The sequence below is a fragment of the Typha angustifolia genome, chromosome 13 (genome assembly GCF_048772165.1).
Source record: "Typha angustifolia cultivar Huaian chromosome 13, ASM4877216v1, whole genome shotgun sequence".
NCBI lineage: Eukaryota > Viridiplantae > Streptophyta > Magnoliopsida > Poales > Typhaceae > Typha > Typha angustifolia.
Window position 1 is genome coordinate 12,661,452 of NC_133251.1, and position 120,009 is coordinate 12,781,460.

The following is a 120,009-nucleotide window of genomic DNA, read 5'->3' on the forward strand; positions in this document are numbered from 1 at the left end:
TTGAAGTCAAATCAAACTTAGGTCACATTTTCTTTTTTCAATTCAAAAGTATTTTATTTTTTATTTTTTATTTTTCTCTTTATCTTTTATGTCAATAATTATTTTGGTGTAATGATAGCTTTCACAAAAGTTAGGTAGTCATTTCCTTGTAATGTACTATATTGAAAAACATATGGCTCATGAATGATATACGGATGTGTGGTGTCAAACTAATGGTAATAAAAGCGAAATTAAGTCAAAATGTTAAATAGTGAAGATAAATCTAATAAGGAAGATATCCAGAGAATTATACAAATTAACACAACGATTAATCATAATAACTATAATGGATATGCATAGAATGTGATAAAAAAAAATTTAAGACTAATTAAAACACTTAAAAGATAATATATCATTTTTTTTAACAAACAGGCTACCGCCTCTGTTTTTGTTGAAACTTAATTAGTATTATAATCGTTCACTTAGTCCCAATAAAAAAAAAAGTGAATACAATCTAAAATAACAGTTGACCCTAAAGGCCTTACAAACATCAAAGCTATAATAATCCAAATAACCATTCTTCTACCGAAAACATCCATACTAACTTCAAACTAATAGTATATAGGTATCGACTTGCTACCCAATCAACACTAATATTAGTTACACAAGCAATAGCAGGCAATTTAACGTCAATTACATAGCATTTTTTTAAAATATTTGAAGAGAGCAGCAAAAATAAAACTCTATAGCATTATCTTCAATCTTCCTCCAACTCTACCACCTTGGTCAGTAAGTTAGCATTCGTCAATCAACGAGCTTGTTTCGCCGCCTTCTCTTCTTAAATCCCCTCCTACCCACAAAGCTCAAATCATTGCACTTAACTAGATATACCACAATTTTTTTTTCTCTCTCCACAGTAGAAAAACAAGAAGGTCACTTATGTTAGAAAGCTTCACATGATGTGATATAGTTATTAAAAATTCTATTATTTCTTTCTAACCACAGAGTCTAAATCATTGCACTCAACTAGATATACTACCGTTTTTTTTTTTCTCTCTCCTCAGTTTTAAATTGGTCATTTGGAACTAATCTTTCACATGTTTCACCTTACTTGGAATTCTCGGTACTTCATAATCTGTTGCAGCAATTTACCACCAAATTTACAACTCAAAAAGAGATGATCCATTGACTCATCTTCTTTATAAAAAAAAAACATAGGTAGAATTGTCGATCCAACCTTTCTTGAGCAAATTATCATTAGTCAATACTCTGTTATTGCATACTAATCACAAAAAGCTCTAACTTTTAAAGGTATCTTTAGCTTCCAGATTATTGGCAAGCTTTTAAAAATAGCACCTCCATTATTAAGGAATATAGAGGTTTAAAAGTGAAAATATCATTACTTTTCTATCTCTATCTGACTCGGTCATTACACATATCTCTCCATTCACCTCTTTTAGGCCAAACCTCAGACAGTTTCATCTTCATTCTAGATTATATTAAACAACTAAGGATATCTTACCGCAAGAGAATAATCTCCAATCCTTTCCAGAATTTCAACTTTTTTTTTTTTTTTTGCCATTGTGAATTTTTGGCACGCCAGATTATTGGCAAGCTTTTAAAAATAGCACCTCCATTATTAAGGAATATAGAGGTTTAAAAGTGAAAATATCATTACTTTTCTATCTCTATCTGACTCGGTCATTACACATATCTCTCCATTCACCTCTTTTAGGCCAAACCTCAGACAGTTTCATCTTCATTCTAGATTATATTAAACAACTAAGGATATCTTACCGCAAGAGAATAATCTCCAATCCTTTCCAGAATTTCAACTTTTTTTTTTTTTTTGCCATTGTGAATTTTTGGCACGCCAGTTTTAAACATAGCTCTTGAAATACTCCCCTCTAAAAAGTAGAGATCCTACTGGAATTAACTAGCTTGAATGAATTAATCTTGACTTTCTTATAATATCTCTGCATAATTATCAAGGCCCATAGCTGATGTTATGAATTTTAAAGCTTTCACCACCACTTAGCTAGTAGAGATTTATTTAAATCATGAAGATAAACAATCCCTATTCCTCCAAATTTCTTTTTCCTACACACTTTGTCCCAACTAACCAAAAGCATATCCTTTTTTATTATCCACTACCCGTCCTTCTTAACTTATCAATTCATTTTTACACTCATATCGGCATGTTAAAGAAAGAGAGAGTATAATGGAATAGCACTTAGAATAGAATTTATCGGCATGGTAATACGAACCCCCAAGGACAATAGTTTGTCTTTCCATCCGGCTAATCTTTTTTCCACCACCGACATCCACTCCGTCCTAAGCTTGCCATCATGTAAAGGGAGCCCTAGATATTTAATTTGCAAATCTTCCATCTGACAATTCATCGTAGTAGCAAACTTTCTTCCTTTCTTCTTATTATTCCCTAAATATATTAGAGAATTTTTTCCAAAGTTAATTTTTAAACCCAACATAGCCTCGAACTCATAAAGAAGGAACTTGAACATAATAATCACATCTATTTATTTGCTCGCGGGAACAACAGGGTATTATTAGCATATTGCAAGATAATATATCAAATGTTAATATAAGTTACTCCAAATAACGATAATTTTATGTCACAAGAGTTACTCTAATTCAATAAGTGCATCACATTTTAAATTTTTTCTGAAAAATGAAGCAAACTATGATTGAGAGTAAATGAAAATGAGAAAGGTGATGAGACCAAAACCAATTAAATCCTGAAAACAACAAGGATCAACACCAATCCTATAAAGAGATTTTAAATAAAAATCCAACTAACATATAGGTAGGGCATAATAAGCGGCCTCTAGTTGAAATATCTAATTAAGGGATCATTTGATTATATCACCCCGAATGGATGCTAAACTATTTTTTTTTTTAAATCCAAATTTGTCTAATTTTTACCTTACAAAGAAAAAGAATGATTAAATTTTTATAAAATTTATAATATCGTATGTCCAACTACGCCACAATGATGATAAACATGTATGTATTTAGATGACAATAGGAAGGTGCTTAGATGAGTGTATCCGGCCAGATTTAAATATCAACGACACCGATTTAATTGGGATGTTATTAAGTATCCATTGTTTCTCCCAAAAAAAGAAGAAGAAGAAGACATGTACATAAATAGATCTTTTTATTTCAGTATATTTTCTAAGACGAGAATATGCATATTCCTTATGAGCATGCTGTGTAGGAATGACATTCGGGCCGGGTTCGAGCCGGACTAGAATATTCTAATCCTTTACCGCCCACTAGCCTATTACATATTATACTTGTGTTGGGTATAATGGCTCTAACATAATGCATTAAATATAAAAATTATTTAATTTTATTGGGCCGAGTTTAATGGGCTTATATGAAGATCTCATGATGCAGCATTTTTGTGATTAGTTTTTTAATCTCAATGACCCTTAAGGTTAATCTTTCTGTCATAGTGAACAACCAAATATATGTGTGAACATCTACAGGATGTGTTCAAATAGCCAAAATAAGCTCTCTATATATGTGAACGTAGTGCGAATGGCTACAGGGTGCGTTTGAACGGGCCTAGAGTACTTTCAAACACTTTGTTCAAACGGCAGACTAAATAGTTAAATGCAAAGTGCTTGTTCCGGTGCCTTTAAGTAAAATTTCATACTTCTTCAACCATCATAACACCGTTTAGGCATTTCAATAATGACTCTAAAATTATTTTGAATACTTTAATTTTAAAATTAATCTTTTACTTTAATATTCTTCATCAAATATCACATTCCTTATACATATACTCATACATAAAATCTAGGCATATTACATGAATATAAATTATATTTTAAAATATAATTTGTTAATTACATAAGTAGAACTAAACCTAACAAAATCTAATATATTTTTACCAGCTTCTTTACAAACTTGAAGTTATCTACTATTTTAAAATATTCCACCAAAAAATATGGTGAATCTAATGACTAACAAATATACACATTTATAATCTAAAATAATATATAAAAAAGATAATATACATATATATATAATTTTTAAAATAATGTATTTATATAATATAAATATCATATTAATAATTATAGCTCATATGTAACAATAAGAGAAAACATATTAAGCATCATACCGCTTGCTCTCTAAATGTCTAAAAGTAATATATTATTGTAATTAATATGACTCACTCTCATGTAGCTACAGTGCCACACACCTTGATATATAATAAATTTCTTCAGTTGGAGTAGTAAATAGTAGTCGTGATGGACTCCATTAATTTAAGGAACTCAAGCAGGGATGCGTTGGAGGAACAACAAGGCAATGATGTCCTTGAGCTCAATAGAATTCGTGTATGAATCAACGTACTTGTACATGGCTTCTACCATCCGGCTATAATTGGCAGGTCGTTTAAGAATTGGCATAGGAACTGCTGTTGGCTTGAGGAATGCTTGATTTGTAGTCTTCCATGCGTCTTCCATCGAAGTTTGGAGCTTCTTCGTTGCTACCTCCATTGTTGAGTTGTATTCCTTCATATAGTTGTCCATTGAGGTCACAAAATGTCCTCTCTTACGTTCAAGCTGCAAAAATTTATAAATTTGTTCGTAGTAGTCTTTAGCAATTAATACTAAGAATCTAAGGATGATATGTATAGGTTATCTAAGAGCTAGTATGCATGATTAATTTTGTGTTTACTATCCTTATGATCTATATTCTCTATATATATCCGCGCTTTATTTTATTTTCCACTGTTGTTTGCAATATTTAAATTAAAGTATAATGATTGCATTCCTTATTCACATTCTTTTTTAAAATGTTATCGGAGGTCACGCGGATAAGAATTGAGAATTATAGAGCCAACTCAAAATGTAAAAGAGTAAATACCTCGGCTGAGACGACATCATCCAAGAATCGAGAAATCATACTTGAAGCTTTCACAATATCAGGAAATGTAGCAACCCACTCGAACGCCTCCTTTGTTGCTACATCGCCCATCCCGACAAAAGAAGCACAAGCCAGCATTCGATAGCATGTGGTAACCATGAAACGTTTAAATGCTCTTCAAAGGTTGGGACAAAGTCAATGGCATACCCTTCAACTTCTTGGAGATAACATTTTGCTAATTTCTTTAACTGCAACGAGCAAAATATATGTAATACTAATTCTTCAGGATGTACAAGGTAATTAAGAACCATAAGTGTACGTATTAAGATGATCTACGATCCCAAAATTTTAAGGTAAGGTAAGAAGGATAGCTATAGTATACTTCTTCTATCAGGTAAGAAACATGATATTTCTCCTCGGGTGCTAGTTCATCCTCAAATTCTTTGTTTGTGTTGACAAGTTTGAGAAAGTAATGCTTCAAATACTCAGGTAGCTGCTCAGCAGCCTCTGTATCCCACCTGTACACAGTTACCACTTTTTACGTGTTATAAAATGTGGAATCATGTACTATAAATCTATTCATTATTCATTTTAAGAATATGAGTAAAATAGATTTAATAAAAATTGATGAAAATAGAAAAAAAATTTAAAAAAATTATCTCTACACACATGACCGACATGAGGCCGTGCCAATCGGTACAACTCGACACGGGAGTGTGCCATTGGCACACCTCCCGTGCAAGTGTCATGTCTCTACCGGCATGGCAAGTGTCGATCGGCATGGGACGTGCTGACCGGCACGGTTATCCATGGCATACATGAAATATATCCAGTATAACAAGTTAGTTTTTTTTCTTTGTTTTTGTCCTAAAATTTCTTATACATCTACTGCTAATTAGATTTGTGTTGAATGTTCTTATTGGTTTGGTGAACTTGTTTTTTATTTTTGGGTATTTCTTTAGGAGCTTCTGTTGAAATCAAACGGACAACAGAGTTGGTGGATATAAGTTTTTAGGTATTTACATATAACAATCAGCATAGTAATAGAGTTGCTAGAATAAAAAATGGTCAAGTTTTTCTTATTGAAAATAGAAGAAAATCATGCAGCCTAATATAAATACTAGTTTATGATGCCATTTTTAAGTGCATGCTTTCAATTTTAGTATCCATAGATCTAGAAATAACCAGAGAGTCTTGTGTATAGTTGTTTTGCGGTGACAAAGTTTTGAAATGAGATATGTAAATAAATAGTGCATGAGCGTTGAGATTATATAAATGGTGTTTGCATGTAATTTGTTTGTTTATACTGACTAGTTAAATGCACATAAAAAGTATATTACATACTGTGTGTCGTTTAAACTGGACTTTCCCTATAGAGATATACATCCAAACCACCGTGCATCACATCTTACAATATGCCTCATTTTAGAGTGACAAAGAAATGAACTTAGAAGTTGGAACATGATCAGGTGTCTTAGAATCTTAATGAAAGATAATATATATATATATATATATATATATATATATATATATATAATATTCAAAATAATGTATTTGTACAGCATAAACGTCATATTAATAACTGTAGCTTATATGTATTAATGACATAAAACATATTAAACATCACATCAATTGCTCTCCTAAACACATTAAATCATTTGGCAACTCGGGCTCGCCGAGTCCGATCTACAAACTCTATCAAAAACAAACCAAAATCGATCAAAGCAAATGACACAATTGGAATAACTTCTATTCATAGGCTAGTTACATACTGATATCCATCAAATCATATGCCACGGTACACAGTACATAACTTTTGCAATTAATATGATTCACTCTCATGTAGCCACACACCTTGATATATAATAAATTTCTTCGGTTGGAGTAGTAAATAGTAGTCATAATGGACTCCATTAATTTAAAGAACTCAAGCAGGAATGCGTTGAAGGAACAACAAGGTAATGATGTCTTTGAGCTCAGTAGAATTCGTGTATGAATCAACATACTTGTATATGACTTCTATCTATCATCCGGCTGTAATTGGCAAGTCGTTCAAGAATTGGCATGGGAACTGCTGTTGGCTTGAGGAATGCTTGATTTGTAGTCTTCCATGAGTCTTCCACCAAAGTTTGAAGCTTCTTCGTTGCTACCTCCTCTGTTGTGTTGTATTCCTTCATGTAGCTATCCATCAAGGTCACAAAATGTCCTCTCTTACGTTCAAACTGTGAAAATTCACAAATTTATACGTTTATAATAAGAACTAAAGATGACATATATAGGTTATCTAAGAGTTAGTACGCATGATTAATTTTGTGTTTACTTAGCGTTACGATCCATATTCTCTCTCTCTCTCTCTCTCTCTCTCTCTCTATATATATATATATATATCCACGCTTTATTTTTATTTTTATTTTTATTTTTTGCAAAAATCATATTAAAGTATAATGATTGCATTCCTTAGTGACAATTTTTTTTTAAAAAAAATAATCAAAGGTCTCAGTTTTGATAAGATAATGCAGAGGGTCATGCGGATAAGAATTGAGAATTATTGAGCAAACTCAAAATGTGAAAGAGTAATTAATTACCTCGGCTGAGACGATATCATCCAAGAATCGACCGATCATACTCGAAGCTTTCACAATATCAGGAAATGTAGCAACCCACTCAAACACCTCCTTTGTTGCTACACCGTCCATCCGGACAAAAGAAGCACAAGCCAGAATTCGATGGCCTGAGGTAACCAGTGAAACGTTTAAATGCTCTTCAAAGGTTGGGACAAAGTCAATGGCATACCATTCAACTTCTTGGAGATAACATTTTGCTAACTTCTTTAACTGCAACAAGCAAAATATATGTAGTACTAGTGCATTAATTCTTCAGGATGTACAAGATAATTAAGAACCATAAGTGTACGTATTAAGATGATCTGCGATCCCAAAATTTTAAGGTAAGGTAAGAAGGATAGCTATAGTATATTTCTTCTATCAGGTAAGAAACACGATATTTCTCCTCGGGTGCTAGTTCATCCTCAAATTCTTTGTAGGTGTTGACAAGTTTGAGAAAGTAATGCTTCAAATACTCAGGTAGTTGCTCAGCAGCCTCTGTATCCCACCTATACACAGTTACCACTTTTTAGCAGAATCATGTACTATAAATATATTAATCATTCATTTTCAGATGAGGAAAAGAAAGAATATTTGTACGTAATTGTGAAGCATATATAGCTTAAGAAGTTCTTTCTCTTTACTTTGGGAGTCATTCACATAATTGATTTGGAAAATTATTTGACTTTAGCTTGCAAATAGAACATAATTTTTCTCCAGATAATAGCTCCTGAAGGTGGATTGATAAAGACGATCAGTACGTAGTTCTATATGATGACTGCATATTTATATCACTCATGTTCATATATTGTCTCAATTAACTAATTAGTAGTTAAATATAACAATAGCATCAATTGAATGATGAGGAGTCGTATGCAGTCAATTGAGATAATTAATATAGACCTCTGTATCGCATCAGTAAGCTGTCGACACTCCTCCAAAGTTGCATAGACGTCGTAAGTATCATCCAGGATAGATAGGAGGCCAATCACTTTCGTAGTCATCAAACGAGAGCGAGAATAGTGGGGCTCAAAAAGTACTCCTACGATCCAAAAATAACACTCCACTATGCGATCCCGAGCGTATCCTAACTTTAGAAGATCTGATTCCTTCCACCATCTGCAATTTGAATTACAATATTAGATGAAACTTATACCAATTTCATAGAGAGGAATAGGATGCAATATATAGCATTCAGATAGTATTCAAGTTGGCATTACGCAGTCCTACTGCGGCAAAATAGCAGGAACACAGCCGTACTGCTTTAGTGTAATTTATCGGTCATACTACTGAGAGAAGTTGAGCGAGCAACTTACAGAGTTATAATCTTCAACTCCTCACATTGAATAGACTGCACCAGATTGAAATCCAACTTTGCAAGCTCTAGGACCGAGTTGTTACATGCATCCTCCGCTTCGTATTCGGAAATGTAACGTCTTGCCTCTAGTCTCTTCATCCTCCTAAACAACGGCGTTTCAAGAAAGCGTGACACTTGCGGCGCTAGAGGATGCTCCAAACTTTTCTGCATAGATTTCAGATGGTTCTTAGTGAACAAAATGGCCTCCTCGAGTATGTCCTCTCCGTGAATGCCAAGGTAAGCTGCATTATATAGGCTCAATAAGCCCCTCGGATCATCAGCTAAGGTTGCTTTGAAACTGCTGTTGCCGTCTTTGAACTTGCTAAATTCATCTGCAAAATCACTTATGTTTCTCCATAACTTGCTTTATATTAACAAGAAGTCTGACTAATTAAACTAATTCAAAAGGAAATGCGAATTTGTTGCTGCTCGTCATAATTCAAGGCTAAAGTAAAATGTAAAGTTAATGTATATATATATAATAAAGTAAACTGTAAATTTAAGGTATATATATATATATATAGAGAGAGAGAGAGAGAGAGAGAGAGAGAGAGAGAGAGTTACCAGCAGGGACACGATAGCCTTGTTGTCTGAGCAACCTAAACCGGAGAGAAACAGCATCGAGCTCGGAGCTTTCGAATTTGGCATCATAGGCATGGCTTAATACCTCGTCAATCTCCTTTTCAAAGTGATAAGCTATGCCGAGATGTTGGATCGCATCAATCAAACGAAACTTTTCAACCAAATCAGTAGCAGATACTAGTTTTCCCCTTACTTCTTCCTTCAGTTCTTCAATCCTTTGCCTTATCCATGAATCCGACTTCTGTAACATGAAAGCAATTTATTTCAAATTAAGGCGATCAGGCAATCTTAGGCCTTTTAATTAGCAGTTGAGTTACAAAGAGATGTCAGAAAGGAAGTTTAATTTAATTTATGCATGCGTGCGTGCCTGTGGAGCAATCTCCTGCCTTTTGATTAGCAGTTGGTTTACAAAGAAATGCAGAAAGGAAGTTTAATTTAATTTATACATGCGTGCATGCCTGTTGAGAAAGAGAGGTTGGCTTGTAAGTTGCAAAAAAGTCACCCCAAAGCGTGGGATGATAGCCTGCAGACTTGCGACCAACTTTTGCAGGATAAATGGCCAGAGGAGTACTCTCCATCTTTCAAAATGATCTTCAGATGTTGCTCTCTATTAACAAATGAAACAACTTATTGAGAAATACTCTGGAAAGCCTTGTGCCCTCCTGCACATATTTATAATGTTGATAAATAATTAGTGATCAGATTTTCTCTGATGAGACTACAGTGAAATGGTTCAAAGTTTAAATTTTAGCGGCCCTGATCAAATTAGAACATTATTAAATTTTCATGATTAGATTTTTGCCGGTAAGATTATACTCAAATGATTAAAAGAGCTTATGTGTAAGTACTTTTGAGTTTGAATTTCAACAAATTTTAACTTCTGTAAATACTCCATTAATCAATTTTCAATTATTTCGGTCCCACGATATCGTAGTTTTGTTATAAAAAATAATGTCGGTTTGAAATATGGAAAACATGCACAAATGACCCAGATGATGTCGAATTGTCGATTCATTAGCTACTAGGGTGGCAGGATTATGAAAAATTAAGAAATGGTCTTGTCCATTTGTGGTATGTAGGTTGTTGTGTTTTTGCGCACAAGTAAAATGAACCTAATGAAGGCGTGAGCAACAAACTTACTTCGAAAAAGTTGTCCTCGCCCACTATCATAGAGATTAAAATGTATACGTGGAGATTGCATGCATAATTTTAATCTCAAATAATTATTGTAAAAACAAAATGCTATTTTGGTGGCTCGGCTCGGTTGATTAATGACTCGATCAAACAGTAACTTAAAAAATAACTCGACAGCGTGACAACTTGGAGCGATATCTCAGCAGTATTTAATTCGGAGTAATAATTCAGCAACATACACGATTTAAATTTTAGACCGTACAATTTAATAAATTGGCTAAAATTCGGTAAAATCTAAGATTGTGTTTACTTGTAAATTAAGAGTAGAGTAGGCATAATTATTTTAATTTTTAATATTAGAAGATGATAGCTAATACTAGTATAGGTTATTCTAATATTTAGTTCAATACTAGTATAATGAGTAATAATTATATTTAATGAGATATAAAGTTGATATTAAAGTGTTGAAGAATAATAAAATTGTATTGAGAATTGGTGATGTTTTGAACTAAATGATGAAAATATCTTGGAATGTATGTTAAATTAGTAAGTAAATAGAATTTTTATTCTATTGCGAACTTAATGAATTTCGTAAAATCGTATTATACTGTATTTAACGCATACTTCCCCGCATTTCTCTTTTTCCTTGCATTGTCCGTAGGAAACAATATTTCTAAATTTTCTCGCATTTATTGTGACAAACTTCCCCACACTAACACTAATTCTCTGCATGATATATGTTTTTGTACACATTATATTTTACCTCACCTTACTCAGTAGAAAAGAAATTACAACTACGCATTGAACAACCCTACTTCTCAGCACTCACAATTTTTCCGTATCGTCCCCAACCCCACATGGCAAGCTCTAGACATCAACTGCACCAACGATAGATATGACAATTACAGTCAAAAATCTCAAACATATGCAAATCATAAAGAAAAAAAATATTAGACGAGATTTATGTAGTTTGACGATGTGCCTATATCCACAGGTAATGTAAATTTTCAATCCCCTTAATATAATAAGTATTTTCTCTCTTAAAAGTCTCTTGCTTAGGTTACTCTAAATCTATTTTAATGATATCTATAAGACTGACATACGAAAGTAAAACTTCGTCCAATATTAGAAAGGCTATTAGAGTGCGTTGGAACGCCATCTTGTGAGTCAATGCTTCTGAGACACCATTGGAATGCACTTCAAACTGCCTGTAGAATTGGAAAACATGCACTTACTGAAATGCCGGGCGATGTCGACAGGAGTACAGTAATAAGTTACTTTGTATATTATTCTCCGTCACTCTTCACTGCTGCTCTAGTATTTTATCTGTTTAGAAGAGTCTAATCGATGTCAATTACACAGATGAAATTATGTCACCACCAACCACTTGGTCATAAGGGCTTCGTACGTAGAGCTTACTCAGCATGACATAACGCTCCTGTCCATTTTTGGGGCCGGAGTAAGCTTCAGTAGGGACGCTGTAGTCTGTTGGTAGGTGATAAGTGTTAATCAAAAATAGATAGGGTGCTGTGGTGCACAAGTAATAAAGTTGTCGGATATCTCTCCAATAATTAACGAGGACGCGGAATCAAATCTATACTCAAAACGTTATGATGAACAAAAATTGGGATGGGTGTTAATCAAAAATTGGTAAGATGTTGTGGTGCACGACTTAAATGAATGCTTGAGCAACTCTAATAATTAGGGAGGACGTAGAATTAACTCTTACCCCAAATGAATGTTAAGAATGAAAAATTATTCTATGGTTTAGTATTTAGCTTGAGAATTTGGTTTGACTCAACTTGGTTGATGTCATTACTCTCAGCAATGCTACATATATAGCTTAAATTTTAGACTATACGACTTATTACTATTGCTGCTAAAATTAGGTACAGCTTAAACTATTAGTGTAGCCCATATCTAATCTTGGGAATCTTAACGTCAAAACATAATGAGGTGAAGTTAAAAACATATTATCCTTGGGATCTGTGCAGGTTGGGATCTATGCAGGCTTGTGCACACTGTAGAGTGTAGATTAGAAGTTAAAAATTATGGATACATGGTTCAAAGTCTAGTGTATTTGTAAGGCGTGGACCGTAGAGTTTTTTCGTATGATATTTATATGAATTGTCTGAAAAAAAAAAGATGTCAAATAAAAAATAAAAGAGTTTCAGATTTAAAGTAGAAAATCCGATTAGAAGAGACGGCAATCTATCAAATACCTTGAAAGCGATTCAAGATTTTTCCACTTTAGTCCACTCAAGCCTTCGAACAGCTGATGAGCGGAACTTTTGAACAGTGTAGTAGAAAAAGAGAGTTGTGAATATAGTGAAATTTCGTCAAACATATGGTGGGTAGTTGCTCGCGGGCACAGTGCTGCTGCTGTCAGAATTGAAGAGATGAGACCATGGTGGCATGATCAAGAGCAACAACCTGCGAAGGACTGCTACACTGCTGCTGCTGAACAAAAAGAGGGTGGAGACCGGTGGCTGTGCTGTTGCTGTTGAAAATAGTGGCAGCTGCGGCTGCCATTGTTGCTGTTATTGCAGAAGCTGCGGCTTTGCTATGGCAGTTGCTACTGCACTTGTAGGGAACTAGCGCCGAGGAAGAGGAAGACGACGGGATAACCAAGCTCAAGGAGGCCGAAACGCACACAGTTGTTGCAACTACTGTGTTTGCAGCGGAGGTGGAGGTGGAGGCTGCGGCTGCTGCAGCAGTGGCTGCTGTAGTGGCAGCAAGCTCGAGGAGTGAGGGGGCAGCTCTCGAGCTTGACGATGGTGGAAAAAAAGATCAAAGAGGGAGATGGAGAGAGCAAAAGACTATTGAAGAATGAGAGATCCAACTTAAAATGCCCTTAGAGATCGGAAAACTCTTATACCATGAAATGATAATAGGTTTACTTTATACAAAGTCACCATGAAATAAGATAAATAAATAAAATATAAATCTAATAACTCTAATAAGTATTAGAGCAGAGAAAGATAAATTTCTGACAAGAAAGAAAAATCAGAGAAATATATCAAAGTTTGTGATGGAAAGAGAGATAGAAGAAGAGAAAGGAGAAAGATAAGGCAATCAAATCTGACTTTGAACCAACTCCTTAATTTTTCCATATCTAAGTTAAAGTCTTGTAAAATGTTGGCAACTACTAATAGATTGACTAATTAACTGACTTTGTTGTGAATCTAGTTACGACTGTTTGAATCAAAGATAAATAGATAATAGACTGAATAATGCCCAAAGTTATACCAAGTTACCAACTGAATTTAACTCTAGAAAAAGGAAAAGAACACCATGTAAAAGATTACTTTTGATGTTATAGGCTTATAGGTACAATTTTATGTAACATAGATTTCCTTCTTTTAGTTCAACTAATAATATCTAGTGTGTTCTCTTTCTAATCTGAGTATACCACAGGTAAGGGGTATGGACAAGGGGCTAGCCCTCTCCTTATTACTGGGGACATCTGGTCCATCCAACCACAAACTACTAGGGCACTTGTCTGTCTCATACATGGGCCACATGGTCTATTACTAAAAATATTGTTTCATGCACATAAGGGAAATTAAGACTGAGAATGTCTCATAACTCCATGAGATCCCTAACCAATTGTATTGTGTATGGACCGGTACTATTGGAAAACTAATAATAAGACTATAATATTAGCACTTGAGAAATGGTAATACCTAATTTGAGGCATCATTATATGCTTTTGTGCAATATCCCTGACATTAAACTCACTTTTTTAGACAACTAGCAGATCTTTGATATATTTGATTTACATGACTCTGTTTAAATACCTTAACATAGCTGATGATATGCAGGCTCATGGTTACAAGCATAAAAACAAGTCGTTGGAGGATATTGTGCATTCAACTAGGAAGAAGAATGCAGAGCTAATAGGCTTTGATGAAAATCCCATTGTAATACAGAATGATAACTCCATTCATATTGAGAAGCTACAGATCCAGGAAAAAGAAGAGAATAACTCCTCTCTCCAATGGACCAATGCAGCTTGTTTGTCTTCCAACTGTAAAGCCTCTGTTTCTTCAAGAATAGGTGGGGGTTGTAAGGTTGACAACAGCAAGATCAGCATCGGAAGCAACGACCAACATGAACTAGTCATACAGCAATATGATCTTTCTAATGGGGTGGCAACGGATAGCAAACTAAATGGGATCACTAGTATGTTAATTCTTACTCCTGATGATCTTATGAATAAAATAGTGAGAGTTTATGTTGAAAAGAATGGCAATTCATAAACATAGCAGTTGATAATGTTACTTTTACTGAATAGGTTCTGTGGATCACAAAATGGCAAGGTCGCCTATTTGAATTCTGTGCTGCCAATTATTGTCCTCCTCCTTTTTCTGAATGTTGTAAAGATGAAGGACCAAGCCATCTAAGAATGTAAGCTTTATACTTGCTGATGTTCCATAAAAAGCTAATTCTCAAGACTCGGATTATTGTAGTTTGAGTTACAACTCCAGTCAGAAAGGAGCTAGTATATTGAAAGAAAGTAATGCTGGACGCTATTTAATAATATACGTGTTGTCAGTATCAAAGCTTAATAGAAACTGTGATAAACAATCCTCTCTGTCTGTCTGCTATGCCTTGATGTTAGAGTGATGGTAGTGGTAATAACCCTGATAAATGCTAACAATCCATAAGTTATCGTGCCATTGGCACAAATAGATTGTAAGTAAGCATATCCTAGTTAAATTGCATACTATCTGTACCAATTAGGTTCTGTCAGAACATTTGCAATTTCTGATGTCTTATGTAGATCTAGGGGTTTCTTCACCAAATTCACTATTCACCTCAGCGAAATTTATTTCTCATCCATCTGATATATTACTGTTTGTCTTTTATATATGCAGGTTCACTTACAAGGTTATTGTGCACATCAAAGGAGTTACATCAACTTGTTTGGAGTGCTACAGTGAACCTAAGCTGCAAAACAAAGCTGCACAAGAACATGCTGCAGAAGGGGCCTTGGTGGTATCTCAAACAACTAGGTTACCCTACCTAAACCCTAAGATCCATTTACCACCACACTATAATTTTCTCCCCTACTTTAGGAGTAACTTTGATTGGCCTTTTACCATGAATAGCACATCTATCAGTTTGGTTGTATATAACGGCTAACCTAGTTAGGCTGGACTAGACCTTTTCTGGCAGCCTCATTTATCTTCCTCATGGGACGTAACTTTAGGTTCACAAAGTCTAGTCAACTAGCCCAATATGCATAGAAAAAAATTGTACATAACAAACCTCATGTGTAGAGTGAGATATTTTGTTTTTGTGTATGTCTGTTCTTCTTATTTTCTCTCCTTAGACAGTGGGGAAGATCCCCACCTATTTCTCATGTAGATCTAGTTGGAGACAATCTTAAGCTCCTCTACTTTCTTCTCTTCTCGAAAGATTGCCTTTCTCAATAATGAAACTATTTCAGTAAACAATTTTGTTATGTTAGGATAAATGTACAGTGAAATGTACTAATTAGGTTGTGTTCTCTTGTGGAATAAGGGTAAGTAGACATAACTATTCTAATTTTTAATATTAGAAGAAGAGAGCTAATATTAGTATAAGCTATTTTAATGTTTAATTCAATATTAATATAAAAAGTAATAATTACATTTGATGTGGCATAAAGTTAATATGAAAGTATTGGAAATTAATGATGTTTTAAACCAAATAATGAAAATACCATTAAGCCATCGGGAAATAATATTTTCAAAACTTCCCCGCATTATACAGGTACACGAGGTTATATCCTCGCACTGTGTAGGTACTGGGGTTATAACCACCCTAATACCTCACACTGTGCGAGTATATAGGGCTACCTATGGAGAGGAGAGAGAGAGATGAGATAGCAACTGTATCTGATATAATTAGTAATTATGTGTTGTGATCTCAAGGGGTAAAATAGTAGTCTTGAGTTATTAATAAATAGTTTTTCGAAAATTGTATGGTATAAGATGAGAAAAAATATTGAATTAGTATACTAAAATAAGGTAAAATGTCTAGTTATTACATCATGGTCCTATTCCACAAGCGAACGAGGCTTAAAGATTATCAAATGGCTTAGAGCATCTCCAACCGATGCAACCCGTTGCACTCCAACGCAGTGAGCTCCATATTTATTAAAATTATATATATATATATATATATATTATCTATTTTAAATTACTAAATATGTCCTCTTAGTGTTTTTATTTTTTAATAAAAATTTATGGTTGAAAAACTCTTATCGAGATCTTTAAAATAAGACTAATATCCAATAGTTTTAGAAGTAATTTTAAATTACTAATTTTTTAATTAAACACATCAAAATTATAATACATGAAATAAACATCGAAATAAGAATTATATGTCATTAACTAAAAATATTAAAATTACATTACACAAAATAAGTAGAAATTAACATTTAATAGTAAAAATAATAGATATTTAATGTAATTTTTATTTGATGTATTTCATGTTTGATGTATTTCATATAAGATGTATTTTGATATTTAATATTTACATTGGAAAATAATTTTAAGTTATTATATTTTAGAACACATTGATTTTAAATAATAAAATAGTTATTTTATAAATAATAAATTTAAAAATAATTTAATATTAGACTCATTTTAAAGGTGTTGATGAGAACTTTCTAATGCTACTATTTTTGTTAAAAATTAATTATGTACTCAATTTAATCAATTAAATTAGTTAATAAAGAATATTGATAAAATGAATAGTATTGAATGCAATTTTGGCAAATTTGAAAATTTAAAAAACTTTAAAAAAATACAGCCTTGGTGGCGCTCAAAGTTTCAAATTTGGAACCTGGTTGAAGTTACTTTTAACGACTATCACCCAAATTTCCCTATTTTTGCCTTGGATCTAGCTCCGTAACTATCCTAACCTCGTTCTTCCTGAGAAAATTTTCCGTGAATATTAAATTTTGTTTGATCTTTGTCATGTCTTCCAAAAAGTATGTTGCAAATTTTGTTTGGTTGGTGTTCTTGCCTCTTCTCAAAAGCTAATTGTTTAGGTATCAAAGATCAGGCATGATTCATACTTTTGCCATACTGGATTGAAATTTTTTCCTGAGTTTACACCGAAGTGAAAGAAGTTCTGGGATTTGTCCCAAATGGACAACAAATTTCATCTGTTGAAAATTTGAAAAATTTATCAAAATTATCTTATTTTATTATCACTCACACCCACCTTATCTAGATATATATATATATATATTTTGTAAGAAAAATATGGTTGTACCCAACTACATTAAGAAGATTAGAATGTACAAAGGAGAAAAGAGGGCGAACGAAGAGTTACAATTGACAAAGAGCATAGAAGGCTTCAAAGTAAAAGGGTGTTCCCAAATCTCAACAAAATTAAATATTTTGTTGTTTCTCAAGAAGTTAGATAAATAGTTGTATAAGGATTAAGGATTTCATAAACTCGCTTCAAAGAAAATGTGGTTGCATCATAGCACATAGAAAATATGGTTGATATCTTTTATTTGATCCTTGTATTTTTACTTCTAATGTTCCAAATTTATTATGCTATTAGTTTTCTTAGAAAAACTTTCAAAATACCTCTTCCTATAATTATCAGTTAGATTTCTTTTGTATTAAAAAATTAACATAAGAGTGTCACTTAATCAAGCTTCGACTCTTTAGAGATCATTTTATTTTTATTTTGGAGAGAAAAAAAGTAAAGTTGAGAATAAAATAGTCATTCGATGTCTTTTATTAAAATCATCATGGAATTAGAGATTTCGTTAAAGAATAATTATATTTAGATTCTCATAACTATTCGGTCATATTAATTGTTTTTTTGTGATATATTAACCTCCTTTTTTAACTATGGAAGAAAACCTTAGAAATACATTTATTTAATTAACAATTAGCTTTTTTATTAAAAAAATAATATGTGAGTGCTACATGATCAATTTTGGCTATTTTAGAGACGATTTTACTCTTATTTAGAAAAAAGAAGCAACGGTAAAATAGCTATTTAATGCTTTCATTATATCGAGTATGTAAAAAATGAGCAGTATTTGAGGGGTTTTATTATAATTATCTCAAAAATAAAACACCCAGTCGAACGTTAGACAATTTTCCACTTTTCCTAATTTTTCCAAACGGCTCTCCTCCGTAATTTTGAATTTCCCGTCCATTTGAGTCGAGTCTAGCGCCTATAAATAAGTCCTCCGTTCTCTTCCTTAATTCATCTCTCTCTCCTCTCCTTTCTTTTTCGTCTCTTCCTCAATTCAAATTCCTCGCTCTCCGTCTCCGTGAGATCATCGTAAACCCTAGAATTCCAAGCAATTCTGATCTGTTCTGCGCTCTGAGGAGGAGGGGGTAAATCTCTTCCGCCTGTACATCTCAGAGATACGAACGATTCTGGTATTCCTCACCCTCTCTCTTTCTCTTAGTCTTAGTCTCAGTTGGTCTTTAGGTTTGAAATTGAAATTTATTCTACGTTTTCTCGTTATTTATCGTTTCTCCCTCTCTTGTGATTTGGGTCATGATGGATTTTCAACATTTTTAGAAATAATTCTTGATCATTATCTTGGGGATTCGTTCATTCCTCCTTGGATTTAGTTTCTGTTTTCGATTTAAATTTGGAATTTATTGTGTTCATTGTCCATTCTAATTTGTTTTTTTAGTCTGGCTCTCTATCTTGATATTTCCCCAATTCTTATTTCATTTCCATCTCACCTGCAAAGTCTGCACTCCAAGATTCTCCATCGAGGAGGATACCCTAATTCCTGAAGCCTTTCTGTGAGAGTCTTGCTATCATCGGTTATATTAGGGCCAAGATTGCTTTCCTCATGCTTTATAATTCATATTTTCTTGATTTGGATTTTAACAGTTTTGTATCATGCTTTTTTATCTCCTCCTTAATTTGACCTTAAAGTTAGTCAGATAATTGCCCCGAAATTTCTGTAACGTACAACTGCTATATCTGATGGTCTATATAAGGAATACTTTGTAGTACCATGCTCTAATTAAGGCAAACTAAGTATTTGATAATTCCCTGTGCTGCGTTCATTACCATTTGCTATAGTTTTAAGAAAATTAAAGCTCTAGTCCATAATGACTCCCTGCTTTCTGAATATCTCAGGTAAAAGAACTAAAAATCAGAACTTGTAAGTTATCGGCATGATTGGATTGGGCTTTCACTTTCAATTTGGATTTGTCTTGTTATACCATCTTTTATTTTTCTTAGTAACGAAAATATTGTGATGAAGGTTTTCACTTTTCAGTGACGATCAAAAGAAGTCAGGCTTTAGATGTTCTTTACTGAATCAGATGCGGAAGAGATGAAGGAAACATTCCGTCATTTCTGTACTAAATTACTCTAATGTTTTTTCTGTCTTTATAGTAGCACTTGTGTTGATCTGATCGTCCCTCTCTAGGCACGTTTTGTTGTGATGTATGATGAAATCTACCTGAGGATATTAAAACCTTATGAAGTTTTCCTCTGCAATGGGAAGGTACATTTCTTGCAATATTGCCTTTTTTTTGTTTCTATTGTATTATCATTCATCTGAACTAGTGGACAACCAACATCTTCTATGTTGGAAGCAAGGTTGATATTTAATAAATGATGATAGTTATCATGTTTCTTAGAAGGTGGCAAGATAGCAATATGCTCTTTGTTTCTCCCCTGTCTAAATATATCTTATGTCTTAAAAGTCATTAAAAGAGATCATTTTTCAGGCACAGAGACTTGTTCCTTCTAGCTAGTTTACTCTTCTATTTATGTTTTACAATTTTAAATTTGTTTATTGATTATTTTGGCTTATGTGAACTACTGTGAGGATTGTTTACTAGTTGCGAGTAAGGATTACTTACCTAATTGTGAGTTTAAAAGTTGAAACTGCAAGTATTATTTAGGGGTTCAAAATAGGAACTCCTATGAATGTAACAAATTACTTTAGATGTATATATTTCTTTGATCTCTTTAGTTCAAAATAGGAACTCCTATTAAGGAGTATGTATGGATAAGTTATTAGTTTGAGTCCAATGAGGTGTAGATTGATTTACGTTGTCAGATAGTGAGGAACATAATATTCAGGATATGTTAGGATGTTTATAGGTGTATGTTGATTTCGATACTTGCATTTTTGAATAGTGTAGTCTATTTCAACATCTTTATCCATGCTATTATTATGAAATATTTTTAGTATCTTTGTCTTTCATGATTACAACCATAGCATTGCATACAAATGTACGTATGTAGCATATGTAGTTACACGATTATTCGTGTATTAATTTTTGATATGAAAATGTTAAAAATGAGTGATATATCTCCCTATTTTCTCCTTCGAGGGTAAAACCTTCTTTTCTAAGATATGTTAATACTAGCATACAAATGTATATACCACATATGCAGTGACAGTAAAGGTACATATCAAAATGTTATAAATTATTATTTCAATTTCAACAAGTTTTATAGTAAACACTTTTTAAACCTTTTGGTTGGTGAAAAATGTGAACCTTAATTTCATTTTGGTGGAATGGTATGGTCCCACTCTAATGAGCTAATAAATTAAAGGGTGACAAAACATTAGCCGTCTTCTTAAGAAAGAGAATGGATATTATCTGCTAATGGGGCACCACAGTCTGATAACAAGGAATAATTTATGTAATTTTATTCACAAATAATTTCTATAATTTTATTCACTGTCTTTGAACCAACTGCATATAAGCTGGGATAGTTATTGGAATTATCTATTGCCTTTATTTCACCAACTTATAGTCTTAGACTCATCTTGTTCTACCATCTTTTATTTTTTTTTATCAGCAATAAAAAGGTATGCAGTATTCTAATGTACAAGTAGATGTTACAAATGTAAGCAACTAAGTACATATTTTCTTCTATAACTCATAACTGATGCATTTTGTTAGTGACAATCGGAAAAATTGTCACATATCAGCAGTCATTCACTGAATCAGATGTGGAAGGACTGCAGGTTCCAAGTTCGCTTCTGTACTAGGTTATTTCATAGTCTTTTGGTCTTCCAATCACACTAGTTGATCTGTTTGTCCCTACTAGGCACATATTACTGTGGCTGAGAATCTACCTGAAGATTATTTTTACCAAAGCCTTAAGAAGATTTTATCTGCAATGGGCAGGTAGATTTCCTTCCAATATCTCCTTTTGTTTGCTGTTAATATAATTTTTATAGGAAATTAAGAACTAGCAGCTTAAAATGATGTCATTTTGCAGTGTAAAGACCATGAGGTCCTGTTATCATCAGAACCCCCAAATGCACTGCTCCATTAACTTATAGATCTGCAAATCTGAGCATATCCAGACAAGGTAGGCTTTTGATGCAAATCTAGAATGGTATGCAATGTTTTGGAGAACAATTGACCCAAACAAGTAACTAAAGTAAAATATAGTAAGCAATAACTGATAAGAAGTTAATTGATTAAAAGGATTACTACTAGATGGAAGGAGAGAAAACCACTCAGATAAGACAGTAACTTCCTCAACTCTCAAATAGGTACGTTGATAGTAGGAAAGCCTAAAATATGGTGTAAGAAAAGACTTCAAAGTTTAGATTTACCAATAAATGGAATAGTAGTGCTTTTACTTTGAAAACCAAGTCCTTTTCTTCACGTCCGGGCACCCAAAGACTCTCTTTCACTACTGGAATCTTTTGGACAGCAACAATAACCAACGAAAAAATAGAGATTGAAGAAGAGAGGTTTAGAGAGGAAGTAGAAGAGATTAGAGAAGGATCTTAAGATAGAGTAGGAGAAAAGGAGAAAAAGAAAGAGAGAGAGAGAAGAAGAAGAAGACCACAGGGGAGAAAGTGAGAGATCTCAAATAAATCTTATTCCAACTTGTCCTTGTTTCTCATGCAATAACCCTTAAATAGGTTAACAACTTTAATTCTAACTGATTCTAATAGAAACTTATCTCCTAATAGGACTCTAATTGATCATCTTACCTAAATTGATTGATCCAATTTAGGTAATAAATCAATGTGGACATCCCCCACATATAAGCTTACCATAACTATCAATTGAGATTCTAATAGGAATTTATTTTCTAATAGGATCCTAATTGATTAAACCTTACCTAAATTGACTAACCCAATTTAGGTAATAACTCAATACGGACATCCCCCGCATATAGGCTATCATATCTATCAATTGACTAATTCAATTAATTATTTGAATTAAAAATCAACAATTAGACCAAAATTGGACTCGAGTAATTCTATTTTGGTCAAATTGAAGATGATGCCCACATCAATTCCCTATGGGTGGGAAAAATCTCGACTCCGACGAGATAGCCTCCATATATTTCTGGTATAGATCTTCGTAATTCATCTTCTTCGATCCAGCTAGTGTCAGAAATGGAGCGATCTCGCCATCGAACCAGATATCATCGATGTGTACCCCGTCGTGTTTTGGTCTCACGCACATCAAGTATATCATCAATCTGGTCAGTATCTGTTGATTGCTCAAAATGTAGTGAACTAACATCTGTTGGTTGCATTGGGCCTCCATGATATGTGAACAAATCAGCAACATTGAAGATCGGCGAAGTAGACATCTCAGGTGGAAGTTCTAACAAATAAGCATTACTTCCCAACTTCTGCAAAATACGAAAAGGGCCAAACTTTCTCCTGCTTAGCTTGTTGTGCATCCCAACTGGAAATCTTTCTTTTCTAAGGTACACCATCACAAAGTCACCTACGGCAAAATCTTTCTCCCTGCGGTGTTGGTTTGCTGCTTCCTTATATTTGTTTGTAGATAGTAGATACCTGCAGCTTTTCAAGAATCTCTTGGTGCACTTGGTGAATTCTTTGAACATAGGTTTCAGCATCAGCACTATTTCTTCCATTATATGGTATTGGGGTTCTATCAAGGTAGTGGGAAATAGGATGGCCATATATACTCTCAAATGGTGATTTTCCAGTGGATCTATTAATGGAACTATTGTAAGCAAATTCAGCTTGAGAAAGAACAAGATCCCATTGAGAGGGTTTCTCTCCAGCTAAACACCTTAATAGGTTACCCAATGATCGATTAACTACTTCAGTTTGACCATCTGTTTGAGGATGATATGCACTACTATATTGTAATTTAGTGCCCAGTTTAGACCATAAAGTTCAAAAATGACTCAAAAATTTTGTATCTCTATCTGAAGTAAATGATTTTGGAAAACCATGTAGACGAACTACTTCTTTGAAAAACAAATTTGCTATATGAGATGCATCAGATGATTTTTGACATGCAATGAAATGTGCTATTTTAGTGAATCTGTCAACAACTACAAGGACTGAATCAACTTTACGTGCAGTGCAAGGTAACCCTAGTATGAAATCCATGGTAATATCTTCCCAAGGCATAGTAGGAATAGGTAAAGGGGTGTATAATCCAGTGTTCTGTGTATGACCCTTAAAAGATTGACATATACGACAGTTTTTCACATACCTCTCAACATCACTACGCATCTTAGGCCAGAAATATCGCTCTTGTGCTAAAGAAAGGGTTTTATGCAAGGTTCCCAGTTTCGGCCGAAACGGGTGGGAACGGGTCGAATGGGACCCGGATCCGACCCGGGGGACATCAATAATTGATGTCCCTGCCTCTCTCCCTTTTCTCTCTCTCTTTCTCTCTTTTCCTCTCTTTCCTCTCTTTCTCTCTTTTCTTTCTTTCTCTCTTTCTCACGGATCTCTTACTCTCTTTCTCACCGGTGACTGAATAGTGAGTAGATCTCCATCTCTCCGGTGATCTCGACCTCCGGCGACGTTATCCGACGACCTCGATCTCCGGCGACCTTTGGTAAGTTTTTTTTTCAGTTTTTTTTTTTCCATTGTGCTGCACCTGCTGCAGGCAGCAGCACCTGCAGCAAGCATGCTGCTGCTGCTGCTGTGAGCTGCAGCAGAGACTTCTAGAGACTATATTTTATTTTAATTTTTATTTATGTTTTTTTAGTTGCAGAGCTAAAATATCAATGGCTCTAAAAGAGAAGTCATATGATACCGACATTGGGTGGCAACATTGCAGCACTATTGGGCAAGATAAAAGACGCGTTAAATGCAACTGGTGTGGAAAGGAAATGAGTGGTGGTGTCAGCCGTTTGAAAGAACATTTAGCTGGAAGACAAGGAAATGTAGCAGCTTGCACTCAAGTGTCTTTGGAAGTTAGAAAGCAGATGTTGGCTCATTTAATTGGCAAAAAAAAGGATAAACAATCTGCACAACAAAGAGAGTCAATGATTCGTGAAGAATTGATGCATAATCCCGTACACATTGATGATGATAGCAGTGAGAAAAGTGAGGAGGATGAGGAGGACAGACAGATGAGGAGGGCAATAAAAGAGAGCAGAAATATGCATAGAGAAGAGGAAGAGATGAGAAGAAGCACTGGTGGTAATTTTCAGAGATCTAGATCAGTTAATATACGAAGAGAGAGAGAATATGGGGGCAGTAGTTCTACCCATAGGACTCCTGGTATTACAGCAGAGTCTGAAAATATTGGACCAATGGATACATATCTTCAAAAAAAAACGGGGTCGTACATAGACTTCAATCAAGACAGCTCTCAAAGGAATTAAAAATGCAAAGAAACACATTGGTAAAGCTATCTCTAAATTTTTCTTCTACAACCATATTCCTTTCAATGTAGCTGATAGCCCTTACTATCACACTATGGTGGATGCTATACAATCAGTAGGGCCTGATGTTCCCCCTCCTAGTTCAAATGGCTACTAAATATCTTGACTCAGAGGTAGATGAACTTCATACTTATATTGAGACATTTAAACGGTATTGGGATGAATTTGGTTGTACACTGATGTGTGATGGGTGGAGTACACAAAACAGAAGAAATATAATTAATTTCTTAGTGTACTCTGGCATGGGGATAATATTTTGAAGTCTGTGGATGCTACTGCTCATTTCAAAAATGCAGATTATATTTGTCAGTTGATGGATGAGGTGGTACAAGAAATTGGTGAAAAAATAGTAGTCCAAGTGGTTACTGATAATGGGGCAAATTATAAAGCTGCTGGAAATTTACTGATGATTAAAAGACCTCATTTATATTGGACGCTATGTGCTGCACATTGTATTGATCTGATGTTAGAGGATATTGCAAAAGAGCCTGAAATTGACATGATCATATGTGAAGGTCTCTGTTAACAAATTTTATATATAACTATGGTTGGGTTCTTAATTTACTCAGGCAGATGACTGGTGGTAGGAAGATCATCAGACCCAGCGTCACTAAATTTGCCACTCACTAGCCTTGGAGAGTATCATGCGCTACAAGGATGATATTATGCGGATGTTTACATCACAGGAGTGGTCTATGAAAATTAAGAATATGAAACCTAAAAATAAATCTTTAGGTGAAACTTTGAAAAATATGGCTCTTGGAAATACATTTTGGGATAATATTACAATTGCCACCGCAGTATTTGAGCCTCTTGTCAAAGTATTAAGAATTGTAGATAGTGATGACAAGTCTGAGATGGGTTTCTTATATGAGGCAATGGACATAGCTAAAGAATAAATAAAAAAAATATGGGCCAAAGTTATAGGAAGTGCTGGAAGATGATTAATTCTAGATGGAACAAACAACTACATAGAGATATACACGCTGCTGGTAAGCATGCTTTTAAGTTTTAAGTTTTAATTTACTTTTATTTATGAATATTTAAAAATTTGAATGCTTACAATTTACAAATTTTAAATTTCTACAGGGTATTTTCTTAATCCAAGATTTCAATTCTCTAAAAATGTCAATAATGATAGTGAAGTCTTGTTGGGGGTTAGAAAAGTAATCAGCAAGCTTGAGCCCGATATTCATAAACAAATCCTGTGCGATAAAGAAGTGAGTTATGATTCAATTAAATAATTTTATTATTATTTGTTTCAAGTTTTAACTTTCAATATAATCAATAAGCTAATAATATATTTCTGATTTCAGATGGAGAGATATAGATTGAGAGCTGGGCAATTCAGTACTGCTAAAGTTGCTGCAGCTATATCTCATAACACTCCAGCTGAATGGTGGTCTATTTATGGATGGGAGGAGGCACCAAATTTGACGCAAATAGCAAAGAAGATTTTAAGTCAAACTGTGTCTTCATCACAGTGTGAAAGAAATTGGATTACTTTTTCCTTAATCCACACAAAAACACGCAACCGATTGACAATGGAAAGATTGGAGAAGTTAGTTTTTTGTCATTATAATATGAGATTGAGGGAGAGAAATTTAAGAAGAAAGGCAGAAAATGAACAACTGATTGATTTAAATCATGTTTTTGATGAAGAAGACCCCTTGATTCCATGGATCAGAGAAATGGAGGACAGGTTATTAGATGACAGAGATAACCCATGGTTAGATGAAATATTAGGAGAGACCACGACGAGGGCAGAGACTGGTACGAGTCATAGTCCTGATGATACATATGGTGGTAAGATTGTTCCATCTAAATTTGTTGAGGAAAGTCAAGGAGGCATAAGGAGTGAAGACAGAGAAACTGAGGATATATATACATATCAGCGACGTCGTCATGAGATGTATTTTGGTTCCTATGATTATGGTACATCGAGTATTTATTGTTTGGAGCCATTATAAGATCCATATGCTAGTTATTATCCTCAGTATCCTCAGTGTTTTCAAGCACAAGATTCAAATGCTGGTTATTATCCTCCTCAAACGCAAGTCACACAACAAGATCCAAATGCTGGTTATTATCCTCCTCAAACGCAAGTCACACAATAAGATCCATACAATATGACTAGTATGATGGAATCACTTTTTGGAGCATCAGGTCCCAGACATCAATATTTACAAACTTATGGTGATTATGATGATGAAGACTATAGAAATTTACGAGAACCAGCTCGGTATTCAACAAAGTTTTAAATTTTGAGTAAGTTAATATATTTTTTTAAGTTTTTAGACTTCATATGTGAGTAATTTTTGTTTTCTTATTTTTTGTCATTTTTCTAAATTTTTCTACATTTTTAAATAATATTTAGAATTTTATATAATAAAAAAATAGTCCGATCCGATACGAACGGCCGATACGTATCGTTTTTCTGAACGGCCGATACCGATCCCGATCCCAATACTGGGAACCTTGGTTTTATGCTGACCAAAATGTCCACCTAGCCCACCACTATGCAAATCATGAATTAAATTTTCTCTTAGAGAACCAACAGGAATACATAGTTGTGTCCCACGAAATAAATATCCCTCATGCAGTAGAAAATCTGATGTTGAATCAATACCATTTTCTTGGCATGACTGTAGGATAGGTCCAAAGTATGGATCATCACTATACTGACCTTTAATTGATTCAATGCCTACAACTTGTATTGACATAGTAACCAGTAAATTTGATCTCCTACTCAAGGCATCAGCTACTCGATTGCTCACTCCGGCTTTATGTCTCAGATGAAAAGTATATTCTTGTAAAAATGATGACCACTTAGCATGTCGCTTACTAAGATTTTTTTGTGAATTTAAGTAGCGTAATGCTTCATGGTCTGAATTTAGAATAAATTCTCTTTGAATCAGATAATGCTCCAATGTTTCAATGCCTGAACAATTGCATAAAACTCTAGGTCATATGTAGAGTAACGAGAACGTGTATCATTTAGTTTTTCACTGAAGTATGCAACAGGACGTCCCTCTTGACTAAGGACTGCACCAATACCTATGTGAGAAGCATCACAATCAACCTCAAATACTCTATCAAAATTAGGAAGAGCTATCACTGGAGCACTAATCATCTTATTCTTCACAAGTTCAAAACTTTCCTCGGCTATTGGATTCCATTGAAACTTTCCTGCCTTAAGACAATTAGTAATTGGAGCTATTATAGAACTGAAATTGCGAATGAATCGTCGATAGAATGAAGCTAGCCCATGAAAACTTCGTATGTCGCTAATCGTCCTAGGTGTTGGCCAACTCTTTATGGCTTCTACTTTATCAGGATCAACTTTTATTCCTTCAGTTGACACAATATAGCCAAGGAAGATCAAACTATCAGTTAGGAAGGTACATTTCTTAAGGTTGATATATAATTGATGTTCACGTAATGTTTCAAGCACTTTCCTAAGATGGTTTTAATGTGTTTCAGGACAAATGCTATATATAAGAATGTCATCAAAATACACCAACGAATTTACCAATGAATGGACGAAGAACATGGTTCATGGTACGCATAAATGTGCTTGGAGCATTTGACAATCCAAAGGGCATGACAAGCCATTCATATAATCCTTCTTTAGTCTTAAAAGCAGTTTTCCATTCGTCTCCAGGACGTACTCGTATTTGATGATACCCACTCCTAAGGTCTATTTTAGAGAAGACTTTTGCACCACTCAACATGTCCAACATATCATCAAGCCTAGGGATCGGAAACCTATATTTAATCGTAATTTTGTTGATGGCACGACTATCAACACACATTCTCCAAGAGCCATCTTTCTTTGGTGTCAAAAGTGCAGGTACAGCAACTGGACTCAAACTTTCCTTAATGTACCCTTTCTTTAAAAGATCACTAACTTGCCTATACAACTCTTCATGTTCAAAAGGACTCATTCGGTAGTGAGGTAAGTGAGGGAGACTAGCTCCAGGAATTAAGTCTATGCGATGTTGAATTTCACATAATGGGGGTAGGCCATTAGGAAGTTCATCAGGTGTGAGATCTGAAAATTCAGAGAGTAGTGGTTGGATTTTAAGAGGGATGTTAGATGTTTCTTTGATCTCTTTACTCATCAAAGCATACACTACGGGTGATTCAATCATGTCATGCTGGAATTTATTCTTTTCAAGAATCATCATGGTTTTATTATCATGGCTTTTTGTCTCTTGTTTCCTAGGATATGGTGCATTCCTTTGTGGATGTAAAGTTACTTGTACATTATCCTTAATAAAAGTGTATGTATTTTTCTCCCCGTTATGCATTATCTTTCTATCATATTGCCAAGGTCGACCTAACAAGACATGACATACATCCATAGGTACTACGTCACACCAAACTTCAACCTTATATGATTTGCCAATTGAAAATTTAATTAGGCATCTAGTTGTAACAGGAACTTCACCCCCACCTTTAAACCAGGCAATCTTATAAGGTTTATGCAATTTATCAGTTTTTAGATTAAGCTTATCGACCATTTCTTGAGCAACAAAATTTTCTGTACTTCCGCTGTCTATGATGACTGAACATAATTTTTCATTCGATGTGCAAGTAGTGCGAAAGAGACTTCGCCTGAGCCACACATCCTCATGTGGAGCCCTTGGCGTTAGCATTACACGATGCATGACAAGTAATTGGCCTTCAGTATCACCAATTGCTTCATCTTTAGAGATGTTATCTTCTAATTCATTCTCATATTCATTTTGACCTTCATCATTAGTTAACTCATCTTCTTGTTCAATCAAATTAGATTGGTGTGTGAACTTTCTTAGAGGACAATCAGATGAACGATGACCAAGTTGCCTACATTTGAAACAAGTTAAAGGTGTAGGTCCTAATATACCTCTACTCTTAGCAAATACATTAGAATTGGATTGAGGAAGGATTGTTTGTGTTAATTTTGGTGGTTCCTTCCCGACAACTTGCATCATAGTGGTGCCTTTATCTGAATCAATTCTACGAAACCCTTGTCTTCTAAGTTCAGCTTCAGCCTTTGTGGCTTTGCTATAGGCTATGTCAAGGCGCAAGGTATCACACATGGTTAATTCATCTTGGATTTGAGGTCGCAACCCATTAGTGTAACGGGCAACCTTTTGCTCTTCACTTTCTTGTAGTTCATTTCGTGCAAGTAAAGAATAAAATTCTTCAGTGTATTCTTATACAGTTTTGGATCCTTGTCGCAAATTTTGAAGTTTTTGGAAAAGTGTTTGTGTATAATCAATAGGTAAAAACTTCCCCTTAAACTTTTCTTTCATATGGGTCTAGGAATTGATTTTATCTTTTCCTTTTCTGATTCGATCATTTTGGATTTGTTTCCACCAAATTAACGCATGACCTTTCAATTTGAGACTAACGAATTTTACTTTTTTGTCTTCTGGGAGTTCTTTCCATTCAAAAAATTGGTCTATATGGTCGATCCAATCCAAAAATTCATCAGGTAATAATCGCCCTTCAAATTCGCTAACATCAATCTTAATTCCTTGATCCCACCTATCAACAGACCTATGTCTCATATGATGTGCATAATAATTTCTATCATCATCACTCCCTATATCTTGGACAGAAGTGTTGCCTTGTCTAGATGTTTTAGGAATATTCTCTGGTTGTGGATTGACTTGGATGTTACCTAAGTGTTGTAAAATTTGATTCATTCCTTGTTGTAGTTGTAGAACTTGATGTTGTAATTGTGTGACATCTTCTCTAATATCAGTTGTGTTAAAATTTGCATTTGACATGATTCCAAAATAAGCTAGACAAATAAAGAAACTCTTTTTTTTTTTTAAAAAATGCTGAACTATATCTATATGCAAGCAAACCCAAGAAAAAGAAAACTTGCTCTGATACCAATTGATGCAAATCTAGAATGGTATGCAATGTTTTGGAGAACAATCAACCCAAACAAGTAACTAAAGTAAAATATAGTAAGCAATAACTGATAAGAAGTTAATTGATTAAAAGGATTACTACTAGATGGAAAGAGAGAAAACCACTCAGATAAGGCAGTAACTTCCTCAACTCTCAAATAGGTACGTTGATAGTAGGAAAGCCTAAAATATGGTGTAAGAAAAGACTTCAGAGTTTAGATTTACCAATAAATGGAATAGTAGTGCTTTTACTTTGAAAACCAAGTCCTTTTCTTCACGTCCAGGCACCCAAAGACTCTCTTTCACTACTGGAATCTTTTGGACAGCAGCAATAACCAACGAAAAAATAGAGATTGAAGAAGAAGAGAGGTTTAGAGAGGAAGTAGAAGAGATTAGAGAAGGATCTTAAGATAGAGTAGGAGAAAGGGAGAGAAAGAAAGAGAGAGAGAGAAGAAGAAGACTACAGAGGAGAAAGTGAGAGATCTCAAATAAATCTTATTCCAACTTGTCCTTGTTTCTCATGCAATAACCCTTAAATAGGTTAACAACTTTAATTCTAACTGATTCTAATAGAAACTTATTTCCTAATAGGACTCTAATTGATCATCTTACCTAAATTGATTGATCCAATTTAGGTAATAAATCAATGTGGACATCCCCCACATATAAGCTTACCATAACTATCAATTGAGATTCTAATAGGAATTTATTTCCTAATAGGATCCTAATTGATTAAACCTTACCTAAATTGACTAACCCAATTTAGGTAATAACTCAATACGGACATCCCCCGCATATAGGCTACCATATCTGTCAATTGACTAATTCAATTAATTATTTGAATTAAAAATCAACAATTAGACCAAAATTGGACTCGAGTAATTCTATTTTGGTCAAATTGAAGATGATGCCCACATCAGCTTCGTAAAGGATGGATATCATGTTAAAAGGTGCGAAGATCATAACATGCTCTTTGTTTCTTATATATATACCTTTAAGTCATCAAAACTCAAAAGAGTTTAGATTTTAGGAACAGAGACTTTCTCTTTCTAGCTAGTTAACTCTTACACTTCATTTTAGTTTTTAAAGCTGTTTTTTTAAAAATAGCTTAGCCCATTAAAACTATTATGAAGATTTGGGTAATAGCTTTGACTGTGATGCATATATGGAGCTACTATTTTTGCTATTTGTGAATAAGGATTACTTTCCTAATTGTGAGCTTAAAGCTGCAGTTATTACGTTGTTCCTTAGCACTTTTAGGGCAAAATTAAGTTCTTTCGTCACTTTTTGGTGCAAAAATAGGAATTCCTAGGAGTCTAACAAACTACTTTCTGTATGTGTATTAAGGAATAATCTATATTAATGGAACCCATTGTAATGCAAATTGATTATGTTAGTCAGAAATTGCATCTTTCATATATTATCTCAATGTATCATATGTAGAATTTTTAAAGTGAATCTATTTCCTCATCTTTATCTATTATCAGTTAGTAGTATATGTTACTGCTCTAGGAAATGATTTCATTGAGTATAAACTTGTAAATAATATATTAGATACTTTATTAGTATATCAATATGTTTTTGTTTTTTGTGAAATATAGGATCACAAACACATGTTTGTCCCATTTGAATTGATACAATTATTAAAATTATAGTTCATGATATGAGACTATTGGAATATTCGCAAAGATTGATATATCTTTATATTTTTTTTCCATTCTAGATAATGATCTCTCATTTATAAGATATATCAATGCTTAATATAAATGTATATATATATATATATATATCACACCGCATTTTTTAAAAGTGGATTTTACATACATACATACATATATATAATATGCAAATGATACATAATAATATACCATATATGATAATTTAACTTGACTTTAATGATGTAATAAACAATTCAAGCATATTTACTGGCTGTTGTTAGTGAAATAAGTGAAACTCAATATCCTGTTGGTGGAATGCTGTGGTTTTCTTCTCTAATGAACAAATGTATTATTGCATTCAATAGTGCCTGAATATAGGATTATCTACATAAGAAAATAAACAATATATCTTTTATTGTAGCTCTACAATCTGGCGTGAAAAAGTCACTTTTCTATTTTGACTCATTGTGAGCCTACTTCATGTTGGGGGTAGTGTGCATTCATTTTTCAAGTTTACAAACCTTGTATAATGATGAAAGGAGATTGATGGTAGGAGCATTAGCTAATAACTACTGATTGGATAGAGTAATGTTTTACTTGTTATCCAAGCCTTTTCTGCCATAATTAGGTTTTTAATATAGATTTGTATCATCTTAACAGAATTTATTCCTACAAGATATCTTGCTTTCCATTTTGAAGAACTTATTTGTTTTTTCACTATTTAATTCCTATTTATGATGCTATTTCCAAAACGAGTTAATTTATGAAAGGGTTTAATAGTGACAATAACTCGATAGCTTGAGAGAGACGGGGAATTATAAGATTCTATATTAATTTTTTGTACTGAGAAGCATAAGTCTACATTTCCACTAATGATAGATATATGCGTATTCACTAATGGTAGCTAAACATAAGTTCTACACTTTTACTGATGATCTTTTTACAAGCAATTATTTGAGTAAACCACTAAACCAAAGAAATATTGCAATATTTCCTGACTCAACAAACATTTGGTTAATTAAGATAGAACACAGAAATATTGCCCATCTGTTTTCAATGCAGGATAGCACTTTCTTCACAGATTCATATATCCCCTTGATCTAGAAAAAATATAGGGCATTCTTTCAGTTCTACATCATAGCTTGTTAGTGGGATTTGTTATTTCCTGTGGTATATTTTGATTAACATTGAGTTATGATCAAATTAAAATTGAAATTCAATTTTCCTAAATTCGATCTTGGATCTACCCGATTTTTTATGAGGTTCAATACACTTTTTTGTCCTTTCCTTCCTATCCTAAAGAATTGAAAAGAGGAGGCTAAATTTGAGTCACGTCATGTGGAATTTTATTTCTGGTTCTTTCTTCTCAGAAATAAAGACTGATTTGGGTGAGTTCTCGTTCGAGACCTCTGTATGTGTTACGTACATCCATTGGCTTGGTGGATAAACTATTTATGCTTCTCTGTTTCTTTCTTCGCAGAAACAAAGACTGATTAGGTGAATTCTAGTTCGAGACCTCTGTATGTTACCCTTTCTCTCTCTCTCTCTTTTCCGTCATATTTCCTTTGATTTGCATCAACACTTCTTTCTGCCATCTTAAGAGGATCTTGATTTTTGTTGCATAGATCATGGCCATATTTTGATAAAGCTTTGAATACTTTTTACCTTGATTTTGCCGTAATTACTTTATGATCTCACTATTTGCTAACTCTAGTTTATGTTGATCACTTATAATATCTAGATGATCCGACTTCTTGGTTCAAAATAATCTACATTGCTATGTTATCTATATCCTGGCTATTCATCAAATGGTTCAGATTTTTAACAGTAGCATAAGTAAGTTCAGTTGATGTTGATACCTAATACCTTGTATGTTGATTTATTGAATTCTAATTTTGCATCTAAAAATCAGATATGCATCCTTATGTGCTGCTATTTTTCCTATCATATTGGTCGTAAGTTATTTTAACTTACAGTTTTGTTTGCTAAGGGTTTGTTGTTTTAAAATTCTATCTAGCACATATTTTGATTCCAAATTCATTTCATCAGATTTTCTTTATCAATGTTTTTGTAAGTTTAAGTTTCTTGCTTCTGAACAATAATTTTTATCTTATTTCTAGCCTAATCTAAGCAATAGTCATAAAAAAGAGCCACCCATCAAATCCTATTTTTACTAGATGATCCTATTATGTGTATCATCAATCAAATATCTAGAGTAAAAGATCTTCATCTGACTATCTGAGTCTTAAATTGGACCTAATCTACTATTTGTCGTTACATTTGAAATTTATATTGAACCTTATCATTTGGAATTTTGGACCCCATTTTTTCAATTATAGTATAGTAATGTGGGACTAATTACTCTTTACCTCTCTTCATCTCTATGATCAAAATTTGTATTCTCTATCATGTAGAGTCTCTAGACTATTCGTGTTTCTTAGACAACTCTTTGGAAAGGTTCCCTTAAAACGCATGAGCATATATTCAACTTAAGATATCAATAAATTATATTATTCTTGTGTGAGTCATTGCATGCATGCATATGTTCTTGCATGTAGAAATTTGTAGTTCCATTCACCTATGCATGAGTTTATTCTCAATAGATACTTGTATCTCATAGCTAGTTTGTGTGTGCACGTATAATGTTGACTCTTTGTGCACAAGCTTGTAAATGCACGTGGCACATGCATGCATCTATTAGTACGTTACTGTATGCATGGATGGCCATGCCGGCGCTGGTACGAGGGGTGTCGCACGGCACCCCTCCTAATAGCTTCGCTGCTTGCCATTGACCTCGTCATCGAGCTATCCATCGTCGTCGTCATAACTCGAGCTTGCATCGGGTGCCCTAGCTCGAGGGAGGAGGAAGAAACATCGAGAGTGATAGAGAGAGAGAGAGGGGGTTATCAGTTAAAAACTTAAGTTGTGGATCCAGATCTCTCCTCCCTCGAGCTAGGGCACCCGACATGAGCTTGGGCGACGGCAAAGGTAAGCGACAATCAGCAACGGCGAAGGTGATCGGCAACTGCAAAAGCAAAGGTGAGTATCCCTTACCTTTTTCTCTCCTCTTATGGCACGTGTCGTGCTAGCCAGTGGTCGGCAAGGTCTCCGTGCCTGTGGCACGGCCACCGTTGACTGTATGTCTGTATGTGTCATGTGTCTGCAATATATGTTATTCATGTGTCTGCGACTCTATATGCAATGAGCATGTGCATGCATCTATTAGTATACTAATGTATGTCTGTATGTGCCATTCATATGTCATTCATGTGTCTGTGACTCTGCATGCAATACTAAGCAATGAGTGAAAGCAAGATTGAGAGTGCATGTTTGCCGACATACATCACACACAACTATATATTCATTCTTGTGCAAGATCATACTTGCATATATGTGAATACTCTAGTAATTATGTGCACAAGCTCATGCTTGAGTGTGCAAGTTCCTTTGCATGACAGTTTATTTTTGAGTACACAACTTTTTTCATTTGTATGCCACATAGAGAGCATGTGTATATTTCTATGGCATAAGTTTTCTGTACATGTGCAAGCATATTCATGGACCTATTGTTTTTGTGTGTTTAGTATGTGTGCAAAATGTTTTTTGTGTGGTTGTATGCATGCATAAGCCAAATAATGTCAATATTGTGCTTATGGATCTTATTTTTTATGTTAAATGCTGATAATGGTGTTAGTAATAGTGGTTGTTATTTATGTTGTTATTCCTATTGTTTTGGTGTTTGTGCTGATATTTGTTGATATTATTGTTTATATTTTGTCAATAATATTGATTATCCTTGCTCTGCTTGTTGATTCTATTGCCATTATTTGTGTTGTTGCTTTAATGATGGTGATGCTTAGGTGGTAGTGGTTGTAAATAATTTTTTTACTTTTCTCACTGTTATGGTCTTGTATGCATGTTTCCTGATGGTATTGGTGGTTGTTGATTTTGTTGTAATTGTTTTCTCGTTGCTACAATGTCCTGAGTGTTTGTTGTGGTGATTATTGTGGTTGATGATGATAATATTGCTATTGTTCTATTAATTGGTGGTAGTGATAATGATAATATTGCTATTGCATGAGTTCTTTTGTACATTTGCAAGCATATTCATAAACCTATTGTTTTTGTGTGTTTAGCATGTGTGCAAAATGTTTTTTGTCTTGTTGTATACATGCACGAGCCAAATAATGTTAATATTGTGCTTGTGGATCTTATTTTTTATGTTAAATGCTGATAATGATTGTTGGTAATGTTAGTTTTCTGATTCTGATGTTCATGGTAGTTGTGGTTGTGGCAATGATAGTTGTTTATGTTGTTATTCCTATTGTTTTGGTGTTTGTGGTGAAATTTGTTGATATTATTGTTTATATTTTGTCGATAATGGTGATGCTTAGGTGATGCTTATGTGGTAATGGTTGTAAATGATTCTTTACTTTTCTCACTATTATAATCTTGTATGTATGTTTCCTGATGGTACTGGTGGTTGTTGATTTTGTTGTAATTGTTTTCTCGTTGCTACAATGTCCTGAGTGTTTGTTGTGGTGATTATTATGGTTGATGATGATAATATTGTTATTGTTTCTATTGATTGGTGGTAGTGATGATGATAATATTGTTATTGCATGAGTTTTTTTGTATATGTGCAAACATATTCATGATCTATTGTTTTTGTGTGTTTAGCATGTGTGCAAAATGTTTTTTGTCTTATTGTATGCTTACACGAGCTAAATAATGTTAATATTATGCTTGTGGATCTTATTTTTTATGTTAAATACTGATAATGGTTGTTGGTAATGTTAGTTTTCTGTTTCTGATGTTCATGGTAGTTGTGGTTGTGGCGATGATAGTTGTTTATGTTGTTGTTCCTATTGTTTTGGTGTTTGTGGTGAAATTTGTTGATATTATTGTTTATATTTTGTCGATAATGGTGATGCTTAGGTGATGCTTATGTCGTAATGGTTGTAAATGATTCTTTACTTTTCTCACTGTTATGGTCTTGTATGTATGTTTCCTGATGGTATTGGTGATTGTTGATTTTGTTGTAATTGTTTTCTCGTTGCTACAATGTCCTAAGTGTTTGTTGTGGTGATTATTGTGGTTGATGATGATAATATTGCTATTGTTTCTATTGATCGGTGATAGTGATGATGATAATATTGTTATTGCATGAGTTCTTTTGTACATGTGCAAGCATATTCATGAACCTATTGTTTTTGTGTGTTTAGTATGTGTGCAAAATATTTTTTGTCTTGTTGTATGCATGCATGAGCTAAATAATGTTCATATTGTGCTTGTGGATCTTATTTTTTATGTTAAATGCTGATAATGGTTGTTGGTAATGTTAGTTTTCTGATTCTGATGTTCATGGTAGTTGTGATTGTGGCGATGATAGTTGTTTATGTTGTTATTCCTATTGTTTTGGTGTTTGTGGTGAAATTTATTGATATTATTATTTATATTTTGTCGATAATAGTGATTATCCTTGCTCTACTTGTCCATTGTTCTTATTGTTGATCTAATGATGGTGATGCTTAGGTGGTAGTGGTTATTGTAAATAATTTTTACTTTTCTCACTGTTATGGTCTTGTATGAATGTTTCCTGATGGTACTGGTGGTTGTTGATTTTGTTGTAATTGTTTTCTCATTGCTACAATGTTCTGAGTGTTTGCTGTGGTGATTGTTGTGATTGATGATGATAATATTGCTATTGTTTCTATTGATTGGTGATAGTGGTGAATTGTTGAGGATTTTAGTTAGTTGATTTGTAGCATTCCTGGTTTTGCTAATGTTATTGAGTGATTATTTTGATCTGTACTATTGAGTGATTATTGTTGGTAATGTCTTTAATGTGGCTGTTGATATTGTTTTATTATTTTAGAGTTGGTGGTGGTGATAAATGTCATTGATGGTATATTTGATATCATGGTTACTTATTTATTTATTTTATTTTTATAGTGATGCTAATGACAGTGGGCGTTGGTGACAACAATGGTTTTATTATTTATAGTTGTTCTCTTATTTGTTATACATGTTGATGCTCATTTAATGGTTGTTTGTAGTAAAGATGATAAACCGGTAGTAGAGCTTTTGATGGTAGAGGTGATGGATGTTTGGTATTGTTTGTAGCATTGTTGCTAAAGATTTATTGTGTGTAAAGTATTGAATATGGATGTGGGGACAGGTAAGGGTGTCAAATAATTCAACGCTTATCAACATCAGAAACTTGACTTTATCTAGTCGAGTAAAACAGTTCTATACTAAATGTATTAAGTTCATATCAGCAGCAGAAGATGGCCATATTAAATGTAGATGTAAAGTAAGAGGTTCTTATCAGCAATTAAGAGGTAACACTTAAACTGGTAATAGTAGTTTTATCATTCTTTTTTATATAATAATGCAAAATATATTAGATGATTTCACCAAGTATGACTCCAGGTAGTGCAATCTCCACTAACAGTAGGTGTGACCACCAAGCAAAAATATCAAGTAAGAGTTGTAAACAACGGTGATAGACCAGGTAATCTTTAGACCTGTAGTGGTTTATAATTTTAACCACTGGGCAATAGCAAGAGATGATTTGCCGGACAAGACTAATTGAGAGGTAAGTATTGGTTTTATCATTATCTTTTTTTATAATAAGATAATATATTTGATGATTTTATCAGGTATTACTCCCAGAGAGCACAATCTCCGTCAGCAGCAGGAGTGACTGCCAAGTAAGGATGTCAAAATAGTCATGTAAACAACAATAAAATAGCTTTACCAATCAAAGCTAATGTCCAAGGTAATCTTTAAACTTGTTGTAGTGGTTTTTAATTTTGATGTTTAGTTTGCTTTATAAATATGTTAGAATATAGCAAATGAATTTAATAGGCAAATGAATATAAAAAGGACAAACTCATCAGGTAAACCTAAACTCTTGGTTCGTGCACGCACTATTGAATAAGTGCACACTTGCATAGTTACATATATATACGCACACACGTATGTATAAATTATTACATGCACATATGCACAAGCTCAATAAACATAGATAAATTTCACATTAGAAATGCTGATTGCTATGGTTGGCATGTTGTGTTGGTGATGGGTGACAATATTTTGGTCTCTTTGGTGTTGGTGTTGGTGTAGGTATATTAATGATAAGTGGTTTGCTGTGTTAATGGTGGTGGTGAAAGTGGTGTAGAGATCATTATCAAAGATCATTCTCACATGAGGCTTGATCTATGGTGGTGATGTTGTGGTTGTGGTGGTGTGGTTTTTGTAGCGGTAGTTATATTTATTATTATCTTGTTGTCATGCTAGTACTAGATTTGTCATTTAATTGTTGTGCATGGTGATGATGATGGTTATTATTGTGGCAATGGTAGTGACATTGCAGTATAGTATTGATGGAGGTTTTGGTGTGTTTGATGATAACTATGGTGTTTTGCTAGTGGCGTTAGTCTATGTTGCAGCAGTTACTTTGTTGGTGGTTATAGTATTTTTCATTGTTGGCATTTTGTACATGTTATGCTGTTTATTTGTTTGTCGTTGTTAATGATTGCTGTTTTGTTGTGGTTGCTGATTATAGTTTTGTTGTGTTATTCTCTTTTTGTGTGTGTTGACTTATGTGCCTGCTAATGTATGAATTTTTTTTTTATTTTGTTGAGGAGGGTTTGATGGGGTGATGGTATTGTGTGTTTGATGATTATGTTTTTTTGCTGCTATTGTAATTATGTAATTCTTTCATTGTAATTTTTTTGTTACTAATATGTTATTATGATTGTTGTTGCCAAAATGATGTTGGTGTTTCTGGTGTTGATTGCTTTTGTATTGATTTTTTTTTCTTTGAGTAAATTATTGTGGTGTGATTCTTGTGACCATCGTGTTGATGATTTTAGTTTCTTTTTTATTCTGCTACTATTATTGTTGATACTTTGTTTTACATAGTTGAGTGATTGTTGTTATTGATATTAATATCAATATTATTGTATGTAAATGCTGGTAATAATTGGCATCATTGGTGTTTTTAAACATACTTATGTTACTTTATTTCAAAGTGACAGTGATGATAGCTGTGTTTGGTGATTTTTCTAGTTATTTTCTTTTATGTTATTATCATTGTTGTAGATGTTGATAACTTGATGTACATGTGATGGTTGTGATACTAGAGTTGTATGATTGCTTTTGTATTGATTTTTTTCTTTGAGTAAATTATTGTGGTGTGATTCTTGTGACTATCGTGTTGATGATTTTAGTTTCTTTTTTATTCTGCTAGTATTATTGTGGATACTTTGTTTTATACAGTTGAGTGATTGTTGTTGTTGATATTAATATCAATATTATTGTATCATTACTGCTGGTAATAACTGGCATTAATGGTGTTTTTAAACATCCTTATGTTCCTTTATTTCAAAGTGACAGTGATGATAGCTGTGTTTGGTGATCTTTCTAGTTATTCTCTTTTATGCTATTATCATTGTTGCGGATGTTTGATATACATGTGATGGTTGTGATACTGGAGTTGTATGTGATTGTGGTGGTATTAATAGTTGAAAATCGATGTAGAAGTATCAGTAGATGTTGGGTGTTTGACTGTGTTTGTTGTTTCTAGTGTACTTTGCTGTTTGTTTGATTCTAACTTATTGCTAATGATTTGTTATGCAAAGTATTGGAGATTGGTAGTGGTGGTAGTTCTTACTTCTTACTGCTATGTTTTAAGATTAAAAAATTACAACTAAAATTTTACCAATCACACCCTATAATTTTTCTATTTTCTGATTAACAATCTCTTTTAAGTATTTTGTAATACAACCTCTTGTATTTTTGATATAATTTTTATATAACACCGGGACATTATTTTGATTAACGATATTAATTTTATTATATGATTTATATCATTCTATTAATTAAATTACTAAAAGATCCTTAAAAATTTTATTTCATACTACCTAAATCAAAATCATCCTTCCTAAAACTAAACTGTACTAAATCTAATTATCTTTCCTAAAACTAAATCATATTCTATTAAATCTAAATTCTCTTCTTCAAAACTAAATCTTGTGTAAATTATATTTCTTAAAACTAGACTCTTTGAATTATCTTTTCAAATTTAAAATCATCTTTCTCAAACTAAACCCTCTTCCTTAAGGATTAATCTATATATTTTATAAATTACTAAGTATACTTTAAGGTTATGGATAGGTGAAATTAACTCAGGATTTTAGATAAAATTTTAAAAAGGAAAAATGAGGAGCTATTTGCAGAAACAAAAAGCTATTAGGTGTAAATAATAGAAAGTTGGGCTTTTAAAATTAAATGAATAAGTATTTTATATGAAATACACACATTTTTATAATGAGTATTTATACTAAGATTTGCGTAAGGAAAAAAAAATGGAGAAAATATATGGTGTGATTTGAATTTTTTTTTTTTCTTTTGCATGTGTCCTCACAAGTTCTTTATTTACATAACCCTTCTAATTTTATATTTCGTATGCATACCATTTAAAATCGATGATTTTTATCTTTTGTGTTTGTAAGTTAAAATCTTATCAATTTAAATAGGTGAAAAGATAAATGCTGTTAATCGGAAGAAAAGATTTAAATAAAACGAAGCATATTTTGTCTTTTTATTGTTGAAAAAACATTAATTCTTAGATAAGCTCTAATATTAATTGAAATTTTTTAAATATAATAAATGGATAAATTTTTTTTTTACCCTGAACACTCATCTTTATAATGACCTTTGAACTCTGTTTTTTTTAACATAATAACTCTCTGAACTATTAGAAAATAGTATTATTATTTTCGAAGGCTAACACTATTTTAAACTCTTATGGCACATTCCATCCAAAGCCGGGAGGTGATATCTCCAATAGCCTTAAAAAATGATTCAAAGAGATGATAGGTGGCTTATTAGAGTCAGGTTAAAAACTCCCTTAAATATCTTTTTCAAATAAGGTTAGGTATGTTTGCATGGTATGTTTGAACAACACTTTAAACTCTTATCGAGTGTGTATTTAAAGAACACCAAAATTTGTGTTTGAAGGAAAACTTGTTTTTCATTTTAATATTCTTTATTTTTTACTTTGATTTTCTTCGGCAATCTTTCCAAAACTTATGTATATGCTTATATAAATTTTTTAGATATATACATTTAAAATATTTTGAATGTTAATTACGTAAAATCCTTACAATCTCTTCTTTTAGCAATCTGTGACAAAATACCTTTTTTTTTTAAATATTACGTCTAAACTCACTTGTTATAAATTCCTACTAGAGTGTATCACAAAGTGTTACGAGATTATCAAATAATCAAATAATCATGTAAGCACTTAAATACATATACAAAGTGAAAAGCAGGTGTAATATGAAAAAAAAATAAAAAAAATTTATGCATGCCAAGCATTCATGCATAGCTTGCTATTCATGTCTAAAAAAAAAAATCATAATCTAATCCACATTATTTTTCAACCAATAAATTCAAAAAAAAAAAAAGCATAGAACATTCTAAATCTCATTTTGCAAACAAAAGTACCTACCCAAATTCAAAGAATTTCATCGTGCAATAGTTTTAAATCGCTTACAAATCAAAATTTATCATTTCACTTTACAAAAGAAACAAGAAGGCATACTAATAAAAAGTCAAGAAGGATTAGATACATAACTAGGCGGTTTGATCACACAAACTAGTAAATAGAAGATTTAATTACAGCGTCTTAATAATTTACTCTAGTAAAGCACTAAGATATGAGATGATTCTAATTTATTAAGAAGACACTAAATTGAAGTCAAATCAAACTTATGTCACATTTTCCTTTTTCAATTCAAAATTATTTTATTTTTTATTTTTTATTTTTTATTTTTCTCTTTATTTTTTATGTCAATAATTATTTTGGTGTAAAGATAGCTTTCACAAAAGTTAGGTAGTGATTTCCTTGTTATGTACCATATTGAAAAACATATGGCTCATGAATGATATAGGGGTGTGTGGTGTCAAACTAATGGTAATAAAAGCAAAATTAAGTCAAAATGTTAAATAGTGAAGATAAATCTAATAAGAAAGATTTCTAGAGAATTATACAAATTAACACAAAGATTGAATCATAATAACTATAATGGATATGCATAGAATGTAATAAAAGAATATTTAAGACTAAATAAAACACTTAAAAGATAATATATCAATTTTTTTTTAACAAACAGGCTACCGCCTCTATTTTCATTGAAACTTAATTAGTATTATAATCGTTCACTTAGTCCCAATAAAACAAAAAGTGAATACAACCTATAACAACAGTTGACCCTAAAGGCCTTACAAACATCAGAGCTATAATAATCCAAATAACCATTCTTCTACCGAAAACATCCATACTAACTTCAAACTAATACTATATAGGTATCAACTTGCTACCCAATCAACACTAATATTAGTTACACAAGCAATAGCAGGCAATTTAACATCAATTACATAGTATATTTTCAAAATATTTGAAGAGAGCAGCAAAAATAAAACTCCATGGAGCATTATCTTCAATCTTCCTCCAACTCTACCACCTTGTTCAGAAAGTAAGCATTCGTCAAATTACGAACTTGTTTCCCCGCCTTCTCTTCTTGAATCCCCTCCTACCCACAAAGCTCAAATCATTGCACTTAACTAGATATACCACCATTTTTTTTCTCGCTCCCCAGGAAAGAAACAAGAAGGTCACTTATGTTGGAAAGTTTCACAGGATGTGACATAGTTAGAGTCCAAATCATTGCACTCAACTAGATATGCTACCATTTTTTTTCTCTCTCCTCAGTTTTAAATTGGTCATTTGGAACTAATCTTTCATATGTCCTCAGTTTTTTCTTTCTACCCACCTTACTTGGAATTCCCAGTACTTCATAATCTGTTGCAGCAACTTACCACCAAATTTACAACTCAAAAGGAGATGATCAATTGACTCATCTTCTTTATAAAAAAAACACAGGTAGAATTGTCGGGCCAACCTTTCTTGAGCAAATTATCATTAGTCAATACTCTGTTATTGCATACCGATCATAAAAACCTCTAACTTTCAAAGGTATCTTTAGCTTCGAGATTATTGGCAAGCTTTTAAAAATAGCTCCTCCATTATTAAGGAATCTATATAGAGGTTTAAAAGTGAAAATATCATTACTTTTCTATCTTTATTTCACTCGGTCATTACACGTATTTCTCCATTCATCTCTTTTAGGCCAAACCTCAGACACAGTTTCCTCTTCATTCCGGACTATATTAAACAACTAAGGATATCTTACCACAAGAGAATAATCTCCAATCCTTTCCAGAATTTCACCTCTTTTTTTGTGCCATTGTAAATTTTTGGCATGCCAGTTTTAAATATAGCTCCTGAAATACTCCCTTCTAAAAAGGAGAGATCCTACTGGAATTGACCAACTTGAATGAATTAACCTTGACTTTCTTGTAATATCTCTGCATAATTATCGAGGCCCATAGCTGATGTTCTGAATTTTAAAGCTTTCACTGCCACTTAACCAGTAGAGATTTATTTAAATAATGAAGATTAACAATCCCTATTCCTCCAAATTCCTTTTTCCTGCACACTTTGTCCCAACTAACCAAAAGCATATCCTTTTTTATTATCCACTACCCGTCCTTCTTAACTTATCAATTCGTTTTTACACTAAGATCGGCATGTTAAAGAAAGAAAGAAAGTATAATAGAATAGCACTTAGAATAGAATTTATGAGGGTAATATGAACCCCAAAGGACAATAGCTTGTCTTTCCATCCAGCTAATCTTTTTTCCACCACCGGCATCCACTCCGTCCTAAGCTTGCCATCATGTAAAGGGAGCCCTAGATATTTAATTTGCAAATCTTCCATCTGCCAATTCATCGTAGTAGCAAACTTTCTTCCTTTCTTCTTATTATTCCCTAAATATATTAGAGAACTCTTCCCAAAGTTAATTTTTAAACCTGACATAGCCTCAAACTCGTAAAGCAGGAACTTGAACATAATCACATCTATTTTATTTGCTCGCGGGATAATAGGGTATCATTAGCGTATTGCAAGATAATATATCAAATGTTAATATAAGTTACTCCACGGAACGATAATTTTATGTCACAAGAGTTACCCTAATTCAATAAAGTGCATCACATTTTAAATTTTTTTCTGAAAAATGAAGGAAACTATAATTGAGAGTAAATGAAAATGAGAAAAGTGATGAAACCAAAACCAATTAAATCCTGAAAACAACAACGATCAACACCAATCCTATAAAAAGATTTTAAATAAAAATCCAACTAACATATACGTAGGTTATAATTAGCCTCTAGTTGAAATATCTAATTAAGGGATCATTTGATTATATCACCCCGAGTGGATGCTAAAATATCTTTTTTTTTAATCCAAAATTATCTAATTTTTACCTTACAAAGAAAAGAATGATTAAATTTTTATAAAATTTACAATATTGTATGTCCAACTACACCACAGTGATGGTAAACATGTATGTATTTAGATAACAATGGGAAGGTGCTTAGATGAGTGTATCCGGCCAGATTTAAATATCAACGGCATCGATTTAATATTAAGTGATACATTGTTTCTCCCCAAAAAAAGGAAGAAGAAGACATGTAGACCTGATCATTGCGCCCAGCCCGCCCGTGCCCTGCCCGGTTTGGACCAGGCTAAGCCCGACCCGGGCTCAAACTACCAACGGGGCGGCACGAGCCAACCCTTTGCCCGTCCGGCCCAGTCCAAAAGTCGGCCCGCTCGCCCGCCCGTTCGGCCCACTGCTATAGTAAAAAATAATGGGAAATTTTGTACACTGTACCGTTTTATAATTTTTTTAGCCCATCTTTCCCATCACAATTCAGCCTCGTAGAAGTATTGTTTAAATTTTTTAGCCCACCTCCTATCACATATCAGCCCATGTATTATTTAAGTTTTTTTAATATATTTTTTTTTAAATAGAGAAAAACAGAAATATTTTTTAAAAAAATATGTAACGGTAAAAAATATGTAACGGTAAAAAATATTCTAAAAATAGCTAAAAAAATTCTGAAAATTAGCAAAATAGGACCTCTATTTTTTTTTTACCATTTTACCCTTTTAACAGAAATAAACAACTAATTAATAGGGGTATTTTGGTGATTTTAACTTTTATCATGCTTATAAATAGATGATAAATTTTCTAAATTCATCACACATTCTTAAATTCTCTAATCTCTCAAGTTCTTTCCAAATTAAAGGTTTCAAGATTTTTAGTTTTCAAATTAGCAAATTCTCTCTAATATGGATTCCTTTGATGATCATATAGAATCTCAATTGGAGGGCCTCAATCTGATCTGGAAACTCCAGCTTTGGCTTCATCATCAGACAGTTATAAGAGATTAAAGTCCAAAGTTTGAAAGTATTTCAAAATGATTGAAATGAAAGATGGCCAAGTTAATATTATAGATTGTAGAGCTAACTAAGAATGTCTTTAATGTAATCATGATTTTTCTACATTAACTAAGAATGACACTACTCACCTAATGAGGCATATTAAAGACAAGCATAAAAAATGTTAACTTGATATTGGTCAAATATTGCTTAATCACGATGCTTTCGAAAATATTTTTAATTTTCAATGGAATTATGAAAATGCTCATAAAGAAATAAATAGTTAAATATATTATTCGTAGAAATAAACCTTTTGCTATAGGTGATGATCCGGAAATTGAAGGTTGTTTATAAAGAGGTTTTAATCTGGCTTTTAAAAGAATTTCTCGTCACACAATTAGAAGAGATGTTTTAATATTTTGCCGAAGAAAAAAAAATTAATTTTAGATTTTGAAAAATTAAAATCTAGAATTTCTTTTACTAGTGATATTTGGACTTCATGCCAACGTTGGTCTTTTATGTGTATAACCGCACATTTTATTGATGATAATTGAAAAATACAAAAACGAATAATTTCTTTTTGAAAGCTTGATGAGAGTCTTTCTCGTACTATTATTCAATAGTTAACAAGTTATAATATCCAAAATAAGGTTTTTTCTCTCACTCTTGATAATGTATCTAATAATGATTCCACAATTTCTAATATTCGATGTTTTCTTCTTTTACTTTGTAATGGTGAATTATTACATAATAGATGCATGTGTCATATTATAAATTTAATTGTACAAAGTGGTCTAAAAATAATTGCTGAGAGAGAAATTATACATCATATTATTTTTAATGATAAAAAAGCTAGAAAATTTATAAATATATGTAAAAGGTGTGGATTAAAAGCTAAAAAACTTCAATTGGATGTACAATATAGATGGAACTCTACTTATGAAATGTTAAAATTAGTATTTGAATATCAAAAAGCTATAATTTTTTATGTTTCTTTAGATATTAATAACGAACTAGAATGTCCTACTGATTTAGAATGGGAAAATGTAGAAAAAAATAAAAGATTTTTTAAAAACATTTTTTGATGATACTAATATATTATCAAGCTCTTATTCTCCTACAATTACAATTGCTGGTATGCAACTTGTTAATATTGTTCAACTTTTTATTGCTTTTAAAAATGATCAAACTTTACATAATATTTTACAAAAAATGGAAACTAAAAATGATAAATATTTTGAACATTTTTCTTTACTTATTGGTTTTGACATTTTATTAGAACCTCAATTTAAAGAGACCAGCCTTTTCGATATTTTTAATGGTTTATATGAAGATAAATAAGATGACTATGTTTCTCGTGTGGTAACTATTAAAAGTTATTTTGAAAGGCTTTTTAATTATTATTTTATTATATATGGTTCTTCTTCCTCAACGTCTTCATCTTCTGTTATTCCTCCTGAAAGTGATAGTACTAAGAAGTCATTGCTCGCCCGACTTAAAATGAGGAGAACTTCATCAACGTCGGGGGAAATCATTGAGCTTCATGCATATTATAATCATTTTGTAAGTAAGGATGAAATAGATACTTTAGTATGGTGAAAGACAAATGAGACGAGATTTTTAATTGTTGCTGCCATCGCCCATGATATATTGACAATTCTTATATCTACTGTACCTTCAAAATTTACTTTCAGTACAAGTGGGTGATTGATTGATCAACGTAGATTATGTTTAAGAAAAAAAAATTGAAGCGCTGATGTGCCTATAAAATTGGTATGCTGTCAAATCGAGATCGCAAATGGACAATCATTTTGCAATAGAAGATATAGAATTTAAGTTTTTAAATCTCAATGACTAATGTAATTTTATTTTACTTTTTACAATTAATGGATGAATTATGCAAATGATAGATAGGTGGGTAGAGGCCAACCTAGTTGGGATGTGCTCATTCTATAGTGATGCAAAAAAAAAAATCTTCCTAATTTGGGTGTAACTATTTGTTTAATTATAAAAATATTTTTATTTATTGATTTGTTTAACTATTTATTTTTTTACATTTGCTCATTTATTTTTATTTATTTTAATTCTAATTTTTCACTTACTTTATTTACAACGCGTTCTCTGTATATGCGAACGCCTATTTTTCGCGTTCAAACGACCTGAATGCATTCTCTGTATGTGTGAACTCTTGAGAACGTGTTCGAACGCGGTGTGAACGCAGTACTGTGTAAATTTGGGTGAATAATAATATGGAGTATTTAATATAAAACTCTTAAAAAATCCTGCCAAGTGGCTGACAGCCTGAGGTGAAAAAAAATTGTCCAAATGGGTAATGGCCAATTGACAACAGCTGGCCACTACCCGAAATGGCACAACTCCATAAGATGACATCATGACAAGACCACATATCCACATTCCACAAGACCACAACTCCCTGTCTCTCCATTTGCCTATTTGCCCAAGGCCCCAAGCTACGGAGGGGGCGAGTCCGGTGAGATCTCGCAGCCGAAAGCTACGGTATCCTACCTACCTTAGTACCTTGGACCCTTGTGTTTGTCACAGTCAAATCCATTCTTGTCGTCGGCGAACCACCGCCGCTCGGCGCGCTCATCCACAATGAAGAACTCCTTGATCTTGGCCTCAAGCGGCGCCATCCCGGTGGTCGATTTCAAATCGGCTTGTTTGTCCCTTAGAGCACTTGTCGGCGTCATCTCTTCCAATCGATATACCACAATGGCGGCTCTTCCAGTGGCACCTCGCTGGAGGCATTGCTCGAGCAGCGTGAGATCCGCCCGAGATCTACGGTGGAGCGTCGTCGACCGTCGGAATTCTACTCCGTTCTCGGCATCCGCGGCTTCATCGGGACATTACGGCTCCGGAGTTGGAGGTAGGAGATTTGGAGCTCTACCGCTGCCCCCGTCTTTCGGCCGCGAGATCTTGCCCCCTCTTCTGCGGCGTCGCCGCCAAAGCCAGGGTCCTGGCTCTTGTCCAATATCTCACGGGTCGAGGTCACTAAAAATCTTAATTGGCAGAGCCCGGCCCCGCCAGCCCGATATCTCACGGGCCGACGGGTGGTAATGGGCTAGACTATTCTAGCCTGGCCCGAACCCGGCCCGACTCAAGTGATTGGTGGGTCGGGCCGTGGACAAATGCTTAAGCCAGTTAGCCCAAAAAGCTCGGCCTGAAATTGTCCCGGCCCGCCCGATGATCACGTCTAAAGACATGTACATAAATAGATCTTTTTATTTCAGTATATTTTCTAAGACGAGAATATGCATATTCCTTATGAGCATGTTGTGTAGGAAGATCTCATGATGCAGCATTTTCATGATTAGTTTTTTAATCTCGACGACCCTTAAGGTTAATCTTTTTGTCATAGTGAACGACCAAATATAAACCTCTGTCTCCGCTATATGTGTGAACATCTATAGGATGCGTTCGAATAGCCAAAATAAGCTCTCTATATATGTGATTGCAGTGCGAATGGCTACATGGTGCGTTTAAACGGGCCTAGAGTACTTTCAAAACACCTTGTTCAAATGGCAGACTAAATAGTTAAATGCAAAGTGCTTGTTCCGGTGCCTTTAAGTAAAATTTCATACTTCTTCAACCATCATGACACCGTTTAGACATTTCTATAATGACTCTATAATCATTTTGAATAACATAATTTTAAAATTAATCTTTCATTTTAATATTCTTCATCAAATATCGCATTCCTTATGCATATACTCATATATAAAATCCAGACATATTACATGAATATAAATTATATTTTAAAAATAATTTATTAATTACATAAGTACAACTAAACCTAACAAAATCTAATATATTTTTACTAGTTTCTTTACAAACTTGAAGTTATCTACTATTTTAAAATATTCCACCAAAAAATATGGTGAATCTAATGACTAACAAATATACACATTTATAATCTAAAATAATATATAAAAGATAATATACAAATATATATAATTTTTAAAATGATGTATTTATATAATATAAATATCATATTAATAATTATAGCTCATGTATCAATAAGAGAAAACATATTAAGCATCAAACCGCTTGCTCTCTAAAAGTCTAAAAGTAATATATTATTGTAATTAATATGACTCACTCTCATGTAGCCATAGTGCCACACACCTTGATATATAATAAATTTCTTCAGTTGGAGTAGTAATTAGTAAATAGTAGTCGTGATGGACTCCACTAATTTAAGGAACTCAAGCAGAGATGCGTTGGAGGAATAACAAGGCAATGATGTCTTTGAGCTCAGTAGAATTCGTGTATGAATCAACGTACTTATATATGGCTTCTACCATCCGGCTATAATTGGTAGGTTGTTTAAGAATTGGCATAGGAACTGCTGTTGGCTTGAGGAATGCTTAATTTGTAGTCTTCCATGCGTCTTCCACCAAAGTTTAGAGCTTCTTTATTGCTACCTCTACTGTTGAGTTGTATTCCTTCATATAGCTGTCCATTGAGGTCACAAAATGTCCTCTCTTACGTTCAAGCTGCAAAAATTCACAAATTTGTTCGTAGTAGTCTTTAGTAATTAATGCTGAGAATCTAAGGATGACATATATAGATTATCTAAGAGCTAGCATGCATGATTAATTTTGTGTTTACTATCCTTATGATCTATATTCTCTATATATATCCACGCTTTACTTTATTTTCGACTTTGGTTTGCAATATTTAAATTAAAGTATAATGATTGCATTTCTTATTCACATTCTTTTTTAAAATGTTATCGGAGGTCACGCAGATAAGAATTGAGAATTATAGACTCGACTGAGACGACATCATCCAAGAATCGAGAAATCATACTCGAAGCTTTCACAATATCAGGAAATGTAGCAACCCACTCGAACGCCTCCTTTGTTGCTACATCGCCCATCCCGACAAAAGAAGCACAAGCCAGCATTCGATAGCTTGTGGTAACCAGTGAAACCTTTAAATGCTCTTCAAAGGTTGGGACAAAGTCAATGGCATACCATTCAACTTCTTGGAGATAACATTTTGCTAATTTCTTTAACTGCAACGAGCAAAATATATGTAATACTAGTGCATTAATTCTTCAGGATGTACGTATTAAGATGATCTACAATCCCAAAATTTTAAGGTAAGGTAAGAAGGATAGCTATAGTATACTTCTTCTATCAGGTAAGAAACATGATATTTCTCCTCGGGTGCTAGTTTCTTTGTAGGTGTTGACAAGTTTGAGAAAGTAATGCTTCAAATACTCAGGTAGCTGCTCAGCAGCCTCTGAATCCCACCTGTACACAGTTACCACTTTTTACGAGTTATAAAATGCGGAATCATGTACTATAAATCTATTCATTATTCATTTTAAGAACATGAGTAAAATAGATTTAATAAAAATTGATGAAAATAAAAAAAATTATCTCTACACACATGACCGGCATGAGGCCGTGCCAATCAGTATGGTTCGACATGGGGGTGTGTCACTGGCACACCCGGTGCCAAGTGTCATGCCTCTACTGGCATGACAAGTGTCGATCGGCATAGGGCGTGCCGACCGGCACGGCCATCCATGGCATACAAAACATATCCATTATAACTAGTTAGTTCTTTTCTTTGTTTTTGTCCTAAAATTTCTTATACATCTACTGCTAATTAGATTTGTGTTGAATGTTCTTATTGGTTTGGTGGACTTGTTTTTTATTTTTGGGTATTTCTTTAGGAGCTTCTTTTGAAATCAAATGGACAACAGAGTTGGCGGATATAAGTTTTTAGGTATTTACATATAACAATCAGCATAGTAATAGAGTTGGTAGAATAAAAAATGGTCAGGTTTTTCTTATTAAAAATAGAAGAAAATCATGCAGCATAATATAAATACTAGTTTATGATGCTATTTTTAATTGCATGCTTTCAATTTTATATACATAGATCTAGAAATAACTAGGGAGTCTTGTGTATAGTTGTTTTGTGGTGACAAAGTTTTGAAATGAGATATGTAAATAAATGGTGCATGAGCGTTGAGATTATATAAATGGTGTTTGCATGTAATTTGTTTGTTTATACTGACTAGTTAAATGCACATAAAAAGTATATTACTGGACCTTCACTTGCATTTCTTGTTACATGTTAACTCCTGGGACAATTCTTCCAAATGGTAAAGAACAATCACTGTAGAGATATGACATCCAAACCACCATGCATCACATCTTACAATATGCCTCATTTTAGAGTGACAAAGAAATGAACTTAGAAGTTGGAATATTATATATATAAAATATTCAAAATAATGTATTTGTACAACATACACGTCATATTAATAAACTGTAGTTTATATGTATTAATGACATAAAACATATTAAACATCAGATCACTTGCTCTCCTAAACACATTAAATCATTTAGCAACTCGGGCTCGCCGAGTCCGGTCTACAAACCTATCAAAAACAAACCAAAATTGATCAAAGCGGATGACACAATTGGAATAACTTTTATTCATAGGCTAGTTGACTCACTCTCATGTAGCCAGCCACACACCTTGATATATAACAAATTTCTTCAATTGGAGTAGTAAATAGTAGTCGTGATGGACTCCATTAATTTAAAGAACTCATGCAGGGATGCGTTGGAGGAACAACAAGGAAATGATGTCTTTGAGATAAGTAGAATTTGTGTATGAATCAACATACTTGTACACAACTTCTGTCATCCGGCTATAATTGGCAGGTCGTTGAAGAATTGGCATGGGAATTGCTGTTGGCTTGAGGAATGCTTGATTTGTAGTCTTCCATGAGTCTTCCACCAAAGTTTGGAGCTTCTTCGTTGCTACCTCCTCTGTTGTGTTGTATTCCTTCATGTAGCTATCCATCGAGATCACAAAATGTCCTCTCTTATGTTCAAGCTGCAAAAATTTATAAATTTGTACGTTAATAATGAGAACTAAGGATGACATATATAGGTTATCAAAGAGTTAGTATGCATGATTAATTTTGTGTTTACTTAGCATTACGATCCATACTCTCTCTCTCTCTCTCTCTCTCTCTCTCTCTCTATATATATATATATATATATATATATCCACGCTTTATTTTTATTTTATTTTGTTACAAAATTCATATTAAAATATAATGATTGCATTCCTTAGTCACAATTTAAAAAAAAAAGGAATAATCAGAGGTCTCAGTTTTGATAAGATAATGCAGATAAGGGGTCATGCGGATAAGAATTGAGAATTATTGAGCTAACTCAAAATGTGAAAGAGTAATTAATTACCTCAGCTGAGACGACATCATTCGAAAATCGACTAATCATACTCGAAGCTTTCACAATATCAGGAAATATAGCAACCCACTCGAACACCTCCTTTGTTGCTACATCGCCCATCCCGACAAAAGAAGCACAAGCCAGCATTCGATGGCATGAGGTAACCAGTGAAACGTTTAAATGCTCTTCAAAGGTTGGGACAAAGTCGATGGCATACCATTCAACTTCTTGGAGATAACATTTTGCTAACTTCTTTAACTGCAACAAGCAAAATATATGTAGTATTAGTGCATTAATTCTTCAGGATGTGCAAGTTAATTAAGAATCATAAGTGTACGTATTAAGATGATCTACGATCCCAAAATTTTAAGGTAAGGTAAGAAGGATAGCTATAGTATACTTCTTCTATCAGGTAAGAAACACGATATTTCTCCTCGGGTGCTAATTCATCCTCAAATTCTTTGAAGGTGTTGACAAATTTGAGAAAGTAATACTTCAAATACTCAGGTAGCTGCTCAACAGCCTCTGTATCCCACTTGTACAAAGTTACCATTTTTAGCGGAATTATGTACTATAAATATATTAATCATTCATTTTCAGATGAGGAAAAGAAAGAATATTTGTACGTAATTGTGAAGCATATATAGCTTAAGAAGTTCTCTCTTTACTTTGGGAGTCATTCACATAATTGACTTGGAAAATTATTTGACTTTAGCTTGTAAATAGAACATAATTTTTCTCCAGATAATAGCTCCTGAAGGTGGAATTGATAAAGACGATCAGTACGTACTTCTATATGATGACTGCATATGTATTTTATACATGTTCATATATTGTCTCAACTAACTAATTAGTAGGTAAATATAACAATAGCATCAATTGAATGATGAGGAGTCGCATGCAGTCAATTAAGATAATTAATATAGACCTCTGTATCGCATCAGTAAGCTGTCGACACTCCTCCAAAGTTGCATAGACGTCGTAAGTATCATCCAGGATAGATAGGAGGCCCAACACTTTCGTAGTCATCAAACGAGAGCGAGAATAGTGGGGCTCAAAACGTACTCCTACGATCCAAAAATACAACTCCACTATGCGATCGCGAGCGTATCCTAACTTTAGAAGATCTGATTCCTTCCACCATCTGCAATTTGAATTACAATGTTAGATGAAACTTATACCAATTTCATAGAGAGGAATAGGATGCAATATATAGCATTCAGATAGTATTCAAGTTGGCATTACGCAGTCCTACTGCGACAAAATATCAGGAACACAGCCGTACTGCTTTAGTGTAATTTATTGGTCATACTACTGAGAGAAGTTGAGCGACTTACAGAGTTATAATCTTCAACTCCTCACAATGAATAGACTGTACCAGATTGAAATCCAGCTTTGCAAGCTCTAGGACCGAGTTGTTACATGCATCCTCCGCTTCGTATTCGGAAATGTAACGTCTTGCCTCTAGTCTCTTCATCCTCCTAAACAACAGCGTTTCAAGAAAGCGTGACACTTGCGGCGCTAGAGGATGCTCCAAACTTTTCTGCATAGATTTCAGATGGTTCTTAGTGAACAAAATGGCCTCCTCGAGTATGTCCTCTCCATGAATGCCAAGGTAAGCTGCATTATATAGGCTCAATAAGCCCCTCGGATCATCAGCTAAGGTTGCTTTGAAACTGCCGTTGCCGTCTTTGAACTTGCTAAATTCATCTGCAAAGTCACTTATGTTTCTCCATAACTTGCTTTATATTAACAAGAAGTCTGACTAATTAAACTAATTCAAAAGGAAATGCGAATTTGTTGCTGCTCGTCATAATACAAGGCTAAAGTAAAATGTAAAGCTAAGGTATATATATATATATATATACATAGAGAGAGAGAGAGAGAGAGAGAGATACCAGCAGGGACACGATAGCCTTGTTGTCTGCGCAACCTAAACCGAAGAGAAACAGCATCGAGCTCGGAGCTTTCGAATTTGGCATCATAGGCATGGCTTAATGCCTCGTCAATCTCCTTTTCAAAGTGATAAGCTATGCCGAGATGTTGGATCGCATCAATCAAACGAAGCTTTTCAACCAAATCAGTAGCAGATACTAGTTTTCCCCTTACTTCTTCCTTCAGTTCTTCAATCCTTTGCCTTATCCATGAATCCGACTTCTACAACATGAAAGCAATTTATTTCAAATTAAGGCGATCAGGCAATCTTCGGCCTTTTAATTAGCAGTTGAGTTACAAAGAGATGTCAGAAAGGAAGTTTAATTTAATTTAGGCATGCGTGCGTGACTGTGGAGCAATCTCCGGCCTTTTAATTAGCAGTTGGCTTACAAAGAGATGCAGAAAGGAAGTTTAATTTAATTTGTACATGCGTGCATGCCTGTTGAGAAAGAGAGGTTGGCTTGTAAGTAGCAAAAAAGTCACCCCAAAGTGTGGGATGAAAGCCTGCAGACTTGCGACCAACTTTTCCAGGATAAATGGCCAGAGGAGTACTCTCCATCTTTCAAAATGATCTTCAGATGTTGCTCTCTATTAACAAATGAAACAACTTCTTGGAGAAATACTCTGGAAAGCCTTGTGCCCTCCTGCACATATTTATAAGGTTGATAATAACTAGTGATCAGATTTTCTCTGATGAGATTACAGTGAGATGGTCCAAAGTTTAAATTTTAGCGGCACTGATTTAATTAGAGCATTGTTAAATTTTCATGATTAGATTTTTGCCAATAAGATTATAGTCAAATGATTAAAAGAGCTTATGTATAAATACTTTTGAGTTTGAATTTCACCAACACCGCCGGATTTAATTAGGAAATTATGAAATTGTAACTTCCGTAAATATTCTATCGATCAGTTTTCAATTATTTCGGTCCGACGATACCGCAATTTTGTCATAAAACTTAATGTCGGTTTGAAATATGAAAAACATGCACAAAATGACCCAGATGATGTCGAATTGTCGATTCATTAGCTACTAGACGGTCTTGTCCATTTGTGGTACGTGATAAGTTGTAACCCAGATACATGTTGTTGTGTTCTCGCGCACGAGTAAAATGAACTTAATGAAGACGTGAGCAACTAACTAATTTTGAAAAAGTCATCCTCGCCCAATTGCATGGATAATTTTAATCTCAAATAATTATTATAAAAAATTAGTTACCGGCAAAAATCTAATCATGAAAATCTAACAATGCTCTAATTAAATCAGTGCCGGATCTAATTAGGAAATTATGAAATTTAAACTTTCGTAAAAATTCTATTGACCAGTTTTGAATTATTTCGGTCCCACAATACCGCAATTTTGTCATGTCAGTTTGAAATATGGAATACATGGACGAATTGACCTGTAATGATGTCGATGCATGTCAGGAATATGGAGAATTAAGAAATGCTCGAGCTGAGATAAGTGATAAGTCTTCATCAAAATTATGTAAGCTAACGATAATTGTGAAATAGAAATAGATTTATTTTACAATAAGTCCTTTTATTCTGGTGTACTATTTTAATATTTTTTCTCATTTTATTCCATACAACTTTTTAACTATTTACTAATAACTCAAGATTATAATTTGATCCTTTAAGATGACAAACACGCTAGTCACATCAGCTACAGTTACTATTTTTTCTTTCTCTCTCATCTCCACAGTTAGCCCCATATACAGTTAGCCCCATACACACTGTGGGGTTACCAATGTCCTCATGCAATCTGGCGTGCTTCTCTAAGAGCATCTGCTCTAAATATGGAGCCAAAAATGGAGCAAGAGCCCGGTGCACTCCAACGCACCGAGCTCCATATATATTAAAATAATAATATAATATATATTATTATATTAGCTATTTTAAATTACTTAATAGGTCATCTTAGCGTTATTATTTTTTAATAAAAAATATATGGTTAGAAAACTATCATCAAGATCTTTAAAATAAGACTAATAATCAATAGTTTCAGTAGTAATTTTAAATTACTAATTTTTTAATTAAACGCATCGAAATTACATTATACGAAATAAACATCGAAATAAGCATTACATGTCATTAACTAAAAATATCAAAATTATATTACATAAAATATGCAAAAATTAACCAAACATAATAAAAGCAATAGATGTTTAATATTCTGGTAAGTCATCTCCGTAGCCACCGATTCCGGTTCCGTAGCCACCGGTTTCAGTTCCGGTTCCGTAGCCACCTTCTATTTCTTGACTGTATCCACCTTTTTGCGATGAACCTTCGACTTGAAAATGAACATTGCTTCTTCTACAAATTTTCTGTCTTTTTCTTTGAAATAAAGCACGTTCATCCGGATCTTTAATTTTATTTAAATCAATTGACAAGATCTCTCTATATTAGATTTAAAATTTAAATTTAAATTAACTCAAAAATAATTTAATATCAGACTCATTTTTATAAATAATAAAAAATTTAAATTTAAATTAACTCAAAAATAATTTAATATTAGACCTTTTTAAAGGTCTCGATGAGACCTTTCCAATGATATTATTTTTGTTAAAAACTGATTAGTAAAACTAATTATATACTCAGTTTAACTAACTAAATTATTTAATATATGATATAAATGGAATTAAAATTATTGAATATAATAATTATTGGGCAATTTTGGTATTTTGAAAGGTTGAAATGACAAATGGAGCTCGACTCCATTTTCAATTTGGAGCTCAACCGGGCTCCAAATTTAGAATTTCGAGCCCGGTTGGAGTTGCTCTAAGTCTTCCATCAATCCACCGCTAGCCACGACATCTCTACCATCGCCAAGACTACCTGCAATGAGATCATCGGCTCCCCCTCCTCTGCCATCTACAAGAAGCTCATGTTCGACCTTCGTCGCTTACTCAACCTTACTCCTGACTTCTACAACATGCTCATCCTCAGCCTTTGATCCGATCTCGCCTCCCCCGACCCGAGGTCTCCGTCACGGCCCTCTACTTCATCCCCTCCCACCTCCTCCCTCACATCTCTAACTCCCATGCCACCCTCACCGTCATATTGACCTCCTCTTCCCCATCTCTTCGCCTCACCGTCATCCTCGCCCGCAATGATCTTGTCCTCCTCTATCATGCATCCCCGCTCCTTCTCGACCACGTCTCCCTATGGTGGGGCAACATCTCCCTCCTCGCCTTTGATCGCTCTGACGTTGTTGCCGAGTCCGCATGCGGTAGCATCAATGAACACCAAGTGCAAGGTTATAACCTCGCATAGTGCAGGGTAATACCCCGCACTATAACCCTATTTAATGCGGGAAAGTTCGCAGTAGAAAGGCCCCATACTATTTACTATTTAATATATCAAGAGTATTTTTGTCATTGGGTTTAAAATATCACCAATTCCCAAAACAATTTCATTATGTTAATATCAACTTTATATCACATCAAATATAATTATTATACCTTATTAGTATTGAACTAAAAATTATAATAACTTGTACTAATATTAGCTATCATCTTTTGGTATTAAAAATTAGAATACTTATATATATTCTACCCTAATTCTACAAGTGAACAACTAACTAACTTTATGTTGTGGTGCAAAAGTAAAATGAAGTTGTAAGCAACTAACTAACTTTGATAAAGTTGTCCTCACCCACTATCAAAGAGATTGTATGTCCAACTGTCATCTCAAATAATTTTTGTAAGAAATTGCTTGGTAGTTTGGTGCTTAGCTCAGCTTCATTAATGACTTGACAGTGTCGTAGCTTGAAAATTAATTCAACAGTGCGACAGCTTGGAGCGATATCTTAGCGGTTTTAATTCGGAGTAATATTCAGCGACGTACATGACTTAATTTCTAGATCATACAACTTGGTATATTTGGCTAAAATTCGGTAAAACCTAAGATTGTGTTCACTTGGGAAATAAAAGTAGAATAGACATGACTATTCTAATGCTTTGTCTAATATTAGTATAATTAGTAATAATTATATTTAATGTGACATAAAATTGATATTAAAATATAATAAAATAATAAAATTGTATTAGGAATAGGTGATGTTTTATACTAAACGATGAAAATATCTTTGAATGTATATTAGCTCAACTTCGGCTCAAAATTAATTTTGAGCATAGTTTTTTTGTTTAGCCTCGACTCGCTCAAATTGAGTCGAGCCTGCCTAAGTCCGAGCCTGAAAGGAGGATGCGGTAGCTTACTGAAGGAGGAGGAAGCTAGATGAGGAGGCAGAAAGAGAAGAGAAGGAGGATGAGAAGGACGAGGAGGGAAGTAGTTGTTTTTAATGAATATTCCTTCAATTGGTGAGGTGTGCATCAAATAAGAGAACGAACGGTGATTTAAGTATTAAATATACATTCTACTTGTACCCTCAAGCATAAAAGAAAAACAAACAAAAAATTTTATCATAAACAAAAAAATAAAAAATCATTGATAGAATATGCCCTTAGTCTACTACTACTTTTATCTTTCACCTCTTTGATTTGTCAAATCCCAAATTAAACCACGCAACTACCAATATTAAGCCAAGCATCTTCTTCCTTGGTCTCATCGCCAACTTCCAATTATCGTTAGGAGACGTAGTCTGTGACCATCAATGGCAACGAAGAGAGCTACGGGCTCTCCCTCGTCAGAGGTCCTAATGAAGAGATTTGTAGTCTCTCTTTCTCCAACTCCGCCTCCACCATCATGGCATATGTCGACATCCATGGCGTCTCCGTTATAGCCTACCTCTTCGACGATCCCATCGATCAGTCTGTTGCATGCACGCCCCCCATCAACTGAAATGGTTGTGGGCCAACTACGTCACGACCAGCAAGGAGGAGAACGACAACGCATAGTGGCACATGTGCTTTGTGGGGGTGGGGTTGGAGGTGAATGGGATACTGACGTAGACTTGTAGAGTGGGAGATGTGAGACAGGTTTATGTCTTTTATTTTACGTAGATGGGGGATATTTTTTATCTTTAAATGAGTGTAAACAAGCCTACCGAGTTCTCGAGCCTTAATTTTGAGCTCAGGTTCAGCTCAGCTTGAGTTGAACCGAGTCAATTCGAGCTTTAGTCGAGCTGCCCTCGAGCAGCTCATTTAATGTTGACATCCCTAGTAGTAGTAAATAGTATTTTATTCTACTGTGAACTTAATGAATTTTATAAAACCGCATTATACTGTATTTAACGCCTACTTCCCTACATTTCTATTTTACCTCGTATTGTTCGCGAGAAACAATATTTCTAAATCTTCTCGCATTTATTGTGATAAACTTCCCCGCACTAACACTAATTCTCCGCATGACATGTGTTTGTGTACACATTATATTTTACCTCACCCCTTTCAGTTAAAAAAAAAATTACAACTACGCATTGAACAACCCTACTTCTCTGCATTTGTAATTTTCTCGCATCGTTTTTAAACCCCACACGGTGAGCTTTAAACGTCAGTTACCGTAACGATAGATAAGACAATCACAGTCAAAAATCTCAAATATATACAAACTACAAAGAAGAGAAAGTATGAGACAAGATTTATATAATTTAGCAATGTGCTTACATCCCAGGGGGATGTGAATCTTCAATCTCCTTAATAAGATTGAGGAAGTACCTATTAATTATGTCACCACCCAATTACAAAGATGAAATTATGTCACCACCCACTTAATAATAAGGGCTCCAGTAGGGACTCTGTAGTCTGTAGATAGGTGATAAGTGTTAATCAGAAATAGACTCAAAGGTGCTGTGGTGCCCAAGTAATAAGGTTGTCGGATATCTCTCCAATAATTAAGAAGGACGCATAATCAAATCTATAACTCAAATCATCATTATGAACAAAAACTGGGATGGTTGCTATCCAGAAATAGGTAAGATGCTGTGGTGCACAACTAAAATGAAGGCGTGACCAACTCTAATAATTAAGGAGAACATAGAGTTAACTCTAACCCTAAATAAATATTAAGAATAAAAAATTATTTAATGGTTTAGTATGTAGCTTGAGAATTTGATTTGGCTCAACTTAGTTGATGACTCTATGCAATGACTTAAGATAATATTTTAATTATATTTAATTCAGAGTAATAATTAAATAACACATATAACTTTAAATTGCAGAATATACGACTTATTACCTTTGCTGCTAAAGTTTGGTACAGCTTAAGCTATTAGTCTAGTCCATTTTTAATCCTGGGGATCTTAATGATCAAAACATAATGAGGTGAAGTTAAAAACATATTATCCTTGGGATATCTGCAGGGCCTATAAGCAAATAAGGGATTTCCAAAGGATATAGCGCTAGAAAATCCAAAAATAAAGGTTTATTATTTATGTTGCCATCGTAATTTTTAATATTTATTATAATATTATAATCACCTTAAAAATATTTTAACTCTTTCAAAGGCCATCTTGGTTAGTTTTTAAGAAAAATATCTACGTAAAATAATTATCAATAATTATTTCTTATAAAAAATAAAAAAGTTTTATAATATGATATAACATTAGATAGTTTTGAATAATTTTAAATCATTTATACAAGGATACTATATGATTTTTAAAAATTTATATTGGCATTTAGAAAGACTTCAGTGATTTCGGTGATAATTATGATATATTGAAGAATGTAACCGAAATTATCATTATTTAAAACCTTAATTACATAAAAACCTCAAAAATAAATAGTCTCCATTTTGGGCTTCTGATCTTAGACCGGCCCAGCCCAATATAATAATATCTTGGGCCACTTAGACACCTCAAAACTCGAGCGAGAGAGAGAGAGAGAGAGAGAGAGAGAGATGGGTTGCAGTGGGAGCTTCTACTACTACCTCCTCATCTCCATCTCCGTAGCTCTCATCACCTACAATGCCATCGTCGCCTCCAAAACCACTCTCAAATCTGAATTCCCTACCGCTCGAACCAACTCCTTCTTCCACTCTCAGTCGCTCTCCTTAGATCCCGTGGTCAAGATGCCGCTCGACCGGGCGAAGCCCTTGGCAGGGCGGCGGCGGTTGTTCCACACGGCGGTGACCGCATCCGACTCGGTGTACAACACGTGGCAGTGCCGGGTGATGTACTACTGGTTCAAGAAGGCCAGGGACGGGCCTGGGTCCGAGATGGGCGGCTTCACCAGGATCTTGCACTCCGGTCGGGCTGATGAGTTCATGGAGGAGATCCCAACCTTCGTCGCTGACCCACTTCCCGATGGGTCGGATCAGGTACATGGGATCATTCCTTTTCTCTCCAATTGATCTTCTTTTGTGGATTTGAATGTCTAGATTTCTAAACTGTGGGGATATCAAAGAAGTTGGAATCGTTGTGATTATTTTTCTTATTTCTGAGGTTTGGATACAAATTAAGAAGGATATTGTGATCTTGGTGGTTCTGAAGGAAATGATAGTGTTTCACTTTGCACATCTGAAGCAAACTATTTCACCCTCTTCACCGCTGAAAATTGAGATCTAAACCAAATAATTGAACATTGATTTTGCTAATATCTAATGAACGCGGTGGTGCCTGAGTTATTAATTATTGGTGTAATTATAAAGTAAAATGTATTCATAAGTATTCTCAGGTATGCATTGAGAGTGCTATTTAGATCTTGCTAAATTGTGTTATTATAAGGTGACATACTCTAGAATCTAGATGCTGCTCTCCACTGACTGAATGTGATCTTACTATCTCAGGGATACATTGTTCTTAATAGGCCGTGGGCATTTGTTCAGTGGCTTAGGAAGGCAGATATACAAGAAGAGTAAGAAATGGAGATCTAGTAAGCTCTCATCTTTATTACAGTAATTTGACCTTGTTTGACTTATGGTTGTACTGCTACTTATGTGCAGATATATCTTGATGGCTGAGCCTGATCATATAATTGTCAAACCTATACCAAACTTGTCTAAAGATGGTCTTGCAGCTGCCTTTCCTTTCTTCTACATTGAGCCTAAAAAGTATGAGCATGTTTTACGAAAATTCTTTCCTGAAGAAAAGGGGCCAATCACCGATATTGACCCTATAGGAAATTCTCCTGTCATCATAGAGAAGGTATTTTTCTTATGTGTCTTGCTTACTGAGATAAGGTATATTCAGGATTAAATAATGAATCTTGCGAATTGGTTTAGGAGTCTCTTATGAAGATAGCACCTACATGGATGAATGTCTCTTTGGCAATGAAGAAGGATCCTGAAGCAGATAAAGCATTTGGCTGGGTACTTGAGATGTAATTTTCCATAAAATCTATGGGGCTTTGGGTCATCTAGACTTGATTTGACTTTTGAATAACTATTAACAATTTGTGTTATGAACTGCAGGTATGCCTATGCTGTTGGGTCTGCTCTACATGGCGTGGGCAACATCTTGCATAAAGATTTCATGATTCAGGTGCTGCACCACATGCTCAATATTCTCTTTTTGCCACTTATTGAAGATCTAAATCAGGAAGAACTATTTTAATTTTTTTTCCTAAAGCCTCCTTGGGACTTGGAAGTTGGAGAGAAATTCATTATTCATTACACTTATGGATGCGACTATGATTTGAAGGTACAGTATTAAGACTCAATCCTTAATCTATTCAGGTTTTTGTTTACTTATGAATAGAGATATCTACAAAGTCTGTCTTATTATTTTATTTTACTTTCATGTCAATGTTTTCTCTTTCAACATTTTATAGGGCAAGCTAACTTATGGGAAAATTGGGGAATGGAGGTTCGATAAAAGATCATACGAGCGGAAATCACCTCCAAGAAATCTGACATTACCTCCTGATGGAGTCCCTCAGAGTGTGGTACGATTTCATAATGCTGTGGCGCTATTAGTTAAATCTTCATTCTAACAGTACTACTACTGCATAAATTGTTAGAAATTAATAGGCCAAAGATACTTTCTGTTGTTTTAATGTGTTGTTACCTTGAATAAATCAAATACTGTGTCTATAGATTTGAATTCTCTACAATGGCATACATAAAGAGCTTTCGTTTCAATGAGCCATTATTGATGTGAGTATGGTTGCCTACGATTCTATTGAATATGTAGTTGGTAGTCAAGGACATGGAATGAGTAAAGTGATGACAATGGCACATCATATCCAACATAATGACGTGTTACTAGAACCAAATTTATGCCATTAGACAAACTATTGGAGAATCATTTATGTTGATGTGATCTAAAGAAGGTAGACACAGTGAAAGAGTTGAGAACTTGATATTGACTGCCGGGTGGTACAACACTGAAAGCTAGTGAGCCAAAAGGGAAGAGCTGACTTTATTTTCGTACCTTATGTCATATTCCTTCTAACTATCAAAGAAGAGTAATCATAATCCACTTTATTATCATTACTGCTGAGGAAAGCACTAATATCAACATTTTGTTTACAAATGGAACACTGCCAAAGTGGAGTTACAGTGTTCTCTCCTTTACATAAGGGGGAACTAGTTATTGCCATGGAGTTGACATAGTAATCATTTTAAAAATTCCATATAATTCCGCTTGTATTGCACACTATGATAATCAATTCTTTTTTATGTGTATGCTGTACACCAAAATCATAGGAAGGGTAAGTAGCACAGTTTCCAGGTTCAAGATAAGTGTTGAGAAATACAAGTATCCATCCAGCTAGTGCTTACTGGAACCAGGAAGCCACTACAGCAGTGTATGTATGTAGTTAAAAGGACCATAAACAGATAACTTTAAGCCTAGTGCTTAGCTAAACTCATTTTCTACTTATCCATCTCAAGCTAGATAGTAGAAAACCTGGACAGTATCTCAATTTGGTTTTCTTGATTAATTTAAAACTTTCTGCTTTTAGTTAGATTGTGATGCTATTCTGTCAAAGGTACTACATTTTGTACTGTATAATGATCATTAATCTTTGTTGTTACTTGTTACTTAAATTTACAAGATAATTGTTTTAGACAATATCTAAAGAGTTATTTTTTCTCTAAGAAGATTCTAAGAGCATCCATCATGTCTATTGGAATGATTTTGTTGTTGTCTGTTCAAATCTGATTGAACCTTGAGTACTGTGTTTCGGTGGCTCAGATTGATAGCACCAACACTAACAATCTCTTTTCCCTTTTTCTCTGACAATCTCTAACTTTGACAATTGTAATACTCTTCAGGTGACTCTTGTGAAAATGGTCAACGAAGCAACAGCTAACATTCCCAATTGGGATGCTTGACGAGATGCTTCAGATATAAATGGAATATCCTAATCCTAGTAGTCACGAGTTTTGTAATGCAGGATACACATGAGAAATGTAAACTTCAAGAAACCGATTAGCTAGGGAAGCAATACAGAAAGGTGATACTAAAATACCGTGTGAAAGGTATTCATATAAAATTTCAGCTATCCACTGTCGGAGCTTTTCTCTTGTCTGAGTGTAAATTTACTTACGTTTGAAAATCAAAACTAACCAACGGACTGATAATATGAGCTTTGAAAGGATGACAGAAACTGTAATTCACTTTGTTATATAACTTGTTCTCTGGATAGAAAATGTTGTAACTAGTCTCTTCTGGCTTCAGTTTAGCGTTTCTGAGTCTTGGTTGGAATAACGGAATGGAAACTTACGGTTCTTTTGGGATTATAATAATGGTTGTTTCCTACTTCAGAAAAAATAGTAACCTTTGTTGTGTTAACTTGTGGAATAAAACTAGAATAGATATTATTATTCTAATTTTTACTATCACAAGAAGAGAACTAATACTAGTATAAGTTATTCTAATATTTAGTTCAATATTAAAATAATGAGTAATATGTGATGTAAAATTAATATTAAAGTATTGAAGAACAATGAGAAAATTAGTGATGTTTTATACAGGATGACAAAACATACCCTTGTTTGGATGTAAGGTAGTAGTAATACATATTTATCTACAATTATAATATTTTTTATTATAACTGTGGACTTAAAATACTTTATATATTCATATTATATGGAAATAATCCTGTATTACGAGATAATGTGAGATTATAAGTTCATATTGTGGGAAAATAATCTTACACTTTTTTGTAAAATAACTGACTTATAAGGAAATTAAGAAGCACTACGGGGTTATAAGTCTACAATATAGAAAAATAAGCCCATACTCTATATAAAATAACTATGCATACAAGGAAATAAGAAGACATTATAGGGTAATGCGAAGTTATAAGTCTACATCGTGGAGAAATAACTCATTTATATAAAATAATGGTGCACTATGAGAAAATATTCATACAGTGCGAAAAAAAATATATTGATTATAAACCCGCATTATGAGAAAATAATATTCACTCTATATAAAACAATGATGTACTATGAGGTAAGATGAGATTTAAGCTCACACCATGGAGAAATAAACCCCCACTCTATATAAATAACCATACATTGCAAGAAAATAACTATATATTGAGAGAATAAGATAAGAGAGTGATGAATTGTTATACAGGCTTAGGTAATATAGTAAGTTTTATAGTTAAATACATTTTACCCCTTGTAATTATGCCCAAAATCACTTTATCCCTGTGTATTTCTAAAAGCCTCAAACCAATTCCTATATTTATGACTAAACTGAGACTGTTAATTTTTCTATTAAATTTAACTGAGTATCATAGCTATTTTAATAATTTTACTACGTTATATCAAAATTTGTATCTCTTCTCTAACAAACACAATACGAGCATTTTGATCATTTTGACGTTATTCGATTAAATTTAATAGAAAAAACTAACCAATTGACTTTAGTCATAAATATGGGACTAGACAACTAGTTTGAGATTTTTGTAAAGTGCAAAGAATTAATTTAGGCATAAGTATATAAATGTAAGATATAGTAACCCTAAGTTTTGTTGAACCTAACATACATGTAAAACAATTCACGTCAATAGGCATTAGCAAAATTCCCTTTGGTTTTACTTTTGTTATTAGGGAATTCGTCACAATGCCTATCATTTTCAGTAGTTCTCTTCCAACATCTAGACATGCTCAAAATAATAAACTTAGAAACACCAGTTTTCAATTAAAAGATAAAAGGATTTCAGCAGTCGAGTTTACCTTTATCAAGCCACTGACTGAGAGAATGACACTGCTAAGATTTGTTGCTTGGCCTACCCAATAATGCATTGGCTATCTATTTTAAAATAATTAACTAACAGAACGTATCATCTATACCAAGGTAATCAGATACACACCGATTAAAGTAGGCTGTGCTCAAACCATAAGCACTACAATAGGCATCAGGAGACTGTAAATAAGACAAGTTCCAACAAAATCTATATCCAATATTCAAAAATCATAAAACAGCCTCTAGTTAGAGATTACTCGCATGTCAAAATTGACAATTCCTTAAATCAAACTGCTTGCAGTACAAAATACTGGTTCCCGTTTTAAACGGTTCGTAAAATAGTTTGGTCCACAAAATTAACATAATCCAAATAAAAGAAAACCTAACAAGCTGCATAAGCACCATCACTTTCTCCCAGGCTTCAACCTTGAACTGTCAAACTCTCTTCCCAACAGAGATGTCAGACTACCTCAAAGGCTCAAACTGCTGCAAAAGTCTTCTTCCCTCCACCAGTTGATCCAGCAGGAATAACTTTCAACACATTGAACCTTACAGTCTTGGAGAGTGGCCTAGTGTAGAAACATATATCAAATAAGCAAACCATAAGTAAAATGTACATAGTGGAAGTCACAAAATACAAACTATTGGCTACTCAAACTACAATAATTAAAGGTAAGTTCTCTCAAGAAAAAATGGTGGCTGCATCTAATGTTGCAATTGAGAAAGTAAATTATTTTGAAGTCCTTTTTTCTTGAGATTTCCTATTTTGAATTCTATTGGCTACTGAAACTACTATAATTAAATGTATATCTTCTCACAAACTATTTAGAACTCCTTTTCGAAATAGGAAGTCTGCATCTAGATCATTCTGAGACTCCATTTTACTTTCTCAGACATCAGATCTGGACCCAGATCATAATCACTCCTTTTTAACAGTCAAAACCTTATTCGAAGTCAGATGCTAATGTGATTGATCCTATATACACTGCTAATAATAATCTAGACATGCAAATTTTTACACTACGTGACATAAACCTGCAAGTACGCAACTGTCAGATTATTATCTCGTTATTTTGTATAAAATAGAAGAAAGCTCATAGATGAATTTAATTAAATTCTTAAAAGCAGAAGAAAAGTATATATATATATATATATATATATATATATAGCCTTCAAAGATTCATGTTCAACTGACAGAGGAAAAAACAAATGAAAAAGTTTACAAAAGATACTTCGGAAAAATAAAAAGGAAAATAAAGAATGTACATGTCCATAGTATGAGGATTTAGATTTTATGCATGTGCATATGCATGCTTCTAGATCCATCAGATTTTCATTTGTAATTTGAATCTGAATGGTCCAAATAATTTTAAATGATGGTTGTGACTTTCTAGATCCATATCCATCTTAATCAATTTAACTCGATAACAGCAAACTCACATCAGGAGAATTGAGAATAAGCTAACCTGCATTGGCCGATAATGACATGATCTCCTTCCTTCACACGGAAGCAGGGTGATATGTGCGCAGGTATATTGGAGTGTCTCTTTTCATACCTATGTAGATGACCTGAAAAAATCATTATCTCCAACCTTGCAAACAACAGGATAGAACCGCAGACAGAAAGATTAACTTGCCTTTGGTACTTCTTGACATAGTGAAGATAATTTCGGCGTACAATAATGGTTCTGTTCATCTTAGCACTATGACAAGTGCCTGCTAAGATGCGACCTCGAATCGACACATTGCCAGTAAATGGACATTTTTTATCAATGTAGGTCCCTGAAAGAGAAAAAGGACCAAATAACACATTTCCAGTGAATGAGGTGCTAAGATATATATATATATATATATTACATTGGCAGTCATTTTGAAAGGTGAAAACAATAAGATGAAACATTAAGAAGAAATAAGGTCTTCAAAACTCTCCAATAATTCACACATCAAATAATCAACAATAACAGTAGTGACGAATACTCGAAACTTGAAAGAATAAAAAAAAGGAATCGTCCATGCCCAGTGAGTCTATTTGTTTAGCTATACTAAAAATCATAAAAGGAGTTCAAGCTAATAAACATAGAACAAGCCTGATGTACATAATTATTTCCCAACACCAAAACAATTCATCCTGACTTTGTCAAATAGACCACTATATCAAAAGTAGCCAGAAGTTGCATGAAAGCAATCTGCATAATGAATAGAAGAACAGAACCTAAAGGCTCAGCTAGTAGAGAGCAAAAACAACTGAGTCGCTAGTTATTGAAATGAAGCAGCACAAGAAGAATTAGTGCTAGAGCTCAAACCTTCAATTGCTTCTCTAGGAGTTTTAAATCCAAGTCCAATGCTCTTCCAAAATCTGTTCCCACCCTTGCCAGGTCTCTTTCCTTTCCCAGACTTCTTTGAGCTGCATCACTCTCATGATATCAACTACCTCTAAGAATAGGATGAACAAGGGTAATGAAAGTTGTATCCTTACCAGAGAAATACCTTAGGTTGCTTCAGAAATGCCTTCTCTGTCTACACACCACCCAAAGAACAGAGGCAGAAGTCAGATTAAGATAAATCAATGAAAAAGAAAAACTTTTTTCTACTATCTGCAATGAGCCTCAACCATCCGAGACCACAGAGACCTAAGATATCTCAAACTTTTTCCTACTCTTTGCAATGAGCATCAACCATCTAAGACCACAGAGACCTAAAATCTCTATATCACTTACAAAACAAAGAAAATTAAAAATATAAAACCCAATCAAGTTGGTAATTTAAATCTCCTTGTCACGATCCACCAACTCAATCTTGTAAGGTAAAAAAAGTACATATTTTTCCACTATCATTCAGGCAAAGGAAGAAATGAGAAGAACGGGGCCCTCGTACAACAACAAGAATCAAAATCCTCTTTCAATAACTTTAGAGCATTCAATAGTGCCAAGATGCTATAATACAATGCCGCACGACGATCATAACACCAAACTAATCGGATGATATCAAATGAACCCCAAATTATTATATAAACCCACAAATAATGAACCCCAAATTATTATATAAACCCACAAATAATGACAGCCCAATACCTCAAACCTGCAATCCAACCCACCAAAACTAAACAATCACGGATTCCAAGCTGCATTCCATTACCTTTCTCTCGACAACTCGACATCCCAAGTAAATCGCAGTATGAGCTTTAAATACCCCCAAAACGCAAAGGAAATCAAATAATACCGAACGAAGCACACAGAAGGGACAACAGAAAGAGTAGAAGAGTATAATGCTTACTTGCTCCGCCATGACTGGAGGAGGAGGAGGAGGAGGAGGAGGAGGAGGAAGCCTCGGAAGCAAAACGGCGAATCACCGCAAGAGAGAGGACCCGAGTCGCACTAACTAAAACCCTAGTCTTTCCCTTTGTACATATATAATATTACGGGCCCCTAGCCCCTAGGAATTGTATCGGATCTGAACCTGGATCCGACCCAATTCGCGAATTGCAAGTTTTGACTGTAGGACCGACCCGTTAAGACTAGAATCCGTTAACCCACTTCTTTTGTGCAAGTAATACTTAACAAAGGCAGTTATACAAGATACAACCAACCAACCAACCAACCAACCAACCAAGAAAAATCTACATATGTAATTATCTCTTCAAATACGTGCATCTCTAAATATGATGAGGATTTCGAATAGAATGTAAAAGAATATTTGAGAGCAGAGTTTATTTTTATGTATTATAAATTCACCAAAATGATGAACTGTGTGCAGCAGTTTTTTTTTTTTTTTTTAAGAAAATTTATCATAAAAACAATATATTTTGCCTTTATAAATAGGGATAATTCCACGTATACTTATGAATTGTTGTCCATTTTTATAAATTCTTTAAAATGCCCCTTCTCTCTGTGTTACACATTAGATTTTTCTGTTCAACATCGCTCGATTAATATTAGATACTATAAGTATCATTTTACTCTTATTTTAGGAGGAAAAAAAGAAAAAAAAATTGGGAGTAGAATTATTGTTTGATATTTTCTATTAACATTGTTATGAAAGTGAGAGATTTTTCATAATTTAAGATCGTGAATATGTATTAAAAATAAATAAAAAGATGCAGGTAAAAATAGGCAATAGTTCAGAGGGTTTTAATTTAATTATTCTTCATTAATATTCGCACTCTACCAAATATAGATATTGTCATCCTACTTAGCTTAAAATGCCTCGAAAGAACGGTGTCGATCATTTTCTTAATAAACAATTACTATGTAGATGAGTTTAAAAAAAAAATATATATATATGCAAATTATTTTAATGTCTTTGAATAAGTTATTTTAGATTAAAATAAAAATAAATGAATAACTGAAATTTAAAATTAGATGAGGGGGTGTTGTAAGTACCTTAATGCTTTTTTAATTTTAAAAGCAATAGAATATTCTCTATTACATTTAATGTTTTTAGGATAAAATTAACATAGTATTTTGGAGAAATTTAAAAGCAAAATATAATGGTCTAATGATAAATATTTATATGGTAAAATATGAATAATAATAATAATAATAATAATAATAATAATAATAATAATAATAATAATAAAAGCAAAATTTTCTTTTTGTTTGTTTTTATTTGTGTATAGTAGTTCTAAGTAACATATTCTAGATGCCAAGTTAGGCATCTTCAAGAAAACAACTAGTATAAGTCTCTTGCTTTAGCTGATCAAAAGCTCTTTGCCAATGTTATTTTCTGGTTTTAATATGCTCGCCGTCCACGTGAGCTTTGACAATATATTAGACATAATTCCTTAGATGATATTTCTTATACGTAACATTTTTTAATCTAATACAATGAATCGAGCTCATTCATTGGTGATGCAGACTGCTCTACTTAATTTTGGGCCCACATCATCATGGCTCATGGCAATTAGTTTTTTGGTCCACCCTGATAGTAGTTTGGGTAATTAGGGACGTTTGGAACCAATTCTATATGGTCAATTGATTTTATTTAGATAACATTTAATTAGTTTTATTTGATAATAAACTTTGATGTTTGGAATATAATGAAAATGGTAAAAATCTATATATTCTTCTTCTTCCAAACAAAAGTAGGGATTCATTTTTATTATTTTTTTTTAATTTTACCTATAGGCCTCAATTTGAATATAATCGAATAACGGTTAGTGTTGAGGTTTAAAGATTGTAATATAAGCGAAAAATGAATTTTATCCAAGTCCTATCTTGAATCATCATATCTCATTACATATGCTTAAATCAATCCATATCTATTAAATTAATTGCACTCTCATCACTTAATAACTCAAAATATAGAGGAGAACCTAGTTCTACTAGGGTTTCGACCGCCCCTTCCTCTTCACATCTAGAGAAGCTTTTTTCTCATCATTGTCGGCATTCCCCCTAGTCTCTTAGCTCAAGTAGCTAGAAGAAAAGAGAGCCTCTCTCTTGTACTCCATCATCATCTATTCTCATCCCCTCTCCCTAGCATTGCCTTTTGCCCCCACAACCACCCATGTGCCGGTGACATTCAACAAGTGGCTACTGCTGCTCCGCCACTTCTGCTATCTCCTACCTTTGTACAATTGTATCCACCTCCTCACCCTCCCTCATCCCATTGCTCATTTCATCTGCTCTAATATTCCTCCTCCTCTCTAATATTCCTCCTCCACTATTACAAAGTTGTCATCAACTCCCTATTCCCCTGCCTCACTATTATTACTGCCATTTTACTGGTATTTATTTATTTATCCGTGCTTTAACAGATTGATATAGGATGCTGTTATGCTTGTTTTAATACTCGTCTAGGTTCACATGAGTCGCGACCGTTGAAAACTCCTATTCCAATGTAGGGGCATGATTATAGTTATTTTATATTCTTCACTTTTTAGTTTTGATATAATATGTTGAGTGTTAGGTTGTTAATATTATTCAAGTTGTAGGACTTATTCTTCTTCTTTTTATGTATCAAACTTATAATCAACTGATAGTAATTAGTTAGTTATAATCTTTTAGTTTTATAGGTTTTTCCTGAAATGAAAAAGATTCAAAAATATTGTAAAACAATTAGATGTTGTCTATTTAGGAATTTCAAAAGGGTGTTAGCTTTCCCTCCATGGGATCCACTTTCATGTGGCCAATGAAGCTTAATTAGATCAAAATTTGTTAAATACAAAGGGTACAATATTTAGGTTCAGGAAAATCTAAAGGACATCTTTTGATAATATTAGGTAAAAATGAGTATTATGATCAACTTTCCAACACCCCCTAATCGGAACTCACATGATCTGACTAAATCTTTTTTCTGACGTTATCCCAAGGAGACAAACTAATTTTCTCGTCCATCTTTTTCACTTGACCTCATCTTATTTTAATTTTTTAATTAATGTATAAGACCGTACGTTACAACTTGTTTTATAGTATTTAATAATTTGATGTTGCCATGATCAGATCCAGTGAATCAAACACTAAGGTCCTATCAGAACCCATCAGTATTCCAACTTCTTATAATATTTAATATTTTAATGTTTCCTTGGAACAGGTCCAGTGAATCAAACTCCAAGATCCAGCCATAGCCCAGCTAGCCTCGAGGTCATCGACACGTGTCGGCATTCTTTTTCCTACTTCGTAATTCCAAGGTCCACAATTCACGGCACAAAATGTGGATTCCTTTCCCACAAATTTTTGCCGCCTTAATTATTAATTAGATATCTGATTGTTTATTGATATTTTATTTCTTAATTTATAATTTAGGAAGTCGCCGAAGTTCACTGCGACCACCAACGCCAGCTCAATCCCTGTAACTGCAACGCAAGCAATATAAAGATAATAATATCAACCAAATAAAAACAAAGAAATAAGTAATACATATAGTAAACAACACGGAACGTATTACCTTCAACACGTACACGTAACCCGTCACGGATACGGCGACGGCGACGGCGGTGTTAACGCGCCGGCCAACGGAACCCAAAGTCAGGGAGAAGGAGATATAACGGCGCTAGGGGTAATGCACCTTGCACGGAGATGAAACACCTAGCAAGCAAGTGTTGAAATTAAATGGATCGTTAAACGCATCCAATCCAAGTTAATGAGTTAGTTATAATTGATTAATGAGCAAGTTAATGAGTTAATTAATTTTTAGTTCTCTGCATTCCAGTTCTTCTGTGCGTCTCGGAAGAACTCTTTCAACAGCAATCAACGGCTGCCACAAAAAATTATACACAAACGGACGGCTCTGATACCGCCTCAGCCGTCGTCTTCTTTGGAAAAAAACAAGAAGAGGAAAAAGAAATCCCGCTACGCTTTTTTTTTTCTTCTACGAACCTGCATCGAGATCTGTGTGGATCGGGACAGAATCACAGATCGTCGGCCTTGGACATGGTCGAGAGCCGGCTTGGCCGCGACTGGAAGGAGCCGCGCCGCCGCTGCTGGTGCGACGAGGGGCGGATGAGAGCGGCGAGGGCGCGCTTGACGAGATCGCCCTCGACGGTGCCGATCCGGACGAGGGAGTTCGTCATCGCTGATCGCCGCGCGTTGAGGCGATACGACGGCGCGGGGGCGGCTTGGCTCTGAGTACCCTTGTGAAGGCTGCAGCGGAAGGATCCGGGGTGCGTCGTAGGGGAGCACATGCAGGTCCTCCGGTTGCCGGCACCGGCGGAGATAGGACGGCGAGCGGGAACGCGATCGGCGAGGGAAATGGAGCGGCTCGGCGAGGTAGGGCGGTGCTGGGAGAGGGATAAGCGAACAGAGCTTGGCGAGGAGGCGATGAAATTGACACGCGTGGGAGAGGTAGATCGATGCAACAACGCCGGGGAGCGGGACGAGAAGCTCGATGAAGACGAGGCGAAGGCAGTTGAGGAGGCGGAGCCGGCGCCGCCGCCGAAGCGACCGGACGGCGTGACCGAGCGTTGGAAGGCGTTTCTGATCGGGAGCACTGGACCACTAGATCTCCTCGAAGAACTCGACATTAGATGTAATCCAAATAGAGTGAGAGGAAGGAGAGGAAGGAGAGGAAGGAGAGAGAAGAGGCGCTTGACTCGCTAATTTGGCAAACCTACCTAAACTCCGGGGTGGTATTTATAAAAAAGGATTTGGTAAGGAGGAAGTAAAGTTAGGTTAACTCAACCGCGGTTAGGCAGTGGGGGTTGAGGAAGGAAACTAATCGGTAGGCGGGAAACGAAGTGGGGCCCACCGTGAACGTTTCTTCTAGTTGGCGCCTAAATATTCGCATCTCTGTTTGGGAGAGGATGACATTGTCGGGGGCAGGTCTATTTAGGTGTCGATGTTTTCGAGAAGGAACCTTGTGACTATTCTGCCCTTGGAATCCAGATGGTACGACTTCGGAGGGAGATTAAGAAAATAAGACTCGTTCGGAAGGAAATTTCGTCGGGATGTGGTTATTACTGCTACAATAACTATTCCGCGTAGCATTTGCCGAGAGAGGACACCGGTTTTAACCCGATTTTTTCTTTTTTTCTTTTTCGTTAAGCGAAATAAATTACTCGATTGAATGCAGCGCCAAATGCATGAATTGTGGGTACTTTGGAAGTATTCGGTGGGAAGGAGAAGATTTGCGCGCTTCACGCGTTCTCTTCTTGGCGTGGGAAGGATGATAAGACTGACTTCAAACCGTAAGCTTGGAACTTTCTGGTTGGCGCACTAGGTTTCGTGCATTAAAATTTAAAATACAATTCCCACTACGAACTTCAGGATGTCAGCCCCGCACCAGAAATTCCAGCTGTCCTATGAGCAAGATGTGATTTTTATACTGCTATAGTTATCTCTTAATTTCCTATTTTATCCCATCTGTTGACGCCTAAATTCTATTCATCTCTTCTAGTTTCAGTTTCAATTATTTCACTTTATCCCATTCTAATTATTTTTATTATATTTGATCATATATCAAATTCAAAATAAGAGACAAAATTGTAGTCTAATATATCTAACATAATATCAAACATATATCTGTTCATATCTTTATTATGTTAGAAAGCTTATTCAGTTATATATAAATTTATCTCTTATAAATATCTTTAAATTTGATTATTTAATTAAATATTTTTAAAACTTATATTTTTAGTCCTACTGACATAATAATAAAAATACAATAAATGGTGTTAAAGTCCTAATATATAATACATAAGTATTTTTAAAAATATATATAATATCTAATTGTATATCAATCTTGAGTCGGCTCATCGAGCTCAACTCTATAGGATCAAAATAAACAATATAATATAAATATACTATAGTTTGTGTTTATAATTTTTAATATTTAATATATAAGAACAATACAAATTCTATTTTATTTATATTCCTATAATATTTACATTCTAATTTGTGAATTATATTTTATTTTAATTCAAGTTTGCTTCAGGCTTAGTTAGAATTAAATTGATTCATACTTGAAATTGTATATTTATCAGTTTGAGTATGAGCTCAAAATTAGCTTAAATTGAGCTCAAGCTTCTAATTAATTTGAATTAAAATATTTTTTTAATTCAAGCAATATTAAGAATTGCTCCGCTTGAGGCTCGAATTACACCCCCACAGTCACTTGAGTATAAATCTCTCTCAAAGACATATAAAAATAAGTAATATTAAAATGAACTACTTGATTTGTTCACATCTAGTCAACCAATCTCCATAAATTAATTGGGTTGATTTGGTCTTCAACCGGCAACTAACTAAAAAATCAACAGGTTGAACAAGTCTGCATAGATTTCTAATTAGTGAAGAAAAATAAAGAAGAAGTCGTAGCTGATATTTAATTCGGTCCTTAGATAAGTCATTATTAAAAGAGACATTTCCATTAATTACCCCATAAACATCCAAAATATTATAATTATCACGAAATTGTTTTTAAGTTTACAGTGTTAAATATATATATCAACAATTTTGTCTCACATAAAGTATTTCATTGTGTTATGGTATTAGAAAAAATATTTGATAGTCTTGAAACTAGTTTTTACTAATGTATTTTTTTCACCTTAGTTATATTTTAATGATTTAATTAACTGAATAATATTTTCAAAATATAAAGATAATTATATCATACCCTTATTAAAAGAATCGCCTATCCACTTTGATATTAAAAAGCATCAATTATCTTTTATATTTTCCATGTGCTGAGCCTGTACAACTCATCAAAGATAAGGAATATTCGTGAAATATCCCTTCTAAAATATCAGGCACTACGGACCATCACGTAGTCTGACTACTTTTTTATAATATTATTTATTAAATTTAGTGCACAAAATAAAATAGTAAATTTTATATTTAATAAAAAAAAAATCAAACAAGCAACTCTATAGTACCTCTAATTATGCTTGAAAAATAGATATAGGAGAGTTAGAGGTTAGAATGGATGTGATATCATATGAACCATTGGTTGCGTGTATACAATCGAGCATATCGGTATCACTAAATCGATACATACTAATTCTAATTAATTTAAAATTTTAAATTATTAAATAAAACAAATTTATAAATAAGCTTATATATTATTTAAAATTATAAGGTTAAATCATACTCTATATTTTACTTATTTTGTGATTCACACTTTATTTATGACAATTTTATAATCTAATTTTTTATTTTTCTCTATAATTCTCGATCCTGACGTTATTTTGATTAATTAATATCGATTAACTTACTAAAATATCATCATCACTATTTTTTCACTTTTCTACTCGGCATAAGTAGTTTATATATTTATAAATTATTTTATATACTATAATATAATATATTTTTTTATTGGTACCGTTTATATTAATAAAAGATGTTAAATAAGAATTATAATAAAAAAGTAAAGATGAAGTTAAAAAATATTAAAGATAGATATCATTAGAGGTTTTTGACTCTAACAAAACATTTTCTAACCGACATGACTAATCAATAGAATCTTTTAATTTCTTATTAGAACATACAACCTAACAATTAGAAAGAAGTCGTCCAAAGTACTTAAAATAAAATTTCGCTGTCATGAAATTATTGAGCAGCAGCAATACGTGTACTGCGGGAGGTGGACTTGGTAGCTATTTTTGGTAGTTGACTTGGAGAGATTTAATTGGTTTAGTTCACTAGAAATTTTCTTGGGCCCCATCTAGCGTCTTAGCATTACTTAGTCTAACCCCATGCAGGTGGGCAACATTACTTTCTGGAATGTTTCTCAAAAAGAAAAGGGAGCAGACTTTCTCGAATAGCTTTTGGAGTGTTGACGAAGGCAAAAGATTGAACACCGTCAGTAGGTAGTTTCTGCGCCGAGAAGAAAGTTATGCCTTTTACCTTCTAATTCTAAATAATATTATGAAAAAATTATTTAATAGTTTGTTGACTTGACTTGATTCAATTGATAGCTCGACAGTATAGTTAATTCGGAGGAGCAGTTTTTGGCGACATTACAACGCATATGACTTGAAGTCTAGACTAGACAGCTAAAAACTTGATGAGACCTAAATTCCTCTGTGTAACTTTTAAACTTATGAATGATTAAAAAACAGAGCAAAGATTGAATTCTCTTCCATCAGAATTTTCAAACAACAATCTCTATTTTAATGATTTTAAAATTCACATTATGTCTTTGACTCTCTTTTTTGAACTATCAATTTTAAATAGCATGCATTTTGGGCTAAAACCCTAAGTGGTTTCACACTTTGAAAGCTTATCTTATTTTTATTTTTAATTTAATATTATTTAATACTTACATATTTACATGAAACTCAAATTTGAACTTACTAAATTTATAGAAAATACTTCAATCCATATAAAATGATCTAAATACATAGGAAATACTCTAATTCCATAGAAAATTCTTAAATATTCTGGATGCAGAGAGATATGAGCTTGAGTACACTATCTATGAAGTTCTTTCTTTCAAAATAATAATAGTAATAATAAAGCAGATTGTTATGATCTATAATGAAGTATTAGTAATGAATAAATTATAGAGAATTATATAAAGTTTTTTACATCTAAAATAATACTAATCAAAATTAATACGAATAAAGATACAACCAAATTACTAAATATATTTAGTTTTTGTTATATATTCTTTTTAGCAATGGATTATCTTTTAAAATAAAATTTTATTAGTAGGTATAATAGCTCCTCTAATTCGTGAAAATGATGATGACATGAACAAAATGATGTTAAGAGAAAGATTAAGACGATGATGAAGAAGAATTTGTTCCGCGAAAAATATACCTGTCTTTTTTTTTTAAATAAGTATATATATATTCTTTTGAAAATGACATTAAGTAGAAAGTATTATTTCTTTTCTCTCATCTAAACTAACACTTTAGTCTAAAAACAGTTGGATGGGGGTGTTTCTGCAATACAATACACAAATGAGGTGAATGGGCAAGGTGAAAGCCCACTTTAGTTTTCTCCCCACAAAAAACTATAACTATTTTGACTAATAATTTTTAATATAGTAGTACTGTCAAAATAATCGACCAACTTGAGTTTGATTTGGGCTTGACATAAACTAGGCTTGATTTAGGCTCGATTCGAATATAATCAAGTCCAATCGGAGTTGCTAATTTAGGCTCAAAATTAATTTCAAACTGAGCATGAGTATAAGTTGGAAACTAAGCCATATTTCTTTTGCTATGTTATTTTAATCTATCTCTTTTGGGTTCCTTCTTCTTAAGGCTTGAATTAAGGTTTACCGATTAAAATTTGATTTAGGCTTGAATTGAATTATACATCAATCAGTTCGTTCAAAGCTTGAGCTCAAATCATATTCGAATTGGGTTTGGTTAAGCTTGAACACCATATTGAGTTTCAAAATTAATTTACTTTGGTTCGATCAAGCTTTTCTTGTTTACACTCCTATTGTACTATAGTTTATTTAATTTTATATAATAGTACCCACCCGGCACTTTCTAACCTAATCTCACACTAATTAAATTTACTAAAATACTCTTGAGATAAGAGCTTTGAATTTTGTTACTTTATAAGTTAGAAGAATGGGAATATAAATAACCTAAAGACGAAGAAGAATTAATCACAAAATCACTAAAAAAATAGTGTGCCATTAGAAAATTTTTGCTGATAAAAGAATAAAGGATTTTATTTTTATTTTTATTTCTAAAAGATATAATTATTTGATAAATGAGAGAGTATTGTTCTTAGCTAGCCATCCATGTTATAAGCCAATTTTGGGCCACTAAGATACAAACTTTTCACATTAATTTGGAGCTCTAAATACTTAATATGCATGTGGCCTTGGAATTTACTACTATACTTTTTTTTTAGGAAAAGTCTGTATACAAATAGTTCATTAACATCCAAAAGCTACAAAGGAAAGGCTTGATACACAAAGAGTATAGAAGATAGAGCGACAACTCTTTAACATAAGCCACACACTTAGCCCATAATAAATAGCACTATAAATTAATCTAAATAATTAAGCCTGAGGGCACAACACAATAATAAGATGAAGAACAACCTAAAAGGTACTTAGGAGCAAAGAGCTCGAGTTTGATATTAGGACCTTACTAACCGCAAGTTTCTTCAATACAACAGCCCAAGACATAGTCCTAAAAATACTCAAAGATAGAAGAATCGAAGATCACCCACCTGGAATGCAAATTAAAGAAACCTACTACACCCTAATACTGCTATAGAGCAAAACAAAATCAAACATTCAAGGACTGCCAAAAAGCACAACATCTATGACCTAACAAAACCAGCTGGCAAGCATAGACAACAAATTGTGAATAGGTCATAGGCCCTCGCTCTGCTATTGGGACCTCACCACCTGACCTAGTTGTTGAGAGCACCACTAAGAAAGGGAGGGTCCGTGGTGATAAAGCTGCCATGACAGCAGATCGGGCGGAGAATCGACGACAAGGTCATGACCAAGCTAGGGTGGCGACAAGTGTGAAGAGTGGCGGTGGAGAGCGACAGCGATGAAGGGGTTTTGGTCAGAACCTAACTCAACGAGGGAGGTAGCAAGGGCTTAGAACATATTAGGCTTGGATTCGGCGGAAGGGCGATGGCCAAGCTTAGGTCCAATAAGAAGAGGAGAAGGAAAGCAGTGGCGAGTGGGTTTTTGGTGATGAAGAATGCCGAAGAAGAGTAATGGCAGCAGTTGTGGTGAGTAGCGGCTTCAGTATTATAGTGAGAGGGAAAGAGCTCGAGGAAGAGAGGGGAAGAGAGAGGGGAGAAGAGAGGAGAAGAAGGGAGAAAAGAAAAGGGAAATAGGGCGAAGGGAGAAGAAGTGAGGGAAAAGGAGAGAAGTGGGTCCCCCTTAGCCCGTCAGCTAAGGGAAGGGAGTGAGGAAAGCCTCCCTAACGGTTAGCGAGGGAGAAGTTCTCCTTTGATAGAGAGAGGAGATCCTGCGCCAAACCCTAGCAGAGCTAGGGCTAGCGCAACAGAGAAGTAATTTACTACTACAATGAGTTTTGACATTTGTGATATTTGAGGTAATGCTTGTGAAGAATATCATATTGCAAAAATATTATTGCATAATAGCATATATATACCGCTGTAGTTTAAATTAACTGTGGTGTTTTCAAGCTTAGATGCTCAAATAGTCATCCACATACACTTTTTACTTGGCAAACATTTGGAAGACATGGAGGTCAAACTTCTTCTATACTCTTATCTCTCCTCAATCTTTTTCTTGCCTCTCTTTGCTTCGCCATTATCCTTAAAAAAATAAAAATAAAAAGTAAACTCTCTCGTCCTTTTTTAATTGTTTAAAAAGGATAACACTTTGCACATCCTAAAGCCAGACGACCAAATAATGTTATAACTAGGCGTGTTATCAATAATAAAAAAAGATTAATGATGATAAAATCTACACTGGTTAATCTTTCTATTGGGTCTGAAAAAACTTCAACCAAGATGGACCAACCTACAAAACCAAGAGCCTAACCCATCCACATCTCCTCCAGATCAGCCAGAGATGACTTTCAATCCTTGCCATTAAAACTGTCGTCAAAACTGAACGTAAACAGTGGTCCTAATCAGTGAGAATAAACGAAGAATATTTTAACAAAAAATAATTCCTATCCTTTTGAACTTTTATTTTGTACCACTAAATTATTCTAAGTTTTTTTTGGTGAATATATATTTATTTAACAAAAGCAAAGTCATAAGTTATTTTAATTTAAATTTAAAGTCTGAAGTATAATTTTTGTGGAAGATAAAAAATGAATTTAACCCTTATTAATATTTTAAGATTTTTGCACATCAACTTTAATTTGGGTCGGATCACACGTCCCCTCCACACGCTATTCAATTCAAGTAGCTAACTGGTGAAGTGATCGATAAACAAAACCAAGAGATCTGCTTGGAATTTTTATTTTTTAACCCTGAAATTTGTTAATAATTTATCTATCAAACGGAAATTTTGTCCTTTCCCTTACCTTGCTACCAACCAAATTAAGAGCGAGAAAAATAAAAAAGTAAAGAGCGAAAAGGAGAGATAAGAGTTTAGAGAGGGAGGGAGAGAGTAGAATCATAGGGAGAGAGAGAGATGTTAACGGAGAAGGCTGGAAGCCGGCCACCATGGGTTGGTCTCGCGGCGGCAGTTTGGGTGCAGGTGGCGGCGGGATGCGCCTACAACTTCCCGCTATACTCCCACTCCCTGAAGTCGGTGCTGGGTTACACCCAGCAGCAACTCACCATGCTCGGAGTCGCCAACGACATCGGCGAGAACTTTGGGATGGTCCCTGGCGTCCTCTGCAACCGCTTCCCTCCTTGGCTCGTCCTCTTGATCGGTGCGGCCTCCTGCTTCGTCGGATTCGGCGTCGTCTGGCTCGCCGTCAGCCAGACTGTTATCGGTTTGCCGTATTGGGTGGTAACAAATCTGATCCTTTCCAGAATTTGCTTCCTTAATTGCTTTATCTGGTAATTTGATGAGTACCCATTTCGAAATTTTTGGTTTTGCGTGGTGGGTTTTTGTGGTTTGGCCTCAGAGAGGGATCTGATGTGGAAATTGGGATATTTCTAGTAAAGTTGTGGTAACTAAGGATCCGGTCACAAAGTTGTGCTAAAAATTGGTACTTTGTTCACTAAAAGTGGAATGCAGTCTTTGATCTCACTTGCTCTTTGAGGTTCGTAGATCGAGAATAGCTCTCATTCTGTTATGGGAACGAGCAAACCATGCTTCAGCTAGAGAGTGATGCAATAGGACTAGTTTGATTGCTTGCATTTTGTCAAATGCAAGCAGATCGTAGGATTGTTATTAGGACTTTGTGGATGTATATAAGAGGGGTTGTCATCAATGCCAATTCTTCTAAGCCCAAATCCATAAGGCCAATATCATCAACAAAATCACTAGTTTAAGCCACTAGTTTAAGCAGATTGACAGAAAGCAGTAGTGTTCTAGCTTGATTAGGTCACTTACAGTATAATCTCATAGGTTAGGTGTTTGATGATGATTGATGAAGTTATCTCAGGATCTATTCTAGTGATGATTAACTGAATTCAGGGAGCCATTTTTTGAATCAAGAAGTGCATTTATATTTGGAGTCATCATTGAGATAAAGCAATGATCAATGATTAGACTCTTCTCTGTATGTGTACTAATTTACTCACATGAAATGTGTTGATGAACTTGAAGTCACTCACGATCATACTGTGGGCTCTTAAATTTCATTGATTTGCTTTGTGCTGCTGCTCCAGCTTGCTACTTTTTAGTGATATCGTCCTCCAAGTCAAGGCTGATGTCTCAAGGTCAAATATTTGGGATTTATAGGAAACTATGGAAGGGATTCCTGGTGATGTGGAACTCCTTTGGATAAGATGCAATTTCCATCTATATTTGGTTGAAAATTGATGTTTCTCAGTCTTGCCCAAGGTGTTTTCTTAAACAAGCAACTGGTATGGACTCATCAAAATTAAATATGCCCTTGAAGTACGTCCTATACTATTCACAAGAAAAATGATTACATTGTCACTGGAACCTTCTCATAGGAGTAAAACTTAATTCAGAATTAAGAAGGCTCCATGAAAGAAATGATAGATTTTAAAATGTGCTATCAACCTAATATCATGTAGGAAATAGTGTTAAATGTTTGAAAAAGCCTATTTTAGGGGGAAAAAAAGGGGGCTTGGCATGACATTTAAGTATAATATGCCAATAAAGTTGTATACCTTGCCAATGCAGTTTTGGCCTCAGGAAAAATGATCTAGTACAAAGAGGAAGGTGAAACTTATTGATTTAGATAATCGAGACTTGTATTCATCTTCGGGGCATGAATTATTAAATTGCAAACTCTTTCACTCAAACTTCATGTATGTTTGTTGCCACGAACTGCACTTCAATAAAATAGTTTCATTTTGGAAGAAAATACTCGTCCTACTTTTAATAATTACATAGATAAGTAACAACTGACGGTACTAGAGAAAACTAATCTATGCTGTTATTTGGAATATTTGCTATGATTTTATAGCTTTTGTGGTATTGGCATTTTACATCTTACAGAGCTATTTAAAAGTACTGACAAGTTTCATACTCCCAAAATTGATGACAATTGGAGATTTATTCAAGTTAAGGGAACTACTTATCTTTTCTGGGTTTATCACATCATTTATAATTCTTAGCCAGAAAGGTCAAAAATTGAATTAGGATGCAATTCCGAAATGTAATTCAGTTTGTTCTTGTCTTTTTTGGTCATGTCATGCTGTCTAAAGTGGTTTCCCACATCATATCCTCACCTCCTCTGGACCACCTAAGGATCGCAGCTAATAACTATCCTCACTGACTCTTCGTACGCCCCGTTTAATTACATCCACATACCACTCTAATAGCTTATATATAAATCCTTCCTGACGTTTCTAAATTTCAGCTATCATGAATTTTTGTAACTATTATAGTTCTTCTAATGTTATGGCAGTTATGGATTGCATTATGTATTGCTACAAACAGCAGTGCATGGTTGGGAACAGGTGTTCTGGTGACCAACATGAGGAATTTCCCTCTTAGCAGAGGTACTGTTGCTGGCATTCTCAAGGGATATATGGGGCTTAGTGCTGCGGTATACACTGCATTATATACTGGAGTGCTTCACAATTCTTCAACGAAGCTTCTGCTGTTTCTTACATTGGGGCTTCCTGCTATATTGCTTGCAATGATGTACTTTGTTAGGCCTTGCACCCCATCTTTGGAGGATGACTCGTCAGAACATGGCCATTTTGTATTCACGCAAATCTCCGGTGTGCTTCTAGGTCTATATCTTCTCACTATTACAGTATTGGATGATGTTCTGTCACTAAATGATGCTGTTATGTATACTTTGTTTGGTGTAATGGTACTCCTACTCCTCGCACCTCTTGCAATACCTCTTAGGATGACATTGTTTCCAAGCAGTAAGCGAAGAACTAGTGCCGCTGGCCCATCCAGTTCATCAGATCATACAAATGAAGGGGATCTAGACAAGTCAGAACCATTGATAGCTGCCTCTTCTTCAACAACGAACGTCGAGAGCTTTCTCGAGCCTGATGATGCTTCGGATGTGGATATGCTTTTGGCCGAGGGAGAGGGAGCAGTGAAAAAGAAAAGAAGGCCCAAGAGAGGAGAGGATTTTAGATTCCGCGAAGCTGTTGTTAAAGCTGATTTCTGGCTTTTGTTCATGGTATATTTTCTTGGGGTCGGATCAGGTGTCACTGTTCTCAACAATCTAGCACAAATTGGAATTGCAGTGGGTGTTGATGACACAACAATCTTATTGTGCCTCTTCAGCTTTTGCAATTTTATTGGTCGTCTTGGAGGTGGTGCTGTTTCTGAGCATTTTGTGAGGTACTTTTGAGTTTTTTTGTCTTTACCTTCTTGTGCAATGGAAGCATGTCCATGAACGGTTCTGTCGAAAATTTGAAATTAGTCAAAGTAGAAATAAGGTCATAAATGTTTCTCTTGCAGGTCAAGAATGCTTCCCCGTCCAATATGGATGACGTGCACACAAATCATCATGGTGATAGCATATCTTCTCTTTGCTTCAGCTCTGAATGGAACTCTTTATGCTTCAACTGCATTACTTGGAATATGCTACGGTGTCCAGTTCTCCGTCATGGTGCCAACTGCTTCTGAGCTCTTTGGATTGAAGCACTTCGGACTGATCTACAATTTCATGTTGCTGGGAAATCCACTTGGAGCCCTCTTGTTCTCTGGTATTCTCGCGGGCTATGTTTACGACGCAGAGGCAGCGAAGCAACATCCTGGTTTTATGGACAACTCTACCACTTCCTGCTTGGGGCCGAGTTGCTTCAGGCTTACCTTTTTAGTTCTAGCTGGTGTATGCAGCTTGGGTACTTTGCTGAGCATAATTTTGACTGTGAGGATAAGGCCAGTATATCAAATGCTTTATGCTGGTGGATCATTCAGGCTGCCTCGAAGTTCACTACATTGAAGGTGAACAATCAATGGCTATCAGGTGTATCCATTTTTGTTACGTGTTCAAGCTCGTTATATGTTTCCTATCTACTCCATGGTGATTGAGATCATCGTACGTATGCTCAAGAAAATAATTGTTTTGGGTATCTTGGGTAAGGTTGGATTCAGCAATGAGAAGTTTCTTCGAACAATATAGAAGATTACTCAATTAATGAACAATAAGATCCTTGTATTCGTCACATACTTGTGGTTTCTGACCTTCTGCAAGCTGGAATGATATGTTGAAGTTTTAGCCATTATTACTAAGCCAATGCAATTTGTAATATGCATTTGATGGTCAGGTCACTCATAAGAATATTGTGCTCAAATTCCTAGCTGCATCTTTGACCATAATTATGCTTGGAGTTATCAACGTATTAATGAGTAAAGCTGCTGAAATCATGAGTCAGAATCCTAGAATGAAATGTTCTTCTTGTTCTTGTATACATAGTTGATATTTTTTATGCTTGCGGATGCATATTTTGCTTTGAGAACCTCAACTAGCCTTGATTACATTATGAGTTTAAAAAAGAAGCAATTTGTTCAGTGGCAATACTAAATCGGAACCCTGTCAAATTGCATACAGACATCAGTAATTCAATGTGGATTTCCTTGTGGCTCTACATTTGTTCGTCGAAAATTATTCATTGAATAGCCTAGTCCAATTTGATTATGTATTTTTCGAACAAATACATCAGTTGACTCTATCTTCCAGATTACCAATATTTCCACTGGACATATATAAGATCATGAGCACAGGGTTTGAAAGAACAAAATTTACAGAGTGATCAAGTCATTTCCGCTCGAACATTAGAAACAGAGCCACCCTTCACACCTTAATCCTACAGGTGCAAGTGAAAAAAGAAGAAGAAGAGAAACAAATTGTATAATGGAAAAAGTCTTATGCTTCAACGGATAACAATTTCTCAGAAAATAGCCCTCAAGTGAAGAGCTTAGTAAGGAGAGAAGGATTCACTACTAACTTGGACAGAAGAAGCGTCACCTTTGTTGTAGAACAAGGCAGTAGAGAAAGAAAGAGTAACATATGGGAATATAAGAAGTTATCATCATAATGTAAGTATATTATCGCATAAAAAGTGTTATCTAAAAGGTGATCATCCACTTTACAACATTTACAACCACCTTAAATTTCTTACTAATTTACCTGAGTGATGACCTTGTCAAGTCTTACTTTGGATCAACTATAATTTGGCGAAGGCAAAGGATGATTCGAGTAAGCTTGCACCAACACAATCGCCATGACATTTACAACATTAAAATTTAGACGAATTCCAAGCGAAGGTCTTCTACTTAAGAGCCTAAGGAGTAGCATCATAGGAATCAAACAAGCCATATGAGTAGTAATGAACACATAGCATGTAAAAAGGATATGAAACATTTTAGGATTGGTAAAGAAAATTAGCATTCCAAATGATGCAAAGCGTGCACATTGCATGCAATGGACAAAAATTGCAGAGCAACACAGTGGCACATTTCTCACCTTTGACTCACCATGCGCAAATGCGAAGCAATCACTTCCCTAATCATCTTCCCTTCCTCATCTCCATCCCCCTCGAAATCCAGAAACTCCTGCTCCTTGACACTTCCGTCGCCCTCCTCCGGCATTGGCTCGCCGCGCTCTAGGAGGTAATTGTGAAGCAGGCAGCTCGCGACGATGACGTACGGCAACGCCTCATCGCATTCGCCATTCCATCTCGTTCCGAGCAGCCGCCAGCGCGCGCGAACTCTTGCAAAAGCGTTCTCCGACACCTCCATCAGCCGAGCGTGGGCATCGTTAAAAATAGAATTTTTGGAACAATCCTCGCTTGCTTCTTCCTTTTTGAATGGTGTGAGAAGCCAGGGAAGAAGAGGGCAGCACGATCCTCCCAAGACATAGCGGCCATTTCCGAGAACCGAATGGGCATTGGAAAGCTTTGATTTTGATAGGATCTCGGCCGGCGTCATCTCCCCGTGCCAACCGACGGAGACGTCGAGGAACCTCCCCTCGGGGTCCACCAGCCCCTGAGCGATGACGGATCCTTCCTTTACCGGGAAGCTCGCGAACCCGATAACGCCGCAGCAGTTGAAGAGGTGCAAGGAATTGAACCGATCGAGGACTCGGGCAGAGCTGAGCTCGAGGAGCTCGCCGAGGCAGTCGGCGATGGCTTTCACGACCTCGTAGAAGGCGCGGCAGGCGACGGCGGGAAGCGGGAGGCCGAAGCGACGGGCGACGGCGCGAAACGGGGCGGCGTGCGCGAGGCGGAACAGGGCGGCGCCGAGCTTGTGGTCGGGGGGAAGAGCGAGGGAAGTGGAAGCGGAAAGGGAAGGGGAGAGAGCTTGCAGGAGATGATAGAAGGAGGACCTGGACATGCGAAACGAGTCGAGCCATAAGGAGGAGGAGGATGAATGAGAAGGGGACGAGAGAAAGCGGAGGAACCAGGAAGAGGGGAGGGCAGGGGAGGGGAAAGGGGGCTCGAGGGAGATAGTGGTTAGGGTTAGGGTTTGAAGGGGGAGGGGGAGGAGGGAGAGGAGGCGGGAGAGGGAGAGGGAGGAGGAGAGGATAAAGGAGTCGAGGGCTAAGGTCTGCGAGGGGAGGAGGAGGAGGTCGTGTGAGGAGAGGAAGCGGAGGGAGAGGGAGATGGATGAGGCGAGGAGTGAGAGGAGAGGGTTGAGGTCGGAGATGGTGAAGAGGGAAGCGGTGGACGAAGAGGAGGAGGGTTTGGGTTTCTCGTTCCAGTGAGGAGGAGGAGGAGGGAAAGAGGAGGGTTTGGGAGGACGACGTTTTCCGGCGCCGACCATTTGTTCGTTGCTGCTTTTGTGCTTTGCGCGAAAAATTGGGTATGAGGGAGTGTGGAAGTGAAGTGTGAAGTGATGATGGTGACAGGAATTTTGTCGATTCCTTTTTGGTTTCATTACTTATTAGTTTTCTCATCATATTGTCAAATCTGCAAGCTCGCATGTTATTTATAAAAAGGTCAACCTTCTGTGAACTTATTAATAAGAATAAGGCATGGTACCGAATTTTGGGATGGCCGATTGTGTGCAGCTCCAACTGCTGCAGCACGTTGACTCGGATAGTTGCAGACCCAATTTTTATTTATTTTTAAATATAGAAGAGTATAATATAATATATTTTTATTATAGTACTATGGATTCTGGATTCTGGATTCTATCCAAAATCTGTGTTTAATGGAGCTTGTATCCATAAGTTTAGGGCCATCATAGCAAGCCACCTATGGTCCATATGGAAATAGAGATACAAGCTTCTCTTTGCCTAATAACAACGAGCACCTTAAAATTGTGACTCACAAAGGCATAACATTGGCCAGGAAATTTTGTGATGCCAAATGGTGATATGATCATTTGGTCTTCCATTGTGTTCTGGTGGAGGTGCAAAGAGGTTGATTGGAGGAGGGAGTCGAGGATGCTGGTGGAATGTATATTATTGGAATTAGATGCTAAAGAGCTACTTCATCTTATCAATGGTGTTGCTGAAATTCCTGTAGATATGACGACTGTGATTTGGTCCATCGGAGGAACACCGAGGTTTGGTTTGAGAAAAATTCTACGTCCCCGAGGAGGTTGGATCCGGTGATGGTCAAACCGTCCGAGTCGGACGGGTGCGCCAGAACATCTAGTGATCCAGGGGTGCCAATGTGTCGATCGCGCTCGTTATTTTATTTTACTTTTTAGGATAATTACACTAGAACCTCATAATTATTGCTTATTTTTATATGCACCTCCTCATTTTTTTCTTTTAATTTCAATGACCTTCTAAACTATGAAAAACTATGGTGGTGTTGACATATAATATCATATTATCAATTATCCTTAATTTTGCCTCTTTTTTTTCTTCTTAAATAGAATTAAAGTAGTCTTTGGAAGACATAAAATTTGTCGTGTCATAGATTTATTATTTAATAGAAAAAATAATAATCTTATGCAACAGTTCAGAAATGTCTTAGATGTAATTATCTCTCTCATTTTATACCCCCAGGTTTGGGAGAAAGAAGTTCCAACTACCATCCTAAACTTTGGTCAATTAAGATGGAAGTCTGAACCATTAGCTCCAGCCAAATTCAAAGCACTTGATCTATGTCGTGAATGCAACCTCAATTTTACATCTCCAGCTCTGTCATGTTGATTGATGAACTTTCCAGTTTGGCTCGGCTTCAGGATTGCCTCCAAGCATATCCTCAAAAATGCATTTCAACGTATGCATATCCTCAAAATTAATCCGCAATCTTTTCTCAAACAAGGAAAAGTAAAACCTCATACATGTACAAATTTCCAAACTAATCTCTTAAATCATTTCTGATTAGCACAATGCAACAGTTTACAAATTGTAATGCATTATACAATTTCCAAGAAATGTCTGGACATTAATACTTTCATTGCCCTTAACAGATAAAAACAAATATTTACAAGAAGTCCATATGTTCAACTAGAAGATTGCAGATCAAGCAGATTGCTGAGGAAGCATATTTACATTTTTATTTCCTCGGCATTAGTTACAAGAAGAGAAAGGAAGACTTCCAAACACACTGGACACCAGATATATGCACACTTACAAATGAGTCTCCATTGCTTGACCAATCTTGAGCATATGCATCTATTTACATAAGATTGCTGCACTGGTTGATTATTTACAAAGGACCTTGATGTTTGAATTACTCGGGTCGCACACTGACCAGATTAGGAAGAGCAGCCAATTGAAGCTTCTTTATCTCAGTTGCAGTCACTTTGCAGGACTCCAAAGAGAGCGACCTCAGATTCTTCAGTGGTTTCAGATGCTGAAGACCGGCATTGGTTACCCGAGAATTTGAGACGTTTAGAGAAACCAATGCAGTAAGTCCTATAGTAGATTGATGTCAGAATATTATCCCAGAAATACCACAAACACTCACAAAATATACAGCGTTCAATTATGAAAGTAATTAGTGAAATACCAGAAATCAACTCCAGAGTTCTGTCTGTGAGATTCCCATTTTGGGACAGATTTAAGAGAGTCAAAGATGTGAGGTCCTTGATGTTCTTCACACCAGCATCAGTTATTGACCCACCACATACCTCAAGAGACTTGAGGTTCTTGAAATCTGACAAGCCAAGCATGTTATCTAGTGAATAAGGACAAATTCCCATTTCAAGAATAAGATTTCCACTAAACAGGTTAACAAGCTCATATTGCAGAATTATCTAGCAAAGGAAAACATCAGAAGATAAAACATAGGGCAGGTTTTCTAAGTAATGGCCCTAGCCCTCATATGCTGGGAAATCAATAACCCAGAACTGTTCCTGCCATAAACATGGCAGCAATTCAGAGAACTGAAACCAAGTTTATAGGAGTAAAACCTTGAGTACTTGTGCTTATTCAACAAGACGAATGATCCAGAAATAAATTTCATTGCATAAAGAATCTTTCAACATTTCTTTGCATAACTAATGGGCAGTAAAGCTTATGTTGCATGACAAGCTAATAATAACTAAACAAACAGTAAAAGGGGATATTTTTTGGAATATTACTAATTAAATACAAGACTACTTACGCCGGAAGAAGTTTGTTCCAAAGTCCGTGATACGAGCTCCAAAAAGATCCAGATGAGTTAATCCACTAAGACCTGCATCCATCAGACATCACAGCATCAACACTAGAAATTCTTCTACAGTGGATGGTAGAAATCTGCAATATATGCAAATTCTATATAACAAAAATCCAGCCTTTAATACCAGCTATTACAGATTGGAATAATATGGATCCTTATCCTGAACCACCTGTTTCAAGTCTTTCGACCAATGTTCTGTCTGAGAACTATCATGTCTATTTTTACTACTCCCAAGTTATTTTTTCAGGTAAATATCAAAATTGCCCCTGTATTTATGCCTAAAATCAAACTATTTCTGAACTTTTATTTATATCACTTTGTCCCCCCCTCCCCCCACCCAATGATTTAGACTAATGTAAAACTGTTACAACTTTTTCATCCAAATCTAACAGAGAAAATATAAATTATGATAATACCCCTATGATAGTAATAATCTTATTATTCGAGTAGATATAAATCTTCTGCCCATATATTTATGATTGAAAATTTTCATTTCATAAAAGTATAATTAAAGAGAGGTACATTGGGATAGGTATATAGTAACCAAGATTTGAGACCTGTAATCTTAAGATAAGTAGATAGAGAAGGTTGAAAATACATTTTATTTTAAATTTAAAGAATAGGATATAGTGAGTAAATTTAATGGAAGGAGGACAAATTTGACAAATTTGACATTCTAATATTCATTATGGAAGGAAAATTCCCACTAATAGTTTTTTTAAGTTTTTCTGTACTTTATTTGTTACATTTGAATAGAAAAGTTAATAGTTTCACATTAGACTAGACTCTAGACCATAGAGGGTAAGCAATACAAATGAAAGTTTAGGGTAATTCAATTTTAGGCAAAACCATCTCGTCACAATTTGTAATTTACTCTTTATCTTTTAAATCTTACCTCCCTCTAGAGGCCCCCTTATACAGAAATCATTCCATGCTAGTGTTACAATGGTCTACGGTCTAAATTTGACACGACAACTTATCTGATACAAGTTTAGTTGATTGGTATATCCGGCTCACCCTCCATGGTTTTCTATTCGACTCTTTGCCAATAACCCCAGTCATCCATCTAAATATTTGTTATAAAACTTTCGGTGAACAATTTAAAGGGTTACTGTTACAAGATTAAGGTTGCAAGGGGCAAAAATTCCAGATTTACCAGAAAGCAATTTCACACAAAGAAATCATAATGCTGATGCAATCCTACAAGGAAAGTTTATGCACGTATTATCACAAATTTAGGCACCCAATTAATCAAATTAAAGCTAGGTCAGTAAATATTGTTCATAAATCCAACTAATGCAAAAAATTTATACTGCAAAAGCCCATGCACAGAAGTGCTTTAAAAAAAGGTCTCCAAGATAATTCAAAATGGGGGCCATAACAATGGCAGGATAATTACCACATGCCAACAAGCAAAATATACGAACCTTATTGTTATGGAAGTGGATTTTCACATTTATATTTCACTTAGTGAAAAAAAATCTGCCTTACCTGTAAGAGCTGATAGTCCAGCATCTGTGATTTGGCGAGCATCCAGATTAAGTGATCTCAGGGATGTCAATCCAGAAAGCTTCCTCAAACCATTGTCAGTGACCAAAGTAAAGGAGAGATTAATATTCTGCAAGTTGCACAAGCCTACAAAATTCCCAATATTGGTCAACTTTCAAGTTAATACAGTAAGCTTTTCATTTTAAGAACACAAAACTGAAGCACCTTAATTTCTCGAAAGCATGATGCAAAACCTGACAATCTTAGCTAATTAGGATTACAGATTTATATCTAACAGCTGGGGAAAAATGAGTTACTATTAGAAAGAAAAGTATAAGGTTAGCAAAATCATTGGTACCGAGAAACATGTACAATATGTGAAGTATTTTATCAAATTAATGATCATATGCCACAAGATAACAACACAGCAAACCATAAGATGCTACATGCTCAGAATTCATCCAACAAATACCTCCACTAAAGTATCGTTCACATCTAAAGAAGCAAGCAGAGAGAGAAGAAGAGAGACAAGGAAGATGAGCTTCTAACAAAGTCAACATCGAACTATTAAGCTAGCTCAACAGAAGCTAATCATGCAAATATATGGGACAGGTACCTTAAAAAAAAAGCTTTGTTATCATTATCAAAGAATAATTAGAAAAAATGGTCAACAAGAATTCATTGCCTTAGCTTCTCTTTTCATCTTTCCAGCAGTAACAACCATTTAAGACATGCACATGTTGGTGGATCTACAACCCAACTTGGTGGCTAAAATGTATGAATATATTAAGCACTAAAACGAGGGTAAGTAGCCTCCATAATTACATGTCAACAACTGCAGTGCACATGCTAAATTTCTAGAGACGAGCAATCTGCACAAAGTTACCCAAGAACTGGCTTCCCATATCGACATAATGCATCCAAATTGGAGAGATCAAGAACATAGGAATTTAACCAGATCAAAGATTGATCATCACAAGGTCTGCTATCTGCTTAATACTAGAAGACTCCAAGTCTCCAATAATCATATCTGTGAACATTTTACAAGAATGTCTTGTCGGAGTAACCCATTACTTATGGGTGGAATGGCCACAACACAAGCAATCTTCGTAGGGAGAATTGTAGCAATAGGAGGACAGATAGGAAGGTCTGAAAAGAATCGTGGCAATAAGATTTCAAAGGTTTGAACAATATAATTAATACTAATAAAATTAATACAAACTTAACGGTAAGGCTAAGGGAGGTCATGATGCTTCATTGAGTAATGGGTATAACAAGAAATTCCTCTCAGAATTTAGAACAGATGAACAAGTCAAGGGTCTACCAAAATATTAGGAAAGGAAGAATATGCCAATAGAATGCTAAATAAACTCTTTTGTACAAGCTAGAATTTACCTCATATAGAGGTCAAGCCATATTCATGCTCCATTAAGTAACACAAGAATTACGCTAAAATGCCACATGAAATGTACTTAAACAACTTATGCAAAAGAATGCTAGAACTATTCTGCAATCTATTCTTCTACACAAAAGAAAACTCTATGCGCAAAGCAGAGATCACATTTTAGGAAATATTTAGTTTCACAAGATTTGGTAATTATATCATTATTCATAAGCTGCAAAACAAACCAGAGAGATGGCGGAGCCCATTGCTTCCAACTTCAGTATCTGATAGCTCCAAGCTTTTCAAGTGCAGAAGATCTAAAATGAACATGCAAAATAAAGTATAAGGATCTTACAAGTAACATATTTCCAATATATCTTCTTTAATTACCTTCATGTACATAACAGTGAACCTGTCATACAATGGTATAAACTGGTAGAAACTGAGTCAATAATAATAAGATGAAAATGCAGTTTTGCATGTTACTCCAGAGCAATACCATTAATCTTTGGCAAATCAATTATTCAAAAAGAGATGCTTCTCAGTAGAAGCAGGAGAGAGAGAGAGAGAGAGAGAGAGAGAGAGAGAGAGAGAGAGAATAAGGTAAGAAGCAGGAGGTAAAGTCGTAAAAAGAGGAGTTACAGGTTCTTTTGTCCTGTTAAACTAAACCAAGGAATTGAATTATTTGACATAAAACCAATCATTTCTATGTCATTATCAACTCTGTAAATCCTTTCCTATGAAAAACACCAAGCTTGATGTAAACAAGGGCTACTTAATTGAAACATGACCAAAAAAGTAGAACAAAAGCTCACCTTTCAAGTTTAATAATCCATCATCACCGATCTTACAAGAATCCAAGTTTAAGCTCTCCAAATTGATCAGTTCTACAAGGAAGAGAAAGATCACACAAAGTTTAGTATCTAAAGGAAATAAAAAAAATCAGAAAGCTCACTAGTACTGGAGACTTAAACATAATGGTGAATATCCTAACCACATTTCACATCCGAAAACAGAATATATTGAAAAGGTATGGCAATGATAAATGTAACATCACAAGAAAGTACAATTGCTTACAAAATATGAAACCAAGCATGTATTACTATTATCCTATCCAGTGGACTGGACTGACTACAAAGCTATTAGCATATTCCCATAAGCAGATGAGAAAAGCTAGCAAAGGAATTAGAAGCAATGTAAAGGAGTCAGAATCTAGGAGCACAAATTCCTGGGAGTAATGTTTAAACCTCAGTTGAGTGTCAATCTATCACCACAAGCGCATTCAGGTTGAAAAATGTAAATCTCAAAGCAAACCTATCAATCAAGAACATTGATATGGAAGATGCAAGCACTCAACTTTCTAACGATGGGGGTTCTCTTTCAGACACTCAAGGTGTCAAATGAGAACAAGTTCGACCCTCTGATCATCTTACATTATACCCTAGATAATGCCCTAGCTATTAGGGAAAGCAAGCAAAGTACTTATCTTCCTCATAATTCTACTTATATCTGCCAAACACAACAATATTAAGATGTGAATAACAATAATTGCTCAACGACATTTGCCTGTACAATGCCGGAGAGGAATTTACTCATGAACTTTTTCCAAATAATAAATTTCCCATATGCTGGCATACGTACAGTCTATTAATATAACACTTATAAGTTTCTCACCTTTTGGCACAAATTTTAAATAGATAAATAACTACTGAAAATAGATTCACCTTTTAGATGCACTAAGCATGCATCAGTGATGTTGTTGAATCCCAAGTTCAAGACTTTTAACTTCACAAGCCCTGCAACACCAACATGTGAGCCAGACAAATGAACATGGAATACAACAAATTAGCTGACAGAAATTTGAAAACCCAATGTTAAAAAGATAATGGATGCTTGATTTACTGTAGTGAGAGGTGGGAACCTATGCAACTAAGATAACACTGCTTAAGATAGGTAAATATAACCCTAGACAGGCAACAAACATGAAAAGTATGTCAATTAAACATTTGGTCTCTAAGATGCCCAAACATGCCAAAGAATAGTCTCTTATTTGTCTTCCATGGTGTATGGTTGAAATTACCAAGGCATTCATCATTTCATCTGAAATAAGACCTCTAATTCCTCAATGTCCAGTCAATCAATGCTTACCTGCAAAATTCTCACAGCCATCATCATATAGGCCGCATCGGTTGAGATTCAAAAATACCAGTGAAGAAAAACCTGTAAAATAGAAGTGTTACATTCAGATGTTTTTGTTTATAAGAACTAAACGAGAACATTTCTAAGTTCTACCATGCTGCAAATAGCTCTCCATTTACCAACACATAAATCCTTATCAGAACATTTTGCAGAAATAAGTGCAAATTTTGCTAAGAGACATCATTTTAAGATATGCCCCAACTCTCGACACTTGAGAATACAAGAAATAAATTATCCAATAATTAAGATGTAAAAGCCATGCGAGTTTTTTCAGCCTACCATAAAATAAGGATCATCAAAAGAGATGGCTAGACTTTGAAGCATGGATACACAAGGACCAAAATGCCAGAAGGTATGAAATCATGATAGAGATCTATAGCCGAAACAGAGATACCTCCTTTCCAGCAAGGAAACAATTTAACCTCTTATAGTATACAATATAATAGGCAACAAAATGATAGTTCTCTAAAATTGCTTCAGGGCCTTTTATCCCCTAGATATGACAGATAAAGTGTCAAAATGTTTAATTAAAATTTACTTTCACTTTTCTTGCACTGTTTCCTTCCTCGATGACATTTCACTTCTCCCCAACTTTTATCTCCTATGTTTAATTTCTGGAGAATTTCATCTCTAATGCTGGTTTCTCAATATTGTATTTATCCCCTTTATGAGAACTGTTTACAAATCGATCCTTGCATTTTTGAATTTAAGCTGCAAAGAACACCCTACTTAATCTAACCTGACAGGGTCTGACAAAAAGTCAAAAATGTGTCTGCAATCACATATTGCAATTTCAATTGATTTCACTATTTCCCCAAAAATACCATTACTCTCCATCTTCAAGAGACTCCTTTTCTTTCCACTTGATTACCTATCCATTCATCACAAAAACAATGAACCTATTGCCATTTCTCAGAAACATTGCTACGAAACCCAGTGTCGCTGTCACTTGTTGACTCACATAGAACATGCCACCAGCAGGCCAGACCAAATTGCTCCCTTTGGCCATATATTCTTTATTCCAGTTATTGAACAGTAAGAACTAATTCAAGTAATCATGGAGAGCATATCACATCATGAGCCATCTCACAAACTTTTATACATTACGCAACTTTATCTCCTATTCTCCTTGTCATCATGTCTCCTTTAGATTCTAAAAAGTACACTTGTAAGTTCTATGTCCCACAAATGCCAGAACTTCCTGTTTCCAACCTGTGAAAATTGATTACAGAGAAGCCTGTTGATAAGTTGTTATAGGAGAATTAGCATTCCCTAAGGACTTCTCACTGAGGTTGTGCAATAAAAATTGCAAATTTCTCACAACAGAATAGAAACAAAGTATATCCAAAACAATAGAATAACACAATGACCCTCTAGAAAATGATAAGGTTCAGGATAAGCTCAAAGGTGCAAGACCTGCACTAGCATCTGAACATGCGTAAGGACTCTCCACTAATAGCCCAATCCATTAGAACACATCAAGTGGCATATAATTTTTATGCAATTTTCTCAAAATAAGGGTTTACAAAAACAGCATATACAGAACAATGCTATTTTATTCAGTAAAAACCGATAAAGTTTATCAGCAGAAGAAATGGGACAACTGGACAAGACCTGAGATATCCTCTAAACAAGCAGCAGTCACTGGGCAACCCTCCAAATTCAAGTGAGCTAGTTTTGATAGGCCTGCACAGCAGCACAGCAGCAGCTATGAGAAATAAATCAAATTGGAAATGGAAGTCTACCAGATATAAAGTTATGAACAAAGCAAAAACTGTAGAAAGAATGTAGCTCAAAACAACAGAAATCAGTGCTTATCTAGAAAGCATAAAATATTTTGTTGAAGCATACCTTTCAAATGAGAAACACCTGTGTCTGTCACTCTACAACATGACATTTCCAATTCTTTCAAGTTTGTCAGACCTGAATCAAGGGTATGCATGTCATTACGCAATCAAAGGAAAAGAACGTGCTGAGGAGCTAAATGATGTGTGTCATCAAACTCAAATTCAAGTTTGCATATAAAGATGCTCCACAAAAGTAAACCATATGTTCACTTTAGTTTCAAACCTAGCAAAAAGGACTCAAAGCCTTCATGCAAGCAAGCAAAGTAGAAGGAAGACGAGGAAGTGGAGCTGTCATAGAAGTGGTAGCTTCCCCCGACAATGTACAATACAAAAGTCATGACCATGAAAAAAAAAAGCCCCTAGATTAACTAGTTCACTGAAATGTTCCCACTACCATCTAGTATTTCACTATTTTGTAAGCGCTTAATTCATATAAATGAAACAAGTTCCCTGATTTCCTCTCCTATTTTTTGAAACACTAGGCCCGTTCACTTTAAGAATAACTTTTTCCTTATTATAGAATACAATCTCTTATTTCAGAATAACAACTAAACATTATAATGATATTATTTTATAATACAGATACTATTTATTAAAATTATATCTTATATCACAAATTAATTCAATTACTAATTTACCATTGATATCTAATCCCATCAATCTACTTTATATCAAATCAAATGTTATCTATCGTAATTTTATAAAAGATAAAAGATCTTTTTTTATCTTTTCATTCACTTTATATCACATCAAAGGTAATAATTACATTCTTATTCTAAAAATACAAATAAACTCAATCATAATTATTCCTAGAATAAAGGGTTCATTTTGATAATAACAAATATGAATACCTATTTTAGAATTGCCTTTATTCCTAAAGCCCTCGTTTGCTTTGGGTTTAGGGAAGGTCTCTAAACTGGTTTAGGGACCCCTAAACCAGTTTAGTAACCAAACACTAAAATAACTTCATTTTCTTTAATCAAATTCAGTCCTCAATAAATAATTAAATAATAATATATAAATTTTATTATTTTTTTAATTTGATTCTAATTTTACTCTTGACATGACTAACATCTATCAATTTAATATCTTATCAATCTTATCTCTTCTCTTTTTTCTCCTCTCTGTCTCATCTCTTTTGCAAACTACTCAAATATTATACTATGTTCTCATGTAATGAAAACCTTAGAAATAAAATAAAAATTACAAGGAAATAGTATAAATAATTGAGCAAATAAAATATAATTATTTTTAAAATATTTTTACTAAAAATATCGTTTAATGTAGATTTAATAAAAAATTATTTAAAATAAAAGTAACTTGTCGATTGTTAAAAAGGGTATAAAACATTGTTTTACGAGATTAAAAATAAATCTACGGAGTTAAGATTAACTAAATTAGTTGATTTATGGGCTTAGAAGACAGCAAAGGCGAGTTAGCTGGCTTATAAAAGAAGCCAGCAAACGTTGTTTTGCAGGCTTAAAAATAAAATTACAGGCGTACGGAATAAAATTGCTATTATAAATTAACCGTACATATCCAATGGTTGTGTAATAAATATCACATGAGGTTTATTTTAAAAAAATTAAAAAAAATCATGATGAGTCACTATTCTGACATTTGCAGGCTTATATGTTATATATTTGCGGGCTTAGTCAGATAATTTGCTGACTTAGAATGTGAAGTCTGCAAATACGAATAATAAAATCATATATCGAGATTTATCAAATCATGTCTAATTTCATCATCACTATCCTTTCTGTTCTCCTCTCTCCTCTTTCTCAGCAAAGAAAATGAAGAGAGAACAATTTTGTTTGTGGGTTTAATAGTCAAGCAATGCGTTCCGTTTGCGAACTTAATTGCAAGACATGTTCAGTTTGCAAACTGAATTTGCAGGCTTAATCGCTCCTAGTGTGTTCAATTTGCGGACTTGATTTGCGGGCTTATATAAAAGATGCAAGACAGCAAATATATCTTTCATATTCATTTAAGCTAGCAAATTGCAATTATAGACGCCATATAAGTCTACAAATAATTTTAAAATATATCTCCCATATTCATTTAAGCCTGCAAATTACACTTAAGCTTACAAATATATCTCCCATATTCATTTAAGCCTGCAAATATATCTCCTATATTCATTTAAGTCTACAAATTACACTTAAGCCTGCAAATAATTTAAAAATCACATTTAAGCTCACAAATAACTATTATAGACACCACATATTATTCATAAATTATAATAATGACCACCATCATTACATAAGAAGGGTAATTTTGTCCATTAAATTTACATCACATCCATTTCCCTCCAAAACTAATATTTTTTTATTTTTTTACATCACATCACAAATAATAAATACACTCTTAAACTAGTTCAGAACCAAACATCATATTACCTTAAACTAGTTCAGAACCAAACATCATATTACCTTAAACTAGTTTAAGATACCCAAATCAAGACTAAGAAATTAAACTAACTAATCGAATTTAAGGCTTAGTCTTAAACCAAACGGGGCCAAAGTGAACGAGGCCTACCAAATTTGGAAGCTAAAATTGTTCCTCATATGTCAAGAGTTCTAATCTTTCGGCTATTATTAACAGTTTGTCATTTGCTTCTTTTTCCTAAAGCAAGCACATACAACTAAGTCAACCTTTTGATTACTTATAAGACAGGAGAAGCAAGAATACTAGGTAGTATCTCCCCCAGCTAGATGAACATAAATGTGAAAGATCACCATTTAAGAATTTATTAACATTTGATAGCTTCAAAAGAATTACTAGAACATGAGAAGTATTGCTACAAAGATAAGCAGCTTTCTTCTCCAATATGCATAGTTTTCAACAACAAAATGCAATGCCTTTGAAGTTGGTACTTGGTAGATGGCCAATTAGACAAACTTTCTAATCAAAGAGATCTATTCGGTTCAAGAATATTATTAAACAGAGGTGAATTTATAGCCTTAAGTCATGAGAAAGATTTTCATAATCAGTGAGTTGGTGAGTTCACCTTGCGCCATCCAATTAAATCAGAAGTTTTATGAAGATGCATCTTCATTTATATTTGCCACTTATAAGGTAGAATGAAAACATCTTGGTCATAAGTGGCATCCAGCCACGTATGGAAACGGACATTGTTGAATAGACCCTAGGAACAACTAAAAGGATTTTTTATAAAAAAGAACAGGTGTTGCATGATTCCTCATTCCTGTATCCTTGAGAATGTTAACCTAAAAGGCTAAAACCACACGGATGATATAATACTGCATACTCGGTAGATATATCAATTCAAACTTCCACCCATTATCCCCATTTTCCACAGATGCATGGATAGATACAAGAGATGTATGAAAGAAGATTACAATAAGGATGTGCAGGAATAGTGGGTTAATCTCGATCACAAACATGTAGTTCGAAAAATAGGATAAAGCTTGTGATAACACAAACAAAAGAAAGATAGCATGATCCCCATCAACATGTGTTAGCAATTTGCAAGAAGAGTATAAGGCTACTTTGACATGGATACAAACAGCTTGGTCATAGAACAGGATGAAAAATCTAATGAGGATTCAGTAAATTGCAATGTGATATCAACAGAAATAAGAGGCCTCTACACATTGAATTTTGTCACTATAACTGTTAACTTGTTGGCAGATATTCCATATAGAATTTTGCATGTATTGAGGAAGAAAAGTTGAACTTGACATCCTAGAATCTACCACTTGAGTACCAACTAAACCTAAACAAAACCATGAGATTAACCCGCAATAAAGATTCTTTCAGACTTATACTCTTAGATCTATAATGTTTGCAAACTCCACAAGATAGTAGCAGGTGGTTCACACATACTTGCAATAAGTTTAATATATTAGGAACAAATTCCAACAAAAATCAACTTAAAAGACTTCTAGATATACAAAGAAATATAAGTAAATTAAGAATATAGAGAGAGGGAGAAAAACAGATGAGAGAGCCACCTGACAAAGGCTTCATATCTTCATCTGTTATACAATTACAATATCTGACATTAAGAGACTCAAGTTTTGTCAAACCTGAAAAGAGAACAATACTGTTGAAACATATTGACTTGAATCAAAATACCAGCACTCCAAATTAAAAAACTAATAGGAAGCATATAACATTGAATTATCATTTAGCAACTAAGAGATGGGGACAGATGCACATGCATTTCTAAACATATTGTTTGAGAGGAAGACCGATAAAATCTTTGAATTCCCATTCAAGGAAGTGAGTATAGATGCTTGAGATTATCTTGCTTGTCACCTTCTACCACATTAGAGATAAAGTACTGAAGGAAGCCTGAGGATGTGTACATCTATACTCTGGTAAGGTAATTTTGCTGTTCTTCTAAAGTCATACTACTAAATGGATGTCATGATGAACCTTGTAAACATTTATATCTGAGCAAAGCCAGTGACTTGTAGTGCTAACACTAAACATAGTTTAAACTCGAAAGTCGGAATAATGGAGTTTGCAAGAACTTTTCTACAGCATAATAACCATAACCTTAGAGAAGAGATTGATTATTGAGGTCGAGAATGGCAGTAAAGTACCAAAGTATGTCTTCTTAAACAAAAAGTATGCCATAGGAGTGAAGACTAATCAAGACAACTTTGAGCTTTTGTATAGCTTTCAAGTAAATTAGAAGTGCATAGGAATCTATAAATGTATCAACAGCTACAAATGAGCTTACAGACGAAAGAGGACCGATCACTGTATTTGTGATTTTTTGCTGGAAAGCAATCTAATATAATAAATGTATTTCTGCAAAATGTAAAGAGAAACAAGTGAAGAATCATCAGGTGAATGATTATGATCAAACCATCCTTTTTACGCAAATCAGTCTTCCATGAAAGCCTAGAGAAAATTGTGTCATATACTATTGCCCAATAAGACTCGAACATATGGTTAACTTCCATAGGATAATAACAATATAGTAAATATCCATCATCATGTATAGAAGAGTTGTACTTCATAGGGTAGGAAAAGACCTTTTAGATGAACTAAACCTCCATGAATCTTTAAGCATCTCTCCAGATCCAAATTAACCAAATTAAGTAAGTTGGCAAAAGTTTTCATTCCTTCAGCAGTTATAGCATTGCTTTTCTTCAAGCCCAAAGACGTCAAGTTTGAAAGACCTACAAAGATGGAAAACCCAGGGTTAAAGAAACGAAGAAACAGAAAAATGAACAATCATGGTTTGGTAATGAACCAAAACCAGAATGGAGATACAGAAGTCAAATAACAAGCAGGCCTAAGAGAGATCATCTAACTAATTCACCCCTATACAAAAGAACAAAGAGAAAAACTAATTATATTACTACAAAACAGAATTTACAAGAGAACAAGAAAAGCCTAAAAGATGGTTTTGTGCTGGGACCTGAATAACTTGTTTAGCAGTTTTAATACATAACACATTTAACATGTTTAACTCTTAACTCATTTAACATGTAGGATCTAATTAACCCATGTAATCATTTAACCCGTGTAACCTCTTCAAAAGCTACGTAGTAAATGATGAAGTACATTCTCTCAAGACTAACAACAAAAAACCTTCTCAACTATACACTTCCAACTGAAACTGTCAATGCTATATAAGCCGTTAATCATACAAGGAGGTTATTGGAATACATAAGTACATTCTCTCAAGTCAGCCACTGCAGAATAAGTCTCCACAGTTCCATATAGATAGCAGAGAAAAAATGAAAAGATACAAGGTTCTCCAGTGATTAACTTAGAAAGAAAAAGGCAGCAATCTGTGAGCTACCGGCATCTATATTCTATCAAGGAATAGAAAGTTGGGATGAAAGTGGTAAAAGAAAAGGAACCTTCATGTGAAACATAACAGCGAGATATAAAGTCAGATAAATGAATACTGCTTACCAGACAAGTTTTCCAGGCCATGGTCTGAAATCTGGTCACAATAATCAAATGTCAAGTTCTGTACATTGGAGCAATTTTTTAAGAGGATCAAGCCACAATCGGTTACATCAGAACCAGAAACATCAAGGGATAGCAAGGATTGCCCTTGAGAAGAAACTACAGCCATCCAACTGTCCTTTACTCCAGGGTACTCTCCCAAATGAATATCCTGATTCCATGAAAGGCATTATAGAGCCAATAATGACATACCAACAAGTCATTGAATAAAGCAGAGTGAGATACCAATAAGTCATTAATTAAGTTCGCTAGCGATGAATTATTACTACCTATGTACAAGAAATAATAAACTACCAAACCTTGTTCCATCACAATGGTTTGGCTAGAGTGCGAAGTTGCAAAAATTTATGATCAAGAGTTCACAACTAATTCTTTCTACTTATTAGCATATCATTGTGCATATAGCTCTCAAATGTTATATCGCAGTTGCCAGGAAATCCCATAACTTAGTCAAGAATTCATCAAACATTACCTGCAGGGCACAATCACGAAAGGCTTCAAGAGTGACATCATTGAGGGAGAGAGATCGCGCCAATTCATTAAATATCTGCTGACTTATATCTCTCGGGAGAATGGAAAAGCTACTATACTTATTGATATCCTGTTATCACCGTAACACAGAAGAAAAATGTTAAGGGGACCCAGAAGTGCAAAACAATAGCTCAAACTAAAATACCAACTCAGGTCAAGTACCTCCCGAACTTTGGCGACACAAAGTTCCAACAGGGATGGGCAATTCCCCTGCCCCTGACGATGACTGTCGGAGCCACACCGCGGCAGCGTGAACAAAAGCCATTTAGAACTGCCGGTTTTAGTGTATCTTCCGGAGGACCTCAACGGATCACCCTCGTCGACCAGGTGGTCCCTCTTCCGGGAACAAGCTCCCCCCATGGAAATCAAGTATCTTGCACTCACTTCTATGACAACCCAACAATTCCACTCTCTTCTACCAAACTATCCTCCATTTCCAGCATAACCAAAACTCCAAAAACCCTTCGCTATCTTCCTCTCCATTCTACATGCAAACAATCTAAGTCAAAACAGGCTTCTCATCTCCAATAACCAGAACTTCTATAATGAATCATTTATTTCGCATAGATATAGAAATCCAAACACCCAATCGGCTTAGATTAACATTAGCAAAAAAGTGCAGACGAATTCGACAATTCAAGAGAACTGATCATCCCATAGACGATTGAACAAGAAGAATCCAAAGCCCTATCACTATCAATTATCTACGATCACTTCAACCAACCCCATAAGGTCATAAAAATATATCACAACCAAAATAAAATAAAAATAAATCGTATTATTAAACGATCGGAACTCAAATTCTTCCCTAAAAATCAAAACAGACAAGGAAAGGGAGATAAAGAATCAAAACCTTTGTTAGGGTTTAGAAGAGAAGAGGAGAGAAGAGAGAGAGTAGGAGAATCAGGAAGGGCGGAGAGAGAGGCAACCGAAGCGGCAACAGACGAAGGAAGAAAAAGAAATAAAAGGAAGATAGGTGGAGTGCGGGCAGGAAGCTGGTGACTCTCCGAAGCGACGGATGGGCGACACGTGTTTGTCCTTCCTACGCCGTTACCCCGTTTCGGGGTGGTGCGGATAAGGAAGGAAAGGAGTCGGACCCACAGCGGCGGCGAACCACATCGCTCCACCACTCCAGATTCTTGCACCAGTGTGGACCCCGATGTTTCAGCCAATCGGGAGAAGAAGGATGGTGTTTGTTGACCGTGACGCACAGAGGATCCTCGCTAAAGAGCAGCATTCTTTTCTCCGAGCGGTAGAAGGTATCTGGGAAACTGATCGCTACCGTCCCGGGTGCAGGAAATGCTAAATTTTGTTACTTGGCAACTACTGATCGGCTTCAAATATGTTCAGTGCGTAGTGAATTCCTGCATTGTGAATTATAGACGATCAGTTCCCGGTATCTCGGTTCGACTCTCGCGCACGCTAAGGGCCGTTCGTGCTCCTTGCGAAACTTGGGGGAATGGAGAGGTGGGACCGACACGTCATTAAAATGAATTTAATGCAATTATTTTCGGTAATCTTTATACTCTACCCATTTAATATCTTGGTGGAGTTGCCGTGACTGCGAACTTCGATAAGTTAAAGCAAGTAGCCAATAGGGAAGATGATTAGGCGGCCTTGCTCTGGTGAGTAGATGCGTAGGACTAGTTTTTTGTGTTGTTGTCTAAGGTACAACTTATCGATATACGAGGAGGAACGATTCGCTTCCTTGACTACATTACACGTGGGCCCGTTCGAAGCACTCATTTGTGGACCCCACGACAAGGACAAATACTGGACCAATTCAGTGCACGATTTGAAGACGTTTGCAGGTTCGGAATTCCGAATTCTTTTTATGGGGAGAAGATTGTCTGCAGATCTAGTTGCAGGAACTTGCTGTAATAGGGTACTTGGCATTTCTCACTGATGTTAAAAGAACAGCCGGCTAGTTTAAAGGAGTAAATTCCTGCAGCCAGGGATGATGCAGACAATCTTCTGACATTTAATTGCCTGTGGGCGACACTTATCGGCCACGAGGGTACAGTACTGCTTAGCTCGTGACACTGGGGAGTTGATCGTCTGATAGCTCGAATGCAGGAATCTCCTGCAGTCCAGAGATCGTGTATTTCAGTATTTGGGCCTATTTTTGACCAAACTAGCTCAGTTCCAAAATTAATTTATCAAAATAAACCACTCTCAAAGTTATTACCAAAAGGGTTACAGCCCTAAATCAAATGCTTATCAATTTAATATTTTACATCTTTGGTAAAATGTTGAAACATTCAGTATTTTCACTCTAGACGAAATGCTAAAAGTTGAGTGTTTATTCATAAGAACTTGTTTTTCAGATTTTCTAACACTCCGTAGACTTATTTTCTAGCACATCAAAATGGGGGAGTTAGAGTTACAATGTAAGCAGAACTTAACAATGTCTTAAGTAAAATGCTAAACTGATGAACGTTTTACTTAAGTGAAACGCTAAACTTATTAACCTCTTACATGACTTAAACCCCGAGCCCTCTTCTTCTTCATTCTTCTTCCTTATTTTATTTCTTTTAATAAACCAAACCCTAGTGTGGCAATACGAGACTGAAACCCTTCGACAAAAGTATCTTTCTCCTCCTCCTCTTCCTTCTCCTCCTCCTTCGAAAACCCTAATTAGCAGAGGTATCACCAACACCCGAAAAGTGTTGTGTATCACATATGTTAATTTTTTATAATTTTGATTGATGTTGGTAATATTTCTAGTTTATTTTAATAGGAATATGTTCATTTCAACCTAAGAGCTGTCATTCAGTTTATGTATAAGAACTTCATAGGAAATTAGATAAGAATTGTTAATGCCATGTACTAGAACTTTATAGAAAATTCTAAAGATTTCAAGGTTGTATAGCCCACGGTCATTCATTTGTCATTTGACTAGCAACCACAACTAGTTCAGCCCTAGCTCAACCTTAGCAAGCTCAATCTCAGTCAGGTGATGCGCTTGGTACTAGGTGGCAGTGCAAGCAAAGTTACAACCAAAATTTGGCACCACATATATTGTGTTTTTATCGAGATCAGTTAGACTAGCAACGCAATAATCAGGTAATATTTGCAAATATATAAAATTACTTCTAGCATGATATATTTAACTTATCTTACTAATGTGCAAATTATATGGGAGCCTTATACAAAAGAACTATTAGCAATATGTATAGCAAATAGCGATATATGAAGGATAAGGGCACAACTTATTTATTTTGATATTGTCAAGTGATATCTTTCAAATCTAGTCATGCATCAATTTTGTTGGATTCGGTAAATTTCTACTCTATGTAATATTGAAGACAAATTTCATGTTATCGATAAGCGTAGTAAGAGTATTTATGATTGACAAGCACACTATGTAGAGTATATTAATGTATGAGAGCAATGTTGAGCCAGCATAATGGATTCATCTGCGGTGGTTGTAATGATGAGTATGGTGTTCTATACTAATGTTTTAAAAGGCGGCCGTGATAGCAAGTGATCACCTCAACACCTAATGTCAAGGCAGAAGGTAAGCAGCAAAGTAGGTGACAAAGCAATCTAGCATTTTTTATATTAAAAATTATATATGTATATTTATATTTTTTTAATACTAATATAATATATATATATAACAAATTAGTTAGCTCAATAATCATTATTCATCAACCAATTATCACTAAGGAGTAAGGAATTAGGATAGTGAATTAGTAAAACTATGAAAGAATTAAAGAAAATTAAAGAAGCAAAGAAGCAAAGCATGCTTCCTTGCTTCTTTAGTTTATTAATCAAAACCTTTTATTGCTATAGTAATTAAATGTTAATTACTGTAGCAGGGAAAGAACTAGAAAGCGAAGAAAGCTGACGGCCAAAGGAAGCAAGAGAAGGAAGAAAAAGAAGACCACCGTTGAGAGTGAAAGAAAAAGAAAAGAGGGGTACCTAGCTCACTCGCTAATGCCCGCTAGTTATGCTTGTTTGTCGGTGTCGATTTATTACCGCCACTTGAAGAGATCGAGAGAGGGAGACGAGATACTATTGAGGGAGGTCGAGGGAGGGAGGTGATCGAAAGTTAGGGCTCATATTGAGAGTGAGGAGAGTGAAAATGATTGGGTTAATTTATTTCAAATGGTTAATAGGCTAACAAATACTGAAGATCTGACTTGATGTCCAAAATAAATAAAAAACCCAAGAATCTTTATAGTGTTTTGCGTTTGAGTTTCAAAACTTGCTGGCGTGCCAAAACACTTAACTTGAAAGCATTCTATGAAAACACTCAAAATTTTGATGTTTTACTACTCTTAAATTTAACTGGCTACTTAAGTAATGATCAAGTATAATAGACAAAGCGAAACGCTGAAGAGTTTGACATTTCATCTTTTCGTAAATATGTTTTTCTTGTCAGCTTTTTCCTTAAAAAGGTGAAAAGCCGATATCTTTAGCACTTTAAGTAGCAACGTAGTACCCCAAATCTTTGAAAAAGATCAGAAGGGAAAAGTGTCCAATGGGGGGAAATTAGGTAGTGGTAGACACCCCAATAGACAAAACTCTCGTGAGAGCCTAGAGAATGAGCGCTTGCGAAGGGGTTGGGTTACAGCCTCCTTCCCCAGCTGGGGGAGAGGATGTTCTACTGCGAAGAGCCACGGCGTCGAAATCAGCAAAAGACCGAGTGGAGCCGCAAACGCGATCCTGGGCATCGGTAGCTGCAGGACTAGGCAGCTTTCGGGACGGCAAAGGACGTATACCTGAGGAGGTTCTGGCCAAGCTTAAAAAACAGACCAACGACTATGTCATCATCGACCCGGAGGTGTTAGAGCAGTGTCGGGGAAAATGGCGGAGGACCTTATTCGGGAGGTTCTTAGGCAGAGGCATATCCCTGGACAGGCTAAAAGGAACCCTTGCCATGCTATGGAGGGGGATCGATGGGTTCTCCGTTTCAGACATGGAAGAGGGTTACTATGTCTTCAGGTTCGATAATGAGGAGGACATGAGGTACGCCCTGAGCAATGGGCCTTGGATGATCACAGGAAGAGTGCTCAACTTAATCCCGTGGCGAAACAACTTCCGGCCGACCGCTGAGGCGTTTATGTCTACGCCAATCTAGCTCCAACTGCCCAACCTCCCAAAGGAATACTGGGAGCTGGAAGCCCTCATCCCGGTGGCTGCGTATTTCGGAAAGCCTTTAAGGGTCGATGAAACCACCCTAGACCACACCCGTAGTCGCTTCGCCCGAGTCTGCGTCGAGATAGATCTGGCTAAACCGCTCAAAACGGTGGTATGGCTAGGCCCGAAGGAGGATAAACTGGAGCAGGTAGCGATCTATGAGGGTGTCCCGGCATTATGCTACCGGTGCGGTAGGATCGGGCACATGGAGGAAGCATGTCCTAACCCCAGACAAGAGGGCTCGAGATGTCCCAAGAGTCCAGAAGAGGAAGATAAACATGAGAAGACAGCCGACGAGGCTCGGGCTATGGAAGAAGACCCCGAGGAAGGGCCCATCTATGGGCCGTGGGTCAAGGTCCAACGTAAACCAAGGAGGAAGGTACACCCCTCTCCGGTGACACCTAACAGTGCTATAGGGCAGGCCAAAGCGCCGGACTGGAAAGCGCGGAGGCCGCTCCGGCAAGACGGCGGACCCAAGCCGTCGACCGAAGTGGGCGGAGGCAACGGTGGCCAATGCCAAACCCACCACCTGAAGGAGGCGAGGTACACCACCACCAACGGAGGCAAATCCCATGTATGGCCTGGAGGGGTGGAGTACCAACGACGTACCCCGACAGAACCGCGGGACCCACAGCAACAACGTGCCAGGTTTCCTACCAATAACAAAGCGAGAACCAAAGCAGGGGGTACGAAAGACATGAGGGAACAGGTCATGGCGAGTGGAAGCGGGCCGACCCAACCCCAGGTGGACACGCCAGCAGCTGACAAGACAGGCGGCCATGCAAACTTCGTAACGAGGAAAGTGGAGAGCCAACCACAACCCGACACGCCAGGGGAGGTTTTAATGCAGCATGAGGGAGAGGCACAGGGCGCAGCAAGCTTCTGCACTGAGGAAGGACCCTCGACCTCGACAGGCATCGCAAACATCAACGGGCTCGCCATCAAACTCGGGTCCGGAAGTGATGGAACGCCCCGCTCGGCGTATGTGCGAACGGTCAAGAATAAGGGTGCAAAAGGCAAGTCCAGCAACCTATACCCAGCTGAAATCTTCCAGGGAGGGCTGGCAGCAACGGGTACCAGGCTAGCTGTCGCATGCAACACTCAACAGGCGGAGAGCCATGCAGGAGTAGTCCGGGCTGTCAGGCGAGCTTTAATGGCAGCCCAGGGAGGAGAGCCGACTCAGCACATGGAAACAGATGAGGCGAACTTATAGCTGGTTGCCGTCTGCCCACGCAATCCTCAGCGGCGGGGCACCAAGGACATGGAGGTAGAAGGAAACAGTGAAGCTAACGCGGAAGACGTGGACCAGCTACCCTCCTCCAAACGGGGGAGGGCGAACTGAGCACGTACTGCTCCTAACCCCCGAAGTTATCCAATGAATAAGGCCCTAATCTAGAATTGCAGAGGAGCAATGAGGAAGGAAGTCCTTGACAGGTGTAGAGATCTGAACAGAGAACACCAACCAGAGATTATGGTGCTGCTTGAGTCTCATGTGGATTGGGATAAGGCGGCTATAGTAGCAAAAGCTCTCGGACGCTGCTGGTCCTGGTTTGCAGTACCGGCGGTGGGAGTATCTGGAGGACTTATCCTGCTTTGGAAGGCCAAGCTAGGACGAGTAGATGTAGTGGCATTGTCTCGCTATGCAGCTCACTTCATAATCACCCCGACGTCCGGAGAAACTTGGAGGCTAACGGCGGTCTATGCCAGCAATCACCTAGTGGAGCAGCGGAGCCTGTGGGAGGAGCTGATGCAGCTCTCTGGCATCGGCAGCCCTTGGGTGGTGGCAGGTGATTTCAATGCCTACCTCCGTGCGAACGAGAAAAAAAGTTTCGGCATGGTGGAGCTGGGACCTAAGGCGAAGGCTTTTGCGACCTTCGTCGACTCGGCAGGGCTGTGTGATCTTGGTTTCTCTGGACTACCTTTCACTTGGTGCAATAACCAAGTAGGCAGCCGACGTATCTGGGTCCGGTTGGACCGGGTGCTGGCTAACTCCAGGTGGATCAGACTGCACCCGTTAAGCCAGGTCAAGCACCTAGATCGCTCTGCCTCGGACCACGCGCCTCTCTTACTATCCCTCCCCTCGGAGCAACCTCAACAGGCTCGGCCCTTCCGGTACGAGCTCTACTGGCTTGATTACGAAGCCAGTGTGACCATCGCCTCGGAGGTCTGGAGGAGCAGTAGGAGAGGGGACCCAATGCAGCTCTTCTCCCATAATTTGGATTTGTTGCGGAAAGCCATGAGGAGGTGGAACAAGGATAAGGTGGGAGATATTGAAGCCAGCCTGAAGGAAGCCAAACAAGAGCTGGAGGAGCTTGAGAAGATTGATGCGGAGACGGGACTGGGCGAGCCCGGGCAGTGCCACCTACGATGTCTCTACAACCTCAAGTCAGCTCTTAGCAGGCAAATAAACATCAAATGGTTGCAAAGAGCGCGACTGAAGTGGGTGCAAAACGGCGACAGGAACACAAAATTTTTCCACCTCACAACGACCATCTGCCAGCACCGCAACCGCATCTCCGGCATTTTCAGTGAGGAAGGGAAGTGGGTCAGTAGCGAGGCGGAGGTGGCGGAAGCCTTCAGAACCACATACAATCAGTTATGGGGGGAAAACAATGAGCAGACGGACACCAGCCGGCCTTGGCCTCAGGTCGAGAGGATCTCGGAAGAGGAGGCTGAACTCCTAGTAAGACCCATCTCTAGGGAAGAAATCAAAGGTGCACTGTGGAGTCTGCCTAGGGGGAAGGCTCCGGGACCTGATGGCATTCTGGCAGAAGTGTATGTCAAGCTGTGGGAGGAGATCGGGGAGGGCCTTTGCGACGCCGTCAATCATTTCTTCTCCCAAGCCAGCATGCCGCCGCAATGGGGCAGGACTTTCATCACGCTCGTCCCGAAGACAGCAAACCCTACCAGAGTGAAGGATTTTCGGCCAATATCGTTGTGTAATGTCAGCTACAAGATCATCGCGAAACTACTGGTTGACAGGATGAAGAGCCTCCTCCCCAAGCTGGTGGGGCCGGAACAGGCGGCTTTCGTGGCGGGAAAAAATATAGCCGACAACACCCTGGCAGCGCAAGAAGTGGCGCATTCGATGACCACCAACAGGACCTCGACGCCGATCATGATGCTCAAGCTTGATATGGAGAAGGCGTATGACAGGGTTAACTGGGAGGCGGTAATGGAGAAGCTCCAAAGAATGGGGTTCCCGTCCCGGTGGTGTGCGTGGATAGAGGCCTGTATCTCCTCCCCGGCTTTTGCCTTTCTGATCAACGGAACCCCGACCCAGTGGCTCCAACCATTTAAAGGACTCCGCCAAGGAGACCCCCTCTCCCCGTATCTGTTCATCTTGGTATCTCAGAACCTAACCGGCCTGATTAACGAGAGAGCGGATCGCGGTCAGCTGACAGGCTACCGGGAAGGAGAGGCCCATCTCACTCACCTGCTGTATGCCGACGACCTCCTCATCACGGTACAAGCGACTGAGTCGAATGCGCTAAGTATCCAAGAGTGCCTCTCGGAATATACCAAGCTAACCAACCAAAAGGTTAACCTAGAGAAGTCCCAGCTTCTCCTCCCCCGATGGATTGATAAGGAGAGGGAGACGCTGCTCTGCAACTGCCTGGGAATCCAACCAGCGACCATGCCGTTCACCTACCTGGGGGTGCTCATCTCGGACCGCCGGGTAAGAGTCCGAGAACATCAGCCTCTGGTGGACCGCGTGGGGAGGCGACTTGCCGGGTGGAAACGTGGGGTTCTCTCCACTGCAGGAAAACTCACCCTGATAAACGCCACGATCATGGCTATCCCGACGTACTGGTTGGGATGCATGTGGCTGCCAGATACTATCCTACAGGCGATAGAAAAGAAAGCCCGGTCATTCCTATGGGAGAGCGGGGCAGGACGAGGGCTCCACCTCCAGAACTGGAACACGGTGATGAGCTCGAAGGCTAAAGGGGGCTTGGCGATAAGAAAGCTGAAGGAGGCAAGGGTGGCGCTCCTCGGGAAACTAGTATTCAAAGTCTTGAACCGGCAGGAAAGCCCATGGGTGAAGCTACTGAGAGCGAAGTACGGTGAACTTAACCCCTGGAGCCCTAGTGTTCCAGCTAGGGCTTCATGGGTGTGGCGGGCTTTGGTTAACACGGCGGTCATGATTCGAGGCGGATGTCGCAAGCTGATAGGCAACGGAAGAACAACCAAGGCGGCTACTGAACCTTGGTTATCATTGGTACCGTGGAACCGACAGCCACGGCAAATGCACCCGAGGTTGATGAACGAAGAACTGCTCGTCAGCGAGCTCATCGCTGAGGCTAGGGGTCAGGCGGACCGACTGGTGGGGGCAGCCGGAGTAGACCTGGCTTTCCAGATTGGCACCACGGAGCTGACGGAGGAGATCGGACCGGATAAGTGGATCTAGTGGCCGGAGCGAGCTGGAGAACCCAAGGCCAAATCCATCTACGCCTTCATCAATCCAAGGGGACAAGACAGTTGGGAGGGATGGACTGAACTTTGGCGACTGCGGGTGGCCCCGAGGGTGCGTCTGTTTGCTTGGAAGCTACTATGGGGGAGGCTGCCAACGCGGGAGCGCCTCTACGCGATGCGCGTCGGACCGGACGAGAACTGCGCCATGTGCGGGATACATTGAGAAACCATAGTACACTTGTTCTTCACGTGCAGGGTTGCGAAAGAAGTCTGGCGAACGCTGGCAACAAGCCAAGGATGGGGTGACGAGTGGCCATCCACGCTGATAGTAGACTGGATCACCACGTCATGGTTCGCGGATCTGAAGGAAAATGAGGAATGCAAGGCAAAAATAGCGTCCACGTTGTGGTTGCTATGGAAGCTGCGAAATGCTAGGGTTTTTGGCGGCGCCGAGATGCACGTTGACATGCTAGTCCGGAGAGCTGTCCAACTTGCTAAGGACTATGCAAAGGAAGCGCGGCCAAGGTCCACTCTTGTGAGGCCGCAGGTGGCAAGGTGGACACACCCAGCGGAAGGGTGGATCAAGGTCAATGTGGACGGTGCGTTCTCCGGGAAGATTCGTCTCGGAGGGGCGGGAGCTGTAATAAGGGCTGCAGACGGTACCCTGGTCGCAGCAGCGTGGGAACCATCTGTGGGTGAGTCGCCGCTACGAACCGAGGGGCACGCCCTCCGGTTGGGACTATGACTTGCGGCCGGCTACACCAAGGTGGAAGTTGAATCCGACTCATTGGAGTTAGTTAGGATCATGCAGAATAGAGTCAGCTGCCCTTGGGAAATTAGGGGCTTAGTTGCTGAGTGCAGCGCATTACTCAGCTCTTTTGTAAGTTGTCGCCTGAGTCATGTAAGGCGAGAAGGGAATAAAGTGGCCGACTGGGCGGCCAAATGTGGTAAGCGGGGTCTGGGGGCCGCTCGGCTGGGGCCGACGGATTCTATCCCCGTGGAATTATGTAACCTCGTTTTGGAGGAGGCCATGATCCCGCAGGAGGATAGGTCAGTCTAATATAGCCAGCTTTTCAACAAAAAAAAAAAATTGATCAGAAGGGTGGTCTATTTTGGTAAATTAATTTTGGAATACAGCTAGTTGGATCGAAAACTATATTCTGGCGGTGAATCAACAATCACTTAATACAGTATATACTTAGGTTCTGTCTCACCCTCAGTCCTCCTCATGTGAGTGACCCAATTAAAATACAAAGACCGTCGTGCGTGCAACTAGTGCAGCAGCAACAGAACGAAACCCTCCTCCTTGAGCGGCTCCTCCACCAGGGAGGGAAAGAAAAAGAAGAAAAGAAATTAGAAATTAGAACAGAGGGGGTTGTTCGTTAGTGATAGTAAGTATCAAGGCAACAACCATTTGCCTCATAAACTCCACATTCCCTTCCCTTTGAGGTGAGGAAGGGTTTATCTTGGGTTTAGTTTTGTTTTAAGCTTTCTCCTCCATACGAAGTTCCAAAATCCCCCCAAATGCTCTCCTCTTTCCTCTCCCCTCCTCTCCCCTCTCTCCTCCCATGCCCTCGCCGCCGCTTCCTCTCCTCGACCACCGCCGCCGCCGGCAAGATCGTGGCCATCGATGCTGCCCAGGCCTTCGACTACGAGTCCCGCGCCTCCTCCCTCCGCGACCGCCAATCCAAGCTCAAGATCGCCATCGTCGGCTTCGGTAACTTCGGTCAGTTCCTCGCCCGCACCATGTCCTCCCAGGGCCACACCCTCCTCGCCCACTCACGCTCCGACCACTCCTCCACTGCCTCCTCCCTCGGCGTCTCCTTCTTCGCTGACCCCCACGACCTCTGCGAGTCCCACCCCGACGTCGTCGTCCTCGCCACCTCCATCCTCTCCGCAGAGCCCGTCCTCCGCTCCCTCCCCCTCCACCGACTCCGCCGCTCCACCCTCTTCGCTGATGTCCTCTCTGTCAAGGAGTTCCCTAAGAACCTCCTCCTCAACAACCTCCCCCCCGACTTCGACATCGTCTGCACCCACCCCATGTTCGGCCCCGAGTCCGCCAAGCACGGCTGGGCCGGCCTTCCCTTCGTCTTCGACAAGGTCCGCGTCGGCGCATCCGACGACCGGATCTCCCGCTGCCAGAAGTTCCTTGACATCTTCGAGCGCGAGGGATGCCGGATGGTCGAGATGACGTGCGCCGAGCACGACGAGCATGCCGCCGAGATCCAGTTCTTGACCCATACCGTCGGCCGCCTGCTTGCTAAGCTCGACCTCAGGTCGACGCCGATCAATACAAAAGGGTACGAGACGCTGCTCAAGCTGGTGGAGAACACTTGTAGCGATAGCTTCGACCTCTATAATGGGCTCTTCATGTATAATAAGAATTCGACGGAGCTGCTCGAGCGGCTTGACGGCGCGTTCGACTCGCTCAAGAAGGAGCTTTTCGGTCAGTTGCACGACATTTTGAGGAAGCAGCTGTTTGAGAGCCCAAGGAAGTCGCCCGGTAATTAGGCCGTCTGGTATGTCAATTATTTTTTTTTATGCAGTTCGTTACTTCGATTCTTCTTGAGGGTGATTTGTAGTATCTGTAGGAAGAGGAGATATTTATGTATCGCATAGGTGCATATTAGATTACCCAATAATGAAACTGGGTCTGAAGAGTGGGCAGTATGTGCTCCTGTGACATCAAGTAATTTCTGATTTAAATCATTTCATCTTGTTCGGGTTAGATATTGGAAGGTACTGAGATTGGAATTTTGGTGGCATAGCTGTGCTGTAGTGGCATTATTTTGATAAAATGATCTTCTTAATAATATTTTCAAGGAGATCTGAAGATCTTCTTTATCATGTCCTATGAATTGTCTGTTCTGTGTCAGTTCTGAAAGGCTATGGCCCTGTTAATTTGGAAAATATAAGTTGGTTTTTAAACACCTCCTGTTGATGTCTTTAAACTGAGGTAGGAATGATATAGGATAAGGTAGATACATCAGAGGAATATGGTCCAGTATAAACTAAAACTGCAACCGCTGATTAAAGAGCCGACTTAGGTTTGTATTTCCTTTGACAGCTGCAATTTATCTTCTGATGGCGGCCACAATGTTGTCCAAGATGAGAAGTTTGGAAAGTGTCAAACCGAAAGCACTGTGGTATAAAACATAAGTCAATTTCAATGTATCAGAAGACATAGGTTAGTATACACAGTTTGGAAAAAAGCATTTGGCAGTTGACACTAAGAGGTGGGAGTTGGCTTTAGTGATGTCAGGATCACCTCCCTTGAAATCTAAGTTTATTGTTAAAATATGCTTTGTTAATGCTAAGATGCAAAGGGCTGATCATAATCTTGAAATATACAGGGATGGCAAGCTTCTAGAGCTTGTTAATAGCTTATAAGGATTTGCCAATAAACCAAGCAAAGTATTCTTCAACTGGGTTGAGAGCTTCTCCTCAAGTTCTCAGTTTTTATATACTTTGTGGAAACAAAGCAGTGCCTTTATGATTTAAATTAGGATAATGCGAGATTGAGGATTACTATATTGTGAAAAATGGTGTAGAATTGAAGCCCAAGGTTGTGGTTAAGTTGGGTGGTCTATCAATGTTAACTCATGTCTTGCCATATGTAATGTCCAAATTGTCAAAGTGGACTATAGTAATTGAAGAAAAGGTGGAGAGGATTAAGTTGCAAAGGAAA

General features: G+C 36.0%; 11 protein-coding genes and 1 long non-coding RNA gene across 15 annotated transcripts; 5 read left to right on the forward strand and 7 right to left on the reverse strand.

The window, feature by feature from the left end:
* Positions 1-4,283: 4,283 nt before the first annotated feature.
* LOC140773257 (alpha-humulene synthase-like) lies at positions 4,284-10,047 on the reverse strand. The gene is made up of 11 exons (XM_073115736.1): positions 9,867-10,047; positions 9,403-9,661; positions 8,798-9,170; positions 8,385-8,600; positions 7,802-7,990; positions 7,464-7,752; positions 6,885-7,100; positions 6,223-6,248; positions 5,261-5,396; positions 4,981-5,126; positions 4,284-4,629 (listed from the first exon to the last, which is right to left on the reverse strand). The coding sequence occupies exons 1-11, from the start codon at positions 9,996-9,998 to the stop codon at positions 4,284-4,286; spliced, it is 2,328 nt and encodes a 775-aa protein (XP_072971837.1). The 5' UTR covers positions 9,999-10,047.
* A 4,447-nt stretch (positions 10,048-14,494) lies between these two features.
* On the forward strand, positions 14,495-15,469 carry LOC140774900 (uncharacterized). The gene is made up of 3 exons (XR_012106663.1): positions 14,495-14,739; positions 14,852-14,964; positions 15,435-15,469. It is a non-coding gene; the product is annotated as an uncharacterized lncRNA (long non-coding RNA).
* Positions 15,470-18,733: 3,264 nt separating this feature from the next.
* LOC140773069 (uncharacterized) lies at positions 18,734-27,467 on the forward strand. 3 transcript variants are annotated; one of them, XM_073115421.1, is made up of 7 exons: positions 18,734-18,962; positions 19,684-19,708; positions 19,826-19,907; positions 19,979-20,056; positions 21,622-21,701; positions 26,296-26,426; positions 26,523-27,467. In XM_073115421.1, exons 4-7 carry the CDS (start codon positions 20,031-20,033, stop codon positions 27,174-27,176), a joined length of 891 nt encoding a protein of 296 aa, XP_072971522.1. In that variant the 5' UTR covers positions 18,734-18,962; positions 19,684-19,708; positions 19,826-19,907; positions 19,979-20,030; the 3' UTR covers positions 27,177-27,467. The 3 variants fall into 3 exon arrangements, 2 of the variants coding, with proteins under 2 accessions (XP_072971522.1, XP_072971523.1); XR_012106404.1 differs by lacking the exons at positions 18,734-18,962; positions 26,296-26,426 and adding an exon at positions 21,796-21,888 and having other exon boundaries at positions 19,148-20,056; XM_073115422.1 differs by lacking the exons at positions 18,734-18,962; positions 19,684-19,708; positions 19,826-19,907; positions 19,979-20,056; positions 21,622-21,701 and adding an exon at positions 25,881-26,198.
* Positions 27,468-27,635: 168 nt separating this feature from the next.
* LOC140773258 (uncharacterized) lies at positions 27,636-49,850 on the reverse strand (the record flags this gene model as incomplete). Its single annotated transcript, XM_073115737.1, has 4 exons — positions 49,678-49,850; positions 28,742-30,057; positions 28,503-28,581; positions 27,636-28,071 (listed from the first exon to the last, which is right to left on the reverse strand). Coding segments are annotated over exons 1-4 (2,004 nt in total), but the record flags the coding sequence as incomplete, so codon positions are not given.
* A 3,655-nt stretch (positions 49,851-53,505) lies between these two features.
* LOC140774426 (alpha-humulene synthase-like) lies at positions 53,506-56,919 on the reverse strand. The gene is made up of 7 exons (XM_073117425.1): positions 56,764-56,919; positions 56,288-56,546; positions 55,727-56,099; positions 55,318-55,533; positions 54,790-54,925; positions 54,399-54,647; positions 53,506-54,027 (listed from the first exon to the last, which is right to left on the reverse strand). Exons 1-7 carry the CDS (start codon positions 56,881-56,883, stop codon positions 53,737-53,739), a joined length of 1,644 nt encoding a protein of 547 aa, XP_072973526.1. The 5' UTR covers positions 56,884-56,919; the 3' UTR covers positions 53,506-53,736.
* Positions 56,920-63,099: 6,180 nt separating this feature from the next.
* Positions 63,100-66,818, forward strand: LOC140773728 (hydroxyproline O-arabinosyltransferase 1-like). Of its 2 annotated transcripts, XR_012106515.1 has the most exons (9): positions 63,100-63,542; positions 64,011-64,078; positions 64,167-64,368; positions 64,446-64,543; positions 64,635-64,704; positions 64,792-64,863; positions 64,994-65,107; positions 66,441-66,715; positions 66,756-66,818. XR_012106515.1 is itself a non-coding variant. In XM_073116437.1 (8 exons), exons 1-8 carry the CDS (start codon positions 63,123-63,125, stop codon positions 66,498-66,500), a joined length of 1,104 nt encoding a protein of 367 aa, XP_072972538.1. In that variant the 5' UTR covers positions 63,100-63,122; the 3' UTR covers positions 66,501-66,818. The 2 variants fall into 2 exon arrangements, 1 of the variants encoding a protein (XP_072972538.1); XM_073116437.1 differs by having other exon boundaries at positions 66,441-66,818.
* Positions 66,819-68,554: 1,736 nt separating this feature from the next.
* LOC140773732 (small ribosomal subunit protein uS17-like) lies at positions 68,555-71,757 on the reverse strand. Its single transcript, XM_073116442.1, has 6 exons — positions 71,641-71,757; positions 70,844-70,884; positions 70,671-70,771; positions 70,005-70,149; positions 69,834-69,923; positions 68,555-68,936 (listed from the first exon to the last, which is right to left on the reverse strand). The coding sequence occupies exons 1-6, from the start codon at positions 71,650-71,652 to the stop codon at positions 68,846-68,848; spliced, it is 480 nt and encodes a 159-aa protein (XP_072972543.1). The 5' UTR covers positions 71,653-71,757; the 3' UTR covers positions 68,555-68,845.
* A 3,702-nt stretch (positions 71,758-75,459) lies between these two features.
* LOC140775170 (uncharacterized) lies at positions 75,460-76,412 on the reverse strand. The gene has a single exon (XM_073118445.1). It carries the CDS (start codon positions 76,322-76,324, stop codon positions 75,713-75,715), a length of 612 nt encoding a protein of 203 aa, XP_072974546.1. The 5' UTR covers positions 76,325-76,412; the 3' UTR covers positions 75,460-75,712.
* Positions 76,413-83,730: 7,318 nt separating this feature from the next.
* On the forward strand, positions 83,731-88,011 carry LOC140773458 (protein NUCLEAR FUSION DEFECTIVE 4-like). The gene is made up of 3 exons (XM_073116021.1): positions 83,731-84,171; positions 86,213-87,114; positions 87,235-88,011. The coding sequence occupies exons 1-3, from the start codon at positions 83,848-83,850 to the stop codon at positions 87,719-87,721; spliced, it is 1,713 nt and encodes a 570-aa protein (XP_072972122.1). The 5' UTR covers positions 83,731-83,847; the 3' UTR covers positions 87,722-88,011.
* Positions 88,012-88,181: 170 nt separating this feature from the next.
* On the reverse strand, positions 88,182-90,656 carry LOC140773459 (uncharacterized). Its single transcript, XM_073116022.1, has 2 exons — positions 89,246-90,656; positions 88,182-89,063 (listed from the first exon to the last, which is right to left on the reverse strand). The coding sequence occupies exons 1-2, from the start codon at positions 90,541-90,543 to the stop codon at positions 88,943-88,945; spliced, it is 1,419 nt and encodes a 472-aa protein (XP_072972123.1). The 5' UTR covers positions 90,544-90,656; the 3' UTR covers positions 88,182-88,942.
* A 1,449-nt stretch (positions 90,657-92,105) lies between these two features.
* Positions 92,106-107,768, reverse strand: LOC140775127 (uncharacterized). The gene is made up of 16 exons (XM_073118388.1): positions 107,611-107,768; positions 106,920-107,241; positions 106,699-106,827; positions 106,170-106,377; positions 105,278-105,424; positions 104,243-104,317; positions 100,270-100,341; positions 100,033-100,104; positions 98,368-98,439; positions 97,944-98,015; positions 97,035-97,106; positions 96,465-96,536; positions 94,839-94,982; positions 93,291-93,362; positions 92,694-92,840; positions 92,106-92,599 (listed from the first exon to the last, which is right to left on the reverse strand). Exons 2-16 carry the CDS (start codon positions 107,115-107,117, stop codon positions 92,415-92,417), a joined length of 1,737 nt encoding a protein of 578 aa, XP_072974489.1. The 5' UTR covers positions 107,118-107,241; positions 107,611-107,768; the 3' UTR covers positions 92,106-92,414.
* Positions 107,769-117,623: 9,855 nt separating this feature from the next.
* On the forward strand, positions 117,624-119,086 carry LOC140775156 (arogenate dehydrogenase 2, chloroplastic). Its single transcript, XM_073118423.1, has one exon. It carries the CDS (start codon positions 117,846-117,848, stop codon positions 118,830-118,832), a length of 987 nt encoding a protein of 328 aa, XP_072974524.1. The 5' UTR covers positions 117,624-117,845; the 3' UTR covers positions 118,833-119,086.
* Positions 119,087-120,009: the final 923 nt, after the last annotated feature.

Bases quoted from the DNA above. Each gene is read 5' to 3' on its own strand.
- LOC140773728 (XM_073116437.1), top strand. From the start codon at position 63,123: ATGGGTTGCAGTGGGAGCTTCTACTACTACCTCCTCATCTCCATCTCC. The intron at 63,543-64,010 runs GTACATGGGATC...TTACTATCTCAG, and splicing joins TTCCCGATGGGTCGGATCAG to GGATACATTGTTCTTAATAG. The intron at 65,108-66,440 runs GTACGATTTCAT...AATACTCTTCAG, and splicing joins ATGGAGTCCCTCAGAGTGTG to GTGACTCTTGTGAAAATGGT.
- LOC140773069 (XM_073115421.1), top strand. From the start codon at position 20,031: ATGAAGTTTTCCTCTGCAATGGGAAG. The intron at 20,057-21,621 runs GTACATTTCTTG...TGTCCCTACTAG, and splicing joins TTTTCCTCTGCAATGGGAAG to GCACATATTACTGTGGCTGA. The intron at 26,427-26,522 runs GTGAGTTATGAT...TTCTGATTTCAG, and splicing joins AAATCCTGTGCGATAAAGAA to ATGGAGAGATATAGATTGAG.
- LOC140774426 (XM_073117425.1), bottom strand. From the start codon at position 56,883: ATGGAGAGTACTCCTCTGGCCATTTATCCTGGAAAAGTTGGTCGCAAG. The intron at 56,100-56,287 runs GTATCTCTCTCT...GTGACTTTGCAG, and splicing joins AGGCTATCGTGTCCCTGCTG to ATGAATTTAGCAAGTTCAAA. The intron at 54,648-54,789 runs GTATACTATAGC...TGCTTGTTGCAG, and splicing joins TTTCTTACCTGATAGAAGAA to TTAAAGAAGTTAGCAAAATG.
- LOC140775127 (XM_073118388.1), bottom strand. From the start codon at position 107,117: ATGGGGGGAGCTTGTTCCCGGAAGAGGGACCACCTGGTCGACGAGGGT. The intron at 93,363-94,838 runs GTAAGGCAGATT...TGATGGATGCAG, and splicing joins TGGACTATCAGCTCTTACAG to GTCTTAGTGGATTAACTCAT. The intron at 92,600-92,693 runs GTATTTCACTAA...AATCTACTATAG, and splicing joins AACTCTGGAGTTGATTTCTG to GACTTACTGCATTGGTTTCT.
- LOC140773458 (XM_073116021.1), top strand. From the start codon at position 83,848: ATGTTAACGGAGAAGGCTGGAAGCCGGCCACCATGGGTTGGTCTCGCG. The intron at 84,172-86,212 runs GTAACAAATCTG...ATGTTATGGCAG, and splicing joins TCGGTTTGCCGTATTGGGTG to TTATGGATTGCATTATGTAT. The intron at 87,115-87,234 runs GTACTTTTGAGT...TTTCTCTTGCAG, and splicing joins GTTTCTGAGCATTTTGTGAG to GTCAAGAATGCTTCCCCGTC.
- LOC140773459 (XM_073116022.1), bottom strand. From the start codon at position 90,543: ATGGTCGGCGCCGGAAAACGTCGTCCTCCCAAACCCTCCTCTTTCCCT. The intron at 89,064-89,245 runs GTGAGAAATGTG...GCTACTCCTTAG, and splicing joins TTGCGCATGGTGAGTCAAAG to GCTCTTAAGTAGAAGACCTT.
- LOC140773257 (XM_073115736.1), bottom strand. From the start codon at position 9,998: ATGGAGAGTACTCCTCTGGCCATTTATCCTGCAAAAGTTGGTCGCAAG. The intron at 9,662-9,866 runs GTATAAATTAAA...TTCATGTTACAG, and splicing joins CTCAACAGGCATGCACGCAT to AAGTCGGATTCATGGATAAG. The intron at 6,249-6,884 runs GTATGTTGATTC...ATATCTCTATAG, and splicing joins TAGATAGAAGTCATATACAA to GGAAAGTCCAGTTTAAACGA.
- LOC140775156 (XM_073118423.1), top strand. From the start codon at position 117,846: ATGCTCTCCTCTTTCCTCTCCCCTCCTCTCCCCTCTCTCCTCCCATGC.
- LOC140775170 (XM_073118445.1), bottom strand. From the start codon at position 76,324: ATGTCGAGTTCTTCGAGGAGATCTAGTGGTCCAGTGCTCCCGATCAGA.
- LOC140773732 (XM_073116442.1), bottom strand. The intron at 70,150-70,670 runs GTTTGAGCTCTA...TTTCTCTTTCAG, and splicing joins TCCTAGAGAAGCAATTGAAG to GGACCTACATTGATAAAAAA. The intron at 68,937-69,833 runs GTTAGCTTATTC...TTTCTACACTAG, and splicing joins GTCATTATCGGCCAATGCAG to GCCACTCTCCAAGACTGTAA.